Raw genomic sequence first — 144179 nt, forward strand, 5'->3', positions numbered from 1 at the left:
CGTGGTCTTTTTTCACCGAAGTGGCTGGTCGTTGAGAATGTTCTGAGTGGTGTTTTCACTGCTTTTTGCATGGAAACATCTACTCTGCATCTCATTAGCGACAGTTGTGGGGATCATCTGTGGCGATGTTTTTTGCGGCAGATATCGCGGGTAAACAGGTGTAATGTGCTGTTAACACCAGCTTGTGAATGGGTGATAAATTTATCGCGACTTTGGCTGCGAAAAGTGCCAATAACTCTGCGAGAGCTCCTTGGGAATAGGCCCCTCAGTTTTAGCTTACTGAGGCATTTTTTCCTGAAGTGGTTAGCGTCGTATTTTGGAGTGCATGTAAACACACTGTTGTGTTTGTTAGTATCAGCTCTACCCATAGGCAGGTAACATGTGTTTTTCCGTGTACTGTTTATGAGGTTCGAGTGTTTCATTAGTGGCAACACAGGCTATTTTTGCACTATGCATTTATTTTGCACTATATAATGTTGCCTTTCGCATGGATATCCTTTTTAACAACAAGCATGCTTTATTAGCCATAAGCTTTTAATATAATGATATTCACTGAGCATTTTGATACATGTAAAATGTTACACTGTACCACGGAATAACTTTCTTGTATGTTTAGCACTTTCTTCTATGCATATGAGGGGGTGGGCTATAAAAACTGGCATGTATATGACGCTCGCCAGATTGAGAAAGGCTGCTGTGACAGCCGAAATGTTTCTCTTCAGTTGCGGGGTCGAGGGAGACCCGAGGAAATAAAGGAAGCCCTATAACAACAGCCTTGAGTGCGTGCCTTCTTCTGATGTGTAGAAGGATTGTGTTTACATATAAATATATATATATATATATATATATATATATATATATATACATATATAGTTTTTTTTTAAAGGACAGGGATGATGGGGTTGAGAGGAGGATCAACGGGAAGTGGATGTGGGTGCGACACAATGTAGAGTGGCAGGGGGGAGTAAAATATGAGGGAAATTGGTGAGCGGAAGAAGCACACAAAACATAGCACACAGCACACAGTAGGAAGAGTACAGCATTGGGTGGTCGGTACTTGGATGGCAGAAATACAAGAGAGCGAGAGCTCAAAAACACATGCACTTTCATGCTCTGCCAAGCCAAAAGAAAAAAGTAGTTTCCTAAAAGTAAGCAGTGGAAGGATAGAAGTCAGCCAATCAAAGAGCTGGTAAAGAGGCTATGCGAGGTAGGGACATACACGAGATAAACAAGCTGGGACAAGGAAAGCCATCAGATAAGAAGCAAGCAAATGAGATTTGGCAATAAAGCCAATCAATGATAAGCAATGTCCTAGCTGTGAGCCTCTGTAAGCTCTTGTTAAGTCCACAATAGATTGTTTTGCAAGACAAAACATGATTCTCTGGTATTCTTGACCTAAAACTCTATATAGGTCTTAGCTAGCTAGATTACTGTATTAAAGAGCCCAGTGTTGCTACTGCTTCTTAAAAATGTGTATTAGTGCCAATTCATGGACTATCAGCCAGGAACAGTAGAATGGACAAAGATATCTATAATCTGTCATCAGCCTCTACATCATGGCTTCAATGACCAACTCTTATTGTTCATATCCAGGTGCCATTCCCGCCATGTTTTGATCAGTTTACTCCTCTTCACTGCAAATTATAAACACATCCTTGCATCATCGGCAATGCATGAATATTTTAAGCAAGGCAATGTTGCACCTTAGCTAAATAAATGTAGCCTTAATGCCAAACTGCTTATGAGGATCCAAGTACCTAAGTAATCTAGGTTCAACACTGCAAATCAAGCTGCTACCGGAGCTTCTCTGTGGTGTGAGAAATCACCAAATCAATTTTCAACCAAAAAGATTGGGTGCTCTAGTTTCAGAAGTGCATGTGCAGAACAGATGGTCAATACGCTTGTATGAATGATTTTATTTACCAGCAATTTCTGCTGCCTGTATATTGCAACTAGTCAATTTCTAACCTAAAGGCATAATGCCATGCAGACTACTTTGCGAAAAATCGGCAAACATGTTTCAGCTGGTCTGGTCTGTACATTGAGTTATCCAGCTTTCGGCAGGATCAACACGATCCCTTGTAATTATCCTAATAACTATTTTAAATGATAGATTCGTGGTTTGTATACATTGTCACCACTCAGCCGTGAACCCCATCCATGCTCGTCAGGCATACAGTTACTCAGTATCTCCCAGGAAATCGGCGAGTCTCATAGTCGGATGCCTGGATATTACCCCCCCTCCATTCTGTGGAAGCAGAAAACAATAGTCATTATTATTTACTTGACTTTGAGTTTGAATAAACTGTATTCGACAATTAAGTCATAAAATCACAAAAGAATACAAGCATAAAATAACATCAACACAGTGGTACAAATGCATTCAGGTATGAGAGCCGAAGCATCGCAGCATACACAGAAGCACTAAAACATAATAAGAGATTGGAAATCACGTCCCTATGTGCACATAGAGCTACAATTCTAAATGGGTTCATAAGAAATCTCACTATCTCAGCCAACCTAACCGAGTAATGTACACCAGTGTGTTTAGACAAACATATTTACTATACAGAGGCATGTCTTAGTCTTTGTCTGTTTATGTGATTCACTGCACACATCAGTGCATATCTCTGTGTGTCAAATTATAAGTGATGAGATTTGTTTTATTTAGTGGTAGGAAAGTTTCCCAGTGCTCTATCTACTTATTATCATTACTGTGCTGTCACTCAGTCATGCTTATACTGTGTATGAGTTCCACATAGCCCAGAACAAAGCATGTTAGTGTGGAAATCTGATTAAAAGCAGGCAGCGCCTATATCAGTCTTTTTCTGACAACTAGGTTTTTCTTGTGATATTCCACACATAACACTGTGTGCAAAAGTAAATGTGATAACATGCAGAATATCAAATAGGAAGAACACCTACTATTTTACTGGGTAAACAATACCCCATAGGTAGTTACAGGTGAGCTGGAAACCTGTGTCATGCACTGGATGGAAACATCGGGGAGAAGCCTAATTCATATTTATCTCACAGGCAGAATATATTTTCATTTTTAGGATGGACAGGTGTCCTGCTTACTACTCCAAATGATTACCCTTAATTTCACCTAAATCCGGTGTCGTAACTCCTGCATATTGGAGTATTTTTGGCTCACCCTATTTCAGCGTGTGATGTCAACACGTCCGTCAGCATGTGAGAGTGTAGGGGTGCTACACCGTGTATTTTCATGTTTTGTTATCTATTCACGTTTTTATCTGTTAACACTCAAGGACCTGAGGGAGAACATAACCATTTGTGTCTAATCTGTTTAAAAATCACTGATGATCGGAAACGTTTCTTACTCGAGACACATTACATTATCTGTTGCTCACCTGTTCATCTTTTTGCCACAGGTGTGAACAACCCAGTAAACTCTAACAAGGGCGGGTGTATCAATGCATCAAGTCTGAGTAATGTGTGGGTTATTGTAGAGACGTTCGGCAGATATTTTGCCCATGAAGCAGTCTATATGTTGAGGTATTTATTGATAAAGTGTGTCCGGGTTTACGGTCCCTTTCTCAGACTTAGCCATGAGATGTCATCATATAAGTCCCCTAATGTTGTTTGCCAGTTTTCAAATCTATTGCTGCTCTTTCTCAAGTAAGATTTTGGATTAAGGAAGAGGTGTGGCGCCGAGGCCAGGGCGACTGACTCCGGAACCAGGGGATCACGGTTTGATCGCCGGCGGCAGATTAGCCCAGCACCATGTGACTCTGGACAATAGCTTGCTTAATATTCCCGACAGCCCCCAGCGCCTAGAGACTCTTACGAGTGATTGTTCGCGCTTTACAAGTGTGGATTATTATTATTATTGATATTGTCATGGATGTTCCTTGTATCTGTTCAAGTATTGTCCAATTGAAATCGTTCATGGTAAGGCCATTGTTTCCACTGTGATGACCCCCAAACACCCATGCACCTTTTTCCAGACACCACATGGTGCCTGGCACACGGTGCAGGGATCTTTGTATACCTGCCTTTTGCCATTGGGGCTTGCGCTGCGGCCCTGTTCTCGGCCACAGTACAAGCCTCAAATGAAAAATGCTTGTTTCCGACCGCCTTCAGGGTGGTTGGATCGTAATAAGGCGTGTGGAGCCGCCGACTACATGTTTGACAGACTCAATACCGATACGATATCGGTTGGACGCTCGTCCGACCGGCATTGTAATGAGGACCATAGTTTGTACTAATATCGGAAACAAAAATATTGGTAACGAAAATATTGCTACCTACAAGTAAATATATAGTCAACAAAAATTGCCGTAAACAGTATCGACCATAATAATATGCCCAAAATAATTACATTATCATTAATAAACATAAACATAACTAGTTTTTACATTAAATAAAACTTTAAAATGTACATTGAATAACATATATACATGTTTTAACAATAACAAAATTACATTACCAATAAAATATAAATGAGCACAAATAAAAATATAACTCAATGCATAACAACATCAATTAAAAACAATATTTACAACTATAAACATTTATAAAATGATCTAAATATATGTATAAATTAAATAATAATAAAATGTTTCTAATTACATATGAAACATAAAAAAAAACATAAATTAGCGTTAAACATTGAAGGGAATAACTGAAAAATAATTAAACCAAAAGATAACTATTAAAACAAAATTAAACTATAGACAAACGTAACCAATGTTATCTTATGTTATGTTATAAAGAATTTCTACAGCGCACGTACACCGGATGGTTTCATGGCGTTAGCTCTAGAGTGTGTCGGAACAAGGGCGAAGTTACTCATGAGCCTGTCCAAACAACCATGTCTTGAGCATTTTCCTGAAGCTCACAAGGTTGTTACAAGACCGGATCTCCAGTGGGAAGGAGTTCCACAATTTGGGGGGCCAAGGAAGCAAACCTGAGTCCTGCCTTGCATTTTAACTTGCAGGCAGGGGGGTTTAACAGCTGAAGGTGGGCTGAGCACAGGTTGCGGGAAGGGGTATACCTAGATAACAGTCATTTGATGAATTTAGGGCTCTGGCAGTATAGAGACTTAAAAATTAAGCAACCCGTTTTGAATGCCGCGCGTTGGGAAAAGGGAATTCAGTGGAGTTTTTGTAGTAAGGGTCTGTCAGATTGCCATCTTGGTTGCTGGTGGATCAGTCTCGCAGCTTGGTTCTGGACCAACTGGAGACGTTTAATTAAGTAGAGTGGCATGCCGAGGTAAATTGAGTTGGCAAAGTCTAGGCGTGAAAGTACCAAAGCAATCACTACCTGTATTAGCGCTGCATGCGCGTTGCACAGCTGGAAGAGCAGATCGAGACCACTGCCCCGACTTGAGATTTTAGTGAGAGATCGTCATTTATGGTGACCCCTAGGCTTTTAACAAAGGGGGACGGGGCGGGTGGAGATCCAAGTTCCGTCGGCCAATAGTGTGGGCCCCAGAAGATCTGTCTGTTCCCAGTCAGAACTAGCTCGGTCTTGCCTGGATTAAGTTTAAAATGATTTAGGTCCATCCAATGCTGGATGTGAAGCTTGGTGGCCTGGAATTCCTGAATTGAATTATCGATGGTAAGGATTAGCTGAAGGTCATCAGCATGATTAACTGTAGTTACCCTCCTGTCCTTCAGAGACTGATTCAGAGGCAAGAGGTATAGATTGAACAGGTGGGGGGATAGTGCCGATCCCTCTGGAACCCCACACGTAGTCGCGATTTTAGAGGCGGTGAATGGGGCAAGTCGTACTGCTTGGGTACGGCCCTCAAGAAATGAACCGATCCAATCGAGGGCTGAACCTTGGATGCCGGCCTGTCTGACACGGTCCATCAGGATTTTATGGTCGACCATGTCAAATGCGGCCGACAGATCCAGGAGCACCAGGGCCTGAGGGATGCCCTTGTCAGCATTTGCATGGAATGCGTCCAGTAATGCGAGAATCACTGTCTCCGTATAAATTCAATTAAACGAACAATATAAGAGGCGCACAAATTTTATCAACCTAATACTCTAAAAACTACAAAAGCTGCAAGAAGGCAAATCTTTGCTAGATTCTGTGACCAGAGCCTGAACAGAGAGCATGAGAACAGGAGCCCGAGAGGAGTGGAGCACCGATGTTGGTCCAGCACCTGGCAAAATATCAGCAGACCATTCTAACTGCCAACAAACAAACATTTAAAATGAATCTGATGTTTGTTTTTTCTACCAATATAAAATAAATCACCTGCTCCACATTACAGCATCCCAACAAGAAAGCTGCAAAGAAAGTGTGAAACATCTAAGGAAACCAATAACATACATTTACAAATAAATGTTAAAGAGAACATCATGAATACATTTATATATACATATTTATAATACTTTCACACTTTAATTTTACATAATTTAGAATATTTGTATGCAAAATGTAAAATTGAAAAAAAATCATTTGGAAACAACTAATTAACAATGAAAGTATAATTTTCCACATTTAGAGAACATAACAAATATTATAAAAGATCAAATAAATATTTGATAACAATAAATGTGTTAAATTAAAATATGCAATAGAAGTAAAGTTACATAGATAGTGACATTGCACAATTTAAATGATAGAAATTAACTTTTTCCAAAACATTTTTAATTGCCAAAAATAATTTCATATTTACAATAAAATAATAATATTTTCATAACTAGGTAAATGTAACAATACATTCCAATTAGTTATTAAACATGTATTATAATATTTCATCCTGGTAAAAAAATCACAATTTCACAGTATTAAAAATATTAATTTGCATATACCTCCATTGTTATCTCCTAAATAGTATACATTAATTTTCACATTAATAAAGCTGAAAATAAAAATAAAAATCTTGGGGCTCAGACTTGGAACAAGTTGTACTTAGGGAGCGCTAGGAGAACATGGCGGCCGGATAGGAACGCCGGTCGGGAGCTCCCTACAGACATGGGCAGATATTTAGCATAAATGATATTATGCCTACAGTAAAAACTAAAATCTACCTCTAAGGTTCCCCTGGTTGTCGTCCGAGACTCTGGTATGTCTCACGCTACACCGGTAGTTGAGCTTTTGTCCTCCGTGACTCACTCGGCGATTCAGCGCAGTCTGAGGGGCAGTGTGCGGGCAAAATCTCTGGCGCCTCGCTTCCCTGCTGATGCGGCGGTACTGGATTGGAGCCTCACAGAAAGTCCTGGGAATTCTACGGGCACAGTGTGGGCTAAGATGGGGGTGGTGTTACGGGAGAACAGGAAGGCAGCAGCAAGAGGTTCCTTTCGAGGAAAGTTCACTCTCAGCCCCAACAGCAAGAGCACCGATGGAGGGGAGAGAGGAGTGGTAGCTACGGCAGACCACACGAAGGTGACCAGGGCTGGCACTTTCACTAAGAGGGGTCGGAATTGTACCCCGAGAGGAATAGCGCGGATTAGCAGGATTAATCAAGTAAGTGAAAAAAGTGAAGTAAAAAGTGGGGGCAGTGTGTCACAATCTCAGAATTTGGTTCTGAATAAGGGCTTGGAAAAACTTAAAAGCGCTGGTATTCCAAAAGAGGCAGTCCAAGAGACGTTGCCTAGGAGGGGGATAAGATACTGTTTGAGAAGTAGAAACCTTCCAGAAAACTTAACGCTAGCTGTAGAAAACCCTGCAACACTACATAGTGGAAAAGAGAAAATGAAAGTTGTGTCTCCACCACAAATCCTGGAGCCTACTACAGTCTCAACTCGGGCCAAAGCTGCGACTAAAAAAGTAAAAATGACTCCCTCTCTACGTACATATTTTAAAGTTAAACAAACCCTCCCAAAAGAATCAAAAGAGTTGAGCCCAAGAAAGACGGATACTACAGGGAACCCACAAGAAAGTACACTAGAAAATATAATGGCTGAGGAGGGATTAATGGCAGGTATCCCACATAGCGCCAACCACTTTAAAGGTCTGGTAGACCTAGTACAAGATAAGGGTATTGATAATGGTGTGTGCACTCCTCCTGGGACTTCGGGAGAAAATGGAATGGGAGGGTATTACCAGGTATGGTTTCAAAACCAATAGATGGAGTCAAAACTGCAGACCATCTAATGGAAACTTTGATTACAGAGAGGAGGTCGAGTTTTGCAGTATCCGAAAAAAATCAACTCAGACTTCAACGGGTTTGTAAGGCCTTAGAGACCAAGATGAATACAATAATGGAAAGGGTTAGCACTGTTGAGGTCAACATGGAAGAGCTGGATAAAAGGCTAACTGTCAATGAAAAAGATATGCAGGTCCTGCAAGCCAGCGAGAAGGAATTAAGAGGGAAAATTGAGTCTTTAGAAAATCAGGCTAGACAGAACAATTTGAGACTCTTGAATATTCCAGAAGGTCAGAAAGCTGGCGATATAACATTTTTTGTGGTACATCTCCTGAAAGAAATCTTCCAGTGGATTGAAATCGATGTTCTTTGTGATGACATACAAAGGGTCCATAGAGAATCTTTTGCGAAAAGTAAAAACAGGGTGAACCCAAGGAATATTTTAGTCAACTTCAGGACTTCTGCATTAAAGGAGAGAATTTTGAGAGAGGCAATAAGTGCGGGATCCCATAAAAAGAATGACTGGTCGTTTCGAATAGATTGGATATCTCAAAGACGACACAGGACCGTCAATGGCAGTTAGGCCAATACATGCAGGAACTAAAAACTCTGGGAGCCAATGTACAGATTAAGGTCCCGGCATCGCTTAGGATTATGTGGGATAACCACATGTATAATTTGAAGGAACCTAAGGAGGTAGAATCATTGTTAAGTAGGATAAAGGCACAAAAAAAGTGTAAAATGCCTACAGAGTAGGGATCTCAAAGAGGCAGGATTGACCTGCCAATGAAGAAAGGGAGGATTCTCTGCGGGAGGGTCGAGACAGTGCGTGGAGGGGTGTACGGGTTTTGTATAATAAATTGAACTAAGGGTGTGGAAGCATCATGGGAAAAAAAACAAAAAAATCAGGTCCGATTCATGAAAGTTTCAGATAGAAGCGAATCCATCATCTTAGAATATGGGAGTTAGTATTCTCACATGGAACGTGAATGGTTTGAGAGTCAGAGCTAGAAGGCAAATGGTTTTAGACTACCTTAGTAATAAAAAGTGTGACATAATAATCCTTCAAGAAACTCACCTCTTGAAATCTGAATGGGGAGATATAATGAAAACCCAACGTTGGGTAGACTCCTATATTTGTACAAAGCAAGCATGTTGCGTCAAGGGGGTAATTATTATTTTTAAAAGATCAGCGAAAGCCACCATAGAATTGTATAAGACTGATATAAGAGGGAAATGGGCTGTCAGGAACATCCGTATAAACAGAAGATCACTGGCCATAGCAGGGTATTATGGACCAAACGTAGATGACCCATCAGCTTTGCAGTCCCTCTATGCGTACCTGGTGGATGCGCCTCGGCCTATTATCATTGGGGGCGATTTTAACATATTAAATGACCCCAAACTAGATAGGAGTCCCCCCAAAAAAATTCTTACTTTACCAAAAATGAGGAGATGGCTTAAGAATTACTTAGATGATTTAGGCTTAATAGATATATGGAGAGGTAAGGGTGAAAAAACCTCTAGAATCAACTATTTTCTAATTGATAAAGCATTAACTGGTGAAGTAGAGGAGGTTAAACATCTCCCAGAACATCTATCGGATCATTCGGCAGTATTAATGGAGATTGAAATTCATAGTCAGCAACATCAGGCAAGGTGGACTCTAGATAAGACGTTAAGGTAATAGAGGATCTTAAAGAAGAAACTACAACTTACTTCCACTTAAATTTGGAGCAGACCTCCAGCCAGACCAGATGGGATGGTTATAAGGCGGTACTTAGGGGGAAGCTGATTAGCTTAGCGGCCTATTGAAATAGATTGAACAAAGAGGAAATAGAGAGTTTAGAGACAGAAATACATAGACTGGAAAAGAACATCAGGGAGGAAACATCAACTGCTAAAGCTGAAATATTTACTGGTGAACTAATCAAGGCAAAAAATAATCTAGTAAATATATTAGACACTCGAATTAAGAGAAAATGGGAGGCCAGTAAACTTGCCCACTATCAATATGGTGAGGGGTGTGGCAAGCTTTTAGCTTGGACAACAAAAATTGACTTAAACCGCAATAAGATCCTGAGCATTCAAGAGGTGAATAAAAGTCAACCTTTAACAGAAGAGGCAGAGATTAAAAGGGCCTTTTATGATTTTTTTGCAGACTTATATAAAGAGGACACGTGTAATAGCGAGGTCATAACCCAAGAGTACCTTAATCGCTGGGTTAAGCAAACTTTGTCAGGTAGCAAAGGGAAAATAAAAATCTTACAATTTTCAAAAATAATAAATTGTTTAACTAAACTTCCTAATTAAAACATTACAAAACAAACAAAATCAAACACACCACCAGATATAAAATAACACAAATGATATTCCATGATATTCCATTCAACGATATTTTTTACAAACATTTTAAAAACAATACTTAAAATGATATTCTTACCTTCAATAATCCTGGCCAAGTAATTTTTGACCTCCTGATATTCTTAACACGCACTTTGGGATCACAATATTTTGTATTTGATATTTTGCCCAAACACCATCCTATGGTAGTCCCCATATTGTTATTTGGTTCTCAGTTGATGTAGGCTCAACACAGATGCTGAATTTCACAAAGCCAGGGATGGCATAGATCGGTTTCAGGATGTTGTAGGCTCATTGCAACTGTAGTTCTGAGGTGCTCTCTAATTGTTCTTTTCCCTCTTGCCACAGAGATTGTTTGAGCATGATTCCCACCAATTGAAGACATAATCTTGTGCTTCCTGGGTGGACTATTTCATCAAGATGACATCCATAGTCATTAGAAAAACAAACTACACGATAAAAGAGCCTTCTACCAGAACAATGTGAGCAGCAGCAGCTAAACCCATCCAAAGAGACACGGTGAAAAGAAAAACAATGTGGTGGCACCTATCTTCCTAAGTCCATCCACAGCCTAGAGGTTTGGTGTTATTTATAAGGAGTGCCTATAACACCAATGTGATTGTGATGTGCCCTGCCTTGAGCAAGCGTAACACATTGTAAGAAGTTGGGTTATTGGTTGAGGAGGATGTAAACCCATTTCAAGCAGCAACCACAATCCTTGTCAGGTTGAACCATAAAAGTCACTTAATTAACATGTGCTTAACCCTCTGGTAGCTTAGCACAAAAGCAGTCAGGCTTAGCTTAGAGGCTCCGTGTTAAATATTTATGCAACATACAAACAGGAAGAAAGTGAAAACCCAACACAAAAAAAAATCTCAAACCAATTTAGAAAAGCAGAGTAGATTTAATCAATTTGATGACAACAAAGTAAATTAAATGTAATCAGTAGAGTGTCGAATAGATTGTTCCTGCTCCATGCACACACCTCTCATTATATCAAAACAGTGTGGACCCCGGGGGGGGGTGGTGGGGGGGAAGAGCCGTTGACGCATGCACTGACACACATGCAATATTTGGTGGGTAATGTTAGTCACCTAACGAAGTGGTTGTACCGGGGTATTGGTACACACACCTTGGCGTCACTACAGTCGGCCCGAGATAGGTGGGCCGTAAACGCACCATCCACAGGTATCTGGTCGAGCGAGACCGTGGCAGAGTCCAAAGTCCAAAGTTGTGGTTCGGCTACATGAGGTAGAGTGGGCCCGGTCTCAGCTTACCTTTGAACTTAGAGGAACTGTTGGAGAAAATTTCCAGAAAAGGTCAAGTTTAGTGGGGCAAGGGATTTGGCGGTGTCCGAAAACAATGAGGTGTCATTGTCAGGGAACCGCTAGATGGAGTTGTGGTGAAGAGTTCTACCTTCCAAAATTGTCACTTTTTTAAAAGTCAAAAATCTTCAGCAGATTAGGGCTGTAGCTGAAGAGGGCTCCATGAGGCCGGATACCTTTACGAAGAGGTCTAGCTGAACAAAATTTGCTGCTACAGAGTTGAACATAGCAATTGGCAATGCACCTTGGGCGGATCAGCGAGCAGTTATGTCCTCGCCTTCTATTGGTTCTAGGCCACTTTTTGGTGAAAAATGTTAGGGTTAGTTAGGAGCAGCACAATCAGCACCACCACCAAGGGTCCAGGACTGGAGAGACACCACTTGGGGAGCCAGAGCTCACTCCAGCAGAGGTCAGGTGCAGGGTTCGAGGTCTCTGGAGCCTGTTATGCCCCTGTAGTGCTGTGTGTTTCCTACATGGCCCATTGTTATTTTCCCTATGTTAGCTTAACTATTCACATTGCAGGCCACTTTTGCTTTGCACGTTACCAAATAGCACGCTTGTTTTTGTGCCACATTGTATTTTCACACATAGTCAGCACATGTTTTTGTATTTTGTTAATTGCTTGGGATTTAAGGCCTAATTGCGAGTTTGATGGCGTGGCAGCGGACTGCCACGCCAGCACCCTGCTGCCATACAGCCAAACTTGTCCGCACATCACCTGTCAGATTACGAGTTCAGTATCTGTTTTCTAGTTGTGGCGCAATTATTGACTGTACCTCCCATGGAAATCAATACTAGCCTTCATATCACATTATGCACAATGATGAATTCTCCAATATCTTGCTTTTTCCAGGTGTCCCATACTAGTTCAGTGCTGGTGACAACCTTATAACTTAGATACAAGGTTGAAACACCATTGACATCTAAACAGGTTTCTTTATGATAAATGAGAGTGATGATGTGGAAACAGATTGAATATGATACCCAACTCATAAACTGTTTGTGTTTTTTGACTGCTTGTTTTTTATGCGTATATACATTTTTAAGTCACTATCATTGTTAAATGCTTTGTGTAAGCACAGGGGACACTGAGCACTTATAATGACCTTATATATATTTATAAATATATGCCTGAGAAAATGTTTTATCATGACCATTTAATGTGCATTAAAAATACTCTCTGCCAAGTGAGAGGATAGTACTTTATTTATGCTCAAACATTTCCATTGTTTTGTGTAATTTGCCATACACCACAAATACACTTTTTTAAATAAGCCCCTAGTTAACCAATGTTTCTTTAATAATTGGTTAAACCCAGGTTCCTTTTGGGCATATTGGGTAGCTCTTGTATTATCCATATTCTTGTGAATTTCTTCTACTGAGAAATGGAGAACTTGTGAGAACTTTACTGGCATAATTTACATTTCTCATAACTGTAGAGATCCTGTCTTTCTGAAGTCGTCTGATGACCTTGCAAACTACTGTTGGATCACTTAACTGCCATTCCTGACCATGGTGAACGAGTAGGCTGTGGCTATCCCGTTTAATAAGACAATTAGGTGTTATGCCTTTCTGCAAGACTACAAGTCTGTATTCAGGTCACAATGCAGTACGTAGATGTCCACAATTGAACTGGTAAAGATGCTTTAACGACATCTGACAGTGAAGACCCATGTATCTTTCTCCTATTCAACTTTTATTTAGCCTTCAACATTTCCAACCACCATGCCTTACATCACACCCTTGTACTCCAGATGGGAGTCTTCACACATACATCCTTCAGTGGCTTCTATCATACCTCTTCAAGTAACACCTTGTCCTGAAGTAACACCTGCTATTTCTTATCCCACATGGACTTTAACAATTAGAATGCTCTCATTTGCAAATACATCTTGATGGCCATCGTTTACTCTCTTCTGTTGTTCAGTGCTCTGTTACTTCAAAGATAAGTGTGCACTATATAAAGAACTGTACATAGATGTACACATTCATACTCATATACATATGACAAAAGCCAGTTAGGCCTGATGATTTCATCCAGGTACAAAACAGTGCCCACCACCGCAGCTTGCATCCCCCAAGGATCCATCCTCACTTCAACCTGCAACTAGAGTCTGTGGAAGCCTAACTGGAAGGCAAAAACATCAATATTCACCAATTTGTGGATGACACCTAGCTCTCCCCAAAGGTCTCCTCTGGCAGTGACCTTGACTTACTGAATTTAGGCCTCACTATCATTTATGCTTCATTGCCTACTTCAAGGCTCACACCAAAAATACATAATTTATAATCTACCAATAGCAGCCCAAAACAGCAGTTACAACAATGACTCTCACCTATGAATCTGAGTAATATCACTTCAGAACTTGTTGACAGCACCAGATTCTTGGGCTTCCTCATACCCAGAAACTTCAGCTTAAGGCCTACATTGTGCGGGAGAGAAAGTTATGTTGTCACTAGCTGAACCTCATACACACATGGAAGACCTTTTGACCAGAAAGAGGCTTCATAATGTCCATCCAACAACTGTGCTTCATAGAGACCACATGCTGACCAGTGTTATGGACACCCAGCCCTCAGGGCAGATGAACCTCCTACAAACAGCAGTCAGTCCAATCAAAGGTCTCCAAATCTATGACAGAAACAACCCAATTTTCGGCAAACTCCATTGTTATATTCTGTCATGTTAAATATTACTTGTAAAGTGCACATACACCGGGTTGGTTTCATGGCACTGCTCTAAGGAGTGCTGAACCCTTGAATTTACTCATATGCCTGTCTAAACAACCATGTCTTGAGGAGCCTCCTTAAGCTCATAAGATCTGTACAGGATCTGATTTCTAAAGGCAGGAAGGTCCAGTGTCTGGGGCCTAGTACGGCGAACCTAGTTCCACTGAAATGCTTCAGTTTAAAGGAGGGAGTACATAAAAGATGCATGTGAGCAGATCACAGGTTACGCGTAGGAGTGTACCTTTGAATAAGGCTGTCAACAAATTTAGGACTCCTACCATTCAAGATTTAAAGATGAGACATCCAACCTTGAAGGCTCATTTCTGAGTTATAGGGAGCCAATGCAGCTTCCTCATAAGGGGCATGACATGTTGACGCCTGTTTTGCTGAAAAATCAGTCTTGCTGCGTGGTTCTGTACCAACTGTGGTTGTTTAATTAGGTAGACTGGGATGCCAAAGTATAGAGAATTGGTGTAGTCTATATGGGACATAACTATAGCTAGGACTACCTGTATTAGAGCTTCCTGTGTGAGGAATCTGCTGATTTTTCTCCTTTTTCTCAGCTGGAAGAAGCACGTTGAGATCACAGAGCCAATTTGGTCTTCATTGTAAGATCGCTAATGATTGCCATTGGATGCTGCTGCAACCCTCAGGCATCACATTCAAGACCTGATGCATTCGCTACAATGCAGTAAACTCCAACACTTCACTGTAGTTGGCAAACAAGATCATGACCTGTTATGGAAGATGTACAGCAACAACATCCCTGGGATGAAAATCAGGAAATACAAGCAAGAAAATACAGCATGCCATACCTTTTCCTGCTATGCTTAAACAGTCTGGAACTCCCTTTCCCTCTAGATCTAGCAGGTCCAATCCATTTCCCACTTCTCTCCACTCATTCCTTCAATTAAATTTTTTGCTTTTGCACCTTCTCTCCTTGCCTATAGCTGCAACGCTGACCTCTTCCAGAAATTTAAATTACCACTGCCCTCACTCTCTCTACTCAACAATGAACCCTTCATTTTATTATAATCCACTCCCATGTACAGAAAGAATGCACTTCAGTGTTAGAATTTCGAGCTCAGTGCCGGGTCTCCCTATACCTGTTCCCCTCCTTTTGTCATTTAGGCTGTCAATCTCCATATATATCTGGAGGTACACAAAGAGAAATACTGTAGAAAAAATGTCTAGAAGGTCCAATATCTTGTCTACTTTAAATGTATTTATTCTTGTCTCATCAAAGACATCTTCAAAAGGACCATATTCCAAAATATATGATCTTATTTCAAGTTTCATCATGGTTTGCATTAGACTAAATAGTGACAGCCGATGTTTTTCACGATTTATACTGCTTAATCAAGGCCTAAGATTAGTTTTGGAGTAATTTGGTTCAACATGACCTCAAGTAGTTAAACTCTGCATTTTCTCTAGTAGTTTGTTTGTGTTCCTCATTTACATTTTCTCATGATAAGGTTTCAGCAATCATTGATGGAAGCATGCTTAAATTACAATGTATCTTCATTAAAATAATCTGTGTGCGACCCAATGGATGGGGAAAAACAAATACTTAATATAACATCATCAATGCTTCAGTTAAATTAAGGGCCAGATTATGATTCTGGTGATTTTACCGCCATCCTACCATGGCAGCCGTCCCAAGTACTCCACTGAGGCCACAGTCTTTCGTCCACTGTATTTAGATGCATGCAGGCCATTTCCCCATCATGTCAACGGAGTTTTCCTGAAGCTGAACACCGCTGCCGACGCGGTGGTCTCCTATTCTGAGGAATACTACCCCATCGCCGCCAGGGCAGCAGGTTCCCACCGAGCAGATTTAGATCACACATTTGTACTGGCAGTCATCTAGTGGCGGTTCCCACACTGAGTGAGTCCGTTGCGGTATGTGCTCCACAATACAACATCACTGTGGCTACTGGATGGATGCCTGTTGAACACACCTGATGTTTATTAGCCAAATGGAAAGACCTGCCTACCACACTATAAAACACACCGCATTTCAGACCAGGATACTTAAAATTCCACTGCACCACAACACTTGCTGAGCAGAGCTTTACCCAGTTAATCAGGTTTTTTGTTTCTTTTCCCTGTTACTTGCCCCTTCACCTTTTTACTTTGTACACCTTGCTGTTCACATTATTTAATTTTATATAATTTCATTGCACAATGCCAGGACACAAGAATCCCTGTTTCACTGAGTGTGAGTTGTCAGTCATGGTAGATGAAATCATAAGAGAAGAGTCTGAATCAAAAATACTCCCCTGTCACAGAAAAGTCAAATGTGGGCCAGGATAGTTGACAGAGTGAATGCAGTAGATAACAATTTGTGCACACAAGATGAAATTAGGAAGAGGTGGAATGACCTGCGGGGGAGGGTTTATTCTCTGTCCTCCAAAGGTCACCTGGAGGGAAACTGGACTGGTGGTGGTTCTCCCAGGCCCCCCGTACAACTCATGCCCTGGGTGGAGAAGATCTTGTAGATCCTACATAATGAAAGCTTGAAAGGAATACCTGGTGGAGTGGAATCTGGTAAGTTACACACTACAAACTCACAATCAACCTCAATGTACTGTTTGTTTAGCAGTACGTTGTTGCTAGTTTACCCTGCACATATTCCTTTAACATAGAAATCTAAAAATATCACTTACATATAATTGTGATTGTTTGTGTGAATGCCTGCAACTGTTCCAACACCAAATAATCCATTGCCCATATGTGTGTCATATTATAAGTGTCTGGCCCATTTCCACTGCATATTTCCCACAGATGTTTTCTACTAACCATTTTCCAAGCATTCAGAACTTGTCTTTGAAATGACTACAACTACCATGATGCCATGTTTCTGTTTTTCAAAAGCGTATTGCTATGTCATGCTGCTAATTCTCTCTTACTAACAGATTTCAACATTTGGTAAAGTGTCATGTACTTATCAATCCCTATTCAATGATCTCTTCTGAAAATGCTTTGTGTTGCTTTTCTGAAAGCCCTGTTTTTCTCAAACAAATGGACTTGTCATGAGTGTCACAAGCTGTGTATACACAAAAACTGTCAGGAGCAGTATAGGTATGCAAATTACAATGATGAATATCACTACTACATACAAAATTTTACACTGCAGTGTTCACATGGTGACTAATGCCAAACATCCGTCCAAATAGTGGAAATGTCTGTTTTGCAATCAGCTAGGCCTTGGTATTGTCAATTAAAAAGTTCATCTCTACACTGTGTTGGCCTGAATGTTTGAGAGATGGTAAGTATATTCTCTAACCACTTCATGGACATTTCAATACATCTTTTTACCTGCAGATTTAATGTTGTACAGTTTGAAAGAGCTAAAGGTTAGGGGAGTATGTGTAATACCAATGGAAGTCCTCCTCACAAAAATCTCTATCGATTTTGACTTCTAGGTATCAACATTCTCAGTCTCCAAAAATGTGAATGTACAACACACAACTTTTACTCATAAAACTATTCTCCATTTCCCAATAGGTCAACCTGCAATACCACGTGGGCATGTTCATGCCCCTGAAGACATCTCCACTCCAGCCTAGAATCAAGCCATCAGTGAGGACAGCACTGCTGGTGATATGTAGGAGCTTGAGGAGACTGACACATTTGGTCAGTCTGGGCAGAGGGCTTCAGTCACACTACCTGCTGACACACCAAAACCTCCCACCCCAGTTGCAACCCCTCAGCTACCTAAATTCTCCACTTCCTGGGTTCTTCCCACTGTGAGACCAATTGTGTGCCCCCCCAATCCTGGGTGATGTTGAGACCACACCACCACCTTCAGCTCACCCAGGAACCAGTCTGATGGGGCAGACTGGGGCAATGGCACAGGGTAGTGTGAATAGGGATTATGGTATGGTCTTTGTGAGCCAGCAGATTGAGTCAACTGGGGTCACTGACACCCAAAATGCCATCGCACAAGCCTTGGGAGCCTATCATCTATCCCAAGACATGATGGGGATAGGTAATCACCGAGCTCCAGGTGATGAAGCAGCTGCGAAGGGAGCACAACTAGCAGATGGAGGGCCATAACTCTAATATTGGCTACCTAACTGGGGTGCTGCAGGAAATTTATACACACATGTGCAGGGCTTTTCCACCACCATCTAACCCTTCCTCTGGTCAAGCAAGACTCGAGCCATCGACATCTACCACGCCACAGGAAGGGAGGCCCTGCCACGGAAGAACCACCTGTAGCCCCCCTTAGCACCTGCATCTGTGGATCCTCCCTCCGCAAGAGGGAAGACCATCCAAAGCACCAGGAGGTAAGGATGGCAAGACCTCTGACACAGCCAGCAAGAAACCTCGATGCTCATTTCCTCCAGTGTGTGCCTACCATTCACTTTGTGATTTTTGGACACATTTTCCTTTCCGATGCCAGTAGTATTTTGGACATTGGACTACAAACAACTCTGTGTCTACAACTAAGGTTTCATTCACCATGACTGACTTCTTCACTTTTTGATTTGCTTTTTATATGTTCACCCCCTTTAATTTTTCTCACGTTTAGCTCAACACATTTACAAGTCATAAATTCACACACTGGTGTTTTATGTCTCAACTCTATCAATGATTTTGTTTTCTTCCAAGTAAAAAAACGTGAAAATTACAAAAAATAATTGTTTGTGATCGCCTCTAAGTTCAACATTAAAATCTCTCTCGGTATCTCCGGATCGCTCAATCTTATGGTCCGTGGATAGAGGGACAGATAAACCGGAAGAAAAGCCGCTACATGCCACTTGATGACGTGAGGACCTCTGCTCCTGCTGTGATCCTGAGAGGCGTAACGGAGCTCAGCAAGGCCTGAGCACAACTGACGGTGAGATCGGGGACGGGCATGGCTCTTTGGTGACCGCTCCGAGAGGACTTTGCGGACCACCATCTTGAGACGGGGTCTCTCTCCATTTCAGTCTGACCCCGATCGCGAGTCTAAATTTAAAGCTCCCAGTATCTGCCCCACACGGCTCACCCGACTCATCCGCCGGGAATAGCATTCTATTTGATTCCTTGGTTCCCTCGTTCTCTGGGCGTTATTTCATCTCGCTGCAGACTTCCGTCCTGCCTGGCTCGCCTGACCCTGGCGCCGTATCTATAATGGCGGATTCCACCGTGATGATTATCACTGCCTTTGTGTATGACAGGCGATCTTGATCTTCAGGCAGTTATTTTACTAACAAACAGAACCAAGTAGGCCCTTTTCTTGCTTTCTTCCTTGTCTAATGCTATCAAGCCCTTTCACCTCACCAACCTCCGTCCTGCCTCAGATGCCTGACCCTAATATGGCGGACCTACCTGTAATCGACCACCACCATATTGGTCTCCACCCACCCCTTTCTCGCTCCACAGGACTGTAGCAAAGAGAGAAGCCCCTCCAATCACACCAGAATACATGGACTGGCTCTCCGAGCTTACACCAGCGAGGATAGGGATGCTCTCCCATCATCCTCCCCCACTCGGATCGCCCATCATGACACTGAATATGTGATTCATCTATTTTCTTTAAATGCTTTACCAGTAACTGATGTAACTTCTTAACTGATGTGAATTTTGTAACTTTTTGGATCCTCATGTACAGTGCTCTGATACTTTCGGGTCTAGCCAGCGCTATATAAATCTCATAACTTTAACACCCACGTACCTTTCAACAAACAGCTCCTCAAGACCTGTCATCATTTTGTTGTGGCTAATTTATTGTTAATTGAAGAGTAAGAGGGATATACTTTGGGTAGATATTTCCCTTCGTCTTTCTGTCGTATCTCCCCCCCTACCATGTTACCCCACTCCTTACCCCTCTTTGTTTCCTCTGACCTTGTCCTCAAACACCTCTATATGTTCTCCCTGCAACCGTTGTAACCTGTAACTGATGTAATTTTGGAACAATAAGGATGTCATGTAAAGTGCTTTGATACCTTTGGGTCTAAGCTATTTTAATCCTGAATGCTGAGACCTGAGCAACATGGCTGATGCCCGGTGGAGCTGCTAGACTGCTAATGAGGAATTTGGCCCTGGTTTCCCCCTCGACCGTCACCTACCCAGCCCTACATTGGGCTTAGTCCTTCCTTTTCTCCCTGCTATGGCTCCTTCCTCCCCTCCTTTTCTACGGATTCTTTCAACCTCGTTGTTTGTTTACTGTACCTTACTACGTTACTATGCTATGGTAACTGATGTAGCTTGTAACGCAAAGTTCCTCTGGTATAGCGCTCTGATACCTATGGATCTAGCCAGCGCTGTATAAACTCTTTTTAGATGTAACTTGTAATGCAACGATCTTCTGGTTAAGCACTCTGTTACCTCTGGGTCTAGCCAGCGCTATATAATCTTATCAAATAAATTCAAAACTGGTTCCTCTGATCGCTGGGACCTGTGCAACATGGCTGATATCTGGTGGAGCTGCTAGACAGCTATTGATGAGATGGGCGCTGGTTTCCCCCTGACCGTCACCTACCAAGCCAGACATTGGGCACTGTTCCTCCTCATCTGCCTGCTACTGACTCCTTCCTTCCCTCCCTCCTACGAATCCTTGCAACATTCTTTTTGTGTATTGTACCTTCCTATGCTATTGTAACTGATGTAACTTTTAACGTAACGATCCTAAATGTAAAGCGCTCTGATACCCTCTTGGGTCAAGTTTGTGCTATATAAAACTTTATAAAATAAAATAGATGATTTTGAAGTAGGTAATGTTTATTTCAAGTTCACAAACATAACTCAAAATCATTTCATACCATTCAATACTCAACTAATATGTTCATTCCATTTTCACAATATGTGTCTGTCAACATTTGCACTAACATTGCAATTCATACATCACACTTATACTCGGTGCCACCTTGCACATTTCCAGTTCAAGACCTTGCCAACATGGAAGAGGGGAATATAATAAAAACGGTATGATAGAATAGGCAAATTATCATTAATTCATATCATCCTATGTAGTCAGATCTTCTGACTCACACGAGAGATCCCACATCAATAACACCAAGAGACAAAACCATAGCAGCACAACAATGTGTAGAGACAGGATCATTCCAAAACATTGTTCCAGTATCCGGTGGAATGTCACAACCAAGTTTCAGTGGTGTGCGACAAGCAGTATGCCCCACAATGATTTGACACAGCAACACCTACATAATCTGTACACACAATTAGCAGTTTATCAATGTAAAGGAAGATTGTCATGAATTGGATCCACTATCATGTGTGTTTTGAGCAACTTATGGCACTCATTTTGCTTTGGTGCCATATTTACCACAGATAACAAGTCCAATGTTATTTCCCAAACTTCCATTCAATCATAGTACAAGTTGCCTTTGTACAAGATTTGAACACCCAAAGTCTGTGTCAGGATCAACACAGGTTTCCTTTGTACTTAGAAACAGAACCATATACCAGCAAATGTCACAACTCTGAAATGTCAAAATGAAGTTGACAAGGTGAAGGAACCTAAAACAGATTTTAAAAAAAACATACTTTACCTATCACACAGAATATGATGGTCACATTACAAAGACTATGTGTGGTATATACAGTTTCACAAAACAATCAGAGGAAAACAATGGAACTGAAGACAATAATCAATGTGTCCACACTTTGATCAACATTTGGCCTGATTTTCCCCAAACTTGCACATCCCAAAAAGTAACACCACATACTGCTCCCATCAACACATCAATAGTTGGTGAAACGGTGGAAGACATAACATGTAAAGATAAACTTACACTCTTGAGAAGAAGTTGTCCATGACATCTCGACGTAAGTCAACTCCTTCCTCTTCACCACTATCACCTTCATTTGCCATATCTGGATCCTCACCCGGTGGCTCTTCAGGCTTCCCATTCTGTGCGATGTAAGGGATGTTCAGTCACAGGGCGATGATGTGGAGCATGGAGAAGACCATGGTGATTTGGTATACCTTAGCAGGTGAGTAGAGGAGGGCTCCACCAGTTTTGTCCAAACAGAGATATCTGGCCTTTAGGAACCCTTAAGCCCGCTCCACTTCTGCCATCGGCCTCATTTAAATAAACCTCCCCTAGCATTGTTGGATTCCCCAGCGGTGGCTCAAACATGGTCAGTTGTGATAAGCTGAGTCTCATAGATGGTAGACAAAAAACAGAGCAAAAATATGAAACACTACTTTTTATGATTTCTCTAGAAATTACCTGAACAAATACCATGACATATTGTACTTACTAACAAGCCAGGCCCTCTCAGGGCCAAGTTGTTACATCTGTTGGGGTATGGAGCTGTTCCGTAGTACAAAGGAATCATGGGCAGAGCCGGCAAAAGGGGCACAGATGCTTGTGATATACAAATCCCGTTAAGAGGACAACTTGCACGTTGATTGGATGGAAGTATTTTCGATTCCAGTAGACTTGTTCTCTGGCGTGTGGTGGCACTAAGGCAATATGGGTGCCATCAATTGCTCCAACCACATGTGGAAGGTGACCCAAACCATAAAAATCCCTCTCAACATTGGCTAAACCCTGCTGCCATGGAAACTGAATGAAGGTGTTAATGTTTCTCATAATTGCAGAAAGAACTTCTTCGAGCATATCACAGAAAGCTGGTTGTGACATGCCCCCAGATACTGCCACAGTATATTGGAAAGAACCTGTAGCCTCAAAATGAAGTACTGCCATGTGTTTGCCAATTAGTGTAATAGATGTGGGATTCCTACTGTGAGGCTGAGGATCTTGCTGCAGCTGATTAGGGAAATCTAGTATAGTTTGCCTATTCAGCCAGAACTTCTTGGTGGCCAGGTCTGGAAATAGGCTGTACTCAGGATGCTGTTGGCTCCTTAATCTCCCAGGGTTTCTATGTCTGCATTGGAAAAAGATGTGAACATTTATGACATCATTCACAGCAACATATTTAATGAGTAATACTTGAGTAATGTAAATTGTCTTTATGTATATGGTTTGACACATTATCTGATCCAACATTTACTTCTTGTCTCCCATCCATCACAAATGACATTTGTGGCCTTGATATGAATCTTTGCAACAAATGTGTGATTAATACATTTCAAAAGTATTATCTACACATAAATGTTTTTGGGTATTTTCTTTCAAAACATATTTACCGTTCACGGAGGTTTATACAACCCTGCTGTAATATTGCTTTCCAGCACAGTAACACACTACACATAAATGTTAATATTAAAAAATATAAGTATCCATCGAAGTGTTATTATTTGAACACACCAGGCCCTATTTGGAGTGGTTGTGACACACTTAATAGTCACTAACACACTAGTTGAACTCATTAAATGCTGGGTGCCTGACCTCAACGATATGACATTTGGAATCGGACGACGGTGGCAGAAGTTGACCGCACAGTGAGCTGTAAACTCCACAACAGACACAGCCATAGGCTAATATTGATTAACATAATTGTAGAAGGTGAATGGGTGTGTTCATCTCCACTGACGATCACGGATGTCGCATACATGTACAAATGGTTGAAAAAATAGCTCACTAGCTTCCTAACACTGCTGCTATCAAGAACTCCTCCACTATTGCTGCTGTTTGACACATCAGGACACAACAGGTGAAACAGGTGAGAGCGCCAATGAATTCTTAGCAGAGCAGCTGGAGCTGCTGGCAAATTAGGTCCTTTCCCTGTATGTCCAGACCTATGGCTCACCAGAGGAATAGGTACATGTCTGAAATAAAAATGTGCATCTGTCTAGTTGGCTCATTTCCATTTACACAGGCTACAGTGTGGCTGTGAGTCCCAGAGTGAAGTGTATTCATTAGTGTTAAGTGTCACATACTGTGGTCCTTACATAGGACACACATGTCAGGGATTTGTAAGCACTGTACAATGTCTAATGAACATCACCATTAAAATGTGTAGTGTGATTAAAGGACTGGATCATATTAGGTGTATATGTGGAGATAAATGCATCATATTAGGTATGCATGTGGAGATCAATGCAAGTATATATTTGTTGTAACTGTGTTAATTCAGCAACTCACATCATGGTAAAAAGAAACCCAAATATATACACCTCACAACTGGAGGTGTTCATTTGACATCCTGATTATCAGGCTGCAGAGAGCAAGGCCTGACAATGAGCAATGCCCAGTCAGAATCATGGGCCAGGCTGGGCCTGAGTCACAGGGTCAAACATCTAAAGCACTCAGGCTATTGATTTTACGTGATATTTGTAAAAACACGAGTCCTGTGCATATGTTATGTGAGAAGTGTCATGGTGGTGTCCGGAGGGCAGGTTATGCATGTGCGAGGGACAAACAAGCTAGCTAACCCTTACTTTTGGAATAAGTGGTAAGTGAATGAGCATGTTAAACTACATGCCCCAGAAACCTCTGGGCCGGTCTCAGCAAGTGTGCTGGTAATTATCAGTTGATGGAGGGCAGGATATAAGCCCCTCCTGCACGCTTCCCCAGTGCTTGACAATCTTCATCTTGAAAGCACCAGTGCGTCTTGCCTTGCTCCAGTGGCTCGGATACTTTCTCGGCGCCCGATCAAAGCGTGTGCTTAAGCTCAGCTTTCTGAGGTATTTCAGTCAGTGGCGTTGGCGGTGCCACGGTACTCTTCACGGTAGCTGGTTCTACAAGCTGCGTCTCCAGCCTTTCAGCACAACACCGCCCGTCTGCTGAAGGAGGTCACAAGCAGTGTGGGGACCCGGAGCCACGTTGCTCTTCCTGGCAGCTTGAGCTCCGAGCTGCATCTCCCTCATCAAAGCAGAACCCGCCTGACTGCCTAAGGAGGTCAAGGTCAGTGGGGGGATTCCGTATACCCAGCATTTCCAAGGATATGCACCCACATCAACAGGTCCTGTGATTCAACAAGGAGCTTCACGCTAGAGTAAATCCCAGATAAGTGGGAACACATTCTATTTTTATTTCTCTGTTCTTTTCTACATTTGCCTGTGCTTATGGGGATTTCTTCCTGAACTTTGGTTTTGGACTCTCTTGGAGGATAGTAGTGACTTATAACGGCTGGGGGATATTCCTGAGGTGCGCCTTGGCACAAGCTCATTTGAACATCAATATAAGGGGACTCAGCGGAGTGCCTGTTTTCTATAACAGGGTGCTGCTTGTTGCATATGAGTACTAGAGCCTAGGGGTATGCTTGAGTAGGGGGCGTGTTGTGTAACTCTGGTAGTAACGTGCCTCCTTTCTTGTATGCAGGCCTTTCCACACGAAGCTGAGGTTCCTTCCCCCTACGCTGGTGATCCACTTCATCCAGAAGGTCTCTGGACATAGCTGCTTGTGCAGAAGGCAGCTCCTGTTGTTTTCCCCCTGTCCCTGTTCTCCCCGGTGTGCTTATACGCAGGGAAGTGGTTTTGTTGCACACACTGTGTGGCAGTATAGAGGAATCAGGGACATCATAGTTCCATCATCCCCGTTGGGTGACTCCGCAGGTCAGTGGTATATAACAGTGGACCGGCCAGATTGTCAAGTACACATTTACTGTCCGGCCTGGGTGATGGAAACAAATTAAATGCTTCCCACCATTCATGAGACAATGACCACCTTACAGATTGAGGTTCAGGCCTTTTGGGCGGAGAAGCAAGAATTGCGCACAGAGCTAGGGACAGTGCGCGGAGAAGTGGCAGAACTATCCAAAAAAGGAAAACTTGAGAGTAGCATGAGATCCTATATCAAGTTTTAGACGTAGCGGCTTCCCTCACATGGGGAAGAGGTTCCCCCTGTGCAAAGCACCCATACCAGGATAGGGGGCCTGTCACCTGTTTTAGGGTTTTTTGGTGCTAGCAATACCTCCTCACAAGATGAAGGCAATACCGTTCCTATCAGTGCCATACAACAACCCCAATTACCACTTGACCCGCCTGCAGGTTTGGTATGACTGGATTTTCCCTGAACGCAGATGGCACAACTGTTTACATACTGAACAATGTCTTGATGCACTGTGTGCCACCAGAAGTATCGTGCAGTTAATGCTATAGTCTGATGTATGCCCATATGTCCCCCTACCGTTGAGTCATGTGTCCAGGACAAGGATTGGTTTTGCAGGGATTTGTCTGGAAGAAAAAGCACCTTGGCTCAGTACAGCAGGTTGTCCTTCTGATTGCGAAGGGCTGGCTCCTCCAGAATCCATGCTTGGTGATCTATCGGGCCACTTGAGCCTTCAGATCTCTCAGAAAGGACTCTGGTGATGGCCGCTTGTTCCAAGTGAGGGAACAGGGCTTTTTGGAGGATCATGTGCAGCTCTTTCTATTCTTTGTCTTTATCCAGTTCTTGAACCACCCGAGAGAGGGCATCCGCTTTGCCATTCTGCAGACCGGGAAGAAGAGGGACCATCTCAGCTGCCTAGGCATCAGGGCCTGAGCTGTTTTTAGAAACAGCAGATTCCTGTGATCCGTAAAGGTCATAATGGTATGGGTGGCTCCTAACAGGTAGTGTCTCCACTCTTTCCACACTCTCTTTATTGCCAGTAATTCCTTGTCTGTGATACTGTAGTTGGTTTCACTGGGGGTCAACTTTCGGGAGTAATACGCCACCGGATGTAGTTGGCCGTTCTCTAGATGCCTTTGAGAAAGCACACCCCTAACGCATACTGGGATGCGTCAGTTTCCATTATGATGGGCAGATGGAAATCAGGATGGCGTAAAATAGGAGCCTGCATGAATCTCTTCTTTAACTCCTGGAAGGCTTGTTTGGCTTCATCTCCCCACACATAGGTGGCAACTTTCTTCAACAGACAGGTGATGGGTAGTACGAGACGAGAAAAGTCTTTGATGAACCTTCTATCGAAGTTTGCATACCACAAAAAGCTCTGTAACCCATTTACGTTTGTAGAAGAGGTCCATTGAGTAATACCCAATACCTTTAGGTTGTCCTTGCGTAGCCCTTTCTCATTTATTATGTACCCCAGGAACTCTATTTCGGCCACGTGGTACAAACACTTCTCTAGTATGGCGTAGAGGAAATTCTTCTGTAACCGAGCCAGTACCGCCCTGACATACCCTACAAGTTCTGTCAATGTGGCAGAGTAGATGAGAATATCATCTATGTAGACGATACGGAATAGGTCAAGATACCCTCGCAAGGCTTCGTCTATGAAATATTTGAAGGCCGCTGGGGCGTTACATAGCCTTAAGGGCGTCACCTGGTACTCGAAGAGACCAAACTTGGTCCAAAACGCCTTCTTCCATTCGTCTCTGTTCTTAACTCGTACCAGATGATAGGCCGCACGAAGGTCCAGCTTGGTGAAGATACAGGCCACGTTCAGCTGGTACAATAATACAGGAATAAGAGGCGAAGGGTAGCGGTTCTTCACCGTGATCCAATCGATTGCTCTGTAGTCTTTACAGGTCCTAATGTCGCCCTTCTTCTTAGGGATGAAGAACAGAGGCGACAAAGCTGCAGACGAGGAGGGTCAGATAAAGCCTGACTGGAGGTGTTCATCAGTGTATTCCCTCAAGTGTTGTGTCTCTGGTTCCGTGAAGGCGTATACTCGGCTGCATGGTATCGAGGCCACAGGAATTAAATCTATTCGACAGTCGGATTCTCAATGAGGCGGTAATTGGCTGGCTTGTTGTTTGCTAAACATGGGGAGGAATTTATTATAATCCGGGGGCAATGATACAGTGAAACATAACAGAGAAATACCGCTTCCTGCTGCCAAATAACTGGACTGAGTTTCTTGTTTCCTCTGTTGCAGGACTTCGTCTTTTTTGCAGTGGTCCCTGCAAATTGTGGAATTCATGGTTACAGCGCGAGCAGCCCAGCGCACTGAAGGGTCATGTAGAGTCAATCAGGGCATACCTAGAATCAGGCAAAAATGAGGGGCGTAGATCAGATCAAACTGAATGTATTCATAATGTTCATCCCCAAACTGCATCAACATAAGAAGTGTATGGTATTTCCCCGGACCTGATGTTAAAGCCATTCTATCCACTGCCTTTCCCGGTTCTGGGAGTCCCTTCTTTACGCATGGTAGACCCAAATGTTGAGCATAGGTTTGATCCATCAAATTTCCTGTGGCACCGTTATCCAACAATGCTGGTATCTTCTGAGGTCGTTCTGGTACCAACCATAAAGTCACATCCACGTTGAGGTGGGCTACGGATGTCTGCAATGTGTTGGCCACACTGGGAGAGATCTCAAGGTGGTCTTCTCTTGAACAAGGGATCTCGGTCTTATTCAAGTTCTTTAGTTTCCCAAGTTCTCACTCAGGTCCCAGTCTTGTTGAAGAACAGCTTGAGTTCATACCGCTGGTGTATTTTCTGCCTCACTAATCCAGGCCTTACACTCCTTGAGGAAATATCCTCCCTTGCCACAATACAGGCAAAGCCGTTGTTTACGCCTCTTTTCCCTCTCTTCCATAGTTAAGGGAACCCGAATTCCATTAATTTGCATGGGGTCCACACCTTCGGTAAGCCGGGATCTGTCTTCAGTAACTGGCATGGGTCGGGGTAGGAAGTAACGTGGATCTGACTTCCCCTTATCCCCCTTCCTTTCCTGGAGGCGATGATCCAGCTGCACAGTGAGTTTTATCAGTTCATCATAGGACAGGGGCATGTGTACAACCTGAGCGAGGATATCCTTCAATTCGCCCCGTAAGCCTTGATAGAATAATGATGTTAGTTTGCTCTCGGGCCAGTCTGTTTCAATAAGCAGCCAACTGAAAGTTGTGATGTACATTAAGCAGTCCTGAGTGCCTTGTTTTAGGGTAATTAGTTTCTCTATCCAAAGATATTTGATGGGACCTCCTGTCGAACAACTTCCGCATGTCATTGCAGAATGCCGGGTAATCGTAGAGAACAGGATCGTCCTTCTCGATCAACGTTCTATTCCCATTCCCCCATCTCCATGGGACGCCATATAAATGGAATTTATTGTGGAGATGCCCATAAGTAAGGGATAAACTGTGATTCGTGTGGTTGTGGACCATTTAACAAAGATGGGTCACTTTATCACCTGAAAAAGACCCCGTCTTCCTCTGAGCTAGTGCAATCCTTCCTACAACACATAGTACGTCTCCATGAAATACCAACAGTATTATTCACCGATAGGGGATCACAGTTTACCTCCCATTTCCGGTAAAGAATTGTGTGGAGCCATGAAAATCAGTGCCTGATTGTCCACAAGCTACCATCCCCAGACTGACCGTAAGACTGAATGTCTAAATCATTCTCTTGAGCAGTACATTTGTTGTTTTTCTCTCCAAGACAAAGAAGAGTGGCGCTCTCTCTTCTGGATGGCAGGGTTCGCTTACAATGTGGAACACTCCTCTTTTGGGGTGTTCCTCCTTCTTTTGTCTAAATGGAGTCCTTACCAACATCCTTCCGTTTGCATGGCCAAATATTTTCTAACACCCATCCGTGCAAGAACATCATGCACGGATGCGTGCGGCCCACACGGAGGCTAAGGAATATCTAACCACGGCTCAAGGCTATGACCAACGCTATGCTGATAAGAAGCGTATTAAGAAACCATCTTACCAAGTGGGGGACAGAGTATGGTTGGCAACCAAAAACCTGCACTTAAAGAGAGTTAACAAACTAAAACCCAAATATATTGGCCCCATCCCGTTGAGAAAATCATAAACACAGTGGCCCTAACACTTCCACTTGGAGGATCCACCCGGTCTTTCACGTAACCCTACTCCGGCCATGTAATGCCCAAACATGATTGCTTGATAAACTACCTCCCGTAGAGGTAGAGGGTGGAACTGAGTAAGATGTATAGAGCATGTTAGATGCAAAGCTAGTCAGGGGATGGGTTCATTACTAAATCGAGTGGGATATGGCCCAGAGGAGAGATCTTGGGAGCCCGCCCAAAATCTCCATTGCCCTCTGTTGCTTAAGCGCTTTCATAATCGATTCCCTGCCAAACCAGGCAGACCGCCGAGACGACGGTCTTTGAGGGGGGTGTACTGTCATGGTGATGTCCGGACGGCAGGTTATGCATGTGCGAGGGACACACAAGCTAGCTAACACTTCCTTGCGCTATTGTGGAATGACTGGCAGGTGAATGAGCATGTTAAACTACATGCCCCAGAAACCTCTGGGGGATTCTGAGCAAGTGTGCTGGTAATTATCAGATGGAGGGCAGGATATAAGCTCCTCCTGCATGCTTCCCCAGTTCCTCAGTGCTTGACAATCCTCATCTTGAAAGCATCTTTTCGAGAGGATCCCCCAACTCATCTTGCCTTGCTCCAGTGACTCAGATACTTTTTCTGCACCCGGTCAGAGCGTGTGCTTTAGCTCAGATTCCTGGGGCATTTCAGTCAGCGGCGTTGGCAGTGCCGTGCTACTCTTCATGGCAGCTGGTTCTACAAGCTGCGTCTCCCGCCTTTCAGCACAACCCCACCCGACTGCAGAAGGAGGTCGCAAACAGTGCAGGGACCCAGAGCCGCATTGCTCTTCCCGGCAGCTTGTGCTCTGAGCAGCATCTCCCTCGTCACAGTGGAACCCGCCCCACTTCCTAAGGAGGTCAAGGGCAGTGCAGGGATTCCGTATACCCAGCATTTCCAAGGATATGCACCCACATCAACGGCTCCTGTGATTCAACAAGGAGCTACGCGCTCGAGTAAATCCCAGATAAGTGGTAACATCTTCTTCATTTATTTTTCTGTTCTTTTCTACATTTGCCTGTGCTTATGGGGATTTCTTCCTGAACTTTGGTTATGGACACTCTTGGAGGAGAGTAGTGACTTATAACTGCTGGGGGATATTCCTAAGGTGCGCCTCGGCACAAGTTCTTTTGGACATCACTATAAGGGGACTCAGCGAAATGCCTGTTTTCTATTACAGAGCACTTCTTGTTGAGTACTAGAGCCAAGGGGTATGCTTGAGTAGGGGGCGTGTGTGTAATGTTTGTAGTAACGTGCCTCCTTTCTTGTATGCAGGCCTTTCCATACAAAGCTGAGGTTCCTTTCCCCTATGTTGGTGATCCACTTCATCCAGAAGGTCTATGGACATAGCTGCTTTCGCTGTAGGCAGCTCCTGTTGTTTTCTCCCTTTCCCTGTTCTCCCCAGTGTGCTTAGACACAGGGCAGTGGTTTTGTTGCACCCCCTGTGTGGCAGCATATAGAGGAATCAGGGACATGGCAGCCTTCCATCATCCCCGCTGAACGACTCTTCAGGTCAGTGGTATATAACAGTGGACCGGCCTGACAAGCAGTCAATGGGAACAGGTAAAAGTGGTGCTTACCGTCGGATGCATCAACGACAGTGTTGGTTTTCGGCGTCATCAACGAGCAGCAGCAGTGGTAGGACTTGTAGGATCTCATCCATAGCGGTATAGGAAGTAAGTACAACTGAGTTTGTGCCTTATAACCATTCCATTCCACCAACTCAGATGAGGAGGTTTAGCTGCCACAGTCATGTCTGCGGGAACACACATCATGATTCGGCCGGCGGGGAAACTGGCAGTCCTCCCGACGAGAGCCAATTTAGCCTATTTTGTTGATTGCCATCAGTCGAGATTTCCTGGTGGTGATGGCAGGACTGCAGCAGTCTTTCATCTATAAAATCACCAACATCTAAATAGGGTGGGCGGACTGCCAAGTCTGCTGGTAGAAAGATCGCCGAAAAAGCAATGGTGGGACCAATTCCGCCAAGATCATAATCAGGCCTTAAGTTATTTACACTTCCATTATATTGCCTAAACGTATATTCACACGTTTCACCACATATAAGTAGTTCTACAAAATACAGAAAAAACTGCTGTAAATTATAGTCTTATTTAGACAATGAGATTTCAAAGTTTGAGATGAAGTTCTAGTCTCCTGAACTCCCATGAGTGATCTGAAGCATCATTTACTGAAATGTTCCTAGCATTCTACCAACGTTCACAGTCACTTGTGGAGTAACATTCAAATATATGTTTCTGCTGTGTATTGTTAATCTTGCTCTGGAAGGGGTTCTGTCTGGCTTTTCCATATTTGCTTAAGCACTGGTGTGCCCAATATATTAATGACACTTAAAAGTGTGGCCATCTTGAAAGTCCAATTTACATGTGCCAAATCATGAATAACACTTCTTACAATTTCTACTCTCAATACACCTCTCATTGATGAATTGACTGTGCTCGTAATGCTGAGAGAGGTGTGGTCAAAAGAGCTGAATGATCTACAGTATCAAATTAAGCTGACTGACAAGTCCATGAGCTGTAGGAATGAAGTTAGTGATGTAAAATATGTCTGTCTCTATACAGTTTGTGAGTCAACTGAATGCTAGCTACTTTCTGATTCTTAAATGAAAAAGATAAATGAAAAAGATAGTAGGGAGAGAGGTCAGTAGTTGGAAGGAGGAAGAGTTGGTAAGTGTTTCTTTTCAGATCAAGCATTAGCCAAGACCTCTTGATTTTACCTAAATTATATGTATAAAAGACTTACTTACAGGGGTTTTCAGTCAATTGGTCTGTTGTTGTGCCATTCATATTTTTCTTCCACCCAATACAGCCCACAGCTTGGGGCAATGGATCGGGTACTTCAGCGATTGGCTAACTTCACTGTGCTTGAAAGCATTCTGCCCATTCATATGGAACAAATCCATGGAAAAACTACATCTCTTCAGTGCCAGGGACTACTTTGATAATGTGTACTTTTTTAGATCAAAAATATATTTTTGCTTTCAGCCATTTATTTACATTGACGGGGGCCTGAAAGCATCCCCAACAATAATGTTTTGCAAAGCCCATGGCAAAATAAAATAAGCACTGAGAAAGGCAAAAGGCTGGCAGCCAAAGGCTAGCCTGAGTGATTTGCATATGTTTGTTTTAATAAATGGATTACCACAAATAACTCAAATGTAGTTTGAGATTAGATATGTGTAGATAGAGATGAGATATGTTGAGAGATGTTGAGTGTGTCTTTGTGGAACGAATGAATAATACCAAGGATGTAGATGAGTAGAGCAGCAACTGTGGATCTGAAGTTGAGAGTTTTAGGGTGTAGGCTTTGAGTGAAATCTCCGGCTGAGAGGTTAGAGAATGAGAAGCTGGTATAAAACAGTGTAGTTCAGTAAAAACACTTGGTAGAATGTGAATGCATTGGTGTGATTAGTTCATTGAATCACTCAGATTTGCCTCATTGAGTGACTGGTATCTAACTTAGGGCTATTTTGTATTCTTCCAGATTCCAAGTTGAGCATGATTTAATCCATCATCAGACTAGTCATCTTATTTTGTTCAATCTGGGAAGAGACCAATGGCTGTATTTTATGGAACAAGAGTTTGTAAGTTTGTGATTAAGGTCAGGGAAGGAAATTCATTAGGTTGAGATCTATGTGAACTAGATGAGGATACAGTGAAGAATGTTTGAGCTGGAATATAAGTGGTTGATGTGCAATAAGGAGAAGGACTGTGGTTGATAAGAAGTGATACATTTTAAAGATTCTTTAGGACACATACCGGGAACTAGACTCTCTAGAACCCCTGGCACTAGGAACTTTGTCAATGGGGCAACCCGAGACAGAAGCCAGATAGACCCCACAATCCGCTGAGCAGTTCTTGTGTGAGATGTATTTCAGGTAACAATCAGTCTTGTGAAATATCACATGGATGATTAGTGGAACCCAAACACTATTTCATGATAGAAAAGCACACTCAGAAACACAAGGGAACAATGAATACATTTTAAAGATGTATTTATATACTATTCTAGTTGGCACAATATGTGTTGTAATTAATATAAAGGCAAACAATAGTAGCAACAATGTGCACAAGTAAAGTGAACAGCAGAAAATATTGGAACACATTGACTAACTTTAAATCAATCTCACCCTCATATGTTCCCCTACTAATATCTACTCAGCTTCCATGAAATTGTGTTTACAACTCAACAACTGCTCATATGTAACCTAAAAAGGGGCATACCTCAAATATGATGATAATTATTACAGAGGGTAGGATGCATGAGTTGAATATTGTGATGAGTGAGAGAAATAGGAATATGGTTGAAAGGGTTACAGTGCAGGTGCCTTCAAGGAAGTATGAGTGTTAGTGAGTGTAGGAAGGTAGGATCCTTCTGCATGGTTATCTCCACTTTTTGCCTGGTGTTAAGCAGTGTTTTGACTAGTCTGACTGGGATCCTGCTAATCAGGACCCCAGTCTATCTGCTTTCTCCCTAAATTGTTATGTTCAGTACTTGGGTACATCCCAGATTGGATACTGGGGTACCCTTGTCAGTCCCAAGTATATTGTACCCATGTACCTAGGTCTCCCGTGAGCTGAAGCATGTACTATGCCACACATGAGAAACCATTCAAAATGGTACTACAGGCCTACCATTGCAGCCTGTGTACGTTGGTGCATGCACCACTTACTTAAAATATAGGTTTACTATATCTAAGGTTCATATCACTTAAAACCTATAATTCACCCCTATAGCAAGCTGTTGCAATCTTGAAGGCAGGGTGCTTGGTTCTAAGTGAGAGGGTGCCCCTTTCCAGACCCACCCCTGGCAGGGTCCCCTGAATCTTCCCAACCCTTTCTCTATGGTACTTAAGAGCTTACCTGGGTGTAGGTCCCTAGATTTGTCATGGGGTAAGATTCAGAACTGAAACCACTGCACTTCTACCGTCTGGGCACTCTGGATTTCGCTGGACTTCATTTGAGCCTGACATCATCTCTCTTTTGGTCTGCTGCATCGTCTGTGCCTTTGCACCCTACAGGATCCGTGCAGAACCTGTGGAGCATCAATCAATCAAACAATCAATCATGGCATTTGTAAAGCGCACTACATACCCACGAGGGTCTCAAGGTGCTGGGGGGAGGGGGGAAGATGCTACTGTTCAAAGAGCCAGGTCTTAAGAAGTGTTCTGAAGGTCAGAAGGTCTTCGGTCTGCCGCAGGCAGATGGGGAGGGTGTTCCATGTCTTGGTGGCGAGGTGGGAGAATGATCTGCCGCCGGCGGTCACTCTTCGGATGCGGGGGACGGTGACGAGGGCGTGGTCTGCGGAGCGGAACTGGCGGGTGGGGGTGTAGAGGCTGAGTCGGCTGTTGAGGTACGTTGGTCCGGTGTTGTGGAGTGCCTTGTGTGCGTGGGTGAGGAGTTTGAAGGTTATCCTCTTATTGACAGGGAGCCAGTGTAGGTCTCTCATGTGGGGTGTGATGTGGTGAGGGATGTCGAGGATCAGGCGTGCGGATGCGTTCTGGATGTGTTGAAGCCGTTTCAGGAGTTTGGCCGGGGCTCCTGCGTAGAGTGCATTTCTGTAGCCCAGTCTACTGCTGGCGAGGGCCTGGGTGACCGTCCTTCTTGTTTCGGTGGGGAGCCACTTGAAGATCCTGCGAAGCATGCAGAGGATGTTGAAGCAGGAGGAGGAGACGGCGTTGACCTGCTTCGTCATGGAGAGGGTAGAGTCGAGGATGATCCCTAGGTTGTGTGCGTGGTCGGTGGATGTTGGGGGTGATCCTAGTGCAGTCGGCCACCAGGAGTTGTCCCAGGCCAAGGGGGTGGATCCGAGGATGAGGACCTCCGTCTTGTCCGAGTTCAGCTTCAGTTGGCTGTTCCTCATCCAGTCGGCGACGGCCTTCATTCCTTCGTGGAGGTTGGTTTTGGCGGTGTAGGGGTCCTTGGTGAGGGAGAGGATCAGCTGGGTGTCATCGGTGTAGGAGGCGATGTTGAGGTCGTGCTGTCGTGCGATGTGGGCGAGTGGTGCCATGTAGACATTTGAAGGAATATCCCTTGAAGTGAAGGAGTCACTTCCCTGCATTCACAGGCACCTCAACACTGCTGACTGGCCTGCTGATCGCAAACTCCTATGGAGTCTGAGGGGTTCAAAAACATAGGTCATGGTTTTCTACGTCCCTCAAGGCCTAAGCTGTCCTCTCACTGAGTTTGAGGTAAGAATCCCTTGTGGGGTCTGCATTAACCAAACTCTTGTGCACTGCATACTTTTGCAAGTGCAAATGCTTGTTGGCAACTTTGCGCCAAGTGCTTTGGGCTCCAAGTAGTCCTAATGTCCGGTAACATCTTCCATCAAGATCTTCAGCCACACCGCCTTGTGGCCACAGTGGCCTGCTCCATTTGGTTAGCTACTCGAGGTCCTCTCACGACTCCAGGGTCCATTTGAGGATCACTTTTGCTTCCTTTGAGCTCCCCTGATTGCGTGGGGCCTGCCCTGACTCCCCTGTGAGTGGTGAGTCTCCTGGACCTTGCTGGTCCCAACTTTGCACCTTCTTGACTTCCTGTGTGGGTTGCCTTTGCCAAGGCTTGTTGGTACTCCCGCCGGACATTCGCCCCTCACCACTCGACATCCTTTGAGGGACTGCTTGAATCCAGGTCCTGGTCATTATCAGCATCGCCTGGTCCTCGCAGCTGCAGAGTCAAGGTCATTGTCATCTTTCCTGAAGCACCCAACATCGGAGGGCATTCGTCTTCCAGGGATCCTGGTCACTCCTGAGTGACATAGACTCTGTCCCCTCTGCTTTCAGGTACTCCTCTTCAAGAATCCACATTTGGATTCCCACAGACACTTTCTCCTCTTCCAGCAGCGGCACTTTCTTGAAGTCCTCCTTTGGGTAACGTGAGTTCTAGGGTATCCATGGGTGGGGTGGCTCTCCAACCTTCTTAAACCCAAGGGGTTTCTTCAAGGTCCGTTGGTAGGGTCCCTAATCTTTAAAAATCCAACTGCGACTTGCACACAGAGTTGTATCAAGCATGCGGTCGTGTATTTACACTGCACACGCTTTCCGTGGGTTCTCTATCTACTTACCTTGGGTGGTTCTGTGGTTCCCCAGCGATTCTATGTCTTCGAGACATCGTCCGGACTCGAGTTGTGGTTCTTATACCACTTTCTTGGTATATGGTCTGCCCCCCCCCCCCCAGGGCCACAGTGTATTTCATGTTATTTACTATGTTTCTTTGCTAAAGTACTGTGTGCATTGTGTTTATGTCCGTGTTGGAGCTACTTGAACATTCTAGAGAGTATTATATAATAAATACATATTTTAATAAATATTTGGGGTGGTTCTTTTCACTTAATCTATACTATAAGATTGCATTATGGTAAAAACAAGCTGCTTTACTCACCTTCTGGACTAAGCCTGAAGGCTGCTCTCCACAGCTACCACCTAGAGAGCTTTCTAAGGTTGTCTGAGACCTCTTAAATCATCATAAGGGTTGTCTAGACTGGTGCAAGGTGTCCACTTACATAAGTGTGCATCATATACAAGGCCAGCCTCTCACAGTGAGGTAGTGGCCAGAAAGAAATTGTGAGCCTAGATGCATCTGTGTTTAATGTTTCTGGTGCAGGGTAAAATCACAAAGGAGAATCAGTTGCATGATGGACAAATTTCCTCCACGATGGAGTCAAGATCTGCAAATATTTTTTTCAACTTGGTGAGCATTATGTGACAATGAAAGGTGCAAGGAAAATAACTCTTGCCAAAACAATATGGTGTTCAGGGGAGTCTCGAGGGAAGGTCAGAAAGTGAGACAAAGGAAAAAAGGATAGATTTGTTTATGAGGAGGCCAATATCACTGTCTTAGGAGCCTAAAAACATGTGGCCCAGTCAGTGGTGAAGAAGATTTATTGTTGAGTCCTTGGTATAGGCCCACAGTTTAGTGATTGCAATGAAGTGAAGGGGAGGGGTATAGAAGTTGAAGTGATCAATGATGGGGTTGTCTTTGTACTTACTGACCTTGCTTTCCAAACACATAGCAATGTATTATAAACGTTTGCAGGTTTTTTTTAACTGTAAGTCAATTATTTGTATAGTTTTGAGCTAGGAACAGGATACCTTTGAACATGTCAAATTCTAGAGTGGAAGGGCGATGGAGATTGCTATGTGAAAGAAACAGAAAGGTTTTTAATTTGCTGATGGAATGCATTGCCTTTCAGAACCTTTTCTCCAAGACTAACATTCCAGATTGTTTTGTGTTCGGTTTGTTATGTTGTGTTGAGTTATGTTATGTTATGTGCATTTCTAGAGCATTCTATCACTGAGAGACTATCCTGGCGTAGTGCAGGTCTTAGATTAGCCTCACCAGGGGAGGCAGGGGCAATTCAAAGTGAAAGATCTTCAGCTTCCTTCAGAATTAGAGAATCAAAGAGTCAGGTTGTTCTAGGTTTAAGGAATTTCATAGGAGAAGGTTGGACCTAAGTATTGTTTATAAAGCCAAACCTAAAAATCAAAAACACTAAATTTAATAATGTAGACACTTTGCTTGATTCCATACAATACTTTTATATATTTGAGATCGACATATATTGTTGTGTTTCGATTTAGATGCCCGTACATAGGTTTCCATGAATCATGTCCTTATATAGGCACAATTCGCATTGACCTTATTTAGGCATAGAATTCCAGTCCTTATCTAGGCATTTGCCATTCTAGCCAAATACAGGCATGGTCACCTACATCTGTCCATCCCACATCACAACGAGTTCTTAGAAACGAGACCCTTAAGCCAGCGGGACTTTCCCTAGCTAGGATTATTGGTTTCTCCAAGAACTCATCTATTATGCATGAACTGCTATTCCTTAGGGGTTCATCCATGACGTATTCCTCTGCCCGACTTTACGTCAATGCTAGCATTCCTAAACACCTTCCAGGTATAAATATACCTTCCCTTACCATGGCAAACCACGGCACAGCTTGGCACGACTTGACTGCACGGTTCGCCATGGCAAGTTCGGAAGAGACCATATTCCGGTCTGACGCACTGACCGGACGCTGTCATTCCTGCTCGCAGAGAATCCAGCTTCCAGTGTTCTGACTCCCTTCGCGGGGTGTTAGAGTTTGAGACCCGGAAAGAGATTCCCACCTCTCTCATTCTAAAGTATGGAGTTGACAAGAACCTAGAGGGACTCTCGGCATACAAACTTAATATATATCATACTATAGAAAACAGCACCTACTCTTACCTTGCACTACACTTAGGTTAGGTACACTGGGGTAGAACTATTTAGAAGCATCAGACGAGTATTCACTTTTTAGCCTGTGTTATTTATGTATGTATATCTGAATATATGTCATAGCTAAAAGACAATGCTAGTGCAGTATTATTTCTTCTTACTGCTTACGCTGTGCGTATTATATCTTGTCTAATGATTGTAACAGCTCATATCTCTTGCACGAGAAACAAGACTGTTCAATAAACCCTTTTACTGAAACGTCCGTCTATCTATTTCTGTGTAACTCTGAAGAAACTAAGCATGCACGATTGACTGAGTGAAACTGTTATCTATTGTTTCCATGATTCTGAGACGCATTCCGATTCTAAGGGAAACAAAGTTGTCATGTTTATGCGGTTGTCAGAAACTAATCCCTTCTCGTTCATTCGAGAAGTTTCTAGTGACCTCTGAGTTAGCGGGCACACACAAGTAATGAAGTTTAATGTACTCGATAGGAGCATGCTGACCTATGCAAAAACTATAGTGTATATTATTCCAATGCGCAGAGCCTATAAGGGAAATAGGAACTACACTACATGGCACCCAACATTTGGTCAGGCACTAATTTAACGCTATATACTGAAGTAACTCAGTCGTGCTTTTCTCAGAGACCCCTACTCATAATACTCCATAAGACGTCTGGAGTGGGTAGGGATATAATCCGTCATAGCTGAGTAGGACGAGAATCCTATGTATTAGCTATTTGGTTTGTTTAACGTTGAAGGATACAGTGGTCCAAAATATTGTGCACCTTATCTTTGTTTCCTTGAAACTTGTTCTACATTTTTCAAAAACAATGTCCCAAAACGGGGATAATAATGAAGCTGCGGCTGACCAAGTCGCAACAGCTTTTAATGCTACCGGTTTAAATGAAACCGATGAGGGTGTTATAAACATCCCACCAAATTTTAGGAGAGCCCTCACTCTAAAACTTACAAAACATGCCCTAACATCAAGAGGTGGTAGAGCAGTTTTTGTGATAGAGGCACATGAATCTTTTCAGACAGAGGTATTCTATTCGTGGATTACATTCCCAGAATCAAATCCAGTAACACATGTGTTTCACTTCTTCAAAGAAGATGAACCACCTGAAGAATACATTCCCTTCGAGGATATTGAAATTCCACTCACATACCAGGAGCATCAGCTCTGGTTTAAAGGCGCCCTAAAACATTTCAATCACATTACCAGGCTCGGTCCACTAGGTAGACCAGGAGCATCATGGCCGATTTTAGCTGGCTACATACCTCATCCTGACATTGAAGCAATGTCAGATAAAGAATTACTTAATCAAATACAAGAATTAATAGAATTACACAGTTAAACTACAACTGTCTGAGGGTCCTGAAAAGAACTCAATTAAACACAATCCTACATATTCTAAAAAGAAGTGGGAAAACAACAAACAACATTCAAAGAGAAACGTTCTCAATCCCGAGGTAGGTCTCCTCAAAAGGAGCCCTCTGACAGGAGGTATAACCTCAGGAATAGGGATAATTTGAAAAAACCTGACAGGTATCAAGATACTGATACACGTTCCTCTCGTACCTTTCAGACATCTTCGCAGACATCTGAAAGAAGAGGACGGTCAGATCACAAAGTAGAACGCGTGAAGTCCAGAGACGATCAACACGTTAAAAAAAAAAAAAAAACTAAATTTACTAAGAAAAAGGTAGCAGGTCTGAAGATCAGACATTCCGAGAATTCTGAGAACACAACTCAAGAATGGAGAATGGGCTCAGACAATGCTGGACAGTGCAGCAGAAGTAACAATAGATAGCCAGAACCTGAAGGAACTTCTGGAGATAGTGGACTTGAATGAGTATATCACAGTTGAGACTGTAGACACCAGGGTTAGTTCTCCACAAAAGTTATATGAAATAACACTCCGGATGGAGGGAGACATACCAAGAAAAGTGAATGCACTCTTTTGGGAAGACTTTCAAGGGGTTATGACATACTTCTAGCAGAACAAGACTGGCCACCAAAATTTGTCAGGGAGTGCCCACATGGCGAAGACATCATTATGCCAGCCTTCTCCAACCATGTTCCTATAAATGTAAAATATACTTATGCCAGGAAATGGATAGTTGCCCGGGCACCAGTATTATACAAAAATCATGTAGGATGGGAAGAGGACTCACCTCACCATAAAATCCCATTAAAATGTCAACCTACTGCACAAAGACAGAACCCAATTAAGCAAGAAGCTAAAAAACAGGTCAGGGAGGTCTTAGATCAACTTGAATAACAAGGGGTGATTGATACATGCACCTCATCAATGAACAATCCTTTGTTTCCTGTTTCCAAACCAGACAACACATATTGTCTAGTTTTGGATTACAGACACCTGAACACTTGTTCTAAAACTTTTGCAGAACAAAATGCACATAGTACAGCACTAATGAATAACATTAACAATAATGGGGACCCAGCGTCACTTTTGTCGACTCCCACCAGGGTTCAAGAACAGCCTGGGGTTATTCTCAGCAAGAGTAACAGAGTTACTACAAATTTATGATGATGAGGCAGTGTCATATGTCGATGATATCTATCTGATAGACGATGACCTGGATAGGCACTTGAAAAGGGTTAATACCATTATACTGGGCTTTGCCTCTGAGGACTACAAATTCAATTTTAAAAATCAAGAATTGCCTATCTCAATGTCCTATTCCTAGGATATGAGCTTTCAACTGAAGGCAAAAGCCTGGCAGCTAACTTTTTAGAAAAGTGTGCGCTGCTCCAACCTCCAAAAACGCTGAAAAACTTACAGTCGATTCTAGGTTTCCTGAATTTTAAAAGAACTTAGATTCTAAACTACTCAGAGAGGGTTAAACCTCTCTACGAATTATTCAAACCTGATTTCAAAAGCAAAGATTGGACACAGGAACACACAGAAATCCTGCATTCAGTTAAAGCTGACATGTTAGCAACCAATCATTTACAAACACGCGTAAATGCACGCAATTTAGTGATCCGTATAATTTCGGGTCAATGCGGATTCACCTACTTAACTTCTAATGAAGGCGAAAAAGTACCAATTGCATACAAATCACATTTTTACACACAACCGGAAATGCGCTTCACTTCAACAGAAACAATTCTGACTGCAGCTCAAACCGCTGTCGTAAAACAAAGAGCTCTAGCTCAGGGGAAACGCGTTATTGTCGTGACTCCAGGTCCAGCCTCAGAGGCGGTTACAAAAGCGAGCATTCCAAATGCAAAAGCTTTACATCCAAGATGGATACAAAGGGTTAATTCTCATGCTGCAACAGATGTTGAATATGTTTTTGATCCTAATTTAAAAACACAAGCATTCCTGCAATACGAACACGAATGTCCTCTGCCTCTTGAGATTCTCCCTCTTGACCAGTATGAATTTATAATTTACACTGACAGATCAGCACAACCTGCTACGGAAAGTAAGCAAGCTTACAGTGCAGCATGCGTGATCGTTAAAGGTCGTATGCGTAATGGCAAATTCGGACCGATGGTCCCTAAAACACAATCTCTAGGAGATTGTACAGCTCAGCGAGCTGAACTACAAGCACTCAAATTGGCACTTGAAAATACGGATCGTGAATTCCCCACACTTTATAGTGTGCGATTCTTTTTACTGTGTACAATCATATAATGAATATTTACAGAATTGGCTTCAAAATGGTTTCAAAGATGCAAAAGGTGGCACAATCAAGCATAAAACGCTTTGGGAACAAGTAGTTCAGTTGCGAAACGGACTACAAAACATTCACGTGATACATACGTTAGTCATCAACGTGATGGCGTTCATGTTGCAGGAAATTCATTGGCTGACGAAGCCACAAAGGGGGCTGTGCAAATGGCTTCCGTAGCTGCGATCATTCGTTCAAAAATGAAAATAGACAGTGAGATATTGTTGGCTGTCAATACTTCAAGCAAAGGCAGTGGTGCAGCGTTACCTAAAAAATTTCCACTCAAATACTCGTATATAATTGATGCAAACAATGTTCCGTTTGCTCAAATCCCTGGAGTGGGGGATAGGGTAATTCCAAACACGGAACGTAGATTAGGACTAATCCTAGCAGCATATGAAGGGATAGCCTCTGCCCATGCAGGTTTTTCCGCCACAGTATCGTTATTAAAACAGAGATATTGGTGGCTGGGCATTAGGAAACAGACAAAAAACTATGTTTTGGAATGTGAAATATGCCAAAAGATGAAAGTCTCTACAGTGAAACGTCCTGCGCAGACGCCCCTGTTAATTTCAGATAAACCATTAGCTTGTGTTTACCTGGATCACTGCGGTCCCTTGCAAAGGGATGGTAACTATAAATATATCATGGTCGCAGTGGATTCGTGCTCAAGGTTCCTATGGATGTGGCCTCAGCTCTCAGCTGACGCTCGAACTGTTACAAAAGATTTGAGAGTCTTTATCGGCACATACGCAATAGGCACGCTACACTCTGACCAGGCCCTGCGTTTAGCTCTCAGGCTTACAATGAAGCCATGGTCAGTTTAGGCGTTGCATTGCGGTACTCCTCTCCATTCTATCCTGGGGCAAATTCTGTTGTAGAAAGGAAAAACCGGGACATAAAGCGGTCTATAGCAGTTAGGGTATTAGGTTCGGGTGATGGGTGGGTCAAACATCTTTATGGGGTCCAACGCTTATTAAACAATTTGCCAAGAAGTCCTCTAGGGGGGGTCATTACATATGAGGTCCTATTTGGGACAAGAATGTGGGTTCCTGATCTCGAATGTAAAGGCACAGTGGTGGAAAATAAACCATTTGATATCAAAGATTGTTTGGCTGTTCTACAGGACTTAAATTAACTAAGATTGAAACAAAGCAACGTGTTCCTGAAACAAACCACCACTGGGGATAATCCAGCTGCCCTAGCATGGCCTGTCTGGATCCCAAAGCTTGGGGATCTAGTCAGAGAGAAGATTGCAGACAAGAAGGAGTTTGGGCCTTCTTACAGACAACCGGTACCTGTCCTAGCTATCCACGGATCAAGAACAGTACTGCTGCCGCCCCTTGCTGGTAAAAAGGAGAAAAGATTTATGTTCATTGACCTCATCAAACCACACTATGTGGCCAAAACTAAACAGTAGGCCTTGTGGACTCCGACCAAGTTGCAGACACACTCCTCTAGCTACTGTCCAAGAGGTTCAAACTGAAAGACTCATCACCATTGAGAATCCAACAGCAATAAGTGAAGGACTATGCAACAATGCTATGGAACTCGTTCCTCTTGACACCCAAATATCAGTTCGTCCTGATACACCTGTCTATACCAACGTAGCAAGTGATCCACTGGTTCCAGCGATTTCAACGAATCCTGATGCAATATCAACCTTTGACAGAACTGTCTCTGGCTTTTTCATTAACTTTGATACGTTTTCTGAGGATCCCAGCGAACCTGAAACAACACCAGCCAAAAGAACTTTCAAAGAACAAGCACAAGACTTCCTTCATCACGTGAAAAAGACTTATCTGGTTTCACTGTGGATTGAACTATGGATTATTTCTGGAATATTTTTCTTTCTGCTTTGGCTAGCCTTAGTAATGACCCTGAGAATGCTGATCAATGGAAGATATATTCACTTGGACACAGAAAGTAAAAATGTGAACTTACTTTTGAAACCCCACAAATCATTCCATCGTGAAGCAAGAGACTTGTCAGCAGTGAATATCACAGCCGTTCCTATACAAGATGGTATAGTTTGGGCCAAAACGGATTATGATATATTCGGTCCGTCGGAACTTTTGAAGATTCTACACTTATTCAAGATATCATTAAGTGACTTTATTACCTCTAGTGCCTATTCTGATGATTGGGACTTTGAGACTGTTAATAACATGATGTCTGATCTGGAAAGGTCTGCTGCATTCTCTAACCATGAATACTTAGAGGATTCATCTGACTATGAACAGCTTTGTTTTTATAACCACTATCGTCATCATTTCTTGCATAAATATGCAACACCTAGAATGTATTTATGTATAACCAATGGGAACATTGTCCTACACCACCAAAGGGTAGCTCAAAAACGTTTGAAATGAAGTTTCCATATTTTTCAGGGTACAATACATACAATCCAGAAACATTTTACTTTAAAAATGTGAACAAAACAGGAACGAAAAATATGTTAACTAATACAAAACAGATGTATACTGCAGCCTTTATTGCCCAACTGTCTAGACAGGGTTTTGAGTTTTGGAAAAATACAACTGACACGAAACCTGTCTGGGGTAGAAAAGATTGGCAAGTGCAGGGGATAGAAGCTTTGTTTAGAGCCTGCATCATCCCACAGCATATAATGTTTTTGAATGACTCTGTCCAACAAACGTCTTGCCTTGGGTTAGCCAAGATCAAAGACATGAACACACCATCCATACCTGCACCTACAAGTAATTGCACTACACAGGGGGTGGTCGACGTACATACTATCTTACAAAACAAAAGATCAGATTCCGAATGGAAACAATGGTTGCTCTGGACCACAGACACAAACATCTGTCAAGAAAGATTCCTGAACAAAATACAAGGTTTAACAATCAATAGGCCAGACCCACGATATGTTCAAAGACAGCATCCAGGGGTAGTAACAACTTACAGTGTAGAAAAACTATGCCTTGACTGGCTACAGACATCTATACTAGAGGATGTGAAACAACACTTATCTTTACTTAAAGAAGTCGCAGACCTTAGGGAATTCTTGCTGGGTCCAAGAAAACCGCATCAAAAACGTTTCATATATGCCGGCATCTATGCTGCTTATAATGAAATATGGAAGGTTACCCAAGCAGACGCTGCAGAAAGAATACGAGAAATTGATCATATTAATTTAGAGAAATCTCTCGCTGTGGTCAACAAAGGGTTAACGACTCTGTCATCCAGGATATATTCATTGGGCAACATTGTATCCTCTGCTATAGACATTGCGGAACAAGATTTGGTCCTGCTGCATCATGGCCAGTCTCAATTACGTTCTATTCTGTTATTAGGCTGGACGCTACAAAACTTGCGTGCAGGCTATGTGCCTTGGCGTTTCATCAACACGTCTTCTCTGTTTTCTGATTACAATCTCACTGATAAACAGATTGAACTGGCACAAAGGGGAGCAAAGTATACAGTGCTGAGCATTGAAAAACTGGAAAAATTGCCATTTACGGTAGCAGAAAACCCAGCTACAGAATGGATCATACATGGCAAAATAACTCTGCCTGTTATAACTTTCCATTTTCAGTATTGCCTTAGACACATGCCAGAAGGCAAATATGAAAGGTTGGGTCAAGAATACATCAGGACATCCTGGGATTTACCTTACACACACAGATTGCTGGAGTGGGGGCGTGAAGTGTTTATTAGCGGTACACACCGTGAAAATACACTAAGCGGTTCACTCATTTGTCGGGATATTAGCACATTTATCCTGCCACCTTCAAGGTTCACCAGCCGCTGTGATTAATCCAACGTTTGGACAACTTTCAAATGGGAGTTACCTCATGTTGAATAATCAGAGATGTTGTGGCATGTTGCCAGGTATCCCATATCTAGTCACAGTTACTTCCAGGGTCACTAGCTGTAAGCAAGTCTTGTTCTCCCAAATAGACACAGTCAAGGAGTTGCCTTTGTGGCCTTCACTGAACATCTCTTCTATACGAATTGATACTTTAAGCAGAATAAAAGCCATTCTTTTACAACAAACCGTGCCTTTGACCTCGGCCATAGAAACCTATGATCTACAAGTCGCAAGGACTTCAACTGAGATACAGGCTCTGTTAAGGACAAATTGCCCTACACATTTCGAAGAAATGTTGGGACATATCTTAAACATGTTTGATACAAGCGGTATTGTGCATGTATTTAAGACCGTATGTTCGGGACTGTTAACACCTTTTCAAGCAGTCCTCTGAATCATTCCAAACTTCATGCACTCGGTGTTTGGAGGTCTGCCACTAATTCTAGCACTCGCTGCAGGAATTCTGTTTTTATTCCTACTGCTCCGCTATAGCAAGCCACTCCACCAGCATCACTCCCAGCACCTTGGAGAATGCTCTCCTGGAAAGGAAGTGTCGTGAGCACGGTTTACCTCGTCTACGAGAACTAAATACCACATGGTTACTGTCGTTCAGACCAATCTTGCCAATGGATATCGACACTCTGCTGGACTCGATAACGGCCCATGCTCTGTGTTGTCCCCAGAGGCTACCGATCCTGATGACAGCCTTCATTGAGATCTCACAGACGCAACATGCTACTGCTGAGGTACGAGATGGATTAACAGGCACGCAGGTAACATCGGCAACAAACATTGCTACTGACGATGCATCACATCTATGTGCAGTTAGTCTTCTAAACGAGGTAATCGACCTATCACCGACAACGGTAGACACATTTTTTTGTCTACAGGATTAGAGGATTTCATGTTTTCTCCGGCATCTTCAAATAACTTTTGATTTGGCTCACAGTGTACCATGTAATCTATGAATTCAGCCTTCAATTTTTTTTTTCAAAACAATAAACTCAATTTGGAACTTTCCTACGATCGCTTTTTGTGAATATTGTTTTTTTCATTTATGGCTACATACTCTGCTTACAGTAGAACTATTCATAGAGAACAGACTTCTTTGACATACTTCCAGGACACATTGTCACCTTTCTTTGCATTTATGTAATCATGACATAAAATGGCTCTGAAATGTGTTCCTTTCTGTGCAACTAGACCATTTAATTACATATGTGTATATGTTTTGGTTCATTCACTTAGCATTCACTGTAAATATATGCTTAGAATGAAACATTGCTTTCATGTGTTGTCAGGAACGCTCTCGATTGTGCACAATATTACGGTGGCAGGAAAAGACTTGTCTCCGTAAAAATACCTGCAGTCAAGTACCCGCGCTGGAGAAGGATTAGTCCCGGCTGGAAGTCCTTCCTGCGCGCGGTGATGTGCAACTTGAAACACTCCTTTGCTGGGAATAGAGACTCGACTGTGCCCACTTCCTGTGGAGATGCGCGGTCTAGTTGCATTCCCTCGATACACTTCAGAATGGCTAATGCGCATGCGCGAAGATCGCGCGGCGCACTTCAACGTTAGTGAGACTTCTGACAGGAGCGTTTCTCTCAGCGCTTCGTGTCTCGTCAGAGAATTCCCTCAGAGAGAATTATTGACAGCTTAAGGACTTCAGTAGACAAGTTGTAGATGCCATGTTGTAGTTTCCAAGCACATTAGCGTTTATTCTTTTCTGCAATTTCTTACCAGAAGGCAACTGCAGAATTCGAGAATTGTCGCAGAACCACAGAGTGAAAGTAAGGAGAAGAGCTGTGGAGAGAATTGGCAAGGGGGGGTGCTTCAGTGAAGAGAAGACCCCCCGAATTCCAAGTAAGAGTGTTCAAGTGATTTTGCAAGTCCTCATATTCAGACAAGATGTAAAAGTCTAGTGAGGAGGCAATGCAATGACGAGAAAAAGACTCTCTAGGAAGCAAGAAATTAAACAGAGAGAATTATAGAACTGCAAAGGACCAAAGAGACATTTGAAATTCCGGAACTAATTAAGAATTTAACATTGTTTTGGAACTCTATTCTCCTGTTTCTAGTTGGATATACGTCGTCTCTTACATGAGAGACATTATTTGGATTTAAGCGACTTTAGTCCTTTATGTTTGGTTCTAACAGTCAATCAGATCATTTCACAATACAGACAAGGCAGATAGAGAGAAGCTAGCCTCAGTAGTGACGCAGGTAAATGGGAGTTAGATGGAGAGGGCAAGAGAAGCCATTGAGACCCTTTTTGGCAAGTATACATATATATATATCATTGTTTTCTCTTGCAGGTGTCTCCCTTTCCAAGAATAGAAGCAAGGAGAACAACCAGAGTCAAGAGGCAGTCTCTCTTGTTTTGTCTTCCACTTCCCCTTTCCCCCGGGCTGAAGTTTGTGACAGTTGTTCTCACCTGTCATCGGCTTCGGCAGGTTGGAATTGGGACTAGGTCATCTGCCTCCGAGGGAATCGCCCCCCCCCAGTGAACAGTTCTGACAGATTGAAGTGCCCACCTCTTAATTGAGGATTGCAGATTCCCTCCCGGGCAGTATGGCTGAGGGTGTAGATTTAAAATCCTTAGCTAATATTTTGACCAATATACAGGAACAATTAAATAGAGCCCTAGATGATAACAATTCTCTGAGGGAGGAAGTTAAGAGGTCTAGTCAAGAAACTATACAAACCAGACAAAAGTTAGATGAGTTAGTGGCGTCAGGTTCAGCTTTTAAGGGTCCCCCACCCCCGTCAAGTTACCCATCCTCTGCAGACATTTCCACTCAAGTCATTCACGCAATCTTGCCAATCATTCCTTTGGCGCCCCCGGAAAGATTCGGTGGAGATCCTCTTAAGGCGCAGATATTCTTGACTCAGTGTTCGTAGCACTTTTTATGTCGTCCAGTGATCTTTGCAGAAGATCAATCTAAAGTGGCCTTTATTCTGTCATATCTGAATGGCGATGCAGCCGCCTGGTCTATGTCTCTGGTCACCCGGAATGATCCTGTTTTGTATGATTTTGAAAACTTCAAGAAAGAATTTTCAAGGATTTTTGATCGGCGTTCTGCATCCCAAGCAACAGATAACGAGTTGTTAGAACTCAAACAAGGAACTCGAGACTTAGTAGGATACTTGGCGCAATTTAACAAATTGATTGTAGAGACTAATTGGCCAGAAGAAAAGAGAGCTGCCATCTTTTATAGAGGTTTAAAGGATGATCTTAAAGATGCCCTTGCTCAAATTCCTCACAGACCCACAGAAATTTCAGAACTAATAGATTTGGTACTTCAGCTTGATCACAGATTGAGTGAGCGGCGCAATGAAAAGAAAAAAGACTTTCGATCTCTTCCTCCTCGTTTTGACAGAGTAAAGACAGAAAGTCACAAGAATCCAGAGGGAGCATCCACCGAAGAACCAATGCAAATCGGATCTGTCAGAGGGCCTTTGACTAAGGAGGAAAAAGAGCGTCGGCGAAGTGCTCAACTCTGTCTATATTGTGGATCCGCTGGGCATTTTGTAAAAGAGTGTCCAAAAAGGCCGAAGGGTTTGCAGCAGGGAAAAGACCGGCTTCGCCCGTAGAAGGAGCTGCGCGAGTGGAAGCAATGATTAAGTCAGTTCCAGAATCTCAGCAAGTCGTGAACACTCTGCAGTCAGCCGCCTCTCATTTGGTGGTCTCTTTTACCATGAGTTTTCGAGAATTGGAAAAAAGAAAGGTCTCAGTGATGATTGATTCTGGGGCTACCGGAAATTTTTGTGACATCAAATATGCCCGCCAGCAGGGAATCAAATTTGTCAAAAAGGAAACTCTGGAGGCAGTAAGGGCGGTAGATGGAACAAATCTCTCTTCGGGGCCTATCACTCATGAAACTGAGTTAGTTCAATTGATTGGATTGAATGGTCATTCCGAGCTGATGACGTTCAATCTAATTGATGCTCCTCAGTTTCAATTGATTCCTGGACTGCCGTGGCTGACTGAGCATAATCCGCGCATAGATTGGAGTAAGAGAACAGTTGTCATGGACTCCCCCTTCGGCCAGGAAAATTGTTTCAGTGGTCAGATCCGATCAATTGTTGAATCGCCAGTTCAGAGTTTGGTCCATCATCCAGCTCAGGTTTGTTCTGTGGAAACCAAAGAAATTCCAATGGAGTACAAGGATTTGTCCTCAGTATTTGACATAAAGGAAGCCGAAAAACTTCCACCGCATCGCCCTTATGATTGCAAGATTGAAATTGAGCCTGGGGCGGTGCTCCCCTGCAGCCGTATATATGCTCTTACAGAAACAGAAAACCAATTTCTGAAAACCTACTTAGACCAATACTTAGCAAATGGTTTTATACGCCCCTCTCAGTCCCCAGTTTCTTCTCCCCTATTTTTCATCCCCAAGAAAGATGGAGATCTTCGAGCATGTGTGGATTACAGAGCCTTAAATCAAGTGACGGTTAAAAATTGTTACCCTCTTCCTTTGATCTCAGTGTTACTGGATCAAGTAAAAGATGCCAAGGTGTACACCAAATTGGATTTAAGAGGGGCATATCATCTGATCAGAGTGGCTTCTGGGGATGAGTGGAAAACGGCATTTCGAACCCGTTATGGATTGTTCGAATATCAAGTAATGCCATATGGATTGTGTAACGCTCCCGCCGCTTTTCAGCATTTTGTAAATGATGTTTTAGGAGAATTTTTGGATCGCGTGGCAGTGGTGTACATTTACGACATTTTGATTTTTTCAGAAAAAATGGATGAGCACGTGCAACATGTAAGAGCCATTCTCACAAGATTGCTAGAAAATCATCTTTACGTAAAACTGGAGAAGTGTGCGTTCCATGTAGAAAGAGTTGAGTTTTTGGGGTTCGTGCTCACCCCTCAGGGAGTCAGTATGGACACCGCTAAGGTGAGGGCAGTGCAAGAGTGGCCATCTCCTACGAATGTCAAAGAGGTTCAAAGTTTTCTTGGATTCTCCAATTTCTATCGAAGATTCATCTCATATTTTCCCGTATGGTAACCCCCATTACTCGTCTTTTGAAGAAAGGTGTGAAGTTTATCTGGGGAACAGAGGCTGAGGAGGCGTTTCAATTTTTAAAGAAATCTTTTACGCAGGCCCCAGTTTTACTGCACCCCAGAACTGAAGATCCTTTCTATGTGGAAGCTGATGCTTCAGATGTTGCCATTGGGGGAATCCTTTCTCAGCGCCACTCTGACACCGGGCAACTTCACCCAGTAGCCTATTTTTCCAGGAAGTTGATTCCACCAGAGTGTAATTATTCAATTGCTGACAAGGAGCTGTTAGCGGTGAAATGCGCTTTTGTTGAATGGCGGCATTATTTGATGGGAGCCAAGCACAAAGTCACAGTGTTTACTGACCATCGAAATTTGCAATTTCTAAAGTCTGCTCGCACCCTAACTTCCAGGCAATTGCGATGGTCATTGTTTTTTGCGGATTTTAATTTTGTGATCACTTTTCGACCAGGAGCGAGTAATGCGAAAGCTGATGCACTCTCCAGAATCAACTCCAACTCCCAAGAAAAGACCCAGGAGTTCCAATTTATCATTCCTGAGGAGAAAATTATATCCGCCACAAATCCTCCAGGCTTTTCAACTGAGATTAAGAAGACAATGACTATGGAAGAAATGAATCAATGGGTTTTAGAGGAGGAAGGTAGAGAACTGAAGAATGATTTACCTTACCATGAAAATCGTCTTTATCTTCCTACGAAGGCTCTCCAAGAAAAGGCCCTGAAGTCCTGTCATGACAATCTATTAGCAGGTCATAAAGGAATCAGCAAAACAGTTGAACTAGTGGAAAGAAATTTTTGGTGGCCAGGGATGAGACCACAGATACGACAGTTTGTGTCCACTTGTGAACGATGCTTAAAGGGGAAATCAGACCGTAGGGCCCCACAAGGACTGTTAATGCCTTTGCCCACTCCACCGCATCCTTGGCATACAGTTTCTATGGATCTTATTGTAGATCTCCCTTTAAGTCAAGGATACAATACCATCCTTGTAATGGTAGATACCTTTTCTAAGATGGCTCATTTTGTTCCTCTTAAGGAAATTCCCAATGCACCAAGATTGGCTCAGCTGTTCTCCCAACATGTTGTGAGGTTGCATGGAATTCCAAAAGTTTTGGTTTCAGACCGAGGCTCACAATTTGTTTCCAATTTTTGGAAGGCCTTCACAAAGAGGTTAGGAATTGATGCTCGCTATTCCACCAGTTTCCACCCTGAAACAGATGGTCAGACAGAAAGGGTAAACCAAGACCTAGAACAGTACCTTAGGCTTAATTTATTAGATCAAAAGGCTGAATGCTCAGAATTAGTGTGGGCAGCAGAGTTCGCCTATAACAATGCCAAGCATTCTTCCACAGGGAGTTCTCCTTTCTATTTAAATTATGGTAGACATCCTAGTTTAATATTAGAAAAGGAGGAAAGTCCAGTCTCTGCAGTTGAGAAATACATAAAAGGGGTTCAAGACTCTTTAGTTAAAGTGAAAGAAAATTTAACTAAGGCAAAAGCTTCCTACAAGGTTCAGGCAGATAAGAAAAGGAGAATAAGTCCAGTTTTTTGCCCAGGAGATAGAATGCGGCTATCGACTAAGAACCTCAGATTAAAGGAAAATCGAAAGTTTCAGCCCCGCTTTATTGGGCCTTTCCAAGTAGACAAGATGTTAAATCCAGTGACAGTCAGAATCTATTTGCCTTCCTATCTCAAGGTCCATCCAACATTCCATGTTTCCTTGCTCAAAAAGAGTCCACCTAACTTGAGAATTCAGGCACATCCCAAACCAGTTTTGATTAATGAAGTAGAAGAGTTTGAGGTACATAAAATTTTAGACTCTATGTATAGGAAGGGAAAACTGTGTTATCTGATTGACTGGAAGAACTTTGGTCCTGAGGAAAGATCATGGGAGCCCCACACCAACGTTCACGCTCCAAGACTTATTCGAGAATTTCATAAGGCCAATCCAGCAAAGCCTAGATTGAGGGAGCGCTTTTTGGTGGGAAGTACTGTCAGGAACGCTCTCGATTGTGCACAATATTACGGTGGCAGGAAAAGACTTGTCTCCGTAAAAATACCTGCAGTCAAGTACCCGCGCTGGAGAAGGATTAGTCCCGGCTGGAAGTCCTTCCTGCGCGCGGTGATGTGCAACTTGAAACACTCCTTTGCTGGGAATAGAGACTCGACTGTGCCCACTTCCTGTGGAGATGCGCGGTCTAGTTGCATTCCCTCGAGGCACTTCAGATTGGCTAATGCGCATGCGCGAAGATCGCGCGGCGCACTTCAACGTTAGTGAGTCTTCTGACAGGAGCGTTTCTCTCAACGCTTCGTGTCTCGTCAGAGAATTCCCTCAGAGAGAATTATTGACAGCTTAAGGACTTCAGTAGACAAGTTGTAGATGCCATGTTGTAGTTTCCAAGCGCATTAGCGTTTATTCTTTTCTGCAATTTCTTACCAGAAGGCAACTGCAGAATTCGAGAATTGTCGCAGAACCACAGAGTGAAAGTAAGGAGAAGAGCTGTGGAGAGAATTGGCAAGGGGGGGTGCTTCAGTGAAGAGAAGACCCCCCGAATTCCAAGTAAGAGTGTTCAAGTGATTTTGCAAGTCCTCATATTCAGAAAAGATGTAAAAGTCTAGTGAGGAGGCAATGCAATGACGAGAAAAAGACTCTCTAGGAAGCAAGAAATTAAACAGAGAGAATTATAGAACTGCAAAGGACCAAAGAGACATTTGAAATTCCGGAACTAATTAAGAATTTAACATTGTTTTGGAACTCTATTCTCCTGTTTCTAGTTGGATATACGTCGTCTCTTACATGAGAGACATTATTTGGATTTAAGCGACTTTAGTCCTTTATGTTTGGTTCTAACAGTCAATCAGATCATTTCACAATACAGACAAGGCAGATAGAGAGAAGCTAGCCTCAGTAGTGACGCAGGTAAATGGGAGTTAGATAGAGAGGGCAAGAGAAGCTATTGAGACCCTTTTTGGCAAGTATACATATATATATATCATTGTTTTCTCTTGCAGGTGTCTCCCTTTCCAAGAATAGAAGCAAGGAGAACAACCAGAGTCAAGAGGCAGTCTCTCTTGTTTTGTCTTCCACTTCCCCTTTCCCCCGGGCTGAAGTTTGTGACAGTTGTTCTCACCTGTCATCGGCTTCGGCAGGTTGGAATTGGGACTAGGTCATCTGCCTCCGAGGGAATCGCCCCCCCCCAGTGAACAGTTCTGACATGTGTACAGCACCTTTGCATTTCATGTCTAGCAAAGTTTTTTAGCGAGCGACTTCTTTTAGTGTGCTTTTACAAATGTTTTTAATGAACATGTGATACTCAATTTTATGTATTTAGCATGTTTAGCATTTAGTAATACCGATCATTCATCAATGGAGTGGGTGTTGTGTTTCGATTTAGATGCCCATACATAGGTTTCCATGAATCATGTCCTTATATAGGCACAATTCGCATTGCCCTTATTTAGGCATAGAATCCAATCCCAGTTCTTATTTAGGCATTTGCCATGCTATCCAAATACAGGCATGGTCACCTACATCCGTCCATCCCACGTCACAACGAGTTCTTAGAAACCAGACCCTTAAGCCATCGGGACTTTCCCTAGCTAGGATTATTGATCTCTCCAAGAACTCATCTATTATGCATGAACTGCTATTCCTTAGGGGTTCATCCATGATGTCTTCCTCTGCCCGACTTTACATCAGTGCTAGCATTCCTAAACACCTTCCAGGGATAAATATGCCTTTCCTTACCATGGCAAACCACGGCTCGGCACGACTTGACTGCACGGTTCGCCACGGCAAGTTCGGTCTGACGCACTGACCAGACGCTGTCATCCCTGCTCGCAGAGAATCCTGCTTACAGTGTTCTGACTCCCTTTGCGGGGTGTTAGAGTTTGAGACCCGGAAAGAGATTCCCACCTCTCTCATTCTAAGGTATGGAGTTGACAAGAACCTAGAGGGACTCTTGGCATACAAACTTAGTATATATCATACTATAGAAAACAGCACCTACTCTTACCTTGCACTACACTTAGGTTAGGTACACTGGGGTAGAACTATTTGGAAGCATCAGATGAGTATTCACTTTTTAGCCTGTGTTATTTATGTATGTATATATGAATATATGTCATAGCTAAAAGACAATGCTAGTGCTGTATTATTTCTTACTGCTTACGCTGTGCGTAATATATCTTGTTTACTGTCTAATGATTGTAACAGCTCACATCTCTTACACGAGAAACAAGACTGTTCAATAAACTCTTTTATTGAAACGCCGTCTATCTATTTCTGTGTAACTCTGAAGAAACTAAGCATGCGCGATTGACTGAGTGAAACTGTTATCTATTTTTTCCACTATTCTGAGACGCGTTCCGATTCTAAGGGAAACAAAGGTGTCATGTTTATGCGGTTGTCAGAAACTAATCCCTTCTCGTTCATTTGAGAAGTTTCTAGTGACCTCTGAGTTAGCTGGCACACACAAGTAATTAAGTTTAATGTACTCGATAGGAGCATACTGACCTTAGTCCTATGCAAAAACTATAGTGTATATTATTCCAATGCGAGAGCCTATAAGGGAAATAGGAACTACACTAAAATATCTGATATATGAATGCAGACCACGTGAGGTGAATGTAGAAGCTTTTAACTAGAAAAAGACCAAAATTATGATTTGGACATAAATTTACTAAAAGTGATTTGATCAAGGATAACTTGTAGCTGTGGCTATTTTGTGTAAATAATAATGAGGTCTAGCATATTTCCAAGTTGCATTGCAGTGGATGCATCTTTCTCTGCAACATGTTGTGACTCCGCTTCATTGTAACATATGCACATTTGTGAAAGTGAAATTTTTTAATTGCCACTATGTCTTTCTAAGTTTGGATGCATGGCTTTATTGTTTTTTTCATAATCTCTATTTGACAACTGCAGAATGGTTCTTCCAGAATCCTTTTCAGAACCTCTGCAGCCTTCATTATATAAAATTACCACCTGATGTAAATTGCATCTCTGTCTGGATAACTTTCAGACAGTACTGTGATGAGGCATTACCACCGGTGATATGGAAATTACAAATATATGTGATACAAAATATTTCCAGTGGAACACATATTTCATGCACTTAACATCTAAACAACTATCACCTAAGAGGTGAAAGGTCTAAAATAATTTCAATTTAAGTGGTTTAACTAGGTCCCTGCCGGACAAAGCACTCATTCATCATGCCCAACCAAAGCTGAATCTAATAATTACCAATCACCTATGTTGGGATCCTTACGACACTATGCACTGTGAGGTCCCCAATGTGTGAGAGGCTTTTAACATTTTATCCAACTCTTGAATTATTAATGCATGCTACTATGCTTTTTGTTCAGTTTTTTACAATTTCATGATGCACACTTATTTTTTCAGTTCTTGCCAGACTTGTGGTCGTTCCTGAAGTGTTGAAGGTTGTTTATGGTATGTCAAATGGTTCCTAGTCTCCCTATTTCAACATTACTTCATTTTTTTCCATTTGCAGTTTTCTACAACTACGTCCCTACTCCCGCCTCCTCTTGTACTACCCTCGAGCACACTTTTAGCCAACCCCTTTCTTCCCTATGTTCAAAGGCTATGCATTGCCTCTACGACTCCCAATTCCTTTAAGCCTTATTATCTTGCAGCCTCTTTGCACTTTGTCTCCACACCCCCACTGTGTCTCTTCCATAAAATACCCTGATATTTCTTGTTCATAAAATAGCTAAAAGACGTGCGTTCCTTCCATTTTTCCCCTTGCTGCCTAAAAGTATTATACGAGCCTCATTATTTCAAGCCGTGTCTACGGTAACCTGCTTTGCTCGCAGCCTCTCCATCGCTCTTATGTGCCCAGCCCCCTTCGCAATCCATCCAGAGTGCAGCTGTGAAAATTATCTTTCCAGTCAATCTTTCAGGTAGAGCGGCATCTGTCTCCCTCTTCATCCGGCTCTAGATTCCTTTCGATACAAAAAAATGTACCATACATTTGTTTTGTAAAATCTGCAGTTGTAAGGCCTTAAGTCACCCCTACCCCATTGTGTTAGCACCCATCTCATGCTCACCGCATCCAGGGCCGAACTGGCAAGTTATTGCACCGGGCAAGTCCCGGAAGGGCTGGAGGAAAAGGAAACTGCTTTTAAAGGTGAAATTGAAAACCATGATCACCACACCCTAAAAACGGACTCGAATAAACAAACAGACCTACTACACTGGTCATTTCCTTGTATGCACATCTGCCAGTGTTTTATAAAAAAATAGAACTGTTTCCTTTCTTTCACTCTTTTTTCTAAGTCACCTTGCACAAGAGCACCCTAAAACAAACACTTTTCTATGCACTCTTTGAGCAACCTACAGAATTCATGTTTTGATGGATGTATGCATTATTGTTTTAAATCAAAATATAAAGAATATGAATTTGGTTTCTACAACGAAGTTTTGTCATTTGTTTCCCCTGGTGAAATATGCATTGGTATCGCTCTTGCACAATGACCAATTGACTTGGCGGCCGGTATAACGTATTTCTGTACTTTTTCGCTGTCACTAAGATATGACCATTAGGACCACCTTGTTTACTATATTAAACCGTATCCAGGTCCTTTGGTGTACCATGGGTTATCCCATAATTTTGTGCAGTGGCATAGAGTGCGGTGGTGCATAGTAGCTTGGCATAGAGTTTAGTGGAGGTGAGTACAGAGTAGAGTGGCATAGAGTAAATTTGCAAAGAGTGAAATGGTGCAGAGTAAAGTGGAGTGGTGCAGGATAGAGAAACTGTGGCATAGGGTGGAGTGATGCAGAGTAGAGTGCAGTAAAGTATAGTGGTATAGAGTGCATTGGCGTATGGTAGAGTGTTGTAGAGTAGAGTGAAATAAAGAGCAATTGTGTAGAGTAGAGTGGCATAGAGTGCAGTTACATAGAGCACAATGGTTTAGAGTGCAGTGGCTTAGAGTGTTGCAGAGTAGAGTATAGTGGCGTAGAGTGCAGTGGTGTAGAGTCGAGTAGAGTTGAGTAGTGAATCGTAGATTGTAATGGCATAGAGTAGAGTGTGACAGGGTGAAGTGGTGAAGAGTGGAGCAGAGTGGCATAGAGTGCAGTTTTGTGGAGTAGATTTTTTCTCAGCGTAGAGTGAAGTGACATAGATTGTAGTGGTGCATGATAGAGTGGAGTGGTGCATGGTAGAGTGCAGAGGTGTACGGTAGAGTGGCGTAGAGTAGAATTGCATAGAGTGCACTGGTGTGTAGTGCAGTACTGCAGAGTAGATTAGCATAAAGTGCAGTGGTGTAAAATGAGAGGAGTGATGCAGAGTAGAGTAATGTACTGTGTAGTGGGGTACCAGGCATTGGCGTATAGTGCAGTACAGTGGCATAGAGTTGAGTGGTGCAGAGTAGAGTGTAGTGGCATAGAGTGAAGTGTTGCAGAGTAGAGTGACAAAGAGTTCAGAGGCGTAGAATGCAGTGGTTCAGAGTAGATTGATGTAGGGTGCAGTAATGTAGAGTGTATTGGTTTTTAGTAAAGTGGTGAAGAGTGCATTGGCATAGAGTGCAGTGGTTACAGGAGAGTGCAGTGGCAAAGAGCAGAGTGGTGCAGAGTCGAATGCCATAGAATGAAATTGGCGTAGAGCCACTTAGATTAGAGTGGTGCAGAGTAGAGTACAGTGGCATAGAGTGCAGTGGCATAGAGTAGAGTAGTGAAGAGTTCAGTGTCAGAGAATACAGTGTTGCAGAGTAGACTGTTGTAGAGTGCAGTGGTGTATAGGCGAGTAACATAGAGTGCACTGGTATAGAGTGCAGTGGCGTAGAGTAGAGTGGCGCAGAATAGAGTGGTATATAAAACTGTGGCATAGAGTATAGAGGTGCAGAGTATAAAAAGTATCATAGAGCGTAATGATGTAGAGTACAATGGTGAAGAGTGCAGTGGCATAGAGTGTTGCAGAGTAGACTATAGTGGCATAGAGTGCAGTGGTATAGAGTGCATTGGTTTTCAGTAACGTTGTGTAAAGTGCATAGGTGCAGAGTGTAGTGGTTGGAGTAGCGTTCAGTATCATAGAGCAGAGTGGTGCAGAGTCGAGTGCTGTAGAGTTTAGTGCTGTACAGTGAATTGGCTTAGAGCAACTTAGATTAGAGTGGAGCAGAATAGAGTGCAGTGGCATAGAGTACAGTGGCATTGAGTAGAGTGGTGAAGGGTTTGGTGGCAGAGAATACAGTGTTGCAGAGTAGACTGTTGTGGAGTGCAGTGGTTTATAGGCGAGTAACGTAGAGTGCACTGGCATAGAGTGCAGTGGCACAGAGTAGAGTGGTGCAGGGTAGAGTGGCAAAGAGTACAGAGGTGCAGAATAGAAAAGAGAATCACAGAGTGCAATGACGTAGAGTACAATGGTGTTGAGTGCAGTGGCGTTGAGTGTTGCAGAGTAGACTATAGTGGCATAGAATGCAGTGATGCAGAGTAGATTGGCATAGAGTGCAGTGGTGTAGAGTGCATTGGTTTTGAGTAAAGTTGTGTAGAGTGCATAGGCGCAGAGAGTAGTAGAGTGCATTGGAGTAGAGAGTAGTTGTTAGAGAAGCGTTCAGTATCATAAAGTAGAGTGGTGCAGAGTAGAGTAGAGTGGCACAAAGTGGAGTGATGCAGCATAGATGGCAGTGGCGTAGGGTAGAGTGGAGTGGCGCAGAGTGGAGTGGCACAGAGTAGACTGTTTCAGAGTAGAGTGAAGTGGCCTAGAGTGGAGTGGTGAACAGTAGAGTGGAGTGGCATAGAGTGCAGTGGCATAGAGTAGATTGGCACAGAGTACACTGGCATAGGGAGGAGTGGTACAGTGTAGAGTGCATTGGTGTATAGTGCATTGTTGCAGAGTAGGGTGGCATACAGTGAAGTGGCATAGAGTGGAGTGGTGCAGAGTGAAGTGGAGTAGCCTACACTGGCGTGGTGTAGAGTGCAGTGGCAAAGAGTGCCGTGGTACATAGTAGAGTAGAGTGGGGTAGAGTGCATTGGCAAAGAGTAGAGTGGTGCAGAGTAGAGTAGAGAAGCATGGAGGGAAGTGAAGCATAGTGGGGTGGTGCAGAGTAGAGTGCAGTGATGCAGTGTGGAGTGGCGTAGAATGAAGTGGCATAGTGTGAAGTGGTGTAGAGTAAAGTAGAGTGCAGTGGCATTGAATGGAGTAGTGCAGAGTAGAGTGGAAAGGGTTAAAGGGGAGTATGCATGGTGCGGCAGTGCACTGCCATTTCAGAAAACATGTTTTGAATTGAAATGGGCATTACCTTTGCACAGACATACAGTTTTACTGATAAAGTATACATCCCACAAACAATAACGTGTGGGAATGTCATCACCTAGGGTATTGATTTGTTTTGCTCATATTAAAATATTTGTTTCCACCATACTTCAGAATTCCGAAAATTGCTTCATTTGTGCTTTCCTAATTCTGATATATTCTGAAATCTCTGCATGGTTCATTTACAGATATTTACATTTTGTTGTGTGCTAGACAAAATAAATTACATTGTAGACCCTTCTTCCAGCACACCCCTAGTAGCCAGGATTATTGTCACATAAATCCTCTCACTTTGAAGTAAGAAAAAGAAAAGTAAACACCAAGCTCCATTGGAAGATAGAGCCTTTCATTTGACTTCCATCATTGAAAGCACAGCAAATGTCAAAAGATAAGAGCAAGATTTGAAGCCCTGTTTACAGAAAGCGAGTATTGGTGGAAGAATACAGTAAATACAGTTTGGGCCATGTCAGGGACAAACTCAAGCTGGACAGCCGAAAACAAATTAAGCCAGCAAATAGAAAATCAGAAAATGGAAAGCAAGCAACCACAAAGTCAATGGTAAACAATGGGTAAACTGCATTCCTAGGAAAGCTTTGTGAATGTCCCCAAGATGTGGAGAACCAACCAGAAAATTGCTCTGTCTGGTAGTCCTTGACCTAAAAAACCCTGAGCAGTCATGGCAGGGCCACACTCAGAAAACCCCTGGCTACCAACCCAAGGATTCCTTTAGAATCTGAGTGAAGAGGCACCTGCAGCCCTGCCCCATGCCATCAGAGGCCCAGTGTGGAGCACACACTTACTTACACCATGTATGTGACGTGGCGGTCTGTAAGTTGTTCAGACCTGGTAACAGTCAGAATCTACTCACATCAGGAAGCACCTGTTGGAACACTTTAAAACTATGCCCACTCTGCTCTTTGAGCCGTGAGGCAGGGTGCAGTCGATTGCTACCAAAGAGAATCGCTTCAGGGGTCCTGGGGCAGGGCTTGGCAAGATGCATGTAAGTGATGGATCAGTGGTGTGACTGCGCTCTTTCCTATTCTGGCCGAGTCCACTTATAGCCCACCTTCGCACAATCACCATCCCACTACATCAGCCAACCTTGAGTGCTCCATTGGGCCTCTTCCTATGAGTTCTTTCTAGCTGCCTTGAGCAAAATAAGCAGCCATGTCAGGCATGCCAGCAGACTTAACCCTGTCCCGCAGAGTAAGTGTGATTAGATCATTAGAGTGAAACTTGAGTCTTGCACAAGACTTTCAGAATCGTCAGAGTAGTGTGCTGTCTGTCAGGCCTGGTGTTATTAGCCTGTGCCCATAGGATAGTAAAAGCATTAAAAGATAAGACAATAATTAAGAATTATGTAATATAGGCCTGGACCATGGTGCTCCTTACCTGCATTCTGGTATTGTGAGCGAAGGACAAAGGAAAGCATTAATCTCTGGGCCCTGACCGCAACATACAAAGGTGCTCAAAGACTCTCCACTGTTAACCAGTTCCGAAGGCTTAAGGGGTGACCATAATACGGCTGCACAGCCAGTGGAAGGCTACCTTTGATGATTGACAGCACCTTATCATATCGACGCATCAGTGCTTTAAACAAATACACTGCAAAGATTTGTCTACACATTGTAAACACATCTTTTTAGGTCTCGCCTAAGCAGCGCTTGCCCTGTCTCTTCAAGACATGCATCATTTAAGATATTGGCATGAAGCTCTGCCCACTTTCCACCCATCTTATTAATTGATATCTGTCCATGGAGTTGTGTAGATCCTACAAATCTGTATAGGATCTGCGCCCAGACTGATTCCAGACACCCCCAAAGGATATTTTAGTCTGCAGACCAGCCAGCTCACAGTGCCACTATAAGCCCCACAACCTTACCAAGGAGCAAATAGTTTCTGGCAACTATCCAACATGACAACACTGACCCCTCAGGGAACAATGAAACATTACAGTTCTTTGCGTTCAGTCACTCGTGCTCACTCAAGATATACAGAATAAACGGTGGGGACGTTTTCAATAAACATTTATTGAATCAGTGTCATTCTAGTATAAAATAGGGGTGCTGCAACAACCATTAGACAAAAACAGATGTATATGTTTACAAGGAACAATGGAGTAAATAAAAGGTAGAAATCTACCATGGTGCTAAGACAATGAATATATGCAGGCATATAGATACATGGCAGTCAACATGAGTACTCCTAAGATGCAAACCCTAACTAGATGTACCTAAGTGTACCTAGCAGGTATGTAAGTGTAAAGCCAAGAATCCCCATAGGAAAAGAGCCAACCCCGTTACCTGATGGGAGAGAATGAAGGACCCCGTCTTGGTCTCGAGTTGGACACCCCATGAGGGATGTCAGACCACTGCATGCTGAAGTGTCTGCGTGCAGAGACTTCAGGATCTCATGTCAGCATGAAAGCTTCTCCTCTGGTGTGCCCAGCGAAGATCTGATACTTATATACCCGAAAGCTACCCTCAGAGGTTCTACCCAGATATGTCATGCTACTGTGGGCCAAGGATGACGATAGTGGTGACTTTTGTACAGAGTTATTATGCAGAAGATGGTAATCCTGCTGTGATACTAAGAATCCTCATGCATAATACATGAGGCTAGTTTTCGAAGAAAACCACATAACAGTTATTCTGCACCTAACTAGGTAAAAGGTCAGCACCAGAGCTGTTATCTAGGGCAAGGCTCGACAATTGTATGTAAAAGGTCATGCAACTCCCTAGGCTTATATTGAGGTATATTGACGCTCATAACACCCACTCCTCATCCGACTGGACGACAAAATTAACAAGCACTAAAATATGCCTGTTTAAAATCAAAAAAGACATTGCTATAATTTGATTATAAAAACTTCTAAAAACATGGTATGGCTTAAAAATTATGAAAATGTACAAAAAGCTCTATAAGTCACCTAAATAGTCAATATACTGTTAGACCAACTGAGCACGCCAAAAGCCATAGTGCTCAGTGAGAGCAAGAGAGAAAAATATAACAAAAATGATGTTGTTGAATTCCAATTTGGGTTATTTTGGAAAATGGCTGAATTGTTCCCATCACACGGAGAGCCAAATGTTTATGTGTTCTCTGTGGGAGACGCAATATCACTGTTGCTTGCTTTCACAGACGACGGTCCCTGTAACACCGCACTGCTTAGGACACTGCAATACGTGGGCCTTTAATCGGTCCAGTAGTAAACCCAAGTCTGGAGGCGCAACCGATGGAAGTGTTAGACATGTGTCCAACATGCATTCATATCCACAGAATAGGCAGCAGAGAACAGGCAAGACGCAGTCTCCCTGGACTGATCTAAATGATAGGAATCAATGCTCGCTAAGATCTCAAAGCCGAGATGTGCCCAGATTGAGTAGCATACGTTCACGGCATCATAGCACACGGAGTGCTTTTTCTATCTCTCTGGACACTAGGACGTCCATTGAATAGCAGGAAAATTAAAACCAGGATACCCACTACAAGTAGTAGGACCAGTGGAAACCCTCCAAAAACGCTTCCTAATATGGAGCGTATAAATGATGGAATAACTCCAAAGATCGTCTGAAAGCTACTCAATAGTGCAGAGCCTATGCTCTTAAATAGGTGTACTATCCTGCTCGTATCAGACATGTTAAATAGGTAAATATATGATGTACCATTTCTCTGAAATGGAATGGGAAGTTAGTTTGGACTAATGCCTGAATCTCAGCCGAAGATCTTGCAACCTGGAAATCAAAAGTCTCTCAGGCTGATGTTAAGGCCACAACCTTCTGTAAAAGTATGGCTTTCAATCTGCTCACATAATCAAACCGTATAAGAAAAAATTCAATGAAGTCCATAGCAGTGCCACCTTCACTGAGAGGGTCGGTGGAACAATACTTGTATGCAACAAGTAACCCTGGAACAACATTGATTATTCAGCATCAAATAACTCCCATTCGAGACCAGTTTGACCCTCATATGAATCACGGCAGCTGGTGATCATTTCAAGTAACATGATAGGTTTGCAACAAAAGCATTACAAGCTCTGTGAAGCATAATATCCTGACAAATTAGAGACCCACTTAAAGAATCTTCACTATCTGAAAACCCTGAGAAAGCCTTCAGTGTCCCCATTCCTGCATCTAAATATGTACTACCTGACTACTTGGAGATACTGTAGACAATATTGAAATTGGAATGTCGTGACTGGCAGTGTAATTTTGCCATGGATTAATCATTCTGTGGATGGTGACTCAGCCACGGTGAAAAGTAATTGGTTCAATTTTTCAATGGGCAGCATTGTATACTTCGCATCTCTTTGTGCCGTTGTTGTCTGGCTTTCTGTTAGATTATATGCAGAAAACAGAGACATGCTGTTAATGTACAACCACGGCATGTGACCAGAGCGTAATTAGTGTATCGTCCAGCATAATAATAGAATGGACCACAATTGCGATTGCTCATATGGAAGAATAGACAAATCCTATTCTATTATATCTAGTGCAGAAGATCAATGTTGCCCAGTGGTTAACTCCTGGATGTTAGTGTGGTCATAGCATTGTCGACCACTGCCAAAGCCTTTTCTAGATTAATCCTGTCAATCTCACACAATCTCTCTGCAGCTTCCTGTTTAGAGTTTTCCACACTTCATTATAAATAGTGTATAAGAAGTGTTTCCGACATGGTTTCTGGGGACCTACCAAAAAATCTCTAAGATCCATTTCAGCCGATAGTAAGCAAAAGAGTTGTTTCACCTGGGACAGTGTTGAGGTTTTTTGGCCACTCTAGGCATAACTTCCCAACACTGTAAAATGTCACCCCCCCTGAGTGTTCTCATTGGACGTAGTGCTGGTCAGGCCTATGGATACTAAACCCTTCTGTGGTACCCTTGGATCTTGGCTGACACCTATTTGTATTGATAGGCCAAACCAACCATCTCTTCCAATTGTGGTCTGATGAATTGTAAGTATGTAAGATGGTATCTAATGTATCCTCACTGTGTGATGTATAATTTTGCCAACACTCAAAGTGTTTAGGTTAAGTAATCCAAGGTGTATTCAAGTCCTTGATCTTGGCTAGTCCAAGACAGGAAGTCTGTTGCACAGTATTGTTCAGTAAGATAATTTGCTGTGGTATGAGGCATGCTCTAAATAAGGCCTCAGTTTCCTGAAATTGCCAATCTTTAGTCCCCCCAGGCAGATTGTGTCTCTATGGTGTCCCTCCAAAAGTCAAAAGCCTGTAAAGACAGCTGGGAAATAAAGGGAGCAGAATATATCTGTTTTGCGTTTGTGAGCATATTTTTTGTTGCGGGTGTTGGTGCAAACTTAAAAATGAGATGTCGGGTCTGAATTGTTAAACCCAGAAAAATACACAAACTTCTGTGCAAACGTCTGTGAACTACCTTTCATTGTTGTCGGGCAATGTTCCCATTGTTGTCAGGTGAAAACATTATGTGGGATACTTGCTTTGTGCACAAAATGATGACCATGGAGGTGGTAACAATACATGGTGTCAAAATCAGATGTATCATCATACAGTTCATTGCTGGAGAATGCAGCAGATTGTTCTTAATCAGACAGCATAGAATTTACAGTTTCAAAATCCAAATCATCAGAGAAAGTACTGGAGGTTATGATATCATTCAAAGAAATTGTTAACAAATGTGGTATTTTCCAGCAGGCGTAACGTTCCCCACTGACTACTGTCCAAACCAAATAGCACAGCAAACAGCAGATATTCGCAGTGGATCAATACACAACCAAATGCTGCATGCAGACAAACAAATAAACCCCGGAGTAAGATGATATATGATGTGCATTGTGTTGCTTTGTTTTAATGTTGCAATTTTGTGCATAGGAGTCAGTGTGTTATTTCATTTGTTATATCAATGTTGTGTTGCAAATAACCTAGTCCTACATTCACTAGGTCAGCAAATCCATCCTAAAAGTATTAGGTAAGACTTGTGATGTTTAATTTAAATATGATTTGCTAGATATGACTCAGGTGAACTAATTGAATCAAAATGTAAATGTGCTGCAACTGTATTACTTGAGGTGAATTGCAATAATGTAAATCAAAAACCAATAAACACATTTAAACACAAAAAATGTGGTATTTTCAAAAGTTCAATGGGGCCAAATGCATCATATGAAACCCTATCTCAAACTATTCCTTCAGGAAAAGGAACTGCTATAATGTTTATAAAGGACAAGTGTCTTTGTTCATGGTGAGATAATGTATGTGGTTTCAGGACCAGGTTCACATGTGGTACTGCCGAGCGTTCTGGGATATAGTGTCCATTTAGGAGCAGGAACAGGACAGTCAATACACCTATCCAAAGGACTAGGAAAAATATACCAATTGCAATCCAGAGCTGTAGCCAGGGAGAAACAAAGTAAGTCTTTTTTAGCCAAAGGTAGAGATCATATATATTTCTTCGTGGGAAACAGAAGTTGGCGGTGACTCAGGTTTGCTTGGATCCAGAGAAAAGGTATCAAAATCAACGAAGTAGCCAGACACTGTTCTGTCTATCTTTGGTAGCTCAGCAGGTTTCGTTGAACTGGCAGATGACTCGGTTTGATATATATTCACATCGATGTCGGTATTAGACCGAATTGAGATCTGTGTTTCATATGTGTTTTTTTGTTGTTTTATTTCAACAGGCACAACTTCTATTCCATTGTTGGTACCGCCATTACTTCGTATAGTAGATTCTTCAAACATTATGAGTCTTTCAGTCTGAACTTCCTGTATGGTGGCGAGGGGAGATCGAAGGCTACCCAGGAGCCCACACAGCCTGCTATTTAGTATCGGCCACATAGTGTGGTATGATTAGATCAAAGGAGCTGAATCTCTTTCCTTTCTTGCAGGCAAGAGGTGGAATAAGTACTGGCACTCTGTAGGATGTCCCAAATTATTTTCTGTCCACAATCTTTTCTCTGACCAGGTCTCCGATCTTTGGGACCCAGAAATGTCTTTCTGAAACAGCTTTAACTTCTCCAGTGGCGATGCTTTTTACTTGGATGTTGCTTTGTAATGTCCGGAATTGATTGAGTTCCTGTAAAACAGCCAAACGATCATTGATGTCAAATGTTTTTTCATCCGCCACTGTATTGCCACAATCGAGATTGGGTACCCACATTCTAGTCCGGAACAGGACATCATATGTAGTACGGGTTCCTACGGAACCTCTTGGCATTTTATTAAATGCCCTCTGGAGCCCATAAAGGGGATTGACCCAACTTCCACTCGAACCTCATTCCCTCGCTGTTAAGGATTGCTTTAAGTCCCGGTTTTTCCTCTCCACAACCTAATTTCCCTCCGGATAATACGGAGAGGAGTACTGAATGACCACACCCAAACTTACCATAGGTTTCTTTGTAAGCCCGAGAGCTAAATTCAGGGCCATGGGCAGAGTGTAATGTGCCAATTGTGTATGTCCCCATAAAGACTCATAAATCCTTTATAACAGTTTGAGCATCAAGCCGAGCGCTGGGGCCAAACCCACAGGAATCTAGAGCATGACTGCCACCAATATGTACTTGTAAGCCCCGTCTGATTGTAGGGGCTGCAATGGTCCAAATAGACACATGCGAGAGGTCTGTCTGATATCAGTGATGATGTCTGTGGTGGACGTGCTACGGTGGAACCCTTCATCTGCTGGCAGATATCGCACTTAAGATCAAAGACCTGGCCACCAATAACGTTGTTTCAGTAGTGAAACTTTTGCAGTAATACCTGCATGTGCTAAATCCAGACCCTCGTGTGCAGCTAGAATTAAATCTAAGCTGCGATCCATGTTTGGAATTACTGTGTCCCCCACTCCTGGAATTTGAGCATATGGTATGTTTTGTGCCATTAAATTGAGTACTTGAGTGGAAAACCTTTTTGCAAGGCTGAGCTGTTATTACACATAGCAGTGACAGCTACCATTATCTGTCTATCCTTCCTTGTGCTAGACCGAGTGATTGCAGCAACGGCAGCAGTTTTCCCTGTCGCCTTGGTGGCTTCATCAGCCAATTAATTCCCTTCAACGTGCACACCAACACGTTGATGATTCAGCGTATGAATCACGTGAGCCTGTGGCAAGCCTTTTTACAGCTCTGCCACTTGTGCCAAAGAAAATTGTGCTTTCTTGTGAAACCTTTTGAATCTCTAAACCCATTCTGGCCCCAATAGTGAAGGTATTCATTGTAAGACTGGACACAGTAAAATTAATCGCACATCATCAGTGTGGGGAATTACCGATCCATATTTTTTAGTGCCAGTATCAAGGCTTTTAGCTCTGTCAGCTGTGCCATGCAATCTCCTAGAGCCTCCGTCTGCGTATTGCTAGGACGTAACTTGCCATCCCGCATACGTCCCTTTACAATCGCACATGCGGTGCTGTATTGCTGTTTACTTCCTACGGCAGGCTGAGCTGATCAGTCAGTGTAAATTATATAGTCATACTGATCTAGAGGGATCATTTCATTCGGGAGAAGATATTCCTGTTCATACTGCAAGAATGCTTTTTTTTTTCAATATAGAGTCAAACTCGTAGCCTACATCTGTTGCAGTGAGATAATTAGCCCACTGTATCCATCTTGGATGTAGTGCTTTCGCGTTTGGAACGCTTTCTTTTGTAACAGCCTCTAAGGTTAGCACAGAAGTTATGACGATTATTCGCTTCCCCTGAGCTAGTGCCCTTTCTCTCACTACAGCAGTCTGTACTGCTGTCAGTATTTTTACAGTTGATGCAAAACACATTTCAGAGTTTGCGTACAAATGAGATTTATATGCAATGGGTACTGTTTCTCCTTCATTGAAGGTTAGGTAAATGTACCCGGATTGACCCGCGATTACACGGATCACCAAATTTGTGGTGTTTACACGCGTGTGTAAGTGTTTGGAAGCTATCATGTCAGCTTGCAAGCAACTGAGAATTTCTGTGTGTTCCTGTGTCCAATGTCGGACTGAAAAATCAGGTCTGATTAAGTCGCAGAAAGGTTTCACTTTTTTTGCGGAATACAAAATGTATGTTCCATCGAAACTTTTGAATCCTAAAATAGATTGTAGGTTTTTCTGAGTTTTTGGAGGTTGAAGCAGTGCACATTTGCCTAAAAAAATAGCTGCTAGGCTTTTCTCTTCACTTGAAAGTTCTTATCCCAAAAATAGGACACTAAGGTGGGCAATTTTATATTTTTGAAAGTAAAATTTTTAGCCCCCAGACGTGAATCCCAGAATCATGTTGTTCACCCTTTTCAAATGATCCAATAAATCATCGTCTGCCAGATAGATATCATCTACATAGGACAACGCCTCCTCATAAAGATTTTTAAGTAACTCTGATACTCTTGCTCAGAACAACCCAGGTCTATTCTTATACCCTTGGGGCAGTCTACAGAATTGGCACTAAGAGCTGAGGGACGAAAATGCTGTCAAATGTCTACTTTCAGGTGTTATATTTTGGCAAAAGTATCCATTTGAGATATCTAGTGTTGTTTTATATTTTTTCCCGTACAATGTTATACATTAATGCGGCACTGTGTGCATTTTGTACTGAGAATGTTTTCGTGCATGTGTTCAAATGCCTGTAGTCTAAAACTAGACGGTATGAATTGCCGGGTTTCATCACAGGAAACAAAGGATTGTACATGAAAGAGGTGCCATTTTCAATAACACCTTGGTATTCAAGTTGATCTAAGATCTTCCTGACTTGTTTTTTTGCATCATGTTTCATTGGATACTGCCTCTGTGGAGTTGTAGTCATTTTTACTGGTTTTCATGGTGAGTTGACTCATCATCCCACCCTACATGATTTTGGTATAATGCAGGAGCTAGTGCTACTGCCCACTCCTGTGCATATGAATATTTGTGTGATTCTGGAATGAGGTCAGAAAAAGCCGGTAAAATTAGGGTTTCCCCTTTTGGGCAGTCCATAACAAATTCAGGCTGCCAATCTTTTTCAGCCTATAGGATATTGTATCCGAAAGTCAGGTTCTCCCAAAAGAGACCTTTCTCTGTCCTGGATATGTCCCCCTACATTTGGAGTGTTATTTCATATAACTGATGTGGGACACTAACCCTAGTATCAGGTGTTTCCACCGTGATATGCTCATTCAAAGTTGCTGTCACCAGAAATCCCATCAGTTTCTGGGGAGCTATTGTTCCTTCTGCTGCACTGTCTAGCAGCGTCAGAGCCCATTCCCCGTTTGGAAGTTGAGTACTCAGTAGCCTGGGCATTTCTTATTTTAAGGCCAGCTACCTTCTTCTTTTTAAATTAAGTGTTTGTTTTTGGTTTATCTTTTTGTTTGATAATGTAGTCTGAAGTTTGATGTTTGTCTCTTGGCCTGACTTGCTCTTCTGATTTGTGTTCTGACCGTCCTTCCCTGATGAATGAGAGGAATGTGTATCAGTATCCTGGTACCTGTCAGATTTTTTTATAATATCTCTGCTTCTAAGGTTATATCTCCTCTCAGAGGGCTCCTGTTGAGGATACCCACCCCGTGATTATGATGCATTCTGTTTGTTTTTTGATTTTTTATTATCCCATTTCTTTTTCAAAGAATCGAGTGCTTGCTTGGAGTTATCGTTTTTAGGATTATCCAATAATTGTGGCTTCACAGGTCTAGCTCCTAAGTTATCTCTACCCAGCGAAAAATAGTTTTCTTCGATTATTTTTGGAAATTCTCGCTCCTGTTGTGCAGGAGTGCATTTCCCTCAGGTGTTGGCATATAGCCACCGCTGCTGCCTGCCCTTTGATGTTGGCTAACATGATTGTCAATACCTGGGCAAAATTGCCTATCAATTTCGTCCCCAAGTCCAGGGCGGGTTCTTCCCCACACTCATTCTGTATTTGTTTTAATACTTCTGGTATGACTGCTATTGAGGGGGTGCCATGAGTCCTGGTATAGACAGCAGCGAAGACTGTACCGCAAGTGGTACAATCCTCTATCGGGGGAGCTATCCCCATTGGCAACCAGACCGTCACTATTCTATGTTTTTCTTGAAGGCTTGTGTGTGGGAACACTGCCTCAAGCTGTGCTATTTTCTGTGTTATCCAGAATGGCATTCCTTTACGTTTAATGGGCATTGTTTCCATAATCGCGTTCAGCATTTGTGGGGTGATTTTACTTGCGGCCCCTTGTATTTGACCTGCTGGAGTGATCCTTGTAGGTTGAAGTGTGAGTGTTCTCATAATGAACTGTGTAAGATTTCTGTAAAGTTTTATTATTGCTTTGTGAAGTGGATGTACGTCTGCTGCTGGTAATGTATCTATCTCTGGATGCGGTGTGTAAGCAACTACAACTGGCCAAGTCTCTCTGTCTCTGCTGAGCGGACTGAGTTTCACTTTATCTGTGGTATGAGGGAGGGTGCCTTTAAACCAATTTAAATGCTCTTGGTAAGTGAGCGGGACTTCTATGTCCTCGTATGGAGAATAGTCATCTGGTATTTCATCCTGTTGTAAGAATGAAATGTATGTGTGCGTGCATCTGCAGGCGGGATTTTTATCCAAGAATAGAACACCTCTGTTCTGTATGCCTCATGTGCCTCAATCACGAAGGCAGCAGTCCCACCTAATACTGGGTGTTAGACCTGGCACCATTGGTGTAGGTCTCCCTTCCATTTTTGTTGTTTTGTCTCCTTCATGGTTGCTGACGTTAAATGTTCTGGGCGCTGTGCCAATGCCATTCAGTGACACAGCGCGAATGCTCCTTATTACAAAATAACTGATGAACTGGTGTAGTCCTAGTAGTACCAAGGAACATGTTAGGGAAGTCGAATTTGGTATGCTTCCACTCCAAATATTAAAGTGCATCTGGTAGTAGTGATTGTCTTTATATTCTGCGTGTGCAACTGCCACTTTTGGAAAGTAGGTATCTTTTTGTCTAAGTCTTTCTGTGTGTTTCACTGGTATGTGTATTGGTCGTCTGGTTTAGAGGGTCAGGGCAGGCTGGGGCTTACCTGGGTCGAACGGAGCAATCTGCAGTTGAAGTATGGGGAGGGGTGATCCCTTTGATCTGAGCAGGGCTGTGCCTGGCAAGGTGAATGATGGCTCAACCTCCCACTGGGTGTCTGATGGTGGGCCCCCTCTCCCTGAAAGGGAGGATGCAGCCTCGTAAATAAAGTGACCCAAATCAACACCAAACTGGTTCTGGCCGGGTCGAGTGATTTGTGACTTTCTCAAGAACAAAGACTTTGGGGGTATAAAGATCTGAGCTGAAACTCCTATAGTGTGTGTAACTTCGGGATGCGAAGACGAACCTCTGGCCATGGAAACGAGAGGGAAAGGACTTTGAAACTTTGATCCATCCAATGAAGCAACTACCCAAGGGCCTGAATTGAGCTTGCCTCCTGCCGAAGTCTCAGGGACATTAGACTTCATTCATCAGCAGCCCGGATTCCTATTGAGAGAAATCCTACTCGCAGGTGAGGCCTCTGTCAAGAAATCCAAGGCCTCTGGATCTTCTGTGGGGAACGCCGCTTTTGCTTGCCTATGGAAACTATTGCTATCGCCATTGTGGGTCGCTGCAGCTGAGGAGCTGTGCCTCTGAGTGCTCGCCTTTGCCTTGTCTACGGAAACTATTGCTATCGCCATTGTGGGCCGCTGCAGCTGAGGAGCTGTGCCACAGAGTGCCCGCATATGCCTTATCTACGGAAACTATTGCTATCGCCATTGTGGGCCGCTGCAGCTGAGGAGCTGTGCCACTGAGTGCCCACATTTGCCTTGTCTACGGAAACTATTGCTATCGCCATTGTGCGCCGCTGCAGCCGAGGAGCTGTGCCGCTGAGTGCCCGCATAGGCCTTACTACGAGATCCATTGTTGACGCCATTGTGGGCCACCGCAGCCGAGGAGCTGTGCCGCTGAGTGCCTACCTTGGCCTTGCTACGAAAAACCTTGTTGTCGCTATTGTTGGCTGCTGCCGCTGAGAAGCTGTGCTGCTGGGTGCCCGCATTTGCCCTACTAGGAGAATCAGTACCACCGCCACTGTGGGCCGCTGCATCCGGGGAGCTGTGTCGCTGCAGGCCCGCATTGGCTTTGCTACGAGAGTCCTTACTATCACTGCTTTGGGCCGGCGCCAATGAGAAGTTGTGTCGCTGAGTGCCCATCCCTACTTTGCCACAAGAATCATCACTATCGCTATCGTGGGCCGCTGCAGCTGAAGAGCTGCGCCGCTGAGTGCCCATGCTAGCCCCACATTGGGAGCTTTGTCAAATTCCATGTGCGCCGCTGGGTGCCGCTTTTACCCGTCTCAGGATTATCGTGAGTGCACGCTGCGGATCGTCGCCACCACCCAGGAACTGTGGCCGCTGGGGGTCCACCTGCCATCCCGCACCTTCCCTGAGGAGCTGTGCCCCGTGCCCCTTTATATCCTAAGTACCTTGTACATTGTGCATCACGGGTCGCAGAGATCCCGGCCCGAACCACGTTCGTTCCACCCGCACGCACAAGTGCTTTCCTCGCTCTTGAGACGAATCTGTAATTACGTGCATTGTGGTTCTTTGAGCATTTCTCAGTTTCGTGTTTATATAAAGATAACTATTTTTTATAACTGCTTGTGGTGTCTATTTTGTAGCGTTTTTCCTGCGTTATTGTGTATGGTCCTAAATGCTTCACACACTGCCTCTGAGTTAGGCCTGTCTGCTCGTGCTACGTTACCACAGGGTTGAGCAGGGGTTATCAAGGGTGTAGCCCCCTTACTCTGACTTAGGAAGAAGGGTCACTATTCGACATCGGCGCCAGCCACTGTCGACTAGGGACCCCCATTTCTAACACTGGGATTCCAAAATCTGCTAATTTTAAAGTAAGTGCATTTCTGCAATTTTCTGAAATCGTTATAGCACCTTCCTGCTCTCCTACCTCTGCTGTATTTGCATTTAATGCAGCCGTAGCCTCATCTTGGACAGACATTTTACAAGGATTTGTTTTTTCAGGTATGGGAAAGAGATATGGTTTGCACAATGTGAAACTATAATCCTTTGAGCTTGAATATACCTACAGCCAGTACATAGGGTATACCTACTCAGCTGCAGCAGATTTTCCCTTCCCTCTCCAGACATCTCTGGTTACATGTGAGTAGGGGTCTCTGAGAAAACACGACCGAACTACTCAGATTTGACCGTTAAATATGAACCAAACCAACATTGGTGGTGCCATGTTGTGTATTTCCTACAAATTTATATAGGATCTGTACATTTAGACAACATAAACTAAGGGACTGGTGTCCAGACTGATTCCAGACACCCCCAAAGGATATGTTAGCGTGTAGACCAGTTAGCTCGCAGTGCCACTTTAAGCCCCACAACCTTACCAAGGAGCGAATAGTTTCTGGCAACTATCGAACATGACAACCCTGACCCCTCAGGGATCGTGGGAACAGTATAGTACTTTTTACTCAGTCACTCGTGCTTACTCGGTCTCAGAGAGATATACAGGATAAACAGTTGGGATGTTTTCAATAAGCATTTATTGAACCAGCATCATTCTAGTATAAAATACGTGTGCTGCAACAACCATTAGACAGAAACAGATGTATACGGTTATAAACACCACAAGAGTAAATAAAAGGCAGAATTTTACCATGGTGCTAAAACAATGAATATATGTAGGCATATTGAAACATGGCAGTAATCATGAGTACTCCTAGGATGCAAAGCCTAACTATAATTAGCGAAGTGTATCTAGCATGTATGCAGATGTAAAGCCAAGAATCCCCCTAGGAAAGAGCAAACCTCATTAACTGATGGGAGAGAATGAAGGACCCCGTCTTGATCTCGAGTTGGACACTCCACGAAGCTGGAGTGGCTGTGTGCAGGGACTTCAGAGTTTCCTGTCAGCATGGAGGCTTTATCCCAGCGAAGATGTGAAACTTATATACCCAAAAGGTACCCTCAGGGCTTTTACCTAGATGTGTCATTTTACTGTGGGTCTGTCGGCCAAGGATGACGATAGTGGTGACTTTTTTACAGAGTTATTATGCAGAAGATTGTAATCCTGCTGTGATACTAAGAATCCTCGTCCATATATATGAGTCTAGTTTTCAAAGAAAAGCACAGGACAGTTATTCAGCACCTAAACTGGGTAAAAGGTTAGCACCAGAGCCATTCTGTAGAGCAAGGCAGGACAAATGAAGGTAAAAGACCATGCAACTACCTAGGCATATATTGGAGTACATTTGGACTAATAACACTATCCTTTGTAAATGGTGGCTTTCTATTTGTCAATAGGCTTATTAGTCTTTCCTTAGTACCTCCTTCTCCTCTGCTACTACCTCCCATGAGGACTGACCCTTTTACATGTGTTGTTACTCAGTAAGTTTTATTTACTGTTACTAGGCACTATTTTGGTAATCAACTAAGTACTTCCTCGACCCCATTCACAGATGCTATTCTTCTAATTGTTCTTATAATTTTGGGCGTATACCCTGTGCTTGATTTTAAACAATAAGGGCTGCGCAGCTCGCCAAACTTAGTTTTTTTAAATTTATAGCTTAAATAATGGCAACCGTGTGTCTTGTGAACAGCTTGCCCAACTCATTTTTTTTTATTTACACCTTGAAAAATGGCAGCCGCTTGTCTTGTTGTGCGCGGCTTGTCCCACTTGTTTGTTTTATTTACACGTTAAACAATAGCAGCCGTCCGTCTTGTTTTGTACGGCTTACCCAACTCATCATTTTTTTTTACTTAGAGGCTGTGCTTGGTAGCATTCTGGTACCAGCCCTCCTGCTTTCTGCTGCTATGACAAGGTACTCATCGTGGATGTACAGAGCAACCAGGTGCAGGGGCTTAGTGTCTACGTGCTTGGCTGTGCACTTTGGGGGCAGGGGTGTGAAGCAGGCCCTGCAACAGCTCGCACATCCAGCCCAGGGCCAGCATCACCAGCGAGCACCAGCGCAAATTCCCAGTTACCAGAGCTGTGCATGCTGCTTCCTCAGATGAAGAACATCATTTATCAGTGGTGCCCCATAGGGACTGTGGCAGTTCAGCAATACCAAAAGCACCTAGAGAGTTATAGGAACGTTCACACTTAATCCCCGCAACAGTCTGATCAGCACTGAATGTGAGCAAATAAATTCTGTGTGACTTGTCTTATCTACATTGATAGTCCAACAGCATGAGGCAGACTTCACTAACATTACATAGTAAGCAATATTAAGCAATGTCTTGCATTTAGTTTGTATCTCGTTCCTGTGTACCTGGGTTTCTAGGAGATGCCACTGTCAATGGAGGGTCCGGTTCTTTCATACGATCTACTTAAACCCCCTATGCCCTTACCACCTCTAGAGAGCCATGGCTTGTCTGGCCTCCTGGAGCAACACACCTCTCTCATATCCTGTCCATCTCCCTTTCACTAGGCTGCTACCCTTGGACCCCTAGCAGCTTTCCAGCACTATGTAATTTCCCTCTTTGCTAGTATAAAACCAAGGCTCAAACAAAAACAGAAACAAACATAACAACAGCCAACCCAAATCTCCATCCCCATGACAAGTAGGCAACCCCCCCCATCCAAACTAGCATGCCAGCTGAAACCACGTCCGTGTGTAACCTACGTGAAACTCTCAGGGAAGGGTGTGTCAATCTGAGTGCCTCCCTGCCAGATGCCTCACCATCCAGCTTCATGCAGTTTGTCTAACCCTATTGCCAAGCGGATCAAGTGTCTCTCCAGAGTTCCTGTGGGGCACTTGAGTGGTGACCCTCGCTCGGGAGCTGGTACCATGGTATTTGAGAGTACTCACATTTATATTAGTTTATCAGCTGCTCGGGTTGTCAGCAAAGGCAGCACTGTTTCTGAGCCTGCCAAGGACATCGATCCATGATCGGATTTTGAGACTCGGGCTTCATCTTCCTCTAATGTCGACTGGGGGTTCATTTCTGTTCCGCTCATTATTGCCACCACTTCTACTGCTCTCAGCTGTTCGTGTTGGGCCTTAGCTTTGGAGGGGGCTGCCTAACTGAGGCTTTGTGTCTAGCTCCTTAGCTTTTTTCTCACCAATCTACTTCTCAAAAGAGTCGGGTCACCCCGGGGTGGGGACTGGCCATCAACTCCCAAACTTCTGGTGGTGTTTGGGAAAACTGCACCCTTGTTGACATTGTCACCCGCAAATTGGCAGAAAATAACATTTCATATTGCACCCCATCTGGCATAGTTGCAGGTTGGCCTCCAGGAATGTGGTTCCCACTTTCATGTCTCCACAGAATCTGGCCTTTTGTAGAATATGGTCTTGGTCTTTCTAGTCTAGTCGTTTGGCCACCACGAGTCAAGGTAGCGCACCCAGGGGAGGGAATCTCACAGGAACTCTGTGTGCCCTCTCCAGGGCAAAGAAGGGGGAGAGGCCATCTGGTGCTACGCTGCCTTTCAACCTATTTTCAAGGAAGAGCAGCATGGCAAATTCCTCTGTGCGCTCAGGCAGGCCTATCACTTGGATGTTGTTGAGTTTTTTGCTCTGTATTCTAAAGTGTTGACTCTTCTCTCCATTGAGGCGAGGCGTTCTCTCAGGGTCTCTACCTCCAGAGTGACCTCCGCCAATGTTTGTTCTGCAGTCCTCGTCCATGCAGCATGTACTAAAAAACATAGTGAAATCTGTGCCACCTGTTCTTTTATTTCAAATGTTTGCTTGCGAGGAGAAGACCTTCCAATGGTAAGACTCAGTTTCTGTACTTGCTTATTCTGTGCATGATGGGGGTTGGTCTAACAAAATGTGACAGGTCTCATTTTGGTTCCCAGCCCAGCCTTTACCACCCCTGTCACATCCCTGTTCCTCTCCTCTGCACTGCACTTTCTTCGCACTGCTCCATGGCATTGCAGCAAACTGTTCTTAGCAAGACTGTGCTGTAATAAAAGTCTGGTAATTGAGGTGTAATTTATAGAAGATGAGTTATTTGTCTTAGTTGCAGACAAGTATATTCATAGCTAGTTTCTTAGGATAGGCCCACCAGAAGCAGCCTCCCAGCTGATCAGCCCATACACCAACTGACACTCTCCACCTCACAGACACCCAAACATTCCATTGCATCACCACCCATCAGCATTCCACACAGCACATTCACATTGGCTGAACAGTATGGACCAAAGCACCAGGAACGATGTATAGAAAAGTACACAAGATATGACACACCTTCTCCGTTTATAAAACACTTAAAAATATAGAAATGCAAGATGAGGTAACATGCATAATTAAAATACATCTAATGTAACGCATCTTGCCCCTTTATTTGGCATATAAAAATATAGAAAATGCAAGCTAGTCACATAGCATTTACATTACGATCACATGTTGCTGAACCAAAGACTGAAGAAGGAAATCAAACAGTCTTACATCACCATACAAAATAAAGAGAGACAATGTCACTCGGATTACCAACACAAACCACACCAGCTGTCAAGACAAGCATGATAGAGGGCCTTGCACAGAAACCCAACAATTAAGTGGCATGGCACACCAACCAACAGTAACAAACACTCACACAATCAAAACAAAATTTGCAAAGTAAAATACTGAATCAAAGAACACTCGTCCTCACACACCCAATCGAAGAACTCTAAACCTCACACAGACGTAATGGGTGAATTCCACCCCACACAATCATCCCCAAGCAAGGACATTTAGTGTAAAATGTAGCAATGGGTGTCTTTCACCTCACACAATCATCCCCAAGCAAGGGCATCTAGTGTAAAATGTAGCAATGGGTAACTTCCACGCCACACAGTCATCCCTCAAGCAAGGCCATCTACTGTAAAATGCAGAAACGGATTACTTCTGCCCCATACAGTCATCCCTCATGTAAGGACATCTAGTGTAAAGCGTAGCAATGGGTGACTTCCACCCCATACAGTCATCACTCATTTAAGGGCATCTAGTGTAAAATGTAGAAATGGGTGACTTCCACCCATTCAATCATCCCTCCTGCAAGGGCATCTAGTGAAAAATGTAGAAATATAGCAACGCAACTTGACAGGAAAAATATGGGGGGGCCTCCCATGCACAGGAAACTTGCGCACCGATAGGAATTTGCCACACACCTGAAATGAATATATCACCACAGAACATCAGTAACGACACCCACCCAAAGTAAAATTGCGCACCGGTAGGAAATGACACATACACTGTAAATAAAATATCACAGCAGAACCACAGTAAAGAGGCCCCCACACAGGAAACTCCACCCATCAGTATCACCGGGTATCTTTAAACCTACCACATTCCCACTCACACAGGGAATGTTAGAAAAGTGTAGAAAAATATAACTTTCGAGCCATACGCCTTGCATGCTCTCAAACAATGCACCGGTAGGAAATCACACTCACACAGGAACTCAGCACTCAAGAATACATGGCACAGTATGCATACAATTGAAGTAAACAATAATATGAGATTAAGGTAGCAAATATCAATTGTATGTAACTTCCTGGACATCATGGCATAAAGTGAGAATACTATTGGGCAGCAATATGGGCTACAGGATGCACACATTAAATTAAAAAAAACTGTATAAATGAAATGTAGCAGCATATACTGAAAGCCAAATATACCGCAATTCAGGAATACCAAACAGCATACCAATAAGTAAAACAGTATTAGGAGATGAAGGTAGCAAATTTGAATAGAAAAACTGTAAGGAACATCCTTGGATATCATGGCATGAAATTAAAATGAAGAAGAATATGGAACAACATCATGGCAGCAAACTAGCAACGAAGAACAGTCTGTACCAGCGCAAACATGCCATATAAAGTTCCTGGTGAGCGACGTCTCACCCAACCTGCCTGCAATATAGAAATGGCTGCCGATTTTTTCTGCCCAATAGCCGATATGTTTTGTTATGTTAACTCTTTTTATATAGCGCACAGCTGCCTCAGCAAGGATTCACCAAGATTCAGTCATGGAACACTGAGAACCTGTTCCAGGGCTCACACGTCGTATCACTTGCAACAAACGCTCTTACCAGTTGCTAAAATGGTAACTCGGTGAGGGTGAGATTGTGAAATACCAGCCAACAACGAATCTGCCAGTCCCCTGGCTACAGGAATAATAAGACGGTCCACTGTACATGTAAAGGCAAAGAAAGATGGCAGCACGTAGGGATATTCAGTGCCCGGTGGCTCCCGGCGCGTTTGTGTATTAAACGTCATTGCACAGCACACGTTCTTGGACAGCAACAGAGAGGCACCACAGCTCGTCCCGCAGCACATTGATGAGCCCCCACGGCAATGGGAAGGGAACATGTGCACCCTCTGGGCCTGCTCTTGAGATCGAAAATTGCAGGCTTGTCCTTCAGATTCCAAGCCAGACATGGCTCGCGCAAAAGTAGCCATAAACGTGCTGGGCAAATTATAAACTCACCCTTGCGACTTTTTTGCCCACTGATGCTCCTTATCTGGCCACTGGTTCCGTGCTAGCCAGTATTTCCTAAAGTACGGTGCAAGTCTCTAATTTCAAAGCACACACAAATTTGACTCCTTGCTGCCAAGATCCTTTTTCTTGTCAGTCATGCCAGGTTACCGTAAATAAAATGCCGGTTTCCTTCACCCAAGTGCTGACCTATTCTTCAAAACACAACGTTGCTCGTCATGTTCAGTGCACTGCAGGTTGTCCAATAACTTGAAAAAACAAATCATGTAAATAACAGATGCACGCCCTGGCTGAGGCCGTCCGATGTAGAGGAATTGGTGGGGCTGCAGGGCATTCTGTTTCTGTCTGAAATCGTATTTGTTAGCGCTCTTAGGGGCATATTAACAAGAAAATGCGATAAATATTGCTATGCACGCTCAGCGCGATTTTAATTATCGCCGGTTTTTATCACCCGGTTAGCGTGTTATTAACAACGCTCATCACCCAGGCGATAAAAATCCAGCGATAGCCAGCGAAATGCGGGAATATTACTGGAAAACTAGCGATATTCCTGCAGCAATAGGGAATTGCTAGTTGATAGCCCATGGTGGTCGTAGCCTGACAATCCACCCCCCTTTACACATATAGCTAAGTCTGGAATGTATCAGACGTTAGCTTACAGCGATAACCGGGGTTAGCGCGGGTTTCAATATTGCTATGGGTGTCAGGGCATGGGCATGGGCTTGTTAATACCGCGATGTTCGGTTTGCGAGTATTTCCGTGTTGTGTTGCCCGGGAACGCCCTCTTTGCATCTTATTAGCGATGCGTGGCACGGCGTAACTGGAACGGGTGCTAAGACAAGGAAACACGTGGTAGCGTGTCCTTGTGAATACTGAGATGGAATTATCGCAGCTTTTCGGCCGAAAACGGCCGCAAAAGCGTCGGAAATAGGCTTGATAATATGCCCCTTAGTTTTATCAGTAGTTCAGTCTTCAGTTTCCTTTAGATATCTTCAGTAGTTACACTAGTTTACATGCATAGTTCCAAATCATCGCCAAAATGTTGTAATGAACGTCTGGTATCTGAGATGTAATTTATAGAAGGTGATTAAATTGTCTCAGTTGCAGATACGTATATTCATAGCTAGGTCCTTAGGATAGCCCCACCAGGAGCAGACTCCCTGCTTCTCAGCAAATACACCAACTGATACGCTCCACCTCACAGACACCCAAACATTCCATTGCATCACCACCATCCAACATTCCACACAGCACTTTCACATTTACTGCACAGCAAGGACCAAAGCATCAGGGAAGATGCATAGAAAAGTACACAAGATATAACAGACTGGCTAACTCAGAAGAAATGCTTTTTTTCCATAACAGATTTTGTTAATCAGTCATATAGCCCTGCAGATCACTGTAAGCAGCAGGAGAAGATCAGAAATTACACTACTCCACCTTCTTCCTCTCTGAACCCTGAACATCCTATGCATGTTTGAGAATCTTCAGTGCTATTTCCCCCCAAAATTCAAAAATCTCTTTATGTACATCTGTGTAGTGACACAACCAACAAGCTGTGGCTCCGTTGTGGTGCCGTTCACAGAGAGACTTACACAAAAGGTGAATGAAGTAAGATGGCTTTCAACCTGACTAAGGGTCTGGTTTAAAGTTTGGCGAGCAGTGATCCCAAGGGACCTCCACCCGTCAAATCTAGAGTTGTAAGTCAGCCTGCGGCAACTCCTATCATTGAGAGGAACTGCCATCACAGTGATTCCTGTGACTGTGCAAACGTTTGACAGACAGCTCCATAAAACAGGCTGGCCACCAGTCAAACTTTTACACAGCTTTCATTTTTCAAAAACAAACTCCCAAAGCGAGTTTGTTTTTGAAAAATAAAAACGAATTACCCCTCCACACCATGGGAGTTTTCTCCCATGGTGTGGGGATCATTAATTATTTTTTTACTGTCCCTCATTCCTGCCAGGGACGGACAGCAAAAACAATAATGCCATCCAATCCCCCACTCTGTGGGGCATATTTACAAGGAGATTGAGCCACCGGAATGTCACTTATACCGATGTTCCGGTGGCACAATGCCCTGCACCATATTTACAAAGTGGCGTTAAGCTACTTTTTGTTACTTAACGTCGTTTATAAATATGGTAACGTTTCAGTTAGGTATCTGAGTGAAAGGGATGTGCAATGGGTGTTGCTGTGGGCGTTCTATTGCAACACCCATTGCTTTTTGACGCTGCCCCAGATTTACAAGGATCTATAAATCTGAGGCAGCGCCAAATACTAACGCCATGCAATAGCAGGCATTAGAATGGTGCAATGAGGAGAAATACCTTTATTTCTCATAGTTTTTGCTTTTTGCAGCACACATAGAAAGAGCAAAACACCATTAATGATTGTTTATGAGCAGGAAGGTGTCCCTTCCTGCACATAAATAATCATTAAATATTAACGATTTGCTACTTCTATGTGTCCTGCAGAATGCAACACACATAGAATTAACAAATCACCACTATTTATTGTTAATGTGCAGGAAGGGACACCTTTTTGCACATAAACAATAATTCCCTGCAACGCAGGCATCCTTGCGCTATGGTGCAAGGGTGTCTGTGTTGGCGCTAGGCAGCTATTTTAGCACCAGCACTAGGGATAACACAGGGGTGCGCCTTATTGTTGTAAATACAGTGCATTCCCGCATTTTGAAATTGACGGCGTGTGGCGTCGCAAAATTTGCCGCTTTGTTGTGCTCCACCATTTCCTTGTAAATATGCCCCTAAATTGGATGGCCGGTTGGATGGGTAACTTTCAACAACCCGTATGCCAATGGACTGTCAGCGGAGTATGTTGGTAACAGAGCCTGAGAAGGCTCCATTGTCTACATACTTGCGGTCCTCCAGCTTCTAAATCGGGCGACCAGACCGTGAGTTTGGTGGGGAGGGTACTCCATTGCATTTTTACGACAGAGTACCCTCTCCACAAAACTCTGAACTTGATCCTTACAGAGGCAATGGAAAATTATTCAATTTCTGGAGCAAATGCTAGAGGTGGAGTATCAATCAGTGAAGTCTCCTCCAGTACAGGGATAAATTGATGGAGGAAATTCTGCTAAATGTTCCACTCTCGGATTCAGAGGCTTAACTTCTAGAGCAGCGACTTTGAAGCTGGGGAACCAGGTTTGAGTCTGGCGTGAGGCTCAGAAATTCTGTGATTCTGGGCAAATCACTTAGGGGCATATTATCAAGGTCCGGCGTTAAAATTATCGCCGCTTTATCGGCGAAAAACTGCCGCTAAAGCGTCGATAATGGGCTTGATAATATGCCCATTGAGAATTCCCATAGAAGCCCATGTTCACCCCAGAACCTGGGCTTCTATTGGAATTCTCAAGGACATATTATCAAGCCCATTATCGCCGTTTAAGCGGCAGTTTTCTGCCGCTAAAGCAGTGATAATTTTAACGCCGGACCTTGATAATATGCCCCTAAATCTCCCCGTCCCTAAAAATGAGTGTGTCCATCTGTAACGAAACTGTTCCTCAAGTAAATCGCCCTGCTAACCTTCGGCTCGATTTCGCGATATATAAAACTTGAAAAAAAACCTTCCTCAAATATCAGAGGGCATATTATCAAGAAACAGGCGTTAAAATTATCGCCGCTTTAGCGGCAGAAAACTGCCGCTAAAGCGGCGATAATGGGCTTGATAATATGCCCTTGAGAATTTCCATAGAAGCTCATGTTCTGGTGTCAACATGGGCTTCTATTGGAATTCTCTGCGGCATATTATCAAGCCCATTATCGCCGCTTTAGCAGCAGTTTTCTGCCGCTAAAGCGCCGATAATTTTAACGCTGTGCTTGATAATATGCCCCTATATGCTTTTATTTTATGTTTGTGTTTTACCTTGAGGTGTATTTACTTACCTACCAACCCAACCACACCTACCACATCATTGGAGATGCAGACATGGCGGCTTTTAATAATTGTATTTTCAACAAATTGCAGGTCAACACTCTTACCACAACAAACAGTTTTACGGTGTTGCCAGATGGTTAGGCTGCTAACGTACTTCCGCACTGCGTCTGAGGTATGAAGTGCTACATAAATGCAGCTACAATAATACACTTATGACAAGAGCGATATATCTCTTGAAGACCAGGCCTCCCCCCCCCCCCCCCCAAAAAAACTCTAAGGCCAGTCAAGCTTCTTTTATTTTGTTAATTTGTATATCTTTTCTAGGACTCGACATAAATACCACAGGCAGGGCACACTCTCTTTTTACTTGCAAAGCTCTACATGCCACGCTAGAGTACATGATCAGTGTAAATAATATCGCTATTCACACTCAAAATAATGTGATTGACGTTTTACATGGATTGGGGTTTTGCGTGTAGGCAGCGTTTAGTCACAGCGCACAAACATTAAGAGAAATAAGGCTGCCTCGACCTCCACATCTTTTTTTTTCTTTTTCCATGACGTGTACTTCGCTTTGTTTTCATTTTCATTATCGCTATTCAGCTATGTCTGGGCTGCTCCCTCAGACGCTGAGGAACGTGTACAGAGGAGTGCTCTGTAGGTGAAGAGACGGAACAACAAAAGCCCAGGAGCAGCCTCTGGGGGCCTGGAGAGGCGAGTTTGAAACCCGAGAGCTTCTGCACGACCACGTGACCTGAAAGGAATTCCAGCTTCACATAGCAAACTGATGAGACCTGATCCTGTGCCGGGCAGCTTCACATCAGACTCGCTTGGATGCCTCGAGAAATCACTCGGATCAGCTCCTCTGCCTTGCACCACCTCCTGGCAAAGAACCGACTAGGCGCACCTTTACCTTGTAGGTTAGACGACACCAAACACCTACCGAATTCGTCACGGACCGATTAATAATTCATTATGAATGAACGACGATTGACTCTCGAATTAATAACCACTTTTATATGTATAAAAAATAGGAGCTAGACCTGTTGGGATTTGAACCCGGGTGTGTCGACGGGGGAGGGTTTAACACTTACTCGGCAGCCTCACACATTTCTACCTCTAGCATCTGGAGGAAATGTCACTCAAATAAAATTCCCTGCAAAGAGTTCTCAAATACTCTTCTACGAAAGTGAATAGGCAGACACGTTTAAGAGCACATTTGGCCGACCTTAGATCACAGAAGTTGGTCAAGTTTATTTCCGGTCATCGAACAGATTTGTATATTTAGATTTTCAACTTGGTAGCCAAGGTCCCCATGGTAAAAGAGACTGCAATGATTTTCAAACACCTAAATCAGGACAGACTACAAATATAGAGGTAGTACTACTAATGTGGAGTATTAGCATATGGCAAAAGTAATTGCATCCACTAGTGTAGAACTGTGACAGCTCCAGAGACATTGCTAGCTGTACACGTTATATTTAAATCTAAAACAGTATATTCACCACAAAAGTGAAAAATATTCAAATTTTGTGGAAATGAAACACTTGTAATGAAAGAAAAATGTTATGAGGCCTTACTTACCATTTAAGCAAACTGAAGGCAAAAATAGCACACTGTAGTAAGAGAGGGGATACTCGAGTCAAGAACTATGGTTACAGAATCATCAACGAACCAGGAAATTCCTTTAATCCGGCTGAGTTCATGTAATTGGGCCCACTTCCCACAAAATAAACAAGAAGAACTTTAACATTTAGAGTCCATTACCATCCTCAAATAATAGTCATATGGTAGACAACACATCTACCTATAACCCGTGACAACATATCCAGACAGATTCTAAAAGAAGAAATATTGCTGTGCAAAAATCTCGTGACCTAAATACTGACTGACAAAATATCAGGAAGGTAAACATATGAATATATCTATATATATCTATATATTTAATTGACTTAACATCCAGCACGGGTAATCAGCTTATTATGGTTTTACACTGATGGATGATATTTATTTCCCAAAAAAAGGTTTTTATTTAATGATCTTTTTATTATGTGTATTTTACCAAGAATGTTACTATCTTAGCTGAATATTGCATTTAATGGTCTTTTCAGAGATTTTTGCAGCTATTTAAATATTTAATTTTATAGATGCATTTTCAATGATATTATATTAATCTGTCTGTAAGTGTATTTTACATTTACATGGCTTTTACCTTTACATTAAGGGTGGGTGTAGTAGGCGTAGTGGGGCTACGGGAGGCAGCGCGTAGTGTGCCCAAATCTACGCACACTACGTGCTCCACGTAGCCCCACTACGCGCCACCCGCCTCCTGCCCGCCCTCCTTTTAAAACATACCCTGAATTTATAATAAATAAAAGTAAAGACACTTACCTGAAGCGCGGCGTCTCCGGGGCTCCCTCTTCCTGGTTTCCAACTTCTTGCGAGAAATGCGCTTTGCCCTGGCGTGTGCGTAGCGCTGCCTGCTTCGTCTACTTCGAAAACTGCGAAGCAGGCAGCGCTACGTACACTACGTGGGCGAAGCGTAGTGTCACGCCCAGGGTTACTTTACATGCAGTTATACCTGCTGATGTTTCTAAGTACTCTTCTATGTCTATTATTAGATCGGTCACAAGTTTTATGCACTGTCATTTTAAATAACAGCAGGGGGTGATGACGCGTGTCATGTGATCAAGGCCTTTGGGAGGCCGAAATGCATAATGGCGGTTGGTGCGGGCACAAAGCTAAATTATGAAAAAAGCACCAGTACATTTGGGTCCGTATCGTCTTTTTCTACAAGTGAAAAAAGTGTGGGACGAGAAATTGGGATATATACATATATATGTGATCAAGGCAGAGGAGCTGCCGAAACGTGTCATGGTGGAATGTGTGCTTGCAAAATAAACTAATCAAGCACCTATCTGGGTCCTTTCTCGCTTTGTTCCAGCGGTGTGGCATGGAGGCGTAGAGCGAGCATTTGCTGATATATATATATATATATATATATATATATATATATATATATATATATATATATACATATATATATATATATTACCTAGTGGCGGTCGCCAGTAGGTAGTTATAGTTAAGACCAAGTTTCCATAGGAAGAGCATTTTTTGTTTTGCTTATAACTTTGGCGTCGTCTGATGAATCTTCATGAAATTTTCCAAACTAATTCTTTGTTCATATCAGCTCCTATGTTGAAAGTTTCGGGGTGATTAGTCAAGGGGGGGCCAATAAAAAGGGGGGTTCCAAAACGTGTTTTCTCCATGTTAATTTCCATAGGAAACTTTAGACAAGGCTACAGGTCGAACGGGTGAACGGAATTACCCCAAATTTGGCAGTGAGAAGGGTCTTGGTCTAGAAAGCACGCTTTTGTTTATTTGGTGTAAATCCGTTTAGTACTTTTTGAGAAATATCAAAATTTACAGATATCAATATTTGGGAATTCTGCCATCTGATTGGCTGAGGCGTTACGAGCATGAGCTTGCTGCTTATTGGTTGGGAGCGCTGCGAGCGGTTGCAACTAGGAAGTGTTGGCTGCCATTTAGTGATTCTGTTGAAGCGAGTAAGGGGAAAAAAGGGAGAAGAAAGTGGGAAAAATGATGGTAAGAGCACTCGAACCTCCGTGGGGTGTTTAGGGTGTGCTATAGAGGGGGTGCGAAGTGAACTACTCATACCTACCAGTCTGAAAGTGCTGGGTACAGAAATTAAGTGAGGTATTGCGTAGAGTCTGATGCTGCTAAGGTGAGCTGAGGCGGGAGTTGGGGATGAAGGTGTGAGCCTAAACTGTGTGTCTTATGGTGTGAAGTCATGTGCCCTGGCCGCTGCAGCACACCTGTGGAAGTAGTGTCAGCATGTGTTTATACCTACTAGGATGAACTACTGACTCGTACTGGTTTGAAAGTCCTGGGGTACAGAAAATATGTGAGGTATTGTCTAGAGTCTCATGGTGCTAAGCTAAGATGCTGCCGGAGTCGGGGATGAAAGCGTGAGTCCAAACTGTGTGTCATATGCTGTGAAGTCATGTGCTCTGGCCGCTGTGCCACAGCTGTCAAGTAGTGTCAGCATGTAGTTATACCTACTCGGAGGAACTTTTGTTTCAAACATTGTAACTTGTGTATTGTGCTTAGGGGGTGTTATACAGGGAGTGTGAAGGTAAATTTGCATGTATCAAATCAATACGGTATTTGTAAAGTGCAAACTACTCACCCCTATGGGTCTGAAGGCCCTCGAGGCCGGTGTGGAAATTATGTGAGCTATTAAGTGAGCTATTGCCCAGAGTCACATGGTGCTGAGCTGAGGTGTCCAAAGGTGTCCTTCATAAGCATTTCCACACCTACCCCAGTCAATGTGCCGAGGTCATTTCCACCACAATGCACAATCATGAGGTCAGGGTGTGGAAGATGCAAAGAGGTTTTAGCCAAAGGTAGCAATTGGTGCCACTTCAATCTTCTCTGTGCAAACCATTTAATGTCCACATTTTGTAAACCTAGGTCTAAGTCAATACGTCTGTGTTCTGCATACCTCTTGCACCAGAAAATATAGCTATGTCCTACGATCCACACTAGCATTTTAAAGGTATGGCTGGAAGATATGGAAAGATTTCTGTAGCTCATGCAGTTCCTTGGTAGAAGAAGAGATATGTTTAAAGATGGGGAACTACTTTTTTTTGCCATACAAAACGATACGTGATTGGGAGATGAAAAGCATTCTTTTTTAAAAGTAGGGTGCACATTCGTTTTGTGGAAAAGCATCTTTGTGATTGGTTAAGAAAAAGCAGTTTCAACGTGGAGTACATATCATAGGATAAAATTTGCTCGACTCAACCACACCTGCTACTTGCATTTGGAAGGCACTGTCCAACTTAAAACAATTGTGAACTTTTAACCTGTACGTGCCGTTAAATGTTCGAGAAAATGTTGCAAAAAAATATTGTTAAGTTTACAAAAATTTATGAACTTTTAACTTGCACGTGTTGTAGAATGTTCTAGAAAGTGTGCTGATAGAATACGTTGCACTTCGTAATTCTATGTGTTGTTGAATATTAAAAAAACGGTTTATATGGAAAATTACAAAGAAACCAATAGAGAGAAGTTTTGAAACCTAAAAGAATCAAGAAACTATTCTAATTTGTTCTTTACATGTATTTATGTGTGGAGCAACACAATTATAGACACAACAGCACCAGGAAGAGGAAGAAGCAGGGAGTGGGGGGACGGGGGGAGATGGGCAGAATGGCACACATGCACAATTAAGTACAGCACAAGTATAGACAAACAATGGCCAAAATGAAACACACCAACAAGGAGCACAAGTCCCACAACCCGCCAACATCACACCACTGAACGAGCATAGAAGTGAAAACCACCCTGCATTCATACAGGATGTGTACAAAGGCCGGTCGTTGGTGTTGTGGGATGTCTGCGACCGTGGTCATCATGGATGAGTTGCCCAGCATGTGGAACATGGGCGAGTTCACTGTGGGTTACGTTGCCAAACAGCTGCTCCTCCCTCCCACGAGCCCCCACACTTTTGTACGGTGTGCTGTTGTATCTCGTGCGCTCATACGGCACACCATTGTAATGCCTATTCGCGCATGTCCTGCTACATTCCAACTACACCATCACTGTGCCGTTTGGAGGTGGTGCATGCCACTTTACAACATCAACTGCTGCGGCCCTTGTGGCAGGCCACACCAGAACACAGAGACACACTTACTGCACTTCCTGTACATGGACATGTCCGAGACACCCCGTTCCCCTTGCCAGATAGGCACACCCCTGCGCTGACCTGTGTACCCCGGACCAGCACACACCGGTTGTGCATGCAGGAGGATGCGTGCGTAGCTGCATGTCCCGGCTCACTGCCAACGCTGAGGTGACAGCACACTGTGATGTTGCAGGGCTCATGCCTATCATGCTAATACAATGACCACAGGGTCACACTTGCTCAGATGCGGGATTGGGGGGTGTTGGTGGTCCTGGAGTTGTTGCGATGAGTCTTGTGGCCCTCATGGGTATCCCTATATCATGCTCATTGACTCTATGCCACCTGTGGGTGTTCTGGTGTGGCTCTTGGCTGTGTTCCCTTTCATGGTGCAGGTAGTCGTCCTGCTTAACACCAGCAGAAAGCAGGTGTAAAATCCCTGGTGCTAACGTTGCTTATCGCCGGAACTAGTTTTGCATTGCAGTTGGTGTGAAAGTTGTGATGTTATTTTTTTCGTGTGCAGAACAATATACGAACTGAGCAGTGTATCTCGTCAAAATCCAGCACCTGACGCAATATTCCCAATCAATATAAATACAATGAGATTTATTAATTGATTTTGTGTGTACACTGTAAGTGCAGCCACTACCTCAGTGCAATTCAACACAGGATTTTAGTACTTAACAAACAGGGGGGTGTTATTTGTTCTGTCAGGTTATTTCTGAGCGCTCTCTTTATTTACGTTCTCGTGTGAGCTTAAATATATCTGAAACGGTGCCACAGGAGAGGGAGAAATACCCCTAAACCCTCTAGTGGTGGGCCACGGCCCACTATACAAACAGAACACAAACTGTGCACACGTTAAATTCAGTGTATAATGCGTAATAGCATATTGTTTCAAAACAAATCCATATAACAAAACAACTGAAGAAAAGCGAGGGACCACAAGACACAGAGGTAAATTCAGTCTTTCTGTTTATGGAGAGTTCAGATATTCCAGCCAGCCAACACGTGTTTCGTCAAGGGGCACAAGAACCCCAGACTTCTTCAGGGCTGGTGAGAAAACATACATAGGGTACGTATCACGGAAAAGTACAATTGTGTTAAACTTCAAACAGGTACACCCTTACGTGTCCACAATACATGGTGGGGAAGGTCACCAGTTAAAATGTAATGGAACCCAAATAGAACTCCAAGTGTATTGGGTTGTGTTAGAAACCCAGTCTGAAAATTACAGTAAAGCTATAGGGAAGTTTGAAGAATCTTGACAAAAAAGGAGAAAAGTGTCCATCGTTAGGCATGCGTAAGGTTTCAAAACTATACAGTACGATTAAGCTGCGATGTGAGAATCGGACTACAAATATCAAGAAGTGTTGTTGTGATTTAAGCCTGTGTAGACCAGTTATATGTTAAGAAAAATTTGAAGAAGCACCCTATATCAATGTGCCTCTACGATAACTCACAAGGTAAAAGCGTTACAAGCCACTTGAAAGCCCCACATGGAAGAGTAAACGTGCGAGTGGTTTATCCAACCCCTACCTTCTCTAAGTATGGCGAATGTATCCGACCTGTAAGTACATGAGGAAACAAGAAGGGCATAAAACCACACATCTCACTAGGTATCAGATACCATTACTTAAAGACTGTATACCAATGTAACAAGAGTATATATCCTACAGCCAGGCTTACCTCAAACCTGGTGATAATTCCGACCCAGTAGGTCTTATCATTCATGCGGACCGGGAGTATTCAATGATGCAAGTGTAGGAAACAAATAATCCGAAACAATACGGCCGTCCAAGTAAAGCCGATTTGAATCTCCTCGACTCTGTAAAAAATATATGTACCCGATCAGTAATGAACTCGCTAACTAAGAAGTGAATCAAGACAAGTAAAACATGTAAACTAAAGGCTAAACCTTACCTAAGACGAGTACATCCAAAAGTCACAGCCTGATTATCTCCGCGTGTGGTTATGTGTGTGCACCGTGCGCATACCCGGAAGTGCTTATTATAGCGGAAGCCAGTATAAACACTAGAACGTGTAAACTGGGATTCGTTGTCAGTGCGCATGCGTGAAGTATAGTGCAACGCATCCCGATGATTGTCAAGAAGCATCAACTCCAAATTCAAATGTTAATAAAGTTATGACAAATGCGAAACGGTATAATACAAAACAGGAATATGCAAGGAGAGATAATACATCATGTAGTACAAAAGAAAAGCGGAACAAATAAGGTGACGTCATTAAAGTCATTAGAAAGCGGAACAGATAAGGTAACGTCATTGCAGTATAATTGCACTATATATAACACGTGAGCAGAGTAATCAAGTATGTACGAACACCTACGGGATATTACTGAAGGTCTACAATGTAGAGTACACAGTGAATCAGAGATATGAACAACACAAATACAAAATGCATCTTATACTTTTGTATTTGTGTTGTTCATATGTCTGCTTCACTGTGTACTCTACGTTGTAGACCTTCAGTAATTTCCCGTAGGTGTTCGTACATACTTGATGACTCTGCTCACGTGTTATATATAGTGCAATTATACTGCAATGACGTTACCTTATCTGTTCTGCTTTCTAATGACTTTAATGACGTCACCTTATTTGTTCCGCGGAGATAATCAGGCTGTGACTTTTGGATGTACTCGTCTTAGGTAAGGTTTAGCCTTTAGTTTACATGTTTTACTTGTCTTGATTCACTTCTTAGTTAGCGAGTTCATTACTGATCGGGTACATATATTTTTTACAGAGTCGAGGAGATTCAAATCGGCTTTACTTGGACGGCTGTATTGTTTCGGATTATTTGTTTCCTACACTTGCATCATTGAATACTCCCGATCCGCATTAATGATAAGACCTACTGGGTCGGAATTATCACCAGGTTTGAGGTAAGCCTGGCTGTGGGATATATACTCTTGTTACATTGGTATACAGTCTTTAAGTAATGGTATCTGATACCTAGTGAGATGTGTGGTTTTATGCCCTTCTGGTTTCCTCATGTACTTACAGGTCTGATACATTCGCCATACTTAGAGAAGGTAGGGGTTGGATAAAGCACTCGCACGTTTACTCTTCCATGTGGGGCTTTCAAGCGGCTTGTAACCCTTTCACCTTGTGAGTTATCGTAGAGGCACATTGATATAGGGTGCTTCTTCTCATTTTTCTTAACATATGACTGGTCTACACAGGCTTAAATCACAACGACACTTCTTGATATTTGTAGTCCGATTCTCACATCGCAGCTTAATCGTACTGTATAGTTTTGAAACCTTACGCATGCCTGACGATGGACACTTTTCTCCTTTTTTGTCAAGATTCTTCAAACTTCCCTATAGCTTTACTGTAATTTTCAGACTGAGTTTCTAACACAACCCAATACACTTGGAGTTCTATTTGGGCTCAATTACGTTTTAATTGGTGACCTTCCCCACCATGTATTGTGGACACGTAAGGGTGTACCTGTTTGAAGTTTAACACAATTGTACTTTTCTGTGATACGTACCCTATGTATGTTTTCTCACCAGCCTTGAAGAAGTCTGGGGTTCTTGTGCCCCTTGACGAAACACGTGTTGGCTGGCTGGAATATCTGAACTCTCCATAAACAGAAAGACTGAATTTACCTCTGTGTCTTGTGGTCCCTCGCTTTTCTTCAGTTGTTTTGTTATATGGATTTGTTTTGAAACAATATGCTATTACGCATTATACACTGAATTTAACATGTGCACAGTTTGTGTTCTGACAGGATTTCAGTATTTAGAATAAATTGCAAAGGTGCACCTCGTGTCTTTTTGCACGGGAACGGCTAGTCAGCATTTCATTATCAGCACTTTAATGGAAGTAAAGTTGAGATAAATCTAACATAGTATTCAGAAGTTGGTGCAAACTGCAGACATCACCAGTATTCCCACGATAAGTGCCCCAAAATTTAACACCATGGTGGACTACATCAAATAACAGTAATAAGAACAAGAAAGAGTCACACAGCAGTTAAGAGAACAACCAAAAACGTTATGATTTTTTTTTTCAAACTTTAGATTTTTTTTAAACATATATATGTAAACTATAAACTATTTTCAAACTTTTTTTTAATTAACATCTATATATGAACGATAAACTAATAAACCAATGTTATCAAAAATAATACAAAACAACAAGGCGGAACACTCCTGTGGGGACCGTGGATGTCGACGACAGACCCTGGAAAATAAAGCACAAAATAAGGATGTATGTAATGGGCATATCAAAGGAGAGAGACACAGAGAAACAGAGAAGGAAAAAAAAGCCAGAGAGAAAAAGAGAGGGAAGGAAAGAATGGGAGGGAGAAAGGGAGAAGGAAGAGAGAGAGTTAGAGAGATAGAAGGAAAAGAAGGAAGAGAGAGAGAGAGAGAGAGAGAGAGAGAGAGAGACAGACAGACTGCCGCCCCTGGGCATCCATGAGCAAATAATTACCTGATGCCACCGGAGTGTGCAGCAGTGGGCACTCCACGTGCCCGTCAAAACTACGCACATTCCAGATATGTCGCTGAGTCCTGAGTCATGAATGGTGACGACCACATCATCTTCTCCACGGCCCGGCAGATCTCACATATGTCGCTGAGTCCTGAGTCATCAGTGGCAGAGACCACATCAGCTTCTCCGCGGCCCAGCAGATTTCACACATGTCGCTGAGTCCTGAGTCATCAATGGCGGAGACCACATCAGCTTTTGGAGCCGCTAAGCCTGTGGAACTCATGTCCGTGCCATGTGGTGGTAGGCCCCTGATGGCCATATGAGCTTCGGGTAGCACTAACCCTGTGCACCTGAAGTCCGTGCCAAGGGGGTGGTAGGCCCCTGACAGCAATACAGATCAGGGTGCGCTAACCTTCTGCGCAACTTTTCAAAGACTCTTTATGGTTGAGACACGTGGAGCGTCCGCCATTTAGTCAGCACCGGCAATGAAGGATGTGACGTTGTCGATCTATTATATTTGCGTGGTCACATGGCCTGTGATGCATGTGCCGGATGGGTGTGGTGTGTGTGCAAACCTGCCCTCAGGGAGTGGCCGTGAGATGTTGAGAACTAGACCACTGACCTGCACACCCACAGCGAGTACGCCTGTGACAGGTAGCTATGTGGGGGCAACGTCGGAATGTCATCGTAGTGGCTTGGCGTGGCATATGACGGAACAGGGCAAGGATAGCTACAATGACGCAGACGGCTCGTAGTACTGTGTCTGTGAGACGAGCGTACGGCCCGCGGCTGTCCCTCTGCGAGCCTGGGTGCGAACTGTTCATAACTCACACTACATAAGCATTGAAAAACCATTTTGTGATTCAGTTCTTCAGCTGGCATTTGTCCGAGGCATTTGTGAAAACTTATCGGAGTTCTTTCTGTGATAGATACCCCTTTGATGCTGCCTCTCCCCACATCAGCAGGTAACGCACCCTCTTCCCACATTACCATCATACCCCCAACAACCTTCTTGGGCCTGGAAGTGTCCCTGTGCGGTTGGACAAAGAAGAATCTTAGTCATGTATAGATTTACATATAAAAAAAAAAATATTTAAAGAAAAGAACAACAAATAAGACTGAAGGGAGTCTGGTGCTGTGGTCACTGCCACGAAGTTGGGGTCACTGCCATTCAGGACTCAGGACACAGTTACATATGTGGGATCGGCTTGTGTTAAAGAGGGGTAGTGGGACTACGTGTCGCCGGCCTTGCATATCGAAATATGCCTCATTGATCTCAGGACACAGTTACACATGTGGGATCGGCTTGTGTTAAAGAGGGTTAGTGGCACCAGAAGCATTGAGACTGTATGAGCCTGTGATGATGCTTGGTGTGGACGGGCCGCACTGGGAGCAATGTGTCTTGGCTCCTGGACTGCGTCATGTGGAATCAGGACTCTATCTGAATTGTGAGGTCTGCTGACCATAGTGTAGGCCAGAGGTAGCGGTGAGCAAGGTCCCACAGCCACGTGCATACGTTGGTGGCCCCACCGGCCTGCGTAGTGCAGGTTCAGTGGCACCACCTGTCGCCGGCCTTCCATATGCAAATACCCCTCACTAATCGAAGGGAGTGTGGTGCTGTGGTCGCTGTCACGAAGTTCGGGTCACTGACGTTCAGGACTCAGGACACAGTTACACATGTGGGATCGGCTTGTGTTGAACAGTGTTAGTGGCACCACGTGCTGTTGGCCTTGCATATGGAAATATGCCTTACTGATCAGAGGGAGTCTGGTGCTGTGGTTGCTGCCACGGACTTGGGGTGACTGCTATTCAGGACTCAGGACACAGTTACACATGTGGGATCGGCTTGTGTTAAAGAGGGTTAGTGGGACTACGTGTCGCCGGCCTTGCATATCAAAATATGCCTCACTGATCGAAGGGAGTCTGGTTCTGTGGTCGCTACCATGGACTTGGGTTCACTGCCATTCAGGACTCAGGACACAGTTACACATGTGGGATCGGCTTGTGTTGGACAGTGTTAGTTGGCACCACGTGTCCAAAATTCAAATTGCGAGGTCTGCTGCCTGCAGTGTAGACTGCTGAGTGTTCGTTTGTACTTGAAAATGAATTTGGTGATTGTACTAAAGCTATAACTGATATAAAAAATGTTCAAGAAGAAAGGATACTAAAATGATATTATGTAGATTTGAGGCCTGTAATAGTTACTTGCCTAGTAGACTCTGTAGTTAATGAATGAAGAAATAATTTTCATTGTGAGCCCTACTGAATGCAGTGTAGGCGTATGATGAAAAGATGAAATAAGTATAGAATACACTGACGAAGTGTTGTATTTTCTGAGTACAATCTTGTTGTTAGAAATTAGCATTTTAAAATTGGGATTGAAAGCTGTACTGCCTGCAGTGTAGACTGCTGTTCCATGTTAGTTTGCATTTGAAGATTAATTTGGTCATTGTAGTAAAGCTATAACTGATATAAAAAAAAAGTTCTTGAAGCGAGGATACTAAAAGTGGAGAGGTGTGGTGCAGTGGCCAGGGTAGCTGACTTCAGAGCACAGGGTTCACGGTTTGATCCCCGGCTCTGGCAGCAGCTCAGCTCAGCACTGTGTGACTCTGGGCAATAGCTCACTTAATTTCCACTACGGCCCCCAGCACCTTGAGACCCGTAAGGGTGAGTAGCTGTGCTACATAAAAACGGACTTACAAAAGGATAATATGTAGGGTGTAGGACTGTGATAGTTACTTGCCTATTGGAGTCTGTAGTTGCATATGGAAATACCCCTCACTGATCAAAGGGAGTGTGGTGCTGTGGTCTCTGCCACGGACTTGGGGTGACTGCTATTCAGGACTCAGGACACAGTTACACATGTGGGATCGGCTTGTGTTAAAGAGGGTTAGTGGGACTACGTGTTGCCGGCCTTGCATATCGAAGTATGCCTCACTGATCGAAGGGATTGTGGTGCTTTGGTCGCAGCCACGGACTTGGGGTGACTGCCATTCAGGGCTCTGGACACAGTTACACATGTGGGATTGGCTTGTGTTGAACAGAGTTATTGGCACCACGTGTCGCCTCCGTTGCATATGGAAATATGCCTAACTAATCAGAGGGAGTATGCTGCTGTTGTCGCTGCCATGGACTTGGGGTCACTGCCATTCAGGACTCAGGACACAGTGTCAGAGCTCACCTTCACCTTCTCGCTGGTTACCATTGTCTTGCACAGGAACAGAAGTCGCTAGCTTCCCGACTCCCACTACTAATCACTCAGCCCCAAGAAATGTCTTTGGCTCTAACTGATCAGCAAGGGGGAAGGGGGAAATTGGATAAAATAATAAACGATAGAAGAGACTGGTTCTGGACCTTCTGGTTTTCCTATCTGGAATTCTTCTTCAGCTATCACTCTGCCTTCTGAAGACTCCTAAGGGTAACTAAGCACACAACAAATTATTATTCATTCTCTACTCTATTCTGTCTCTTTTCTTCTCTTCTCTTATGATTTTTCTACCTACCCAGAATCCTGAACTCTGTGCCTCTCTTCCTGTTCAACTCTGCCTTTTCTTCTTTCTTGTTATTGATGTCACTAATTATCTGTAAAACATATATCTTTTTATTATACCTATGTATTCTTTGTTTTTAAACATCTTCTAACTCTTTCTCTTTTAAACCTACCATTAATGTTTCTGTGTGTGGCCTTCTCTTTCTTCTCGTGATTTCTCTTCTTTCTTTTCTTGCCTCTTGCTATTCTAAAAACTGTTGTCTTCTAAATTAAGCCTTTTGTGCTTTTAACTTTTCCTGTTTGCTTCCTCTCCTTAGGTTAAGGGGGGAAAGGCTCCAGGACCGGACGGGGTCCCGGTAGATTTATATAAGTCCAACACTGACCTGTGGGCTCCCCTTCTACTCAGAGTACTGAATGCATCCAGCAAGACAGGACCGATGGACTCATGGTCTGAGTCCATATTGGTTCCAATATTCAAAAAAGGGGATCGCAACAATCCGACTTGTTACCGACCCATCTCTCTGCTTGATTCTCTCGGCAAAGTGGTGGGTCGTGTTTTACTTGACCGACTTCAGTGCTGGGCAGACCATAACAATATCATTTCAGACCTACAATATGGCTTTAGAAAGGGTCTGGGAACAATCGACCAGGTCCTGAATCTTGTATTGATTAGAGGAAAATATGTGAACGCAAAGGGAGGCAATTTCCACATGGCTTATGTCGATCTTTCCGCAGCGTTCGACTGCGTTTCTCACACAAAACTATGGTCAATCATGTTGGACATAGGGGTGGATAAGACCATAGTTAATTATATCCGAGAACTTTACTCTGGCGCCACTGCCAAAGTAAGATTCGGCACAGGGGGCCAACTTTCATCACCTTTTAAAGTGGAACGGGGAGTAAGACAGGGATGTGTCCTGGCACCCTTCCTCTTTACCATCTACACCAACGGCTTGGAGGCAGCCATGTTGGAGGGGAGCCAGGACCTACCCCTGGTCAAAAATCGACCAATCCCCGCATTACTATACGCCGATGATGCGGTAATTCTCGCCCGCACTCCACTTGAACTTCAACGCTCCCTGACCCGTTATCACAATTTCATGTCCAATCTCGATTTAAAAATCAATCCCCACAAAACTTTCATTATGTCCTCTGGTAAAACATCAATAAAGGACTCACGCATATACATTACCTCCACTAAGATAGAAATTACAACAACTTACCCCTACTTGGGAGTGGTGATAGATAATAAGGAGACCTGGAAAAGGGCAATTGAGTCGAGAAACCATCAGTTTTTAAAGGCCACCATGGCTCTAATGTCCTTTACCCAGAGACTCGGAAAGAGATCCCCGAAGGAAATCCTGGAAATTTATCGCCCAAAATGCATTTCAACTGCCATTTATGGTGCGGGTATCTGGGGTCATGCCCGAGTAGATTCCATCCAAAAAACAGAAAACTCCTTCTTGAGATATTTACTATCACTCCCTCAATCCTCATCTACCTACGCCTGCCACCAAGAACTTGGCATGCCATTCATAACCGATCTCATTCGTCTGCAACCAATCCTCCTCTGGCACCGTATCTGGACTTCAGACAAGACGTCACTAACCAAAGAAATCATTACTGACTGTCAAAAACTGGATCATTCTGAAAAAATTCCCTGGCTAAACTTTGTCCGCAATTTCCTTAATGACTTGGGTTACCCGAATTTCTCTTCCTCACCACACGATATGCTAATAATATCCCGCAAATCACTCAAAATGGAATGTCTAAAACACCTTGACAATCTCCGGTTAACAACAGAAGCCAACAAACCTTCCGTCCAGCACTCCCTACTAATCCAATCTTCTTTTAAAATTGAGCCTTATTTGTCCTCCTGCTTTCCAACTTACGACGTTTTCCTACTCACCAGATTCAGATTTAACAACTTCCACCGACTAATTACTTTTCCGAACCCAAATGACTGGTCAAAGGTTCTCTCCACATGTCCCTGCGACGATCTTTCTTTACAGTCCCTTTTACACGTTACTTTTTTTTGTAAATATTTTATTGAACCTAGAAAACGGTGGTTGAAACCTGTTCTGAAACAATTGTCAATGCGCAAATGTCGTCCAGCATTACTGGTCCTACAAATGTTAGAGTCTCCTGCAATTTGTTTTAATATTGCTATGTTTTTAAAATTTTGCCTAAGGCACAGATCAAATCTTTAAACATTAATTATTTAGTTTCTTTGATCATTAGCTGTATATCATCAAACCTCACAAAATACAAAAACTAATTTATATTATTACTTAAATTTTGCTGATAATTAGGTTTTCATTTACCCTCGAAATGTTCTGATGATCAACTATTCTTAATTTTAAAAGATTTTGAACTTGATCTTTCTGTATGTATTGTTATAACATGAATTTTTATTAACTAGCTAAAATTGCTGTATTTGTACCTTGCTTATATGGATGTGCTTTGCCTCCGAATAAAGCTTTTTTTTTTTTTTACTGCGGAGCTGCTATAACTCTGGTAAGTCTTTCTCCTTACTTTCCTAGTTAACTGTTGGTATTGTCTATTAATTGTTCCTTAGGAACTTTTTCTCAGTAAATCCTATAATGTTCTTCATTTTCTGTTACAGGACTCTGTATGCTGATCTCTGCTGACCTTGGTAAGTGTTATACTTATCGCGTCACCAAACACTGCTTACATTTTAATGTGAACGAATAATCTATCAGTAATTCACTTAGCTTTCTTCGGTTTTCTTTTCAGGCGCGGCTGAAGTCTTCACTCGTTTTTTCCCTGTAGAGACGAGGTGACTCCGTACTCGACTCCCGGTAAATAGCCCACTATGGACTCTAGCGGCTTTTCTGACCTCTTCGGTAAGTATCGGTTTCTTGACTCGGAACAACTCTCAAGTGTTACTCTGGAAAGCTTCTTACTCAAAATATTCACTTCAGAACTGGGAACACACTCGAACACGTCTTCTCTGAGGAAATGTCTTGGTGAAGTGCGCATTACTTCAGGCGTGCGCGCGTCACATCGTCTCTCTGGATTTGTAAACAACTAGACCGCAGACCCCAGCGCCTGAGCGGCCATCTTGGAATTGCGGGCATGCCACAAACTCAACCATTGAAGCCCATTCGAAACCGAAACTCCTATTGAACTAAGTTCCTTGCGCTTCGCTTTGGGACTCACATTATGGATCCTGAGAGTACCCCCCACCAAGGGTAGTCCTTCCACTCTGGGCTTGGTTGGATTGCGCTGATAAAAAAGTTTTATTAGCCTAGGAGCATGAACATCTGAATCTAATTCCCAAGACCGCTCCTCAGGACCGTAGCCTTTCCAATCTACCAAATATTACAGTTTACCTCTGACTAATTTTGAGTCCAGAATTTCTTTCACCTCAAACTCCACTCCTGTATCTAGCTGAATTGGGTTTGGAATCAATTCTTTTCTCAAATTAGGAACTGCCTTCTTCAAAAGGGAAACATGAAACACTGGGTGAATTTTGAATTGGGAGGGTAAAGTCAATTTATAGGTCACTGGACCGATCTGCTCGGGTAAGGGCCGATAAATCGTGGCTGAAATTTTCGGTTCCCTTTTAGCCTTAAATTTTTTGTATTCAACCAGACTTTATCTCCTATTCCTAGTGGAGGAGGTTTCTTTCTTTTCTTATCTGCGTACTTCTTATACTTTTCCTTAGCCTGTACTAGATTCTTTGATGCTATTTCATGTACTGAATTTAAATGAGCTACCAAATCCTTGACTGCTGGGACTGTGAGCTCTACATCTTGTACTGCTGAATTTGGATGTCTACCATAGTTTAAGTAGAACGGGGAATATCCAGTGGACACATTCTTCGCGTTATTATGAGCGAATTCTGCTGTCCACAAGTAGTCCGGCCATTCTCCCTCCTGTTTCAACAAGAACAACCGTAAATATTGCTCCAATTCCTGGTTCACCCTTTCCGTTTGTCCATCCGTCTCCGGATGGAAACTGGTGGAAAAACGAGTTTCTACTCCTAACCCTTTCATAAAAGCCTTCCAGAAATGCGAAACAAATTGGGTTCCCCGGTCTGATATTACGATCTTGGGTATTCCATGTAATCTGACAATCTGGGTACTAAAGTGCCTTGCTAACTGTTTTGCTGTAGGGATTCCCTTTAAGGCCAAGAAGTGTGTCATTTTCGTGTATGCATCTACTATTACTAGTATTGTATTTGTCCCTTGACAGGATGGTAAGTCTGTAATTAAGTCTAGGGTGATTGTATGCCAAGGATGAGGAGGAATGGGCAGGGGTTGCAACAGCCCTTGAGGAGCGTGCCGTTCTGATTTTCCCTGAGCGCATATCTCACAAGTCTTTACATATTGTTCTATGTATTTACTCATCTGTGGCCACCAATATTTTCTTTTAATTAGATCTGCTGTCTTGAACTCTCCCTTGTGGCCAGCCAACAGGTGATCATGGCATTCCTGCAAGGCTTGCTTCTGCAATGCTGTAGTCGGCAGATACAATGCACCTTCTTTAAATGGTAATTCATCTTGAATTTCTCTTCCAGGTTCTAGTTGCGCCCATTTCTGCATTTCTTCTGGGGTTAGAGCTTGGATTACTTTTTCCTTAAAGTTCAATATATCTGTGGCGCCTATAATCTTGGTATCCGGTATGATCACTTGAGCGCTTAGTGGACTTCTTTCTTCTCCGGTTCCCAACCTAGACAAAGCATCCGCCTTTCCATTCTGTGCACCCGGCCGATAAGTTATCACGAAATCGTAATCGGCAAAGTACAGTGACCAACGGAGTTGGCGAGGTGTCAAGGTTCTGGCTGACTTCAGGAATTTTAAGTTTCGATGGTCCGTGTAGACTGTTACAACGTGGTGGGCCCCCATTAGATAATGTCTCCACTCCTTGAAGGCGTCTTTTATTGCCAGCAACTCTTTTTCCGTAATCGTATAATTGATTTCCGCTGGTGTCAATTTCCTGGATCGATAAGCCACCGGGTGTAACTGGCCCGTTACCTTATTCCTTTGAGAAAGAACTCCACCAATCGCAAGATCCGAGGCATCTGTCTCGACATAAAAGGGCTCCATCGGATCGGCATGAAGGAGGATAGGCACAGTGGTGAACTCTATCTTCAAATCTTTAAAGGCTTGCTCTGCTTCCTCCGACCATTCGAATTGTGTCCCTTTATTCAGTAGTCGTGTCAAGGGTAGTATTCGTCGGGAAAATTCTCCAATAAATCTCTGATAGAAATTTGCGAACCCAATAAACGCTTGGACTTCTTTCACACAAGTGGGTGACTTCCATTCTTGTACGGCTTGAATCATCCGTTTGTCCATATGAATTCCTGCTGGCGAGATTACAAAGCCCAATAACTCTACCTGTGAAACTCCAAAAGCACATTTCTCCAACTTGACAAATAGTTTGTTCTCTCGCAGTTTTTGTAAAACTCCTCGAACCTGTGTTTGATGATCCTGCGTATCCTTTGAGTAGATTAGTATATCATCAATATACACAATTGCACATTGATCAATGAATTCACTGAGCACATCATTTATGAAGTGTTGAAACGCTGCAGGCGCATTACACAACCCATAGGGCATCACCTGGTATTCAAATAGGCCCAAGCGTGTCCTGAAGGCCGTCTTCCACTCGTCTCCCTCTCTCACTCGAATAAGGTGATAAGCTCCCCTTAAATCCAACTTCGTGAACATCTGTGCTCCTTTTATCTGGTCCAACAAGACGGAGATAAGGGGAAGAGGATACCTGTTCTTCTTTGTTATTCGATTTATGGCTCTATAATCAATGCATGGTCTCAACTCGCCCTGCTCCTTCTTAGGCACAAAAAATAGTGGTGAGGACACTGGCGATTGGGAAGGACGTATAAATCCATTGGCCAGTTACTTGTCAATATACTCCCTCAGGTGATGATTCTCTTGTTCCGTCAAGGCGTACACTCGACTGCAAGGCAAATTCGCACCTGGCTCCAAGTCTATTTTGCAATCGTAAACTCGATGAGGCGGCAGTTGCTCAGCTTCCTGTTCGTTGAAAATCGTCCTCAAAATCTTGATATTATTGTGGAATTGTTTGCGTATTTATTACGCACACGGAGACTCCAGCTGAACATAAGGCGTGAGCCGGGTTCTGTTTACTCATTGCCTCGTAAGCCCCAAAACAGTTCTCTCTACAATATGCTGAGTTCATTTCAATTGTTCTGTTGTTCCAATTGATTGAAGGATTGTGCTCTGTGAGCCAAGGAAGTCCCAATATGAGTTGGAATTGGGGGGCATCAATTAAATTAAAGTGTATAGCTTCTCTATGCCCATCTTCTCGAATCAGCTCTACTAACTCTGTGTGACTCGTGATTGGCCCTGAGGATAGATTGGTACCATCGATTGCTCGAACTGGTTCACTTCTAGCCTTGGCAATTGCTTGCAGCCCAATCTTAGCCGCGAATTTCAGATCGCAGAAATTACCTGTGGCTCCTGAGTCCACCATCACAGTCACTCCTTTCATTATTTTTTCACGAAATCGGATTGTCAAAGATAAAATCAAATAGGGCAAAGACGACTGTAATGTATTCGCCAGCTGATGTTCCTGAGGAGTTGATTTCTGATTCGCATCCACCTGCACAACTTCTTCTACAGGTGGTGCTGCGAGTTTTCCTTCGGCTTAAATGGACCCTTTGGCTTTCTTGGACAATTTCGCACAAAATGTCCATTAGATCCACAATACATACATAAGTTGTTGGCTCGTCCTTTTTCCTTCTCCTCCTTTGTGAGCGGTCCCGAATCATTCCTATTTGCATAGGTTCAGATCCTGTGGTTCCTTCTGTACTCCTTCCTGTTTCAGCCTTAGCTCGGTCGAATCGCGGAACCGTACTTCTGTACTCTCGTCTTCTCTCTCCCCTTCGCTCTCCCTGCCGGAAATCCAGTTCTAGCACTAGGTCTATCAGGGCGGAAATTTCAGTTGTACGATTCGGTATTTGAGCCAAACCATCTTTTAGTTCATCTCGCAGGCCTCGATAAAATATTGCTGTCCTCTTGTTCTCTGGCCAATCAGTCTCCATTACAAGTTTGTTGAATTGAGCTAGATAAGCCACTAAGTCTCTATTTCCCTGCTTCAATTCCAAGAGTTCGTTATCTACTGCTTGAGAGATCCGTCTTCGGTCAAAGATTCTCAGAAATTCTTTCTTGAACTCATCAAAATTCTGCAATAATGGATCATCTCGTGAGACTATCGGCATCGACCATGCCGCTGCATCTCCACTTAAATATGACAAAATGAAGGCTACCTTAGATTGCGCATCAGGAAAGATAGAAGGGCGACACAAGAAATGAAGTGAACATTGTGTAATAAACACCTGCGCCTTTTGTGGGTCCCCACTAAATCTCTCTGGCGCTGCCAACGGTATCACTGGCGATAAGGAATGGATTACTTGTGTTGTTAGCTTATTTGCATCTCGCATTGATGTGGTGGGACCATCCCTTCCAGTTGAATACGGTTGTCTTATCCTCTGTGCTAATTCTGCCGTCTCTTTCCTAGAATTCATGACCTCCTGCCTTAGACTTTGATTCTCTTCCTTAACTCCTACCAATTCCTTTTGTATCGCCTCTAGGACTGACCCTAAGGTCTGTAAATTTATTCCCTCAACCATTTCTTTTCTGTTCGGGTGCAAGATTAATATGTGGGCACTTCACTCTGTCAGAGCTCACCTTCAGCTTCTCGCTGGTTACCGTTGTCTTGCACAGGAACAGAAGTCGCTAGCTTCCCGACTCCCACTACTAATCACTCAGCCCCAAGAAATGTCTTTGGCTCTAACTGATCATCAAGGGGGAAGGGGGAAATTGGATAAAATAATAAACGTTAGAAGAGACTGGTTCTGGACCTTCTGGTTTTCCTATCTGGAATTCTTCTTCAGCTATCACTCTGCCTTCTGAAGACTCCTAAGGGTAACTAAGCACACAACAAATTATTATTCCTTCTCTACTCTATTCTGTCTCTTTTCTTCTCTTCTCTTATGATTTTTCTACCTACCCAGAATCCTGAACTCTGTGCCTCTCTTCCTGTTCAACTCTGCCTTTTCTTCTTTCTTGTTATTGATGTCACTAATTATCTGTAAAACATATATCTTTTTATTATACCTATTTATTCTTTGTTTTTAAACATCTTCTAACTCTTTCTCTTTTAAACCTACCATTAATGTTTCTGTGTGTGGCCTTCTCTTTCTTCTCGTGATTTCTCTTCTTTCTTTTCTTGCCTCTTGCTATTCTAAAAACTGTCGTCTTCTAAATTAAGCCTTTTGTACTTTTAACTTTTCCTGTTTGCTTCCTCTCCTTAGGTTACTGCGGAGCTGCTATAACTCTGGTAAGTCTTTCTCCTTACTTTCCTAGTTAACTGTTGGTATTGTCTATTAATTTTTCCTTAGGAACTTTTTCTCAGTAAATTCTATAATGTTCTTCATTTTCTGTTACAGGACTCTGTATGCTAATCTCTGCTGACCTTGGTAAGTGTTATACTTATTGCGTCACCAAACACTGCTTACATTTTAATGTGAACGAATAATCTATCAGTAAGTCACTTAGCTTTCTTCGGTTTTCTTTTCAGGTGCGGCTGAAGTCTTCACTCGTTTTTTCCCTGTAGAGACGAGGTGACTCCGTACTCGACTCCCGGTAAATAGCCCACTACGGACTCTTTTTTTTTTCTTTCTTCTTGGCGTAAATATAGTTTTATTCACATAGTAGTCATAACGCGTTTCGGACCGGAAAACCGGCCTTGATCACATGGATAGACAATGTTGCATTGACTTATTTTATACCACCTCCAAGTGTCACATGACTCCCCGCATAGACATGAAAGAAAGACTGGTCAAACCCAGGCTTCAATACATGTGAAAACATAGCAGCAATGCAAATTACATAATGTGATAGAGCATTCTAATGCCATCCGGCAATTAAAATACTGAATAAACAATAGGACTAAGAATATGATATGAACAAATACATTTCTAAGGAAACATCCCAAAATTATGGATTAAACATTTTGTACGCACTACTAGCATAAATGATGTGTGGCTTCAACGGAAGAAGGTAATGAATATTGTATACATCACAGTGTAATGATGGAGCCTGATGTCAGTATATCAATTTATACAGATTATTGTTATATGTAGTCAATAATCTCTTAGACTCACTATTAGCCTTAAATGCAACCTTTAACATTATCTGTTAAATACCACAGCCATAAGGCTAAAATGCAAAAAGAGATACCTCCTATCAATCCGCCGTGCATTCCTCGATTCTATGTTTTTTTTTTTTTAAATTCTTTTTATTTGCATTTTTTATCAACAAAAAACAATTCAAACCACTGCCGTGTATACATGACATGTTATGGACGATACAGCCTCCCACCAGCCCACCGCCAGCAATACGGTAGTTCCGCTCCCCCTCAAAATGTCCGACCAACATGCGCCTGACCCATCTATCTCCCCGCCCCCCCCTTTCGTACAGTCTCAGAAACCCTCTGTATAAACCAACGTGCCCCACATGCAACCCGATCCGCATCCATCTCCCATCAGTCTCAATAAATGCGCATTGAAATCACAGCGCTTGGAGCGTGGTCTGCGCCAACCAGTGTGTGAAGGGCTCCCAGATATCCCTCGGCCTGGACCGCATCGGCAGTAGCTCCCAATATAGCGCAAGTTGCGACTAGCAATATACTACGCTTTTCACCCAGTCTCTAATACTAGGCGCTGTAGCCACCCCCCCAGTGCATCGCAATTTGGCGTTTGGCCAGTAAAATGAGCATCGCTGGCAACTTCTGGTGCTTGGGTTTGACCATAGGTAAGATACCTAGCAGCGCAACCTGCGGTGTACACGGGATCAGCAGACCTGTGATTGTACCTACTATGTCCATCACTTTGACCCCGAAGGACGCCAGCGGGGGACAGTCCCACGCCATATGAATGAAAGTGGCCCCGCGTGCGTGACAGCGCCAGCAAGCATCTGAATCTCTCAAGCCCATGCGGTGTAGCCGGTGAGGGGTGCGATATACCATATGAATATATTTAAAATGTATCAGGCGAAGTCGGTAGTTGGGGGATAGGATCTCCAGGAGCCTACAACAGAGATCCCAGTGTTCATCCGAGATGTCGGCACCCAATTCCGCGGACCACAGCTCACGAGCCGCCGGGATCGCTACGGGATGGCTGTATTGCATACGTTGGTACAGTCTGGATATGAGCTTGCGTCCCGATTCCACCGCTAGCACGTTCTCAAGGGCAGGTAGATCCGGCGGAGGTGCCGGAAACGTAGGAAACAGTTTTTGACATGTGTGGCGCAGCTGGCAGTAAAGTAGTGTGTCCAGCAGTGTCGGAGCGTCCTCACCACACATCTGCTCCGGCGTGATGAAGGAATCTCCCGGAAATAGATCTCCCACTGTGCGAAGGCCGCGCGCTGCAGCCTGCTCCCCAGTGCGCATATTTCGCAGCGGGGACCACATTGGGTTATCCCGTAGCGGCATCGATCTGGCATATAGAAGGTCCAGTCCGGCCCTGCGCCTTAGCACATCCCAGGCCCATCTAAGTGCGTGCACCGGGTCTATGTCGGTGCTTCTCCGCTTGTGTGGCGCATAAACAGCCACGGCGAGCGGCAACGGTGCCGCTCTATCCGTCTCTATCGCCACATGCGGCTGGAACGGTGTTGGGTGTACCCAGTGGTGCAGAAACTGCGCCTGTGCACAGTAGGCATAAAGTGGGAAATCCGGTGCCGCCAAGCCTCCTTGCCGCTGCGGGAGAGTGAGGGTCTCCCATGCCACCCTCGGCTGCTTACCTCCCCACGCCAGCTCCACCATCTGCGAGCGCACTTGGCGCAAGAAACTGGCGGTCAGGGGCAGTGGGATGTTCCCAAAGAGATATAAGAACTACAGCCCAGTGCCCACCCATAATTCTCCGACCATATTTGCTGTATGTCCGTGCTGATCCAGACCCCCAGGTACCGCACCGGCCTGTCAGCCCACTTCAGCGGGCAATCCGGGGTAAAGCGAGGCGTCCCGGCCGTCAGAGGTAGAATAACCGACTTCTCCCAATTGATGGTTACGCCCGATAACAAGCCATACTCTATCAATTCTCCGGTCATGGGCGAGAGGTTTTCCTGCGGGTCGATTATATATAAAGTAATATCGTCCGCGTACAGGGAGACGGTCAGTGCCCTCGATGAAAAACCGATGCCCCTGTCTGCATGATGCTGTCTGATGCGGGCTGCCAAGGGTTCTGTAGCGATGGCGAATAGCAGGGGCGATAAGGGGCAGCCAATAAATGCCTCACTCATACCCATTCGCTGCAGCAAGGGAAATAGGAATCCCCATTCCAGGGAGTCGAACGCTTTTGTGGCGTCTAACAGCACCGCCACGGCCTTCACATGCGGGGCTAAATAGTGTAGCACACCAAATAAGGTTCGGAGGTTGTGAGAGGTAGAGCGGCCCGGCACAAAGCCCGACTGATCAGGTCGTATCATAAGGGGCAGCACCGGCTGTAACCGCGTTGCTAGCATTTTCGCGAAGATCTTTGCGTCAGTATTGATTAAGGATAGCGGCCTATAGGAGTCGCAGTGTTGTGCATCTTTATCCGGTTTCAAGAGGGCAATAATGACCGCCTCTCTCATCGACTCCGGGAGCACACCCGCCTCAACAGCCTCAGCATAAACTGCCAGTAGTCTGCGGGCCAGCAGTTCCGCATATTCCTTGTAGAATTGTGCCGGCAAGCCATCCGGTCCTGGCGCCTTGCCGGCTGCCAATGAGCCTATTGCATCCTTAACGTCTTCTACCTCGAAGGGGCGATCAAAGTACCCCTTTTGGTGTGCATTGAACCAAATGAGCTGGATCGTATCAAAGTAGCTTGACAGCTCCGCCAACGGTGGCGCACCCCGGGTACGGTACAAATCTTTATAAAAAGTCCGAAACGTATCTAGAATTTCTGGAGGAGTATACGCATGCCCGCACTCCGGTGTCGCCACTGAGGAGATGAAGGGGGATGGTCTCTGCGATCGCAGCAGGAGAGCGAGCGTTCTGCCCGGGCGGTCCCCCTCCCCATACCTGCGGGCCACAGCATGCTTGGTCAGAAACTTAAGCTCCCTATCCGCTTCTGCCTGGTACTCCGTGAGTTTGGTGCGTGTTTCCGCCAATGTTGTCGCCGATAGGTCCGAGCAGTACTGCACCTCCAGAGCATGCAGGCTGTCTTCCAACCGCTTTAGCGCTCCCCTTATGGACTTCAGCACTGTGGCCTGTCCCGCTATGCAGTGACCTCTGATCACCACCTTGAAAGCGTCCCACAGGGTACCCTCCTACGCGACAGAACCAGTGTTCTGCTCAAAATATTCCGTCACGTGTCGGTATATGTCTTCCCGAAACACCGGATCGGACAGGGCCTGTGCTGGCAAACCCCACGCGAAGGGCGTCACATATGGCTTTGGCACGCGGAGCAGCAGTTCCACTGGCGAGTGATCAGAGAGGGTGCGTGCCCTGTGTGTGACATCAGACACCCATGCATGCACCTGTGGGGTTAAAAGCCAAAAATCTAACCTGGACCATGCTCCTCTGTGTGGGGTGAAGCAGGTGCCTTCCCGCATCGCGGGGTGCAGTACGCGCCACGAGTCCAATAAATGATAGTCCGTCATGAGGCCACGGAGGAGATCAGCTACATGCAGGTGATGTACGCGCGCCGCCCCCTCCCTATCCAGGTCCTGCGAGATCACCGCATTAAAATCTCCGCCCCACATGCACGCACCCTCTCCCAGCGACTGCGCCTTGTGCCATACGTGCCGGAAAAAATCAGGGTCGTCCATGTTGGGGCCATATACGTTAACTAGTGTCATCTGCATGTGAAAAAGCTGCCCCTGCAAGATTATGTAGCGCCCCTCAGTGTCAGCATGCACCCTAAATGTTCACCAGGGTAGACCTCGCCAAATTAGAATAGCCACTCCCCGGGAGTAACTGGAACAGCCAGACGTGTGGATTTCGCCCCATCTAGCATGTCTAAGCTTCACCCCGGCTACCTGGGGCAAATGCAGATGTCAATCTGGTGTCGTGTCAGATATGCATGGGTCAATCTGATCTTGCGATGATCATTCAGCCCTCGAATATTCCATGTGAGACAATGCAACACGGTCAGGTATGTGTGCATTGGTGTATCCTACGCAGCAGTGAGGTCAGCAGTGGCAACGCGCTCGGGGCCCTCAGGGAAAACTCTAGCACAGCATGTCCCCCGAGCAATAATAACATGGCAGCGGCCAGTGGCAGGGCCACATCATCCTGTAGTGGTGCAGTAAAATAGTGCAGTGTAAGAAAACCAAGCAACATTAACCAAATCCCCCGTCCACCCACTCCAACCCCCCAATCAGGTTGAGATACTGTTCCCCCCCACCCAACCCAAGAACAACTTAGCATCAATGAAATTATGGGAATCATCCCTGCGAGGGCGTGGGGTCACCGGCATTCTCCCCTGTCTAAAAGGCGACAGGGTGGCCGAACAATTCCACCCTACTTACACATATATTGTCTGCCTGCGGCGGGGTAAGCCCAACATCGTCCCCTTCACAATTCTCTGCAAATGGTCAGGAGCAGTCCCCGAACCTATCACAACCGGCCCCCGCCGTTCCCCCCGGCAGCCCCCCGCATGTTATAGACTCAGAATCCCCCGAGTGCATCAACAAGTGGCATGCGGCAGAAGCAAACTGTCCGGTATATCAATATGTTCCAGTTCCACAAGAGCATAAAGTGATGGTCTATTTATTCAATATCACTTAGCTGGTCTTGCGGGGGAGTCCCCTGCCCGTCCCGCTTGTCTCGCAGTGTCCGCTCCGCCAGCCTCGCAAATTTGAGCGCCTCTGTCGCCGCCGTGAAGACCATCTGTTTCCCTCCATGGTGGACCCGCAACTTGGCAGGATATAGCATTGCATATTTTGTCCCCACTTTCTGGAAGATCCGCTCAGCCGGTAGGAATTCACGCCTGGCGGCCTGCACTGCCTGAGTGAAATCCGGAAATAAGGATATGGCCATATTTTGGAATGTAAGCTCACCCCGTTCACGTGCCAGCCATAGTATCATGTCACTGTCCCGATAGTTGAGGACTCGGGCAAGAATCGGGCGCGGCGGCGCTCCCGGCACCGGGCGCGGCCCCAACGTGCGATGCGCCCTCTCGACCAGGAACATGGCCGACAGGGCCTCCCCAAACAGGTCGCGGAACATGCCTTCAACGAAGTGCTCCATAGTGCCAATGTTTGTGGACTCCGCAATACCAAGAATTCTTACGTTATTTCTGCGGGAGCGGGCTTCCAAATCCTCGTTGCGTCCCTTTATCACCTCTAGGACCCTATCCATGCGTAGCAATTTCTCCTGGGTAGCACCGGTGCCCTCCTCACAGTCGGCTACCCGCGCCTCCACCGCCGCCAGTCGCTCCTCATGTTGATCTACCTTATGCGATATTCCGTCCAGTCTCCGGGCCATGGAGTCCAGCTTGCCGTCAATCTCCTTTAGGCAGCCCTTAAGCTCCCGAAACATACTCTTGATATCCTCGTCCTGCGTCGGCGCCAGCTGCATCTCAGGGACCACCGTCTGAGACGCTGGGACAGCTTCAGTGTCCTGGGCCATTTGCTTCCCAAACTGGAGCTTCCTCTGCTTTGCATCTGTCTTCCCCATGGCGCAGCGACGGAGCCACCACACCAGGGTTCCAGCATGGGGGGGAGGAGAGGGCCCAACGGGGTCGTCACCGGCCTCCGAACTCGGCCAAACTCACGGGTCTTCCAAGCTCAATCCACTGCCCCCCCGGTCGTCGGTCGTCTCCGCCACCCCCGCTGCCAGCGGGGACCTCCACGCGCAGCTAGGCCCAGCAGGTCTTCAGTGCTCACCAAGCGTGGGTCCGCGGCCGGGACAGGCCCCCCAGATGGACACACAGCAAGCGTCCAGCAGTTGGGGCGATCGTCCAGCAGGCACCCACTCCGCAGGTCACGGAGCCTTGCAGTCCAGTATTTAGGCACTGGCCGCAGGCAGGAGGCAGGCGCGCTTCACCCTCAGGGGAACCAGCGAAAGCATCAAGTCCGGCCCCGCACCCGTAATCTCCCGGGCAGCCCAGCCCGCACTTTCCCAGCTCTCAGAAGGCAGGGAAATCGTCACCGATCAGGCCCCTCCTCGGCCCGTTCAGGGCGTCAGCGGCCGCAGGGTTCGCTTCCCGCCGGCGGCCGCGGCAGTTCCACCTCGCGTTACGGCCATCAGGCCCTCGACCCGGGACTTGCGTAGCTGGGGTCGCCGGCCGGGAGTCAGGAGATCAGCCGCCAGGGCAGAAAGGAGACACCGCTCCGGATCACCGCATCCGATCTCGGACCGGAAGGCAGGAGTCGATTCCTCAACGTCTGGGCAGCCCCCGCCGCAGCTTTTTACGGTCAGGATGTAGGTATATTGCGGATGGGCTGACGGATTCGGCGTTCGGCCGGCAGAGCCCCGTTACACGGTGGCCATTTTGCAGCTCGGCTTGGCCACGCCCCCAGCCCACTACGGACTCTAGCGGCTTTTCTGACCTCTTCGGTAAGTATCGGTTTCTTGACTCGGAACAACTCTCAAGTGTTACTCTGGAAAGCTTCTTACTCAAAATATTCACTTCAGAACTGGGAACACACTCGAACACGTCTTCTCTGAGGAAATGTCTTGGTGAAGTGCGCATTACTTCAGGCGTGCGCGTGTCACATCGTCTCTCTGGATTTGTAAACGACTAGACCGCTGACCCCAGCGCCTGAGCGGCCATCTTGGAATTGCGGGCATGCCACAAACTCAACCATTGAAGCCCATTCGAAACCGAAACGCCTATTGAACTAAGTTCCTTGCGCTTCGCTGTGGGACTCACATTAGGGATCCTGACACACAGTTGCACATGTGGGATTGTTCGGCTTGTGTTGAACAGGGTTAGTGGTACCATGTTTCACCGCCATTGCATATGGAAATATGCCTCACTGATCGAAGGGAGTCTGGTGCTGTGGTTGTCTCACGGAGTTGGGGTCCCTGCCATTCAGGACTCAGGACACAGTTCCACATGTGGGATCAGCTTGTGTTGAAGACTGTTAGTGGCACCAGTCTTCCACAGTGAAGGCCAGAGGTAGCGGTGAGCAAGGGCCCACAGCCACCTGCATACGTTGGTGGCCATACCGGCCTGCATAGTGCAGGTTCAGTGGCACCACGTGTCGCCGGCCTTCCATATGGAAATACCCCTCACTGATCGAAGGGAGTCTTGTGCTGTGGTCGCTGCCATTCAGGACTCAGGAAGGACACAGTTACATGTGGGATCGGCTTGTGTTGAACAGGGTTAGTTGGCACCGCATGTCGCCGGTCTTCCACAGTGTAGGCCGGAGGCAGTGGTCAGCAAAGGCCCACAGGCAGGTGACGTTGACTTGAGCTGCACAGATTGGGAGCATTTGGTCTTCTTAACCCATTATAGTCTCTTACACAATTTGCGTCGCTACTAATCTTGAATTGTGAACCGCGTAACCCCAGTGTAGGGTGGAGGCAGCGGTCAGGATGGGTGCACAGCCACATGGTGTTGAGTTGAGCTGCACAGTTAGTGGCACATGGAGTACTCAGCATGTTCGCACCCTGCGATGATACGTGGTCCTTGCGTGCCACACTGGGAGCAATGTGTTTTGTCTAATGAATTCTGCCTTGATGAGGCCACGTGGCGATGACTTATGGTGCAGTGAGTTAGTAGCACATGAAGCACACAGCGTGTGCGCACCCTGTGATGATGCGTGTTCTGGGCGGGCCGCACTGGGAGCAATGTGTCTTGCGAACTGGACTGCGACATCTGCAATCGCCACTGCATCTGAATTGTGAGCCCTGCTGTCCGCAGTGTAGATCGAAGGCAGTAGTCAGTACAGACATAAGTCTGCGGTGCTGTGCCGCTGGGTTCGCAGGGGGCCTGTGTCGAGGAGGCCAGCAGTCATGGCGGCAGCCACGTGCCAGGGTGAGGGCTGCCGCTGTGACAGACTCGTTGATCTTCCCACAAGTGAACCACGCCTAGGGCCTGGCCTATGTATTCATTGGAGCAGCCCACTTCGCTTCCGCTTCCAGGGGGGACAACACAGCTACATGACCGAGATCTTCCCCACTGCCTGAGGTAACATGGTTTCGTCCACTGTGCATTACACTACAAGTATCAGTAGTATATCTCCTTTTTGGAGAGGTTTGTGCTTTGCATAGTGAGGTCTGTGCAGCACATCAGCGTTGCTCTTGACATTGTGTGCTTTATTGTTGATGGGTGACTTGCCTCCTTCATATATAGTTGGTTGCCACATCTCCCAACATTCAGCTATTGTGTGGCTGAGGGGCATGGCGTTTTGGGAAGGTCCGTTGTCCTGTTTTGCGCTGCCTCAGTGGTAGTAGGGGGGTGGTGCGGGGGGGAGGTTCTGGTGGTGGTGGCGGTGGGTGTTGTGGTCTTGTTGGGTGTCGGAGCTGCATGATCAGTAGCTCTATCACGTGTTGGTCTTTAGATGTGGCTGTGAGTTGGGTCCACTTCACGGAGTAGATAGTCGACCTCCTTACACCAGTTAAAGGTTGATGTTAATTTGTTACTGCTAACTCGGCTTATCACCTGCTTTTGGTATCGCATTGCAGATTTGGCTGGTCGTTGAAAATATGAGGAAGTGGTGTTTTCATGTTTATTTTTTGCACGGGAACGCCTACTTTGCATTTCATTAGCGTTAGTTGTGGCTCTCGTTTGTGGCAATTTTGTTGGCGTAAGGTATCGATGGAAGAGTGGTGAGATTTTCAGTTTTCACCAAGTTGAGAATGGGATGACAATTAAAAAACAAAAAAAAGATAGGTTTAATGAACATTATAGAAAATAGCATTTAAAAAACCTTTGAAATTCACTGAAAAAACCATAGGTTTCAGGCACGTTATAGTTAGTTGGACATTTCACTCATAGAAAACCATTGAAATTCCCATGTTATAGTTAGTTGAGCTAACTATAAGTCGCGCCCCCGCAATGTACTGCTGATGACGTCACATATTACATCATTCATGACATGTTCAGTGACATCACTGATGATATCACTGATGAGATCTCAAATGACATCACTGATGACATCACTGATGATATCATCCAGTGAATGTGTGTTTCTATAAAATGTAAATATGTTTTATATATATATGCCAAGGTGTATTGAAGAATGAATTGGTGTATAAGAGTCAGGATGGATGATTAAGTAGGTGTGTGACTGACTGTATAAGTGAGTGATTAATTGTGTCTTGCTTAATGCATGTGTTAGCGACTGATACAGACATTCACACAGTTTAGGTTGTCAGTTGGTGTGTAAGCAGTTCCATGGTTTGGTTAGCAACTAAATGAGGATCTATATGAGCTATTGATTGCTTGTCTGAGTACCTGTATGGGTGCCTGAGTGTCTGTGTGGGTTGGTGGGGGTGTGACTGTGCATAGATGTGTGAGTGGATAATTCACTAGGTATATGTGTTCAAGTCTGTATCTGTGAAGGTCTGTATGGCTGGGTGAGTGTGTGTATGAGTGTCTTGGTGAGTGAATGGATACCTCAGTGGTACATGTGTGAGTAACTCCATATGTGAAAGGCAGTATATATGAGTGTTGGACTGTATAAATGGCTATATGTGAGAGTGAGTGATTGTGAGAGTGTCTGTATGGATCAGTGTGTGCTTGTATTAGTTATTGTATTAGAGTGTAAGTATGTGTTAGTATCTGTTTAAATAAGTGATGTGGTATGTGTATAACTGTTCAGGTGAGTAAATGAAAGTGTGATTGATTATTTCCATTACTGACTAGGTGTGTGAATAACTCTATGAATGAGAGGCGGAGTGTGAGTGTCTGTATAGATATGTGACTGGATATGAAAATGCTGTATTGATGGCTGACTGCATGTATGAGTGAGTGTAGGGGTGAATGAATGGATGTGTGTGTAGACCTACAAATTAGTGAGTGGATATGTACTAACTGGTATTGGTGTTTTCATGGTTTCGAAAATTATAGTCTGTATTTTAGAGTGGGTGTATCAAGTGGTATATTAGGGTCTGATGAGGTGCATCAGATTTTGACGTGGATGATGTCATCCGTGATGTCATCAGTGATGTCATGTGTGATGTCATCAGTGATGTCATCAGTGATGTCGCTGACCATGTCATGAATTATGTAATATGTGACGTCATCAGCAGTGCATTGCGGGGGCGCGAGTTATAGTTAGCTCAACTAACTATAACAGGGGAATTTCTATGGTTTTCTATGAGTGAAATGTCCAACTAACTATAACATCCCTGAAACCTATGGTTTTTCAGTGAATTTCAAAGGTTTTTTAAATGCTAATTTCTAACTATAACGTGCCTGAAACCTATGTTTTTTTCAGTGAATTTCAAAGGTTTTTTAAATGCTAATTTCTAACTATAAAGTGCCTGAAACCTATGTTTTTTTTCAGTGAATTTCTAAGGTTTTTTTAAATGGTAATTTCTAACTATAACGTGCCTGAAACCTATGGTTTTTTCAGTGAATTTCAAAGGTTTTTTAAATGCTAATTTCTAATTATACCGTTCATTAAACCTATCTTTTTTTCTGTGTTTTTTAATTATCATCCCATTCTCAACTTGGTGAAAACTGCAAATCTCACCACTCTTCCATCGATACCTTACGCCAACAAAACCGCCACAAACGAGAGCCGCAACTAACGCTAAGAAAATGCAAAGCAGGCCTTCCCGTGCAAAAAAACCATGAAAACACCACTTCCCCATATTTTCAACGACCAGCCAAATCTGCAATGCGATACAAAAAGCAGGTGATAAGCCGAGTTAGCAGTAACAAATTAACATCAACCTTTAACTGGTGTATGGAGGTCAACTATCTACTCCGTGAATTGGACCCAACTCAAAGCCACATATAAAGACCAACACGTGATAGAGCTACTGATCATGCAGCTCCAACACCCAACAAGGCCACAACACCAGAACCTCTGCCCGCACCACCCCCCTACTATCACCGAGGCAGCGCAAAATAGGACAACAGACCTTCCCAAAATGCCATGCTCCTCAGCCACACAATAGCTGAATGTTGGGAGATGTGGCAACCACCTATATAAGAAGGAGGCAAATCACCCATCAAAAATAAAGCACACAATGCCAAGTGTAACGCTGATGTGCTGCCAGACCTCACTATGCAAAGCACAAACCTGTCCATGTGGAGATATACTATTGATACTTGTAGTGTAATGCACAGTGGACGCAACCATGTTACCTCACCCAGTGGGAAAGATCTCGGTCATGTAGCTGTGTTGTCCCCCCTGGAATGGGGGGGGGCAATTTATCTGGGCATATGCCAGACTGGAAGAGGTTTGAAGCCCGGGGACGCTGCCGATCAGGTAAGGTTATTTAAACTTGTATTTTTTTATGTATTTAATAGGGCGGGCGGGAGGCGGGATATGTGTAAGGGAACTATGCGGAGAGTGCGGAGATTGGTTCCATCTCCGTGCCTCCCCCCGTGGGTCCCTTAAACATATTACGCCCACCCTTAATCACAATTCAGATGGAGTGGCAATTGCAGATGACGCAGTCCAGTAGGCAAGACACATTGTTCCCAGTGTGGCTGCCCGGACCACACATCATCGCAGGCTGTGTACACGCTGAGTGCCAGAGGTACCACTAACTCAGTGCACCACAGGTCAACGCCACGTGGCCTTATTAAGGCAGAATGTATTAGACAAAAGACATTGCTACCAGTGCGGCCCGCCCAGACCACGCATCATCGCAAGAGTCCAGTAGGCAACTAACAACAGCGGCCCTGAAACCTACACAATATCCTTTCAGTATCCTTGCTTCAAGAACTTCTTTTATATCAGTTATAGCTTTACTACAATGACCAAATTCATCTTGCAGGTCCAAATGAACACTGAATGGCAGCCTACACTGCGGACAGCAGAGCTCATATTTCAAATTCAGTTTTGATTTATTAATTGCAGAGTGAACTGTACTCTATGTCCTCTGATTTTGTCAGTAGGAAGTGACAAAAAGCATTCCTTGATGTCTGAGCTGACTACTGCCTTCGATCTGCACTTTGGACAGCAGGGCTCACAATTCAGATCAAGTCGCAATTGCAGATGACGCAGTCCAGTAGGCAAGAGACATTGCTCCCAGTGCGGCCGGCCCGCACCACGCATCATCGCTGGCTGCACACATGCTGAATGCTTCTTATGCCCCTAACTCAGTGCAGCACAACTCATGCACCCTTTCTGATACAATATTTTGTGTATAATTTCACATCTGCTGTCCTACCTCAGTGTATCACAAGTCATGAACCCTTTATGATAGAATCTTTTCTGTATGATTTTATATCTGGTACCTGTCCCTTACTGCAGCACACATCATTGACCCTTTATGATTGAATCTCTGTGTCTGATCCAATGATTACTGTTGTACTTGTTGCCAGCAACAACCATTCCTGGAGGGTTGGCTTACAATCATCCCTCATGCCTCCATCACAGACGTCACTGGACATGTGACCCTGGTAATAAAAAGGAGTCGAGTGCACGTGCCCGTCCCCAGTTCCACTATCTATCTGTGTCCGTGTGTTCATTATGTATGCAACATGCTGCCCCTAGGCCCTACCACATTACATAGTGCTCTGAACAGTGTATGCAACCATCTTACCTTTGACAGTGGGGGAAAATGTTAGTTATGTAACTTTGTCTCAGTCATTGTACAAGTACGTACCTAGACACTGCATCATTAGAGTACTGCAAGCAGAGTGTATAGTGAATTTATAAGTGCGTGAGGATCATTGCAGTGATTGTATAAGTACATATGTTGGCTTTAGCGACAGGAAACTGCTGCTAAAGCGGCGATAAGTGGCTTGATAATATACCCTTGAGAATTCCCATAGAAGCCCAGGTTCTGGTGTGAAGGACATTAAACCTGGGCTTTTATGGGAATTCACAAGGGCATAATATCAAACCCCTTATCGCTGCTTTTGCAGCAGTTTCCTGCTGCTAAAGCGGCGATAATGTTATCGCTGTTCTTGATAATATGGCCCTGGGTGCGCAGCGGCTGTTAGACACCTCTGGGCAGTGGAAGTGGATGGGATGCAGCAGCCTGGGTGCGCAGAGCCAAAACAGAGAATTACGCATGTGCACTTGTATATAGTCTGCAATTACTAATTCTATACTATCTTTCAGATAACTAAACTTGAGGGTGCAGTATGTCCCGGCACGTGGTTGGAGACACACCGGTGAAACAAAGGTGAACTGCGAAGATTTTCTCCAATGTCAATAATCCCTCTCCATCTCTTCCTTTCTCTCTCTCTCACATTTTCTCTCTTTCTCTGTCTCTTCCGCTCTCATTCTTTCTTTCTCTCACTTCCTCTCTCTCTCTCTTCTTTCCTCTCTCTCACACTGTTTGTCTCTTTTCCTCTCTCTCACACTGTTTCTTTCTCTCTTCCTTGTATCTCACTCTTTCTTTCATTCTTTCTTAATATTTCTCTCTTCCTCTCTCTCACTCTTTGTCTCTCTCTCTTCCTCTCTCTCACTCTTTCTCCCTCTCTCTTCCTCTCTCTCTTCCTCTCTCTCATTGTTTCCCTCTTTCTCTCTTCCTCTTCCTCTCTCTCACTCTTTCTCTCCTCTCTTTCTCTCTCTGTCTTCCTCTCTCTCTCTCTTTCTCTCTCTCTTCTCTCTCACACTGTTTCTCTCTTCCTTGTATCTCTCTTTCTCTCTCTCTCACTCTTTCTCTCTTTCTTGTATCTCTCTTTCTCTCTCTCACTCTTTCTCTCTCTGTCTTTGTCTTACTCTTTCTTTCTGTCTTCCTCTCTCTCTTTCTCGTTCGCTCTCTCTCTTCCTCCCTCTCTCACTCTTTCTCTCTCTTCCTCTCTCTCACACTGTTTCACTCTTTCTATCTTCCTTGTATCTCACTCTCATTCTCTTTCTCTCTCCTTTGCTGGACGCATAACGCACCATCTTATTTTTCTTTTTGTCTTGCAGGCTGTGATTCACAAATTGTCGAGGGATGACACGCAATGGCTGTACATAGTTTTATTTGTTGTTGTTTTGTTTTAATATAATATTTTACACACATATTTGTATTTGTTGTTGTTTTGTTTTAATAAAATGTGTTATATGTAAATCGATACATGACTAGGATTCTTATTTGTCCAACCTCACAAGCATATTTTTATTAAAACTGCAAAACCAGCTGATTTGTTAGGCTCCACATTTAAAAACGTTCCTGTAACATTTGTTTGTGGGGGGTGAGCGGGGATGGCGGCCAAGTAGCTGCTGCTGGGGGATGGCGGAGTACTGTTGGGTGTCTGACCTGCATCATCGTTGCCTCCATTGCATCTCTTCTCAGAGACCTGTAAACCGGTGGCCTGGCTCGTAAAAGTGTGGGCCCTAGAAGTCGCACCGGAAGAGCTGCGAGCCCACCAGTGGGTTGCAGAGGGAGACTTGCGGGCCCAAGAAGGTTGTTGATGGTATGTTAGTGATGTGGGAAGAGGGTGCATTACCTGCTGATGTGGGGAGAGGCAGCGTGTAAGGGGTATCTCTCATAAACAGAGCTCCGGTATGTTTTCAGAAATGCCTCGGACAGATGCCAGCTGACGGACTAAATCACAAAATGGCAGAGGGATAACTGCGGCCCGTCCGCTTGACTCACAGAGAAAGAACTACGAGCAGTCCACTCCCAAAGGAACAGCAGCATAGTAGCTCGCAGAGGTACAGGCACAGCAGCGTACTAGCTCGCAAAGATAGACACCTGCGAGCAGACGGACTGGCTTCTAAAGGCATAACTCTGAAGTGGTGAGGTTGGGCACAGGGAGCATGAAAGGGTTATCTTCCTGCTAGTGTCCTGGAGTGGAAGTCATGCTGCCTGGCGCTCACCTGTTTCTCCTTTATTGTTAACCCCTTCGGTGCTCATGACGGAATGGTTCCGTCATGACCCACGGTTGAGCTGTGCTCATGACGGAACCATTCCGTCATGACCACACCCGCGCAAGATTCCGTCAGCACAGCGGCGGAATCTGCGCAGCATCGAAGGGGTTAATAAACCTTAAACCTTCACTGCGTCCAAATCATCATTACACAGAGCTCTGCTTTATTAAATTGCCCCTGGATCCTTTCGTTTGTATTTTCACTTGATGCGAGGAACAAGATGGCTGCTAACACTTCCTGGTTTCAAGTGTTAGCAACCAATCAGAGGACACTTCCTGCTTTGAAGAGTTAGCAGCCAATCAGAGGCAAGCTCGTGCTCGGGAGTAAGGCAACAACCAGATATATATACATTTTTCCCTTTAGTATCTCAAAAACTACGGAACGGATTTACACCATTTCAACAAACCCGTGCTTTCTGGACCAAGACCTTTCTTCCTGCCAATTTGGCGTAATTCCGTTCAGCAGTTTGACCTGTAGCCTTGTCTAAAGTTTCCTATGGAAAATCAATTGAGAAAACACGTTTTCAACCCCCCTTTTTTCTCAGCCCCCCCTTGACTAATCACCCCTAAACTTTCAGGATAGGAGCTGATCAAAAAAGAGAAACTTTTGGGAAAATGTTGTAAAGAATCGCCAAACGACGCCAAAGTTATAAGCAGATGGAGAGCTCCAGGAGGGGGGGCCACACAAACCCCCTCCCAACATGAGTGAAGCCCAGAGACTATGGGAACCCCAGCGGGCACCCACAGCCCCAGCAAGCCCCCTCTATTATTTTTTAAGAAATGCCCCCGGGACCTAGCCCACCCTGGAGTCTCATTAAAATAAAACACGGAAACCCGTGACCCCAGCGCGAATTACGCCGATTTTTTTAAAATAAATAAATACAAATTTTGGGGCCCTGGGCGTCCTTCTGGCACCCCCTGAACAGGCCTAGGGGATCAGGGTGTTTCTACTCTGCCCCCTTTTCTTGTTTTCTAACTTTGTCTCTCTGTTTTCTAGCGACTCACTTCTACATAGCCACAAGATGGCTGCCAACACTTCCTGGTTTAGAGTGTTGGCAGATAATCACAGTAAAGCGCATGCACAGGACTTAGGCTCCGCCCAGATATCAACACTTTTATTTTTCTAATTTCTCAGCAACTACTGAACGGATGTACACCATTTAAAAAAAAGGTCGCTTTCTGAACCAAGCACTACCTTTCTGCCAAATTTGGGGTAATTCCGTTCAGCAGTTCGGACTGTAGCTCATTGCAAAATTTCCTATGGAAATTGACATGGGGAAAACGCGTTTTGGGACCCCCTTTTTTCTCAGCCCCCGCTTGACGAATCACCCCCAAACATTCAACCTTTCAAGCTGACCTAAAAAGTGCAACTTTTTGGAAAATTTCATAAAGATTCGTTAAACTACGCCAAAGTTATTAGAAAATTAAAAAATGCTAGGTTGTAACTATAACTACCTACTGGTGACCGCCAGTAGGTAATATATATAATATATATATATATATAATACCTACTGGCGGTCGCCAGTAGGTAGTTATAGTTAGGACCTATTTTCCATAGGAAATCTGCAACATTCCATTCCCAATAAGTCTGGCGCCGGTTGACGAATCCTCGTGAAATTTTCCAAACTTTTGGCCAGCTCCGCTCCGCTCCTACCCTGAAAGTTTTGTGGTGATTCGTCAAGCGGGGGCCGAGAAAAAAGGGGGTCCCAAAACACGGTTTCCCCATGCAATTTACCATAGGATATGTTGTCGCAGCTACAGCCCGAACCGCTGTACGGAATGACACCAAATTTGGCAAAGAGGTAGTCCTCAGTTCAGACTCGTGCCTTTTGCATAAATGGTGTGAATCCGTTCAGTAGTTCCTGAGAAAATTAGAGTTAAAAGTACATAAAATCTATGGCCGCGGAGGATCCGCGGACTGTACACGCACCGTACGCGCACCCTCCCCGAACCGAGCGCGCACCCTCCCGATTGCGCGCTGAATGCTAATTGGCTGTCGAGTGTCTCTCTACATTCGAAACCAGGAACTGTTGGCGGCCATTTTCTGCCTCGGTAGAAGCGAGGCTGAAGATGCAAGAGGAATAAGTGTGTAAAACATATAAAGTGGGCAGAGTGGAAATACTCTGACCCTCTAGAGGTGCTTAGGGAGTCCCTGAAGGAGCCCCTGGGGCACCCTTTTTAAAAAAAAAAAACGGCGAAATGCGCGCACAGTGCGCGCATCCTGTCGCGTTGGGTACGCGGATCCACGGATTTTTTTAAAAAAAAGACAAGAAATCATTGGTTGTATGACTACTTTGTACACTGACGCAGACCCGGCAGCAAGAAGGCCCCATGGTTCACCGACGAACTCAAGAGCTCCAAGAAGAACTGCCGAGCCCTCGAGAAAGTCTGGAAAAGGGAACCGACACCGGACAACAGGACCTCCTACAAACTTGCCACCCGGAAACACCACCAGCTGATCCGCGCCGCCAAGAAAACAGCATTCAAGGACCGGTTGGACAACAACGCACACAACTGCAAGGAACTCTTCAACATCGTGAAAGAGCTTTCCAACCCCAGCGCAGGAAACAACGACATCACCCCATCGCAAGACCTCTGCAACTCCCTCGCCTCATACTTCCACAACAAGATCACGGACATACACAGCAGTTTCAACAACCAACCAACGCACACCATGACCGACCAACCACCCCCCCCCCACCACCACCCTCCACGCCTGGACCCCGATCAGCACCGAAGACACCATCCGCACGATGAACTCCATCCACTCCGGATCACCGACCGACCCCTGCCCTCACCACGTCTTCAACAGGGCCGACGCTGTCATCGCACCCCACCTGCAAGACATCATCAACACCTCCTTCGACACCGCCATCTTCCCTGAGAGCTGGAAACACGCCGAACTCAGCGCTCTACTCAAGAAACCAACAGCGGACCCCACCGACCTCAAGAATTACCGCCCCATCTCGCTTCTCCCGTTTCCAGCCAAAGTCATCGAGAAGACCGTCAACAAGCAGATGGCCGCCTTCCTCGAGACGAACGGATCCCTCGACCCCTCACAGTCCGACTTCCGAGCCAAACACAGCACCGAGTCCGCCCTCATCGCCGCCACCGATGACATCCGAGCCCTGATGGACAATGGAGAAACAGCGGCCCTCATCCTCCTAGACCTCTCCGCGGCTTTCGACACGGTCTGCCACCGCACCCTAGTACGGCGCCTAAGCAACATCGGAATCCAGGACAAGGCGCTGGAATGGATCATCTCCTTCCTCGACGGAAGAACACAGAGAGTCCGCCTACCACCGTACAAGTCAGAGGCCTCCGAAGTCATCTGCGGCGTCCCCCAAGGATCATCCCTGAGCCCCACCCTCTTCAACGTCTACATGAGCCCCCTCGCGGCCATCGTACGCAAACACCACCTCAGCATAATCTCCTACGCCGACGACACCCAGCTGATCCTCTCCCTGACCAACGACCCCACCGCCGCCAGAGCCAACCTGCACGAAGGGATGAAAGAGGTAGCTGAGTGGATGACGACCAGCCGCCTGAAACTGAACTCGGACAAGACGGAGGTCCTCATCCTGGGCTCCTCACCCTCCACCTGGGACGACTCCTGGTGGCCTCCCGCCCTGGGCACCGCACCCAAACCGACAGACCATGCACGAAACCTGGGCTTCATCCTGGACTCCTCCCTCTCCATGACCAGGCAAGTCAACACCGTCTCCTCGGCGTGCTTCAACATCCTACGCATGCTACGGAAGATCTTCTGGTGGATCCCCACAGAGACCAGGAAGACCGTCACCCAGGCCCTCGTCACCAGCCGACTGGACTACGGTAACGCCCTCTACGCCGGTACCACCGCCAAGCTCCAGAAGAGACTCCAGCGGATCCCAAACGCCTCAGCCAGACTCATCCTCGACATCCCACGATCCAGCCACATCTCCGGACACCTGAGAGACCTTCACTGGCTCCCCGTCAACAAGAGAATCACCTTCCGCCTCCTCACCCACGCACACAAAGCCCTACACGACCAAGGCCCGAGCTACCTCAACAGCCGAGTCAACTTCTACGCTCCCAGACGCCACCTCCGATCAGCCAACCACGCCCTCGCCGCCGTCCCCCGCATCCGAAGAGCGACTACAGGAGGAAGGTCCTTCTCCTACCTGGCCGCCAAGACCTGGAACTCCCTCCCGTCCGACCTGCGCCTGACCCAAGACCACCTCTCCTTCAGAAAGAAGCTGAAGACCTGGCTGTTCGAGCAGTAGCGGCACCCCCCCCCCCCAGCGCCTTGAGACCCTACGGGTATGTAGCGCGCTTTATAAGTGTCACTGATTGATTGATTGACTGAAAGGTAGGGTGTATATTTCTGTTTTTTAAAGGTATGATTCTTATTGGTTAACAAAAACAGATTGTAAGGAACATTATATATGATTAGCTGATATTTTGAAAAGTGAAGCACACTTGTGTAGGAACATTGTGTGCTGAACTTCTGACCTGTGTGCTTAGTGCAGTGTTCCATGACCTGTTTCTATGGTAACAGGCAGAAGGCTGATTGGGGGAAGGGTTGAAATGTCTTTCAGTTGGAAAGGGTTGAAATGTTTAACCAATAGAAATGTGTGTTTGCTTTTGAGTTTATGTGTGAAGGATTGTAATTTGATGTTTACATGTATATGTGTGGAAAATTAAAGGGAAACTTTTCCATTCTTTGTTTTTGCTGAGAGGTGCACAGTGCAGAGATTCTGTAAAAGAAAATATGGCGAGTGACTGATATACTTCTTAATCTACAAAAGAACTTGAAAGATGAGTTATTTAATTGTGAGGGGATGTATGTAGACTATTTTGATTTTAATCAGACTAATGTATTTCTCCTGCTAAAGTGTAGGGAGTACTTTTTTTCTCTACAATCTTATTGACAGTGTGTGTGCATGTAGAAACCATTCTGTGATAAGCATTTGTGTTTTTCATGTGTTTGCAGACAGATAACTGTGCTGTTTTTATATTTTGGTAGAATTAGAAACCAGTCATTGTTTATGAATTTGTGAAATGTTATGTTTCTATACTAAAATGTAGTACTACTTCTAGATGAAGTATTGTGTTTTGGTATAGTGCAAGGGATAGTGTTGTTTGTCTAGAATCACACAGTGAGTCTGTGTGCATTTGGGAACCACTGTGAGAGAAGCATTTGGTAACATCGTGTATTTGCTGACAGATAACTGTTTTAACCTGTCATGTTGTGAAGTTTTAGTAGCATTAGAAGACAGTTATGGCTTATGATTTGATTAAATGAGTCAGGCTTTGACAGAAAAGTGCAGTCCTGAAATATGTAGATTGTGTGCAGTTCCCTTACCACTTGCACTGTAGTGAAAGAGTTTTGGTAAACTCCTAGGGATAGTGGTGCTTGTCTAGAATCACAGTGTGAGTTAGTGTGTTTTTGGGATCAGTGTGAGAGAAGCATTTGGTGACATCATGTATTTGCTGCCAGATAACTTTTTAAAAACCTGTCATGTTGTGAAGTTTTACTAGCATTAGAATCCAGTCGTTGCTTATGCGTTGATTAAATGAGTCATGCTTTGACACTGATGTGCTGTACTTAAATATGTAGATTGTGTTCAGTACCATTAACTCTTCTAGACTAGTGAATGCGTTTTGGTAAACTCCTAGGATAGTGTTGATTGTCTAAAATCACACTGTGAGTCTGTGTGCATTTGGGTGAGGATTGTGAGAGAAGCATTTGGTAACATCGTGTATTTTCTGACAGATAACTGTTTTAAAACCGGTCATGTTGTCAAGTTTTAGTAGCATTAGAAGCCAGTCTTTGCTTATGCTTTGATTAAATGAGTCAAGCTTTGACACAAAAGTGCAGTCCTGAAATATGAAGATTGTGTGCAGTTCCCTTATCACTTCCACAGTAGTGAATGATTTTTGGTAAACTCCTAGGTATAGTGGTTGTTGTCTAGAATCACACTGTGAGTCTGTGTGCATTTGGGAAGACTGTGAGAGAAGCATTTGGTAACATCGTGTATTTTTTAGCAGATAACTCTTTTAAAACCTGTCATGTTGTCAAGTTTTAGTAGCATTAGAAGCTAGTCTTTGCTTATGCATTGATAAAATGAGTCAGGGTTTGACACTAAGGTGCAGTATCATGTACTATTCTGTTCACTGTGGCAGAACTGAAAATGTAAAAGTTTTACCTAAGCACTGTCCTGGAAGTAGTCTGATTATTTAGTCAGTTTCTAAGTACCAAATAGATTGCTTCAAATGTCTTTGCAGTATTAATGTAGTGTTCTAACATACTATACACTTGTCTTTTACACCTTCAATTCCCTAGTCAGTATCCATACATTTCCAGGAAACACCTTGTCACTTCCTTTGCAGTCCTCTAGAGACCCATTCAACACCATGTACTAATCCATTCACTGTGCCAAAACCCAACCACTTATAAATTCACCAAGACACTCTTTTTCCAGTACTCTAATGATTCAGTCACTGCCTAAGTATTCATGCACTGAGCCAGGTCTTAGCACATGGACTTCTTCAAACCCCTATCCACTATGCATGCAGTCCTCTAACCACCTACACACTTGTCTTTCACACCTTCAATTCCCCAGTCAGTATCCATTCTCTTCCAGAAAACACCCTGTCACTCCCGTTGCACTCCTCTAGTGACCCATTCAGCATCATGTACTAATCCATTCACTGCGCCAAACCCTAATAAATTCACCCAGGCATTCTCCTTGCAGTACTCTAATCATTCAGTCAGTACCCAAGTACTCATCCAGTGACCCAGGCCTTAGTATATGGACTGCTTCAAACCTCTATCCACTATGCATGCAGTCCTCTAACCACCTACACAATTGTCTTTCACACCTTCAATTCCCTAGTCAGTATCCATACACTTCCAGGAAACACCCTGTCACTCCCTTTGCAGTCTTCTAGTGACCCATTCAGCATCATGTACTAATCCATTCACTGTGCGAAAACTCAAACACTTATAAATTCACCAACATACTATCTTTGCAGTACTCTAATCATTCAGTCAGTGCCTAAGTATTCATGCACTGAACCAGGCCTTAGCACATGGACTGCTTCAAACCCCTATCCACTATGCATGCAGTCTTCTAACCACCTAGACACTTGTCTTTCACACTTTCAATTTCCTAGTCATTATCCATACAGTCCAGCAAACATCTTGTCACTGCCTTTGCACTCCTCTAGTGACCCATTCAGTACCAAGTACTAATCCATTCCCTGTGCGAAAAGCCTAGCACTTATAAATTCACCTAGGCACTCTCCTTGCTGTACTCTAATCATTCAGTCAGTTCCCAAGTAGTCATGCAGAGAGCCAGGCCTTAGCACATGGACTGCTTTAAATGCCTATGCAGTATGGATGCAGTCCTCTAATCACCTACACAATTGTGTTTCACACCTTCAATTCCCTAGTTAGTATTCATACTCTTCTAGCAAACACCCTGTCACTCACCCAGTGTGTCTCCTTATAGTACTGTAATCATTTAGTCAGTTAGCATGTAGAGTTTTAGTGAGGTAGGCTTTAGGGCATGAACTGCTTCAAAGTAGTATGCACTATGCATGTAGTGTTTTAACCATCGTCACACTTGTGGTTCAGGGACATAGTTTCTTAGTCAGTATTTATATAAAATGTGTTTGTACAGTAATGGAATAGTATAATTTTGAAAGTTATTAATATACATTTATTTGTCGTTCTTTTTTACAGATACAGAACAGGAGTGTTTCTCATCTGTTTGCACTCTTCTCGTGCAAGATTGTTCAGATGAAGGGTCCTTAGGTGTTTCATCATACTTGCCGTGCCGTGCGAGTATTTCTTGTAAGGATCCCCTCGTGACAGAACTCTTGTGCAAATCTTGCACGTGACCAAGGTGGCATTGGTCTTTGTTTGCCCCTTGGGAAAAGTAAAATATTTCCTCACCACTGAAGAAAAACGTTGTGGGCGGGGTGCCTTCCGGCGATAAGACACGTTAGCACCAGGGATTTTACACCTGCTTTCTACTGGTGTTAAGCAGGACAACTACCTGCACCATGAAAGGGAACACAGCCAAGAGCCACACCAGAACACCCACAGGTGCCATAGAGTCAGTGAGCATGATGCAGGGATACCCATGAGGGCCAGAAGACTCATCTCAACAACTTCAGGACCGCCAATGTCCTCCAAACCCACATCGTAGCAAGTGTGTCCCTGTGGTCATTGTCTTAGCATGATAGGCATGAGCCCTGCAACATCACAGTGTGCTGTCACCTCAGCGTTGGCAGTGAGCCTGGATGTGTAGCTACGCATGTATCCTCCTGCATGCATAACTGGCGTGTGCTGGTCTGGGGTTCACAGGTCAGTGCAGGGGTGTGCCTATCCGGCAAGGGGAACGGGGTGTCTCGGACATGTCCGTGTAGAGGAAGTGCGGTAAGTGTGTCTCTGTGTTCTGGTGTGGCCTGCTACAAGAGCCGCAGCAGTCGATGTTGTAAAGTGGCATGCACCACCTCCAAACGGCACTGTGATGGTGTAGTTGGAATGTAGCAGGACATGCGCAAATAGGCATTACAATGGTGTGCCGTACGAGTGCACGAGATACAACAGCGCACCGTACAAAAGAGTGGGGGCTCGTGGGAGGGAGGAGCAGCTGTTTGGCAACATAACACACAGTGAACTTGACCATGTGCCACATGCTGGGCATCTCATCCATGATGACCACGGTCACAGACATCCCACAACACCAACGACTGGCCTTTGTATACATCCTGTATGAATGCAGAGTGGTTTACACTTCTATGCTCGTTCAGTGGTGTGATGTTGGCGGGTTGTGTGACTTGTGCTCCTTGTTGGTGTGTTTCATTTTGGCCATTGTTAGTCTATATGTGTGTTGTACTTAATTGTGCATGTGTGCCATTCTGCCCATCTCCCCCCCTCCCCCCACTCCCTGCTTCTTCCTCTTCCTGGTGCTTTTGTGTCTATAATTTTGTTGCTCCACACATAAATACATGTAAAGAATAAATTAGAATAGTTCCTTGATTCTTTTAGGTTTCAAAACTTCTCTATTGGTTTATTTTTAATTTTCCATATGAACCGTTTTTTTAATATTCAACAACACATAGAAGTCAGAAGTGCAACGTATTCTATCAGCACACTTTCTAGAACATTCTACAACACGTGCAGGTTAAAAGTTCATCAATTTTTTTAAACTTAACAATATTTTTTTGCAACATTTTCTTGAACATTTAACGACACGTGCAGGTTAAAAGTTCACGATTGTTTTAAGTTCGAACAATGCCTTCCAAATGCAAGTAGCAGGTGTGGTTGAGCTGAGCAAATTTTATCCTATGATATGTACTCCACGTTGAAACTGCTTTTTCTTAACCAATCACAAAGATGCTTTTCCACAAAACTAATGTGTACCCTACTTTAAAAAAAATAAATTTAGAGATAAGTTATAGATAGGAATTAGCATTTAAAAAACCTTTGACATTCACTGAAAAAAAAATAGGTTTCAGGCACGTTATAGTTAGGAATTAGCATTTAAAAAACCTTAGAAATTCACTGAAAAAACCATAGGTTTCAGGGGCGTTATAGTTAGCTGGACATTTCCCTCGTACAAAACCCTAGAAATTCCCCTGTTATAGTTAGTTCAGCTAACTATAACTCGCGCCCCCGCAATGCACTGCTGATGACGTCACATATTACATCACTCATGACATGGTCAGTGACATCACTGATGACATCACTGATGACATCTCAAATGACATCACTGATGACATCATCCATTGAGTATGTGTTTCTGAACAGTTTTAATATGTTTAATATATATAGGGAAAGGCCTGTTGAAGAATAAGTGGGTGTACAAGTGTGTGAATGGATGATTTTCTAGGTACGTAACGGACTCTATAAGTGAGTCATTAAATGTATCTTACTGCAGACTAGTGACTAAACTGTGTGAATGTCTGTATGTGTCTGTGTGTTGGTGTATAAGTGGCTGCATGGTTTTGTGAATAGCTATATGAGTGTCTATATGGGTTATTGATTGGTTGTCTGAGTATCTGTATGGGTGCCTGAGTGTTTGTGTGGGTAGGGTGTGTGTGACTCTGTGACTAGATGTGTGAGTGGGTGATTCAGTGGGTGCATGGTTTTAAGGGTGCATCTGTGATGGACTGTATGGTTGGGTGACTGTATGTAAGGGTGTGTTAGTGATTGAATGTATATCTCAGTTGTACATGTGTCAGTAACTACATATGTGAAACGCAGTGTATATGTGTGTAAGAGTATATAACTATCTATATGTGAGAGTGTGTGATTTTGGGAGTGGCTGTATGCGCCATAGTGCAAGGATATCTGTGTCATGTGCTGTTTGTTTTTCTGCAGGAAGACACAGAATGTGTTAGTATTTTTATGAGTAAGTGAACTTGAGTGTGTTTAACTGTGTAGGTGAGTAAACTGGACTGTGATTAATTATTTGCATGACTGACTAGATGTGTCAGTACCTCAATGGATGATTGGCGGTGTGTGAGTGTCTATATAGGTGTATAAATGCACAGAGTGACTGTAAGTATGAGTGACTGTACAGGTGAGTGAGTGGACATGTTTGTAGACCTAAAAGTCAATGAGTGGGTGTGTAGTTATTGGTATTGGAGTATCTATGGTTGAAAAAATGGCCGTTTGAAATTTTGAGTCGGTGTATCAAAGGTTATATTAGGGTGTGAGAAGGTGCACTAATTTGTCACATGGATGACGTCATCAGTGATGTCATTTGAGATGTCATCAGTGATGTCATCAGTGATGTAACTGACCATTTCATGAGCGATGTAATATGTGACATCATCAGCAGTGCATTGCGGGGTCACGAGTTATAGTTAGCTGAACTAACTATAACAGGGGAATTTCTAGGGTTTTGTACGAGGGAAATGTCCAGCTAACTATAACGCCCCTGAAACCTATGTTTTTTTCAGTGAATTTCTAAGGTTTTTTAAATGCTAATTCCTAACTATAACGTGCCTGAAACCTATGGTTTTTTCAGTGAATTTATATATATCGATATATATATATATAGTGCAATAAATAAAGGATTACTGAACACACACACACGTTATGTTATTTAAATTTATATCGGGCGCAACAGCTGCCCAAAAAGGGTTTCCCGGCGCCAAGCCAGAGAATGAGCAGGAAAGGAATTACTGATTAAATAACCAGGTTTTAAGTAACTGACGAAAGTGCGAGTAACTGGTTTCATTCCGGAGTGGTAGAGTTAGAGGAAGAACATTCCACAGAGAGGGGCCCAGGTAAGCAAAGGAGCGACCACCCATACGGGACAGCCTATTCTTAGGCACCATGAATTTAGCCTGGGTGGTGGAGCAAAGAGCGCGTGATGGCAAATAGGGTTTGACTAGATTTTGCAAATACTGAGGAGCCGTACCCTGCTTGACCCTGAACATGTAGCTCAGAGCTTTAAACTTGATCCGGCTCTCAACTCTCAGCCAGTGAAGGTCTCTCAGAGAGCCCGAGATGGAGGCCACTCTAGGAACCTGACAAAGCAATCTTGCAGCAGAATTCTGCACCAGCTGCAGCTTGCGTGTCACGTCTTTACTGGCTCCTAAGTAGAGAATGTTACTGTAGTCCAGTCTAGACGTTACCAGTGCCTGGACTACGGTTCTCTGGGTGGAGCTTGGCAACATCCAAACAATTTTCTTCAACCATTTCAAGATGGTGAAGCAGGTTGCAGCCACCTCCACAGCTTGTTGACGCATAGATAGTAAGTCTTCAATGATAAAGCCAATGTTCCGGACGTGAAGAGACGGGCGAGGTAAAGCATCCATTTCTGCCGGTCAATGGAGAGGTCCCCGGAGAGCTTTGTTTTTTCCCAAGATCAGGACCTCAGTTTTTTCACCATTTAGTTTAAGAAAATTGGCCTGCATCCAGGATGCAATTTTGCTCAGCCCAGACCGGAGAACAGATGGTTCCGCCTCCTTACCCGCAGACAGAAAATAATCTGAGTGTCATTGGCGTAAGAGAATAATGACAACCCAGCGTCCTCTGCAATCGCTGCCAGGGGTCTGACATAGATGTTGAATAATAAGGGACTGCACTACACTTAATTCTGCATCTCTGTACCATGCCCCATGATGCCATTTATATTATTTATGTTATATTAAGTTTGGAGTTAATTATGGTACATCTTTGTTTACATTATCTACTGGCGGTCACCAGTAGATAGTTATAGTTAGGACCGAGTTTCCATAGGAAATCTCAAAATTCTATTTTGAATAACTTTGGCGCCGGTTGACGAATCCTCGCAAAATTTTCAAAACTAATGGGGCGCTCCGCTCAGCTCCTACCCTGAAAGTCTCGGGGTGATTCGTCAAGCAGGGGCTGAGAAAAAAGGGGGTCCCAAAACACGTTTTCCCCATGCATTTTCCCATAGGACCTTTAGTCGAAGGTACAGCCCGAACGGCTGAACAGAATTACTTGAAATTTGGCAAAGAGGTAGTCCTCAGGTCAGGCATGTGCCTTTTGCATATATGGTGTCAATCTGTTCAGTAGTTCCTGAGAAAATTGCAGTTAAAAGTACATAAATATCTATAGCCGCGCACCGTGCGCGCACCGTGCGTGCACGGTGCCGTGCGCGAGCGTAATTCTGATTGGTGGTTACATGTCAGTCAACATTCGAATCGGTCGAAATCAGGAAGTGTCGGCCGCCATTTTGTGTGTCGTGTGTGTGACAGGGAAAAAGAAAGGTGGAGAACGTATAAAGGGGGCAGGGTAGAGAGTTCCTGACCCAATAGCATTTGTCAGGGGAAAATTACGGCGTGCGCGCACGGTGCGCGCACCCCTAGCCGCCATTTTGAGTTTTAGAGGCAGAAGAGAGTTAAAAACACAAGTGGAGAACATTAAAAGGGGGCAGGGTAGAGATACATATATATTTATCTTTCTGATATTTTTGAATTCAATAATTTGGTCATAATATTTTCGAGTTTCCCTGGAGGCGTCAATGATAAATCAATTCTCATTATTGGAGATGTTGCAAATTGGGATTGAAATGAGGGAAGAAGAGGTGTACCTTATATAGATGTTCTCAGAACCATAAGCTGAGTCTAACCCCAAAGTAGAAATGAGCGAGTTTAAGGAATCCAAAGCATTTGTGATTCTGGTACAGCTAGTTTAGTACCATCAATGTCTATGAAACCCCAGCTTTCAGCAAGTGCCATATCATTTAGATTCACAATGGGCACCAATCCCACCATCAAGGAATACATCTCCAAGAAAATTCAAACTGACCTGGTACCAGCCTTTCTACTAAAGAAATTGAAAATTCCTACCGGAGAGTAACTTCAGAATTATGTTTAAACCCTCACTCACATCTGGATGGTGGTAATTCTCTACTACACGGCCTCCCAAATTCCACTCTAGGCCTTCTTAAGGTCATCCTACATGCCTCACCACGGGCCTGAACAAATATGATCAGAGGAGTGACAAAGAGGAATCAGATGAGGAGTGGAGCGAAGATTGGTGGACCACAGCAGGTACATTCATTTGTTCCCCACCACAGTCTCAGCTGTGGCTAAGCAATGTACATCACAGTTGAGGAACCCAGTCTCCATAAAATGTTGACAAAGAAGACGTTTTCCAGGATAAAGGTTGCAATAACTATTCTTGGGGGTGAACCTGGATCCCATACCTATCCAATCCCCCTTAATAAGAATATTATCCGCACCACTGACCTCCTATATAGTCTGCTTGTTCCACCACAAGGCCATGTAAGAACCGACACCCTACATGTTTTTTTTTATTTTCCTAATCCACACTTATGTCACACTCTTACCTCCTCCCCTCCACAGAGAGGAAAATATTTCATGATTCCCATGCACACACATTTTTCAAGAACAAATGTTTTTTATATTTATTAATAAGATATTGTTTATGCTTTTATTTGTTTGAAACAATCCACATTTCAAGTTGATTGTCAGTGTCTGCTGGAGAAGAAGAACCATCTAGAGTGGAAGGATGACAAACAGATCACAAGCCTAAATGCATCCCGACAGTATACGCCATTATGCTATACTATGTGTCTATGATACAGTCACAGTCTAGTGCTTTGTATGATTTAATTTTATATTAATCAACACTAACCTAGGTGGATCTTTATCATATATGTTCATGTTACCTATGACCAGTGCATACTTACACTGGTATTCCATAGGCCTATGTTTAGAATCTTAACATGATCTTAAATTTTAGAAGCTCCTCTGTTGTTTGCCCATCCCTCAACTGCCACCATCTCCTCTTCTGCTCCAGCCAGTGCACTGAGATGTGGATTAGCAGCAGACCAAGGACGGATGGCAGACAGTCATTTATAATACTTAACACCATATTTCTCCCTAGAAGGTGGTAGGTTTATTTAAAAACAACGTGATACTCTCTTCACACCTCTTAAACTGCATGTATTGTTTGTTATTTTTGAAGTATAACGTTATTTAGTTAAGCTTTATTGTATACTATTACTAAATATGTCCTTCCTGTTATCAGTTGTTTTGGTAAGTATAGACATGTTTCCATAAGTATCCTCTCTTGCCATCCATTTAAACATTACTAAGATGTGATTATTTGTTTATGTTCTACTACCTTAATATAGTTTGTGTGTGTATCTTATTGTTTCTACTAATATAAAAATCATCCCACTAGCATTGATCCATTAGACCTTTTTAAGCTTCTTTAAGGCAAGGTTATGACTGACAGTTTATTGTAAGCTGATACTCAATATGTACATTAATATTACATTTATAGAGTGAATTCTGTCTACATAACTTTCATTGTTTATAAGGGCCCCTGGTGTCCACACTGTGGTCAATCCGTCAGACATCAGGGGGCATCCTCTGAGTAGCAATTTGACCCTCCTGCATCTAGCTGTCAAGCAAAGCTAGGAGATCATTACATATACTACTACATTAATCTACCCAAATCAATTTTGAGTCCTTTGATTTCTCCACACAATAGCTTTATACTGATCAGCTCTATACAAAATAGCTCTATATGGGTTTATTTGACTGCCTTAGTATATGGCTTGTTTACATAAGTGTGTACACACTTGGAATGTTGGTAGACCAATCAATTTACATGGAGGAAAGGGAAACAAACATATAATAAATGATCACAATTGTCCTACATAAGAAGTCCAAATCATAGTTTGAAAGTCCCAAACAAAGTGAATTGATGAAAGCAAAGTCAAAGGTCCTACTGAAAAGAATAGTAATTCCCTCAAACAAGATGAAGGTTCAGAGTTACTGTTGTCTCTTGGCGGTAAATGTTCTTCGCCATCCCCAGGCTCTGATTACGCAAGACAAATTTTGTCCTCTGACACACAGAGGTGGGTTGGCTATGCAGAACAGGACACGGGGTAGAGGAAAAATCAACTTGCACAAACAAACAGGAGACATGACAAAAGCAGAAGAGGAGGGATGAAAAGGGAAATAAAACACTATGACTGCTATCAGAGAGAGCAGGAAGGAACATAATTCCAGATGCCAGTCAGCTAGCATCTCTCCTATCATCTACTTCACATCCAAGACATTGCCAGCTGACTAGCACTCACTTCCCTTATGGCGTTCTTGAAAATACCCATAGTAACATAATCTTGGGCTGGGAGAGGCCAATATGTGATGGTTCTGGGGTGTCTGAGGTGAATTGCTCCATTGTTCCAGGTAGGCACATGTAGAAGGAGGAGGTGAAGCAGGGCATCTAGTTGGAATTCTCATTGTCTTTAGTTTCTCTGGGATGTTGAGGAAATGGCTATTGTACCAGGTGGCAGTGGGGCCTGCTCCAGGGACACCATAGATGCATCTTCTTCAAATCCAGGAGGAGTCCTCTGACTTCTCCTGGCATTTGGTTCTCAACTGTACAACCCCATGAGGCGCTTCTACAACCTCCTGCCTTGAGTCGTTTTGATTGAGACTGAGTGACTCTCCAGGCGGTATAACCCTGCTGGGAGAAGATCCCTCCTCCTCACTGGTGGAACCTAATGGATGGGCCTGTCTAGCAGCTGAGATCCTTGTTGATATTCGGTCCAGTCCTGCTCATCTCTTGCTTCATCAGCAGAGCTGAAAAGAAACGATGAGCACATTTTGGCCAGTACTTCAGGTACATTAATCTAGTTTTACTTTTTACCAAAAATCGAACATTACATATGACAAATATTGACATTGTCAAGTTTTCTAGTTTATTTTGCCTGGCAACTTTGGCATTTATACCTTTCACTTTGAACAGTGGTTGTTTAAAGGGTAAAATTGGTAACCAACATTAAACTTGATACAAAATTTCAGATCAGCACAACAGTGCAGTGCACAACAGTGCAGGGTGCATTAATTAGAATGGAGCCATGTGGGCATGATTTTCTCATGACAGCTGTAGGACCTGGCCCTCTCTGCAGGGTCAACCCCAAGTTTTTTGCCTTCCTCCTCTATTTTGTCTGACCTCGTTTTTGCTGGTCTTAGGACTCTGAGCGCTTTACCACTGTAACTAGAGCTATAGTGCATGTGCTTTCTCCTCTAAACATGGTAATATTGGCTCATACCTACATATGGCGTATTTAATTTTCTTAGACATCCCTAAAAGAGTGGTACTATAAGTGCCCAGGGCATGTAAATTAAATTCTACTTGTGGGCTTTTATCTCTGATTGTGTCCCTCGCTGTAGTAGCCCTTTAAACATGTCTCAGGCATGCATTGCAGAGCCTGTGTGTGCAGTTTAACCTGCCATTCCGACCTGGCAAAATAATCCCAAACCTTCCTTTTTTAAAACAGATATGTCACCCCTTGTGTAGGCCCTGCACAGCCAAGAGGGCCAGGTGCAAAGTATGTAAATAATTTTACATAAATACATACAGTTTTAAGTTGTACATGTCCTGGTAGTGAAAAACTCTTACATCAGTTTTTCACTACTGTAAGGCCTATCTCTCCCTTAGGATAATGTTGGGATAACCTTATTACATTTTACAAGTCTAATTTCCAAATGAGAATATATAACTGGTTCAAATTTGGTGTCTCAGAAATCCTAATTTAAAATCCTAATTTATGGTGAAGTCAGATTTTAAATTACAATTCTGAAAATGCCACTTTTATAACGTTGGCATTTTCTTGCCTTTGCTATTTGATGCCTGCAGCCTGTCTCTGGTCACATGACTGGGTGTTGTTGGCAGTTGGACTTTTGTGCATTTTGCTTAGACAGCCACATACAATGGGAGCTTAGATGTGACAGGGTAGGCCATCATTGTCAGGATTGGGGGAGATCTGGACCCAGCCTCACTAACACCTGAATAGGCTGTGTGCAGTGTCTACACAAAGGGTCTAACAACCCTGCATTGTCACCTCAGCCAGCTTAGAGCCAGGTCAGGAGAGGTAGGGAATTCCATGCACTTTACAGACACTGTCTAGAAGCTTTTCCCACCTTCCAGAACTAAGGCACCAGGGTATAAGTGAGGGACTTCAGATACCAATTCTTCTGTACATGTCTGGACCTTTGGATATTCTGTCAGCAAGAAGGACTGCTGTGTTGCTAAAGCACTGCCACTCTGGTGGATTACCGCTCTGAAGGAACTGCTGGCCTGCTGTGCTGACTGCCCTCTTGCCTAGGTAAGAAGGACCGGACCTGCCTCTCTTGAACCTAGAACCCAGAGTGATTCCAAGGGCTAGATGGCTGGCCTCCTGATCTGAAGCCTCAGGGACATAACAAACTTCCAACAACTGTGCACAGTGCCACCACAGTCCTGGCCCCTTGGAAGTGGGCCTGAGGTGCTTGCCAGCGGAACCATCACATCTTCTCTGCTGAGTGATGCGGCTCCTCTGCTGATCATTGCATGCCCGAGCAGAAACAACGCGTGGGATGGACCAGTCGCAAAGACCCACATTGCCTCAGCAGTCCTCTGAACTCCCGCACCACCCTGATGGCTCATCCACAGCCCACTCACTCACATTTCTCGTTGATAGCAGCCTTGACGACGGATTCCGCATCACAGCCTCGCAGATCCTTGAAACTGATGCATCACCCACTGCGTGTCAAATCCCTGATGCCAAACTTCACTTTTCAAGCCCGTCAATGTGATCCTTTTCGATGACACAACAGGACCTCGCACTTCAGCCTCGCTGCATCTCGGAACCGATAGATCACTTTGGCTGCAGATGCATCTTTGTCGCGGGTTCACTCAATGCTCCGCGACCAGGATTTAAAGTACTCTGTTCATCAGGCCTAACTGGGTTCCTGTAGCCGCTCAACGCTCCATTGTGGTTGGCCCGAACTTGTAACTTTGTCCCAGACTGGCACAACCAAGGTATCCCCAGTTGGGGCTTTGTGCTTTTTGGTGCTATTTTGACTTAAAACTTGTTGTTTTCTTTATTAAAAACGACTCGATTTTTCTAAATCTGTTGAGGGCTCCTTTTGTGGTGTGGTTTTACTGTTTACATTGTTGCATAAATACTTTACACATTGCCTTTGAGTTAAAGCCTGACTGCTCAGTGCCAAGCTAGGAAGTGGGTGAGCCCAGGTTAATTTCGGGTTTGCTTGTGCCTTACCCTGACAAGGATTGTGGTTGCTGCTTGACCAGGGCTTACACTAAAGTCAACCAACAACCCAATTTCTTACAACAACCTTTCAGTTCAGAATTCAGCAGCCTGCTGCCTATCAGTGAAATGACTGACTTTCAAGATGACTTGTAGAGCCCTGGCTGTGCTTGATAAAAGAATATGCATCAAAAGACATGTTATTTAACCCTTTTACAATATCATTTGTCTATGTTAGAAATGGTAAATCTATATGATTCAAAGTCACATATCTAGAGTAACTTGAGCAATGTATACAATACATTCACTTATGATAACAAAGAGGAACTTAGATAAGAGCAAGTGGACAAAGAATGATGATTTTTTGTTGGAGCACACACAGTGACGTGATGGAGAATTTTAAAAATGGGAATTGGTTGTATGATAATTTTATAATTGCTATTTTATTAGTCAAATTATGTCTATGTAGCTGACGTGTTTTGTTCATTATATGAGATGTTTTAAACATGACTTAAAGTAAAGCGATTATGTGTTATGCACAGACGTAACAAAGAAAGGCATAAAAGTTTGAAATTAGTCAATTGAACATTTGTTACTTAAAGATTTTTTATATTGCAAATGCTTTGTCATACTACAGTTTCTTTGTGCCGAAATATGAGTATAACATAATTAACATGTCATGTAAAAAATACATTAGACTATACAAAATACAATAGTTCAACAGCACATTTAACAAGGCTGTAAGAAATTGGGTTATTAAAGAGAGGGGTGAGAGCCCCACTCAAATAATAACCACAATCCTTTACAGGGTGAACCACAAAAGTAGCTAAGTAAACCTGTGCTCAACCTTCTGGCAGCTTGGCACAAAGCAGACAGGCTTAACTTAGGCAATGTGCAAAATATTTTTGCAACATCTCCCTCAGGAAGATTTTGACCTGGCAAAAGGTTTATTTTGCCTGATTCAAATGGTAGTTTAAAATTGGACTACAGCTGTAATTGTAGGCTGAAGACATGTTTTACAGTGCTACTTTAGTGGCTGTCACAATGAGTGCGGCAGTCCATGAGTAGCATTTAATTTAAAGACCCTGAGTACATGCAGTACAGAGATCTGTGACCTGAGTATGTAAAACGCAACATACATAGTGGAAGTTAAGAAATCAGGTCAGGAATACAATATACAAATATGCAAAGGCTAAAACGTGTCCATATTAATAAATGTGTATTATAAATAAATGATGTCTATAGTAACAATAAATAATGACTGGACTAAATTTGTGAGAAAAGATCTGTAAGTGTATGCATATTACAATGAGACCTGTTTGTTTGGTTGTGACATCATGGTAGGGCAGCTTTGTTGTCTCAGGATGCTATTTGTGGACAGTCTATGAGTCCACTATTCATTACTGACCCAACATTATGCAACCACTATGATGTAACAGCCAATGTAGCAGCTCATGTGAAAAATAAGGCTACTAGTTTGTCACCCACCAGCAGACCCTGACCTCTAGCATGTGAACGACACTGAGTATCTGGATGGAGACATACTTCAGGGCCTAGGTCGAAATGTAATCCCTTTTCAGGTCTCGCCTGACCCACCGCATGTGCTGGTCTGGCGAGACTTTTTGAGAGGGCTCCAAAAAGTGCTACCAGGCCAGCCTAGACCTACAGTGCATGTGCGCGGGCGCGTGCGCTGCTTTTACCGTGATTACTTTCACTTTCGTGGCCGCTTTGATGTTTGATAGCCATTAGGTATAGTTTTTGGGACCCTATAAGTATTTCGTTATGCAACTGTTGCATGGCTAAACACTTATAAGGTCCTAAAGGCGAGACCTATTGGCTATGCCAATGCTTGTTCAGGGTGATGTTGTGCAATACACATTAGACTAAACTAATCTTGAACACAACATCAAGGGAGCACTAGAGTAACTCTAATGTTTTTTCTAGATATGTGAAGTGCAACTTGAGGATGCCAAATGCATGCAAAATTAATACTTGTGCACGGATCTGTGTCCTGTTAAGCTTATGGTGAGACTGTGTTTTTGGACTTCGGAGAGAGGTGAGTAAATGGGGAGAGAAGGTATACCCAGCATCACCTGCAACAAAGACATGTTAGACTTTTTTTTAAATGGCTTTCATTTTAAATGCTGAAGATATTCTATTCTTACATGCATGCAATATCAGTGGTGGTCATAGGGAAATTGTGATATTAAGAGTAACTATTTATGAGATGACAGTCCTTGGTCGACATGCAATAGCTAATGAAACGTACTTATTGGCTATATTTCACCAAAATCCCAGCAACCAACTGATGAGCAAAAGTTTTTTGTTGGAAGATGTCATAGTTGTGTGTGCTTCCTGGAAAGTAGCCATACACATCACTGAAGCAGCCCCTGGCATTGCAGACAGCATGCACTTTGATGGTGTGCCTGTGGTGACTGTTGTGGAAAGACTGTGGAGAGGCGACTAAGATACACTTGGATGATGATGCATCCGACTACCTGTTGCAAGCAGCATGATTTCTGCATCTGTGAGATGCTCACGGTGTCCTGACTAGCTCTCCGGTAAGAAATAGAGTGTAGCCAGCATTTCTACATGTGTAGGTATGGCCTTAG

Source organism: Triturus cristatus, chromosome 2_2 (assembly GCF_964204655.1).
Source record: "Triturus cristatus chromosome 2_2, aTriCri1.1, whole genome shotgun sequence".
NCBI lineage: Eukaryota > Metazoa > Chordata > Amphibia > Caudata > Salamandridae > Triturus > Triturus cristatus.